The sequence below is a fragment of the Mustela nivalis genome, assembly GCF_964662115.1.
Source record: "Mustela nivalis genome assembly, chromosome: X".
In the NCBI taxonomy this organism is placed as follows: Eukaryota; Metazoa; Chordata; class Mammalia; order Carnivora; family Mustelidae; genus Mustela; species Mustela nivalis.
This window is the reverse complement of record NC_139040.1, coordinates 67,716,371-67,858,871: the sequence shown is the minus strand read 5'-3', so window position 1 is coordinate 67,858,871 and position 142,501 is coordinate 67,716,371. Positions and strand designations below refer to the sequence as shown.

Sequence of the window (142,501 nt, the reverse complement as noted above, 5' to 3'; positions counted from 1 at the left end):
GAACCTCTGGTGGCACGTAACCTCTCAGAGGAGATCAGTGGGATTCGGTCTGCTCAAGTTGCATTTGCAAGGGGTCAGGAGCCATGCAAGGACTCCCTGGGCTTGTTTTCAACTTTCTGGGATGCCTACAAGCAAGGTTCCTAATTTTCAAGGACTCAGTTTACACTTCAGAGAAAGGGTCCTAATGATACTTAGTTGAAAGCTGGAAACCCAAAGAAGGGGTAGAGAAAGACATCTGGGCGGGTTAGATAGAGATTTCTGTGAGCGCCGGAGTGTTTTCCCTGCATATTTTAGGATTCATCCACGCATTTATTTATATATGTATTCAACACACATGTGTTAAATGCCTATTGGCACCCATCGCTGGTATGGGGAAACCAGCAACCCAACATGGCAGCAGATCCTCCCACCTGACCTCCTTTTCCAGGTCTCCATTCCTCCCTTCCCTCGCCCACATCCCAGCCCATTTGAGAGGGGGAAGAGGCGCCAGCTTCTGGAGCACTCAGGTGACCTGATGAGGGCATGATAAGTGCTGACGTTGTTGGCAGTAGAGTGGGTACTTCTCACCTGACAACAGTCCCTATTGAAAGAGACTTGGGAAGGACTTCGAAGGTCAGGAACCAGCAGGGATGCAGAAGGTTATCCTAGCCCCTTCCAGGCAGGAGGGGACAGGCCAGGCCTATCTTAGGACATTAGGGATAGAGCTGGGCCCCTGGTTGGGCCTTCAGCATCAAGTGTGGTCCAAGCAGTGGTTGGCTTTGCCAAGGGCATCTGAGGACTGTTCTTTGGGACCGTCAGTGAGTTGTCATAACTTGGGCCACAGGCATGCTGGGATGTCAGCCACCTAGGCTCTGGAGGAAGGGGTGGGGTTGGGAATACTGGGTCTTGGGTGGTCATTTGGGTGTGGAGGGCTTAGGCATGGCATACGCAGGCTCGCGCGCGCGCGTTTATGTGTGTGTGTCTGTATCTGTGTGTGTTATAGAAAGTAGCCCCTATGGAAAAAAAAAAAAAAGCCTGGCAAAAACCAAGTGGGAAATACAACCCCATCCTAGTAGGCTTGGGATTCAGGCCTGGACTCATAACTGGCAGCTTGCACAAGGGCCAATGAAAACAGTGAAGGAGCCCTGAAACCAAAGCCAGGACCTGCTCACCCTGCCTGGGAGGGGGCTGAGTGGATGGGTGAGCTTCGAGACTCTAGTGGAGGGGAGTTGAGTGGGACTGCCAGAAGCTACCACCACCCTACTTACAAACAAAGCCTCACAGGGTTATCTGTCTACACTGCACCCTGGGAACTTGGGGCTTGAGCTGGGCTTAGCTGAAAGGGAGTTTCTGAGCCTGGAGGAGAGACGGGGAATAGACTGTGTGATTTCTCCCGGCTGTGATGTTGACACTCTGCAAACGTACCCTCGTTCACCCTTCTAATCCCATCGAGGCTGCTCCTGCGTCCCCATGAAGGGCTGGCAGAGAGCCAGACCTCCTGTTCCTGCAGGTGCCCTGTCACGTGTCCTGCCCACTTCCTGGATCACAGGCTCTGCCTGCAAGCTCCCATCATTCCTTCCCAGAATAAAGCAGCTGCCCCAAGCAAGTTGTTCCTCTGGGTTGCTAGGGGAGGGGGTGGGACAGGGAAAGCTCAGTTTAGAGCTTTTTGTGTTAGAAAAGTTAAATGCCAGCCAGGATTCTGGAGATTGAATAGGGAGCTGGGCCTTCCCATCTAGGGTCACTTCATGGAAGAAACTCAGGAAAGGTGGTTTCCTCTCCCTGGTGAGGGTGCATTTCTTGAGAAATGCCTAGCTTCCTCTCCATTTTCTCTACAAGTCTGATCATCTGAGGAGAGCAGGTTTTGTGTACTATATTCTGTTAAAGTGGAAGAAACGTCCCCTGAAATGTAAAGCTGAGGGATTCCAGTAAAAAGATCCAAGCGTATGAGGCTTCTCTGCCCAAGTATGGGAAAATATCCATCCATCTCTCCACTTAATTAGAAAAATGATCTGCCGAGTAGTGAGTCAGGCTGCCCGACAGTAAACAGCACCATCTCTAGCCACAGAGCCAGGAATAACGTAGGTGAGAGATGACAGCAGCAGTGACAGAGAAAAGACGCAGAGGGATTTGGATGCCTGATGCCAGACGCGTTTGGACCACCTTTGCCCCCGCCACGTAATAGATAATGCACTGAGCAGAGCCGAGCCATCTCTGACGCAGATTGGTATGGCGGGGGCTAGTCATGCATCTTGATAAGTGGGGTCTCTGCGGGGGGCATCCAGGATCAATCCACAGCTCTTTGCATAGTCTGGGAGTTCATTTTTATTGAGGGAAACATATATACCCTAAATTGCATAAAGCATGCTAGTAAACATACAGATCAATGAATTTTTTCATGTGTCTACATCTGTGTATAACCACCACCCAGCTCAAGGTATGGAATGTTTGAGGCACCACAGAAGGCTCACTTTTGCCCCTCCCTCTCAGGGCTTCTTTATTTACATGGACCAAAGTGCTGCCACCCAATATTTGTCATCAGGGTGTGCTGGTAAATGTTTAACAACATTTCTGGTGTGTGTGTGTGTGTGTGTGTTGGGGGTGGGGGCGGTGCTCTGCTTTGTAGCCTTTGCCAAGTTTTGTGGCATAAATATTCCCACCATGGCTGATTTCAAGCTACAAATGGTTTAACAACTGACTTGCAAAGTTCTGGCTCTGGTGAGGCAGGACAGGCTGGGGATTACAATGGGGCATCAGAGAGAACCGGGTCCTCCGTCCACCCAGCCCAGCCCAGTGAGTTGCAGATAAGGGTGCGCTCTTGAGTAGTCCCAGGTCCAGTCCCCTTAGCGAGAAGAAAATTATTCATAGGATGGAAAGTGATCTCTAATTTCTTTTGTTCCTGCACCAGACATCATTTTTGCCCCTACATCTTGGCAAGCTCTAGGGTCATAAACACGAGTAAGCCGTGGTTCTGTCTCTCAAGGAGTTACTGTAACATAAGGCTTGGAGGGAGAGGCAGACGTGGAAATATAAATGCAATTGAGGGTTCTAGGGGCTGGGACAGGACATTATATAGGACTTATTGAGGGCTAGAGAGCGCTCATTTCTGCCTTGGAATCTAAAATGCATTTCCTTTTCATTACGAAGTTTTAAAATTTTAATTCCAGTATTTACTTTGGGAAGTGCCTGGAGGTTGAAGAAAAGAGCATCAGGCTCATACTCGCCTGTCTTGGATCCTGATTCCACATCTTCTGTGCTGTGTGATCTTGGGCAAGTCGCTTTACCTCTCTAAGCCTTGGGACCCTCATCTGTACAATGGGGGTAATACTAGTAGTACGTGACTTACATAGCTATTTTGAAGATTAAATGAGATAATCCATACATAGCGTTTAGCACTCATAAGCACTTTCTAATTATTAGCTCCAATCAGGAATTATTAGCTACTAACTCTGACAAACCCAGGACCTAAGTCTGATTGTCTTCATCATGAAATAAGAATAATAACAGGGGCACCTGGGTGGTTCAGTGAGTTAAGTGTCTGCCTTCAGCTCAGGTCATGACTGGGGGGAGCTGGAATTGAGCCGCACATCTGACTCCCTGCGCAGTGGAAAGTCTGCTTCTGCCCCTCCCCCTGCTCCTTTTCTCTCTCTTTCTCTCTCTCATAAATAAATAAAAAATCTTTTTTAAAAAAAGAGATGCCAACCTTGCCAGGGTTGTCTTGCGAAGTAAATATGATTACGTATGTGAACTGACTGGCCCAGAGCACGTTCTCAGCAGATACTGGGTTTCCTCCCTTCCCTGCTTCCCCATATACTGACTTACGACCTCTCCTGAAAAAGCCCAGCTCGGACATCTTAGGAAATAAATACATCAAATACATAAACCAACCTGATTACAAAAAAAAAAAAAAGAAAGAAAGAAAGAAAAGAAAAGAAAAGAAAAACTCTTTATTTTGAAAGAATTACAGATTCAGAGGAAGTTGAAAAAAAAATGTACAAAGGGGTCCATGATCCTTCACCCAGTGTTCCCCAATGTTGACATCTCAATTAGAGAGTATCAAAACCAGGAGATTGATCTTGGTACAACCCACACAGCTGCTTCGGATTTCACCAGTGTTACACGCACCTCAGTATGTGAGTATGTGTATGTGTCATGCGTATGCAATTTTATCACACGTAGATTTGGGTGCCCATCCCCACAGTCGAGATGCGAACTGTTGGCTCACTGCAAAGACCTCCCTGGTGCTACCTCTTGGCATTCACACCCACCCACTACCACTCCCCACCCCCACCCCTGTAGCTAGACCCCAGCAACCAAGAGGCTATTTTTTCAAGAGTACGTATTGTTTTTGTTATTTCAGTAATGTTATATGGAGGAATTCATATCCTATGTAACCTTTCGGTACTGGCTTTTCTCATTGAGCAGAGTTTTCTTGAGATCCTTGCAAGCTTTTTTTTTTTTTTTAAAGATTTTATTTATTTATTTGAGAGCGAAGGTGAGTGAGAGCAAGGGCACAAGTGGTGGGTGGAGTGGCAGAAGGAGAGGGAGCAGCAGACTCCCCACTGAGCAGGGAGCCCAACATGGGGTTCCATTCCAGGGCTCTGGCATCATGACCTGAGCCAAAGGCAGATGCTTAACCGACTGAGCCACCCAGGTGCCCCGAGATCCTTGCAAGTTGTTGCATCTATCAGTAGTTTACTCCTCCTTTTTGCTGAATAGTATTCCATGGTATGGATACATTACTAGTTCGTTTAACACGTCATCGGGGTTTTTTTTTTTTTTTGAGATTTTATTTATTTATTTGACAGACAGAGATCACCAGTAGGCAGAGAGGCAGGCAGGGTTGGGGGGAGGAGCAGAGAGCCCGATGCGGGGCTCGATTCCCACTGAGCAGAGAGCCCGATGCGGGGCTCGATTCCAGGGCTCTGGGATCATGACCTCAGCGGAAGCCAGAGGCTTTAACCCACTGAACCACCCAGGTGCCCCAACCCTTTATCTGTTGAAGGACCTCTGGGTTGTTTCCAGTTTGGGGATGTCAGGAGTAAAGCTGCTGTGAACATTTATGTAACAGATTTGTCTGAAAACATAAGTTTTCATTTTTCCAGGATAAATGCCTGAGAGTGCAATTGCCAAGTTGTATGGTAATCGCATGCTTAATTTTTTTTTTAAAGATTTTATTTGTTTATTTGACAGAGATCACAGTAGACAGAGAGGCAGGCAGAGAGAGAGAGGGAAGCAGGCTCCCTGCTGAGCAGAAAGCCTGATGCATGCTTAATTTTTTAAGGAATTGTCAAACTCTTTTTCAGAGTGACTATATCATTTCACATTCCCACCAGCAATGCATGAGTGATCCTGTTTCTCAGCAACCTCACCAGCATTTGGTGTCGTCGCTATGGATTGTTTTTCTTTCTCTTTTCTTTTCTCTTTCTCTACATTTAGCTATTCTGATGGGTGTGGTGATACTGCACTGTGGTTTTAACTTACATTTCCCTAATGGCTACTGATGGGGACCATCTTTTCATGTGCTTATTTGCCAACTGTACATCCTCCTCAGTGAAATGTCTGTTCATGGCCTTTGTTTTCTAACTGGATTGCTTGTTTTTTACTGTTGAATTTTGAAAGCGCTTTATGTATTCTAGTTACTAGTCCTTTTTGATTATGTGCTTTGCAAATACTTTCCAACACTCTGCAGTTTGTGTTTTCATGGGCTTTTGCCCAGAAAAACGTTTTACCTTTAATGAGGTTGAGTTTATCAGTTTTTCCTTTTATGGCTTGTCCTTCCAGCAGCAAATCCAAGAACTCTTTGTCTCCCCTTGGATCTTCTCTAACCCATTTTGAGTTAATTCATTCTTTTGTAAGGTGTGAGATTTAGGCTGAGGTGTTTTGTTTTTTTATTTGTTTGGGTTTTGTTTTGTTTTGTTTTGTTTTGCCTGTGGGTGTCAATTACTTCAGTACCGTTTGATGAAAGGTCTGTCCTTCCTCCATTGAATTACTTCTGCACTTTTGTCAAAATCAGTCAGGTGTAGTTTGTGAGTCTATTTCTGGGTTCTCTATTTTGTGCCATTGATTTGTATACTGACTCATAAATGAATTGGGAGAGTGTTCCCTCCTTTTATATTTTCTGTAAAAGGCTGTGTAAAATTGGTATTAATGTTTCTTTTAAGTGTTTGGTAGAATTCTCTAGTGAAACCACCTTGGCCTGGAGACTTGTTTTTTGGAAGCTTTTCAAATTTTGAATTCAGTTTTTTAAATCATAGGACTATTCAGATGATCCATTTCTTTTATTTTTTTTTTATGAAGATGATCCATTTCTTGACGGGCTTTGGTTGTTTGTGGTTTTGAGATATTGGTCCATTTCTTCTAGGTTGTTGAATTTATGAGTGTAAAGTTGCTCATGATATTTTCTTATTCTCTCTTTTTAGGGTTTCAGGATTTGTACTGATATCCCTGTTTTATTTGTAATATTGGTGATTTGTATCTTCTCTCTTTTTGACCTTTGTTCATCTTGCTCGAGGTTTATCAGTTCTGTTGATTTTTTTGAGAGCCAGCTTTTTGTTTCATTGATTTTGCTCAGTTGCATTTTTCATTTTCAGTTTTATTGATTTCTGCTCTTATCTTTATTCTTTCCTTAATCTTCTTGCTTTGGGTCTATTTTTCTCTGCTTCTTTTTCTTGGGGAAGGAACTTCCAAATTATGGATCTAAGGCCTTTCCCCTTTTCTGATATATGCATTAAGTGCCATATGTTTCCCTCTGAGCACTGTTTTAGATCCCACAAGTTTTGATATGTTGTATTTTAATTTTTATGCAGTTCGGTGTATTTTAAATTTTTCTTTGAGACTTCCTTTTTGGCCCATGATTGTTTAGAAGTGCGTGGTTTAATTTCCATGTGTTTGGAGATGTTCCTGCTATCTTTTTTTATTGATTTTTTATTGATTTTTAATTGATTTTTAGTTTGATTGCATTGTAGTCAGAGAATACACTCAATATGCTTTCAAATATTTTTAACATATCGAGGTTTGTCTATAGTTGAGGATACAGTTTACCTTAATGAATGTTCCATGAATGCTTGAGAAAAATATGTTCTCTGCTCTTGCTGGGTTGAGTGTTCTATGTATGTCAGTTAGAGCCTATGGGTTGACTATGTTGTTGAGTCCTTCTGGTTTTCTGTCTAGTAGGTCTATCATTTATTGCAAGTGGAATATGTAGGTCCCCAGCTATAACTGTAGATTCACCTATGTCTACTTTCAGCTCTGTTAGCTTTTACTTCTTGTATTTTGCAGCTCTGTTGTTTGTTATACCCACATTTAGGATTGCTGTCTTCCTGCTGTCTTCCTGGTGGATTGATCCTTTCATCATATGTAATTTCTCTTTTTCCTTGTAATTTTCTTTATTCTTTTTTTTTTAAAGATTTTATTTATTTAGCAGAGAGAGAGAGGGGGAGAGAGGGAGCACAGGCAGACAGAATAGCAGGCAGAGGCAGAGGGAGAAGCAGGCTCCCCGCTGAGCAAGGAGCCCGATGCGGGACTCGATCCCAGGACGCTGGGATCATGACCTGAGCCGAAGGCAGCTGCTCAACCAACTGAGCCACCCAGGCGTCCCTAATTTTCTTTATTCTAAAGTCTCCTTTATCTGGTATCAGTACAGGCTCTGTTGCTTTTTAAAATTAATGTTTGCATGGCATACTTCTTCCATCTTCTTACTTTCAGCCTACTTATATTGTTACATTAGAAGTGAGTCTCTCGTGGACAACATATGGTTGGGTTGTGTTTTCTAGTACATTCTGCTAATCTCTTTCAGTTTTGATATATAGATCATTTATATTTAGTGTGCTTCTTGGTATGTTAGGGCTTAAGTTTGCTGCTTTAATTTTTTAAAGGTTGTGGGTTTTCTTTTTTTTTAAGATTATTTATTTATTTATTTGAGAGAGAGAGCATGAGCACAAGCTGAGGGAGAGGGAAAGAAAGAAGAGAGAACCTCAAGCAGCATAGGACACATATTTTCAGATGCCCTGTAGGACAGTGGGGCCTGGGAGCTGGGAGCTAATCACATTTCCTGTCCTTGGGCAAGTCACTTCACCTGTCTGAGCCTCAAGTGCCAGGGTCATATGAAGGTGTAGATGCTTTATGGCCTGTGAGAGATCTATGATAGACCCCCAGTCTCATACCTACTGCAGAAGGTCATCATAAAGGAGCGTGCACAAAAGGGTGATGCAGGGGCAGCCTGGGGCCCTTTGTTGTCCTGAGTTTTCAAAATTATAAAGTCTTTCAAACATGTAGCAAAGTAGAGAGAAAAATGTCACAATCTTAACATTGTGCCACAGATTTTCCTTCAGGTTTTTGCTAAGAAACAGCTCATTATGATCTAGCTGTGAGCTCCATCCCATCCTGGCCTAGAAGAAGCCAGAATCTCTGTTTCTAATTCCCATGCACATATTTATACTTTCACCACATACATATGTGTCCATAAACCATGTATATTATTTTGCGTGTTTTTGAATTTTATATAATTGGCATCATGTTGCCCACACATTCTTCTTTTTGCTCTTGAGATTTATCCATGCTGATACACAAGTTGTGATTTATTCATTTTATTGCTGTATACTATTCCACATAATGGCCGGACCACCATTTATTCATCCATTCACAGGTTGTTAAACATTTAGATTTCTTGTCATTTTTCACTTTTTTATGAACAATGCATCTCTGAGATAGCTTTCGAAGCATTCAAGAAAGCCTACAGCTCCGATTTCAGTCCAGTTCCATGGCAGGTGCACTTCGAATCAATAATCCCGTGTGGTGTCTGTGGGAAATCTCAGGAAGCTTGGTGAACGGCAGTCTGGCCCTCTTTGATTAGGTGGGAGCTGGTTGCATGAGGTCAGCTGGGTCCTGTGTGAAGTCGTTGTGGGTATTCAGAACCCAGTCAGAAGCACCACCCCCAGAACATTTTGGACCCACACATGTGTCTTCTGCACCCATTGTCAATTCTTTGGATTCCTCTCATTAGGATCCTAGTAAAATTCCTCCTGTCGCCATCACTTTCATGCCCATCCCCCTTCACTGTGCAACATGCTCCATGCCCCTCCCTCTGCCATTCTTCCTTTGTTAGCCTACAGTCCTATGGCCCCAGGAAAGGGAAAGAACTCTAATATTTATTGAGCATCTGCTCTGTACAGTAATACAAAGTGGTTTTATTTTTTATTTTTTTAAAAGATTTTATTATTTATTTATTTATTTGGGAGAGAGAGGGTGAGAGAGAGCAAGAGCATGAGAGGGAAGAAGGTCAGAGGGAGAAGTAGACTCTCCACAGAGCTGGGAGCCCGATGCAGGACTCAGTCTCAGGACTCCAGGATCATGACCTGAGCTGAAGGCAGTCGCTTAACCGACTGAGCCACCCAGGCACCCGGGGAAGTGCTTTTAGATGACCCACCCAGGCTTCCAAGCAGTTGCTTCTGTTTCCCTTACATGGATGAGGAAACCACAACCCCAAAGTGGTATAAGAGAGTACAACGATCATACCTATGGGCAGGCGTTGTGGGCACTATGGGATGGTGGCTGGGGTGGGACAGCGCTCAGCCGTGCCTGTGAGCAGCCTCTGATGGAGGGACTAGGCTTAGCTCTCTTTGGATATTTTGCTGAGCATCCTGGAGTGGGCTTCTTCCTTTTAGGGGATGCGCTCTAATCTTCACGTGAGAGGGTATCTCAAGGAATCAGAGCTGGATAGGAACACAGATCCTACCTACGGAATTCCATGTTTCACTGAACATACCCGCTCATGCTCTCACATATACACACGTTCACACATGTGCACACACATACTCACTCTTGCTAACCCAGACTAACAAAGGGCCCAAACAAACGTATTAACTGACTGCAGCATGTCACTTGGTCCAGAAGCACCTTATTTACCTTCTCATACCTACTTCGTTGAAATATTATGAGTGCCATTTTTTTCTGTTTACTTTTTTAAAGATTTTATTTATTTATTTATTCAAGAGTAAGTGCATGGATGAGAGAGAGAGAGAGCATGAGCAAGGGGGAGAGGCGGTTAGAGAGGGAGAAGCAGCAGATTCCCCGCAAAGTAAGAAGCCCAAAGCGGGGCTTGATCCCAGAAACCCGGGACCATGACCTGAGCCAAAGGCAGACGCTTCACCAACTGAGCCCCCCAGGTGCCCCTTTTTTTTTTCTGGTTTAGACACTGAGCCTCTGAGAGTTCAAGTCACCTGCCCAGGGTCCCAGAGCATGGATGTGCTGGAGCCAAAATTCTAAACTAGAGTGATGTAGAGGGGCGGGCAGCAGAGCACTCAGACCCCAAAAGAAGAGCAAGTGTCCTGCTCCTTGGCCAGACGAACTCAAATCTTTTAGCCCGGGAGCACCTGGAGTATGCTGGGCTCTGCACCAAGCCCTCGGTGCCATATGAGACTGACTTCACATAGCTGTCACTTCAGGACAATCAGAACTGCTCTGGTGCCACCCAACTTACCCCTGGTCCCATCAGGGGACAGTCATTATACTGAATGAACGTTTTACAACTCTCTTTTTATCTCTTGGGCCAGTCGTCATTTATTTAGCAAGACTTTGAGCATTTCCTCTATGCCAGACCCACACTCGGAGCTGGTGATTCAAGAAGGAAAACCCAGTCCCCACCCTTGAGGGACACATGGTTCAGCAGTGGAAACAGACATGGAGACATATAATTATAAGCCACTGGGCACATGCCAGTGAGGGATCACTGGGCTGGATGCAGCGAGAATCTAGAGGAGGGAATCCCCAGCTCTGCTTACATGAGGCTTCACAGGGAAGATGAAGCTTCAGTTGGATCTTAAAGGATGGGTAATCATTTCTAGGTAGGCTGTGGATGTCATAACCCACAGAGGGTAAGATGAAGGCGAACATGGAGGTGTGTTTTGGAAATAGGAAATAGCTGGATGTAGATCAGGGATTTCAATTGAAAATGCTGAGAGGGCCTGGGAGGTTACTATAAGTGAGGGAAACAGGCCACATAGCCTGAAACTCTGTAAGGAGATGTGTGGGGTGTGGGAAATGGGACAGTTTGCACCCCATCTATGGGGACAGTGGCTTCTAAGCCATGCCTTTCAGTCTCATCTAGAATTACTGACCCGGCTTGCTATGTTTTCCCATTTTTCAAGATGCCAGAAATTCAGATTTGGTTTCAGTATAAAATAGTATCTCTTTAGGGGTGCATGGGCAGCTCAGTTGGCTAAGCATCTGACTCTGGGTTTTGGCTCAGGTCATGATCTCAGGGTCGTGGGATTCAGCCCCGTGTTGGGCTCTGCACTCCAGGTGGAGTCTGCTTGAGATTCTCTCTCCTTCTCCCTCTGCCCTCCCCCCAGCTTGCGCATGTTCTCTCTCTCTCTCTCAAATTTATTTATTTATTTGTGGAGGGGCACAAGTGGGGGAGTGGCAGGCTGAAGGAGAAGCAGATTCCCCGCTGAGCAAGGAGCCTGGTACAGGACTTGATTCCGGGACCCTGGGATCATGACCTGAACTGAAGGCAGACGCTTAACTGACCGAGCCACCCAGGTGTCCCCCAAATAAATAAATAAATCTTTAAAAATAATAAAATACTGTTATTTTTCAACAGTGTGACAATGATTTTAAATTTGTGACCTACAGCATCCTGGCTTGTCTCCCCGCCACTCCTTTGTGGCCTCTGGCCTCTGGCCTCTGGGAATGGCTGTAACCTGAAGAGCAGAGGGAGCAAGAAAGAAGCGCTGGGGCCAGATGCCCTGACCTTCCCTTCCACCAGGGGCCCAACTCCTGGGTGATGCAGAAATATATCCACCTGACTTTCAGAATCCTCTTTAAAGCAGAAGCCAGCACAAAGTGGTCCCAGGGCACTGGAGAAGAAAACAGCGGGGGCAGGATTTCATGTCACCTCCCTTCTTCCCTTTCTGGGCTGAAACATTTCCCGTCTGGCTTATGTGTGTGTCCGATTCCGGCCCTCAGCTCTGGATTCTCAGCAGGCTAGTGGTGGGAATGGGATGAAAAAACAAAAGGAGTACAAGAAAGGCGAGGCGAGGACGGTCTCTCAGAAACTGCCCACGCATGATGCTGCTTGTCTTCTCTTTGTGCCTCTCCCCTCAGCTCTGGGCTTTTCCCCACGAGGCCTGCCAGCCCTGACAGAAACCAGATCCCAAGTGCTTTCTTTCGGGTAAGAGGGCGTAGACTGGCCTGGGGCGGAGCCTGGCGGACTTCCGAGGCCCTGCTTGAAGACAGAGGCCTTGCAGGCGTCGTGGCTGAAGCCACCCCTTCAGCCCCTGCCCCTGTGCCTTCTGCTCTCGCCTCCAAGCTCTCGGGTCCCCAGTCCCTGTGATTTCAGCAGGAAAACATCTAGAGTGTGTTCAAACCACACGGTCTGGCAGAGCGAGCTGGTCGTTTGAAACAAAAGCCTGAAGCTTCACTGGCTAGGCTCCAAGCCCATGTGGGGAGGCCGTGGCAGGCAGCCCAGGCTGCTGCTTCCATGGGAGCCTGGGGGCTCCAGTTCCCCCCCAGTAGGGGTGCAGGAGAGGACGGTCACCAGCTGACTTCCTGGCCTCACTCTTCTCCATGCCCTCCTCTGCCCCTCACCAACTTCTTGAGAGTGGGGCTCAGTCGCTCTGTTTTCTTTCTGTATGTGAGTCAGTCCTCACTCCCGACAGTTCTTCAGGCCAGTAGGGACCTGGAGTGTGAGGGCCAGGTTGGGGCAGGGTGTCCTGGAGCCAGCAGGGTTAGGAACTAGAGCACACCTCTTTGAGAGCAGTAGTGAGAGGAGCTGGGTGGGGAGGATTGAAGGGGCCGAAACTTGGGAAGAGGCTGAACCTCCAAGCGGAGCAGAGTGTCCGACCCAGATGGTCCCTGAGCGAAAAGGAGGAGCTATGAGAACCCGTGGAGTGAACAGGGAGCCTGGGGCCTACGTGGAAGGTGTGGACCTTCTGGGAGCCCAGTGCATTGCAGGTGCTATATGGAGTGCACGGATGGGTGAATGAAGCAGGTGTAGACATGTAATGCAGGCCTGTCACAGACCCCCATGGGGGGGCTTCTGGTCAGAACTCTTAGCTTACCCTCTCCGCCCATGAATATACTCTGTTCCAGGCCTGGGCTACGTATGCAGAGTTGGGGGCATGGGAGAGAGGAGAGCTGGGCTTCTTGCAACCACCGGGGTGCCCACAGTTGACCTGTGGGAGATGGGTGATGCACACATGCAACCAAAACAGACGTTTCCCTACCGCAGTAGTTCTCGATGCCAACAGACCGAACACCTCCTTATTGCTAGCCAACTCACTATCACTTTACTTGCTCTGCTAAAATGAACTTCCTAGGGGCGCCTGGGTGGCTTAGGGGGTTAAGCTTCTGCCTTTGGCTCAGGTCATGATCCCAGGGTCCTGGGATCAAGTCCTGCATTTGGGCTCTCTGCTCAGCGGGGAGCCTGCTTCCTCCTCTCTCTCTCTACCTGCCTCTCTACCTACTTGTGATCTCTTTCTCTATAAAATAAATAAATAAAATCTTAAAAAAAATAAAATGAACTTCCTAGAAAATAACCCCCTCCTACACACACCCCTACTACTGTCCTACTATGACACCCCAAAGGCCCTCCTGGGGGCCTCTGCACATTTAACCAGGTTACATTTTGTGCATGAATATCAATCATGTCCCAAGCGTTTTAATGATATTAATAGATGCCATTCATTGAGAATGATCTCTATTACAGGGTGATCGGTACATGTTATCGTGTTGTCAACCCTGTGCTGACTCAGTGGGGCAGACAGTGTTACTGACCCCCATTTTACACCTGAGGTCACTGGGCAATGAGAAGTTTCCTTGGAAAAATTGCCCGAAGTCACCCAGGAAGTGGCAAGGCTGGGATTTGACTCTAGGCATCTGCTCTTTCTGTGCTCCCTCAGAAGCAACTTCTTCAACATGCCGTGCCCATTTCAGCATGCTTTCCCCTCTGGCTGTCCCTTTTGTCAGAGGCTGCTACGTGTCAGACTCCCTGAGGCCCCCTTCTTGACCAGTGTGGTCTCCCTGCCTCTTGGGACACACACAGTCGATGATTTTTACAAAGGTTGACTCCATCTCATCTGGGGCCTGTGTTCCCAAGCCCTCATCCTTCCATACTTCAGGCGAATGGAACCCCAGGTTTTAGGTAGGATCTTTCCTATAAAGGAGTGAAGATTCTGCAAGCACAAAATAAACCGGCCAGACTGTGAGGAGACCGGGTTAGTCCTGCCCTTGAAGCTGAATGCACATATTTGCCCTGCCAAGACTTACGGGGCCTGCCTGCCCTATGTGTGCCACTCCTTGTGTGGTGACGGGGATACAGAGATGAATGAGGCTGAGGCAGTGTCCACTTAAGGAGCTATCAGGTGAACTGGGAGGGATACAGGGAGGACACAGGGAGTTCTAGGGGAGCATGGCCAATCCTGTGGTCATGGAAGGAGGAGGTATGGAGCTGAGGGGACACAGGCCAATCTTTGGCCCAACGGACTGGCACTCCAGGCAGGGCTTCTGGAACAGTGCAGGAAGCGAGTGCAAATCAAGAGTCCAAATAATTGGAAGCAGGTGTCCACAGCCTACATAGTCGCAATGGAGGACACTGTGACTTTCTGGGTTCTCACTCACACACTTGGGGCTCATCTGACACAACCAGAGACCAGCCTTTAGGGAAGCCGCATGACTTCAGATTCCTGCTAGTTTGGGAGCGCTTCCTTAGGCGAGGGGAAGGGAAGGTGCTGCTCCCAGAACAAGAACTCAAGCTCCTGGCAACATGAACATCAACCTGCAGCCTTGTCAGGGTGTCCCTCCCACTCACCCTTGGCATTGTTTGGGGCCCCACGGACCTCGAGGGACTGCATAAAGAGAGCGGCTCGTGGAAATTTCCTAAATGACATGGCCTTGGCTGCAGAACATTCTGGAAGCTCCCATGTCGAGTACGGGGCCTTTGGGGTCCAAGCTGCCACTGAGCAGCAGGGCCTGGGACAACTAAGATCCAGCAAGCTTCCCAGCTTCTAGCACACAGTAGGTGCTGAAATTCAAGCACGGCCCCGCCACGGCATGAGAAGCAGCCTGAGTACAGTGTCTAAGGGGTATGGGGAAAACTCAAGGCTGGTCTGGTACGGATGGCACCATCTGGGAAATGCAGGGAGCAGGGTGCACTAGCGGTCCTTGGTGTCTAGTGGGACTCGAGTTGCCCATACTACAGGCCTGTGAAGGCCAGGGAGTTTATGCAGAGATCCAGCGTGAAGGGAAGAGAGGGCCTGGCAGGAGCTGGACCTGCCAGCTGGTTCCCCTGCAGCCAGCTGAGCCTCAGAACTGGAGGCCATGTCCCTTGTGGGGTAGGGCTGTTGGAGAGACCAAGGACAGTGGCCCCATGCATGATGGACGGTGAGGAAAACCAGCCCCTCCTGGTGGGGTGCAGTGGCAGTGGTGGGGAGTGGGAGGGGGGCCCTCATGGCCTCTGGGGCTCAGCTCATGCCCAGTCTCCGATGCAGTGCCCAGGGCAGCACACGTTCTTTGCGGTGTCCTCTCAGACCACTCGCCTAGAGTGCCCTATCAGGCTGGGTTCCCACAAATTCTAAAGCAGGCCAGGTTGAGCGGGCAGAATGTCTTTGACCATCCTTGCTGATTGAGACAGGCCTCGGACTGGCAGGGATTGACCTGTAAATAGCTTGCTCTTTCCTTGGGGGTTTAAGATGACTGTGTGTGTCCTTTCATAGTGTGTATAGACCACAATTTGCACTCAGGCAGACCTGGCAAACATGAAAGTCTGCTGAAAACTGCTTTTATTTTGGGTTTTTGTTTTGTTTTGTTTTGTTTTGGGATGACTGAGAACTTACCAGTGGTAAAGGCCTGAGTGGGAACTCCCCCAGTTTTCTCAAGGCCCCTCCGTGGACACGTTTGAGCACCTAAACAAAGCTGCAGATCCTCCCCTCCCCAGGTCAGGGAGACAGTTTCACAGCCAAAGCCAATGAAAATCAAGGCTGCCTCCTGGAAACAGAGGGGCTCACTCCCCATTGGTCCTTGGATGTTGCTAAGCGCATTCATTGGTCCATTTCCCCTAATTCCCTGGCCCTGCATTCCTAACCTTTTAAGGTTTGGAGTTTCTTTGCTCCTAGGCCTGCCCACAACCCCGTCTGCTAGGTAAAAGACAGAGTCTTCTACACAACATCAGGCAGGCTATCTTCCTGGAAGAGTACTGAATGGTCCTTGACCCTAAGAAGCCATCCCTAAGATTCGGAGAGCAATAGGGCAGGCAGCTCCTTATACCTAGAAGAGGCTTTGCGCCAGGCCGAGTGTTGGAAATGGCGGAAAGCTTGTGCTTCCCAATTCCTACATCTTTAAACAAAGAGAAAAAGACGCCTGTGCCTCCCGAAGGCTGCTGTGAGAAAGAACTAATCAGAGTGATCACGATGCACTTTGCCAATATAAAAAAGTGAGCTGGCCGTGCTCATTATCACCAAGGAATCTGGCCCATTTCCTCCTCTTCCTGTGGTTACGAATGCAGAAAGCTTATTAAAGTTGAGAGTCTGGTGGCACTGATAAATGGGCTGTGCCATCTGGATTCCGGCTCCCAAATCCTGGGCTGAGGATTATGCTGTCTTCTCTGGGCACGTTCCAAGAACAGACCCTGCAGAAGGCGCTCAGGACCCACCTTTGTCCTGTGTTCCTGCTTCTTAATGTCTTTACAGTGTTGGCAAAGCCCCTCTTGCTGGCTCAGAGCAAAATTCAGATGGAACAAACAAGCTCCCCTGAGTCAGGCCCTGGGTTAGTATCCCTTGTGCCTCTTTTTTCATCTAAGCACCCCCCCCCCCCGCCACAAACAATGTTAACCAATCTGACATTGTTGTTATCACTGTCATCAGGTTGTACAGATGGGAAGACCAAGGTTCAGAGAGGTGAAGTGGCTTCTCCAAAGTCACACAGCTAATAAATAACGAGGCAGCCTTGGGATAAAAGTCCCAGGTCTGTTGAAATCAAAATGCAGTGTGACATACTCCTTTCCCTGTGTTTGAGTCTGTATTTCTCAGTAGGTATTGGCAGGTCCCGCGGGGAGGACAAGAGAGCTCGCCCTTCCATTTTGCAGAGACTTTGCTGATAAACTGTTCTGCCAAAGCCATCAACATCGGAGATGGTTCCCTGTTCCCCTTCTTGGGGCCTTCGCGTTTTCACCGGAACAATGGCTCTGGCTAGAAAATGAAGCATTTGGATGGTGTCATTTTAGGCAACAGCCACTGAATGACAGAGGAGACACTTTGGGGTCTTTCTCTTGCTCTCTTTCTCTTTGCTCTCAAAGAGGATTCTTTGCCCACATTGAGCCTGGTCCTAACTGCAAAGCTTTTTGGCTGAGTCGGTGTTTCTCCAAATTGGGTTCCATGGAGCTCCATGAGTCAGGATGAGAATCACTAGTGGATGTCTCCCAACCACTCTGAGGCCCGGTGTGCCGGGCAGGGTAAGGAGAAGGTGTGCCTTGAGTCTTGGCACCACCAAGCCCCTGATCCTGGCTCCTGGTGCTGCCAGCCCTCAGGTTGCCCCGTCAGTTCAGAGGAAGAGAACAAGTCTAAATAGGAGAGAGAAGACACGATGGGAAGCCAAGGGTTTCAAGAGGAAAGAATAGCTGATTCTGCTTTGCAGAAGAGTGCATGCTGACAGCTCCAGGGTCCAGCCTGGTGGAGGCCAGAGCCTTCTTCATGGGCCTCCCTCCTGAAGCCAGCTCTCATCCCAGAGGGGTCCATCCTGGTCCTTGCTGTCCAGACTGGTTCTGTGCCCTTAATACTTCACCGCCTACTGTGCCCTTCACAACCATGATGATAATCATCATATTCATTGTCATAATCAACAACATTTGGTGAGTGCCTACCCTCTGGCAAGCACAGAGCTAAACGCTGTACGTGAATTAATGCACTCAGTCCTCACAACCCGACCGGGTCCATGCTGTTTTCTCCCTGCATCGTGCAGATGAGGAAGTGGAGACACAAAGAGACGAAGTGACTCTCCCACCCTTGGATTCAGTGAAAGGTAGTTAGTTAATAGGATGGGATGGAATCCTGATCAGGGGCGGCAGGGGTTGCCCTGAGGGGAAAAAAAGATGAAGGACCTGGCCTCCTGGGGAGAAGAGAGCTCGTGAAAGGCAGAGGCAGGTAACTTTGTTGGTGGGAGGGGCAGAGAGACGGGCCATCTGATGGGCACTACCTTCTCAGAATGAGGAGGCTGGATTCTCTTGCTTGACAAGGAGTGACGTGATCCTCCTAGGGCCTTGGGGCAGTTGCTAATGTTCTGTCCCTGCTGTTTGCAGTGCAGATGTGCTGGTGGACCCCACAACTCCCTGGGGATGGAGATGGAGGAGGGCTTTCATTTCTCCTCCAGAATGATTGGAGAAATTCATCAGCATTTCCTTTAGCCAACACCAGGGGGTGCAACAGCTTGTTCCTGGCCTCTAGCTTCTTGGAATTTGCTTGACCTCTGTCAGGAGGATACAGAAGCATGTACCACCCTAACTGAGGCAGTCGACACGTTCCTGAGAATAGAATGGAGTCCTTGCACATAGGATGATATTCAGAATTCACCCTAGGACTGAGTTTTGTGTCTTGACTCAATAGACCTTCCTGCCTGCGGTGCAGGGTAAGGAGGCCTGGCAGGGGCTGCAAAGCACAAATAGCAGCCAAAGATAGTGGCAGTGCCCTCAGCAGGCTGCAGAATGATGGGAGACTATGAAGAACTTGGTTGTCAGGAATGCTAATCTGATGTGTACGGTTGTGCAAGTTGTGCACTGTGCCAGGGTGCCCTGTGAGTGGGGCCTGAAATTCAGCCTGAGCTTCAATAACCAAGCCCTATGCCCTGGGGCCACTTTCCCCCATTTCTCCCAGAGGTCTCCAAAGTGTCCATCCAGCAGGAGGAGGAGCCTTTCTCAAATTTGTGCAAAGGAGCCCTTCCTGAGCTAGTAGTGCCTGATAGGAGTGAGACCCCTCCGCTCTTCTTTATGCTCTCTGGGGTCTGTTTGGCTTTCACAAACACCATCCCCATAACTGTCCCTAGACATGCAGATTTTCAGTTATCGAGGGATGTTTTCTGCCCGAGCCTCCTGGCTCTTGACTCCTCCCGGAACTTCGCTTCTCTGTAGCTACATCATCCTTTCTTCTCCAGGACACCTCAGTCCCAGTCCCCAGGTTCCTGCTGTCGGCAGCAGTGTGAAGGCGCTAGGAACACTGCAAGAGTCTGCTTTGGCACATCTGAAATCTGGTCACTTGAGCAATCAAGATGCCAGAGAGCTGGGGGCGCTCGAGGCTCTTTTCTTCCACCCCAAGCCATTCACCATTTCCTTTCGCTCACTCAGCACAGAGTTACTGAGGATCTGTTATATGCCAGATACTCTAGGGGCTGGCGGCACAGCAGGGAACAAGACAGAACCCAACAAATCCTCCTGGAGCTCATGTTCCATTTCTAGCGAGATTGCCTTCCCTTTGATTTCATGTCCTTCTTTGTCACTCTGATGCCCTGAAAGACCTCCTCCTCTGCCGCCACTGCTGCCACCGCCTCCACTCCTGGCCTCTGGCAAAGGCTGGACGTGCCACTCTGGCTCTGGTGCCTTGGACACCCTACAGGGATGAGCTGTTTCTCATGTGGGGAACATATGTGTCAATTGTGCTCTCCCAAGTGCCTTTGCGTCTGGCCCGGCCAAAACTCAGCATCATTTTTCTCCACCTTGGGTCGATTTGGTGTACTATTTATTTATTGTTTTCTTGCCTGAAAGCCAAGGGAGCTGGATCGGGGCAAGAGTGGCACTGAGCCCAGGCTCTGTAATGTGGGGTCATTTTCCCTAGGTTTTTTTTTTTTTTAAGATTTTATTAACTTATTTGAGAGAGAGAGTGTGTGAGCTGGTAGGGAGAGGCAGAGGAAGAGGGAGAAGCAGATTCCCCTGCTGAGCGGGGAGCTAGACGTTGGATTCGATCCCTGGACCCTGAGATCATGACCCGCACCGAAGGCAGGCGCTTAACTGAATGAGCCACTCTCCTGTTGTTGTTGTTGTTGTTATAGCTGTGGTATCCTTCAGTGTGGATCTGTGGGATTCTAATTGCTGGATGTGGTAATGGCCAGGCCTCTCTCTTGCATCCCTCACCTCTCCCTTTCTCCTCTTTTTCTTTTTTTTTTTTAATATTTTATTTATTTATTTGAGAGAGAGCACAAGCGAAGAGAAGGTCAGAGGGAGAAACAGACTCCCCGCAGAGCTGGGAGCCCGATGCAGGACTCGATGCTGGGACTCCAGGATCATGACCTGAGCTGGAGGCAGTCGCTTAACCAACTGAGCCACCCAGGCACCCTCTCCTCTTTTTCTTTAAAAAAAAAGAAAAAAAAACAAAAAGAAAAAACACGTTTTTTTTTTTAAAGTCAGGATAGTACAGCAAATGTTCATGTACCCTCCACCCAGAATGAACAAATGCTAACATTTGCTTTGTCTTTGCCTGAGATTTGTGTTATGGCGAAACGATACATTACATGTAATACCATTGAAATCCCTTGATATGCTGTCCTGTCCTTCATTATTTTGACCGTGATACATATCCAGGCCACATTTATGTGTCTGTACATGGTGTGTAGTACTGGGTTTTGCCCATTTAAAATCTGCCATAAGTGATACTCCATATGAAAGAGCTGTGTACAATTTGCTTTTTATCATTCAGCGTTAATCTTTTTGGTCTCTATTCCTTTTGCACATGTAGATGTAGGCTGTTCATGTTAGCTATTATATAATAAGCCATCACGTGAATAATAAAATCACTTTTTATAAAAATCCTCTGCTGATAGAAACAGGTTGTTTCGGGAGCGCCCGTGTGGCTCAGTCAGTGAAGCGTCTGCCTTCGGCTCAGGTCATTGATCCCAGGGTCCCGGGATGGAGCCCTGCATTGGGCTCCCTGCTCAGCGGGGAGCCTGCTTCTCCCTCTCCCCACCCCAGCTCATGCTCTCTCTCTCTCTGACTCTCAAATAAATAAATACAATCTTAGAAAAAAAAAGAAACTTAGGTTGTTTCCTTTTTTTACCATTACCAGTTATGCTGCAGGGAACATTCTTGTGCATATTTTCCCTTGTACGTGGAGAAATCTTGTACCTAGAAGTCAGACTGCTGGGTTGAGGGTTATGTGCAGTTGTCACAAAACTGCCCTTTGAGATGGCTACGCCTCTTTATGGTTCCCCCAGGAGTAGATGAGAGACCCTGTTTCCCTAAGTCATCATCAACATTTCGCGCTTTGCCCTCCCCATCCGTCCTTGCTGTGACCGCAAGTTGTGTCACGTGGCCACCCCCCACACAACCCTCCTCTCTTGCTTCTCCCATATCAGTGCCAGCTCTGTCTCAGTGAAGATTTTCTTCTTCATGACATGTTCCTGAAACTATTCCTCCAGCTGGATCTGACGGCCCTCCACAGCATGGGGTCCAGGCAACCTTTCCAGCATCATCTCCTACCACCTGCTTTGAGCCATGCTTTCTGCTCGCAGGCCTCCCACCACGCATCCCAATCTGTTACCTTTGGTCATGCTTCCTTTCCATACGCTTAGCTAGAATGTTCATTTCCACCTTGGAAAACCTCATTGACTCCTCAAAGCTTGCCTCAATGACACCTTTTCTGGAAGCCTTCCCAGATGCCCCCAGGCAAAACCCCCTATTGGGTTTCTACCGCTCTCAATACCGTATTCATCCCAGCAGATTGGAAACAAATCAGACATAACGCCTCTTGACTCTCCAGCTTGGAAATTAGAGTTTGGCCAACGTAGACCTTGTTTTCTCTCATGGCTTAGAATTCCTTCAGCAACTCCAACAAATATGTATCACATGCTGACTCTGGGCCGGGCACTGAGTGCTGGCTGAGCCCGACCAGGTCCCTGCCTTGGGACAAGGAGTTACATGAATGTGTGTCATCTTCTGAGAAAGCTGGCCCCTCGAGACTGAGGCATGCCTGACTGGATGCCCGGTTCCTAGTTTGTGTCCCCAGTGCCCAGCACAGAGTAAGAGTGAGGGCGAGCTTGCTTATGTGAAAAGTCAGACACTGAAAGGCTTCTGAGAACTGTGGGGGTAGAAGCACGTTTCAATCAGGTCACAGAGATGCTTCCAGGCCTCCAAGCCAACCGTTCTGGGAAGTGCTTGAGTGGCCACGTGACTTCTGGGACAAGGTAGGGGTGCGGGGGCAGTCTCAGCTGAGGGAGGTGGGCTTGGCGGGGATGGGAAAGAGAGCTGGTTACTCTGATCCTCCCCCACTTCTTCCTCTCCCCATCTACCTTCCCCTATGTCACTTTCCTATTCCTCGGGGAGCACAGGACACTCTCCCCACCTCTCCATCCTAGGCTGGCAGCCCTGGTGCTTTCCAAGCTTGTCACTTTCTTGTGCATGGAAAAGGAGGGCCCCCTCCAGGTTGCAAATGGAAAAGGCAGGCAGGTAGGTGGTGGTGTCCCTAGAGGCAACCATTTCCCTGGGCTTTCACTTCATGGTGCTCTGCTCAGATGGCAGAGCTGGGCACATGTCACTTGCACCCTCCCCCACCCCCCCAAGCCCTCTGCAAATCCTCCATTCCTGGGCTGCTAAGCAAAAAGGAACATCCCCTTCTTTCCTTCTTTCCTTCCTAAATTTTTAAAATTTATTTATTTTAGAGAGGGCAGGAAGTTGTGCACAGTGGAGGGAGAGGCAAATGGAGGGAGAGAGAGGGAGAGAATCTCAAGCAGAGTCCTCCCTGAGTATGGAGCCTGACGTGGGGCTCCATCCCAAGACCCCAAGATTCCCACCAGAGCTGAAATCGAGAGTTGACGCTCAATTGCCTGAGCCATCCAGGAGCCCCAAGGACATTTTCTTTCTTCTTGACACCTGTTGAAGGGGCCACTGTGGTCTGGACCTCCTGTCCTCTGGGGCAGGAGGCCTGATTTCCACTTGTGAAAGGCAGCAGGGATCTGATGTGAGCCTTTCCTGTGGGGAAACATTTCCTGCTATTGCCCAGTCGGATTGGCACCTTGTTTAAACAACCATAACAATGTGTTCCAACTTGGGGAAGGGAAATGTAAAACAATGCCCCTCCATGTTGCAAAGAGCGTAATGGCTAGAACTGAATGTAAGCCCTGCCTCATTCGGATTTGTGTGCAGCAAACTAGGACTTAGGAACCCCGGCTATAGTCTAATCAATCACTTCTCCCCGTACACCCCAGGCTTCTGGGCTGTTTCTTCTGAGTCGAGGGACTCATCCCCTTTCACCGGATTCTTGCAAGAACCTCTGACCAGTTTGCCTGCCTCCATCCTCTCCCCCTCCAGTCTTCTCAGTTCTGGAGATAGGGCCCCCAGTGTCCCCTTACTACTTTTGGCACAATTTCCCCAAACATGGAACCTCCGCCACTGGCATTAAGTGAAACGCCCTCCAGAGGTATGGATGGAGGTTTCCTTTTATTCGAATGCTTATGTATTTTTCTATCAGAGGACACTGAGCAGCATGTCGAATCCAAGATTTCACAAAGGTAATGTTAATGAGGAGAAGGCTGAAGTTCAGAATCATAGACTGGCAGAGCTGAAAAGGGCCTCGGAGATTATCTCACCCATTCGTATATCTTTGCCTTCACTTCCAATTCTGATACCCACCCTGACTACATCTCTGCCTGTCAAACTCCTACTGAACCTTCAAAGCCCCTCTCAAAAGCTGCTTCTTTCACAAGTCGCATATTATCGCCCCCCATGGACTGAGAAGTCTTTGTAATAAGCTCCTCATTTGAGGGTCCACTCCTCTACTCCCATCTCATGCCCAACAGATAATAGGTCTCAAGCAACGTTTGATGCTGCAGTGTGTCCCCTGCCGTACTCCTCTCTCTGCTCTGTATGGGAAGCAGAGTCTTTCTGCTTGTAAATGTCAGTGACAGTTTCCAGTACCATTCTGATAGTTGTTCTAAATTGGTTACTTCTAAATAAGCTTTAGGAGACCCCCCACCCCCATCTCCCCAATGCAATAAACAAGACTTTTCCAACTCTCTCTTCCTGAGCCACTTCTGCACTTGTCTGAGCTGATCTACATTCTGTGATTGTTAATAGCTTCCCTTTCATAGAATGACATGTTCTTTTGCTGTCTTCTTTTTTTCAAAGAGAGAGGGGGGGAATTGGTTTTTCTGATTAGAAAATTGAAGCATGTTATCTTTCTCCTTATTTGTAAAAAGCTTATTACTTAAAGCTCTTTGTGTGATAAAGTTATTAACCTTTTTAAAAAAATTTTGCCCTGAGATGCAAATAGCTTTTTATTTCCCGCGCTTTTATTTTGTCTTTGATTTCTGGTTTATTGTGCTTTAGGATGTGCTAACATTTTTTTTTTTTAACGACTGCGGTCAACTACGTTGCAGTTCTCCTGTGTGGTTTTTGTTTTTGTTTTTATTTTCGCTGAGAAAGTCTTCCCACCTCCCAAATCAGATGAATACTCATCTGTATTCTCACCCGGTGTTGAGGGGGGCCATTTGCTGCTGACCTTGCTCCATCCTACTTCTGGGCTTCTCTGTCTGGGTAACACCACCTTTCTTCCTCAGAGGCCAAAGCAATCAATTAGGCCGAGGCTCTAAAAATGCTAATGAGGGCAGCCCTTCCCCGGCCTCTACTCCAGTCACACTTTCAGCCCCTTTGAGAAAGGGCAGCTTTCTGTGGATCTCTCCCACTGATGATTTTCTAGCTTCTGCTTCATAACCTTCTTAGCCACCGGGGAGGAGAGGGAGGAAAAGAAAAGCGGGAACAAGCTTCGGGTACTGGAGGGCTACCTTACTGCCCCTGCATCTCCAGGATATACTTTTCACCTCTCCTCAGCAACTGCATTTTCCATTAGGCCCAACTCTAGAAACTCCCGTTAATGCAAAGTCCCTGTGCATCTAAATGCCCAGGCCTGAGCTGAGTCACGGGGCCAGCAGCTAGAGCCCCCACCCCCAGCAACTGCCAGGCCAGGGCTCCTGTATCTTTCCTGGCAAGCCCCACCTCCATGGTTGCCATGGGAACTCGAGGGCTAAATTGCTTTGCGTGTTTGGAAGCTGAAGACCTCAGCTTTGACGCACGTAAGTAGCCCGGCAATTGATTGACCTCCAATTACGTTTTTGTAATTTTCTCCAGACATCGACTGCTTGTGACTTGCCTATCTCTCCTGAGGATCGTGTCTGCGAGAGAACTGAACATTTATATCAATTTTTGTAAAATAAAAAATATATATGTGTAATATATACATCTATAGCATATATGTACATATATAATATATATTATACACACACACACACATATACACACGCATATCTTTATACCTTAATTTATTCTAAAAAAGATTTAGGGTGGCTTGCAAAGTTATACCCAGTACTTGGAGAGAGCCTAAATTAGATGTATGAGAGAAAGATGAGGCAAGAGGAGAGCAAGGATTACTGGTGAAGAAGACGTGACTTAAAGTGAATGTCAGGAAGTCTGTTCTTGATAAATGTGAGTCCCAAAATTTGGCTGTAAGCTTTCATGGTAGATAACAGCAAGAGGAGGCATGATAAGTCTTGGGATTCACAGATAAAAGTAAATCAATTGTTTATTAAAAGCACAGGTGTTCCAAACCTTGAGACTAAAAAAAAAATAATAATAATTCTGTGCTTTTTTTCCCGCCCTGGAGACTCAACATTTCTTGTCTTTTTATTCCTGCCACCCAGCATGTTATCTGAACAAATGGAGGCATATTTTAACCTCTGTCGATGGTCTTTTTTCTTCTTTTCCCACCTTTGCTATTATCATTGTGAAATAATTAATACGCTTTTTTTTTGTATTGGAAACAGCCCAAATAGGCTTTTAAAAATGTGGTGGCTCTTTGTGTTAAATGAAAAGTGTAAGGTACAAGAGATGTGTATAATCTGAGGCCATTATCTAATTTCTTGTGTATTACGCACAGAACATTTCTGGAAGGATGCCCAAGAAACTAGCTAGGGGTCAAGGCGACTCCTTTTTCTCTGAATTCTCTTTGTAGTCCCTGAATATTTATGTCGTGTGTGTGTGTGTGTGTGTGTGTGTGTGCATTAATTACTCAAAAGTATTTTTAAGTGAGTAATACACATATAGGCAGGAGTGGTTAGAAGGTGGGGAAATGGGAAATTTAGATGCAGACAATTTAGAAAAGAAAAAAGTCTGTGCCAGTTTTGTACCACCTAGATCTGACTACTGTTAAGCACCCCCTGCCTTTTTTTTAGAGCAGACTTTTTCCTGTGTACAACCTTTCTGTGGCCGGTAAGGCGATAGCTTTCAAAAGCCTTAAAAAATATGTATGTCCTTTAACCTGGCCATTCCACTTTTAGACATGCATGCTGAGGAGATAATGAAAGGAGTACCCATCCAAGGATGCATGTGCGAGGACAGACATCAGAATGTTGGTTATGATGTGGGAAGAACAGGGGCAGAGGGGAACCTAGTAAGGGACTGGCTAGGTAAGTCCCGGAGCGTGCCTGCAATGGGGCCCGTGCAGCCTTCGGAAATGAAGATCTCTGTTTACCAACAGGCCTCCCTGCCTGCATTAAGCCTCGCCAGTATACTATACTCTCTCAGCGCCCCAAACCTTCTTTCCTTGAAGTCATTATGGTGTAATGATACTTGTTCCTGTATGCTTACCTAACATTCCTCCCCCAAAGCCCCACCTGCCACGAGACTGGCAAGTCCATAAGGATAAGGACTATGTCTATTTTATTTTGTTTTGTTTTAAAGATTTGTTTTGCAGAGAGAGACACAGCAAGAGAGGGAACACAAGCAAGGGGAGTGGGAGAGGGAGAAGCAGGCTTCCTGCTGAGCAGGGAGCCCAGTGCAGTGCTCGATCCCAGGACCCTGGGACCATGACCTGAGCCAAAGGCAGATGCTTAACGACTAAACCACCCAGGTTCCCCAGTACTATGCCCATTTTAGTCCTTATGGTATCCCAAGTATCTTACAAGGTTGTTGTTTTTTTTTTTTTTTTTACGTTTTATTTATTTATTTGAGAGAGAGAATGAGCAAGAGATAGAAGCAGCAGGGGAAGGGGCAGGTGGAGAGGGAGAAGCAGAACCCCGACTCCCTACCCCTGCTCAGCCAACTCAGGGCCCGATCCTGGGACTCTGGAATCATGACCTGAGTTGAAGGCAGACACATAACCAACTGAGCCACCCAGGCGCCTGGAAGGTTCTTGGCACATAACAGGCACCCAATAAATATTTGTTGAAGTTGACTGATTAAACACATAGATGAAAAATCAAGGTAGATCTCCTGCCACCCATCTCAAACGGCCCTCAGTCTCCAGACGGGATGGGCTAGTCAGTGCTGCCCAGAAATACTTTTACTTTTCTCTAGGCTCTAGGGCAGCTGCTTCACATAGTCCCGGGATCTTCATGCCCTAACTGCATACCATCTACTTCGAGGCAATGATCTCATCTTCCACTTCCCAGGAAAAAAAAAAAAATAGGAACCAGCAAGTGGGACCTCCTTCCATGCCCTCCCTACGTTTCGGAACCTTAGTCTGTGACCTTCAGAAACCAGGTGGCCAGTGGTAAACCCAGGCTAGCTCCTATTTGGATACACTGATAGGAAGCAAAAAGCACATACCCCACCCACTTCTTTCTCTGGAACTCTCGCCAGCCGTCCCCCTTCTTTTCACCATCAGTGCTCTTGAAAGAGTAGACTATTTTCTGCCTCCCATTCACTCTGTCCTTATTTGCACTCAAGGGCACAGTTAAATATACAGCTCTGCACACTACCATCTATCCGTGCAAGGTCCTGCACATTCTTTTTTGGTCTGACATGATTTTTCCTTTTTGTCTTTAATTCCTACTCCCACCCTCTCTCTAGGGGCTTGGTATGTGTCTTGGAAATACAGGTGTCCTTGACAATATATTTATGTGTGCTTTTAATGTATAGAAATGCTGTTGATTCACAGATGATATTCTATTTCTTTTTTCCCCCTCAACGCTCTGTTTTTGTGCCCATCTATTTGATCACTTCTAGCAACTGCACATACCTATCGCAGTTTATCTCTGTGTTCCTCTTAAGACTGGACGTCTTGGTCCCATCGACTCCCTATGACCCCAAAGAATGCTACAATAAACCTTCCTAAACTTACCCCTGTGCATCTGGGCAGGAATTTCTCTAAACCAGCAGTTCATTTTTTTTTTTTTTGAGATTTTATTTGTTTATCTGAGAGAGAGCACGCATGCAGGGACAGAGGGAGAAGCTGAGGGAGAAGCAGACTCCCCACCAAGCAGGGAGGCCGATGCTGGGCTTGATCCCAGGACTCCAGGATCATGACCTGAGCAGAAGGCAGATGCTTAACAACTGAGCCACCCAGGTGCCCCTCTAAACCAGCATTTCTTAAAGTATGGCCCACAGAGCCTTTCCAGGGGTGTACAAGGTCAGAGCGATTTTCAGGATAATATGAAGACATTATTTGTCTTTTTTTTTTTTAAAGATTTTATTTATTTATTTGATAGATCACAAGCAGGCAGAGAGGCAGGAAGAGAGAGAGAGGGGAGGAAGCAGGCTCCCTGCTGAGCAGAAAGCCAGACTCTGGGCTCGATCCCAGGACCCTGAGATCATGACCTGAGCCGAAGGCAGAGGCTTTAACCCACTAAGCCACCCAGGTGCCCCTTATATGTCTTCTTCACGAGGTTATGTTTGCACTGGGCAAAACTGTTGGCACCTTAGTGAATAAAATTGGTGGCCCCGCCCGTACTGCTGGTCATTGTCTACCTCACCAGTGCACACTCTGGTGGAGGGAAGGGGGAGGGGGGAGCCAGTTTTACCTAAGAATGGCTTTGATAACTCAGTAAAAAACGCTATTTTTTTTAAATGCTATTCTTATTAAATCTTGACTGTTGAATTCAAATCTTTTTAATAATCTGTGAGACAGAACGGGAAGAGCACACACTTGTGCTGTGGCCCAAGTCTGAGGATTGTCTGGGAGGAAAAAGCACTTGTGCGATTGTTGGAGGTGTGAGCTCAATAGGCCTCTTTTCCCCCATGGAACATCCGTTGTATTCGAAAGAAGCACTGATGAACTATGGGTATTCAAGCTTGAGTACTTGGCAGGCATTTTCTCAGAAGTGAACGGAATGAGCCTGTCGCTTCCAGGAAAACAGCTGACAGCGTTTGTTACCAAAGATAAAATTTGAACTTTCTTTCTTTTTTTTAAAAAACATATTTTCTTTATTTGAAAGAGAGAGAGAGACTGAGACAGGGAGAAAAGCTGGTTCCCCGCCGAGCAGGGAGCCCAACACGGGGCTCCATCCCAGGACCCTGGAGTCACGACCTGAGCCAAAAGCAGACACTTAACCCCCTGAGCCACTCGGACGCCCCAAAATGTGTACTTTCAAGCAAAAGTCAGAATTTTAGAAAACTTGTTTCTACCACCCTGAGCTTGATAGCTCCCCAATACGTACAGGCTTTCTCTGCCTGCTCCCTAATTTTGTGTGACCTCTTGGGATTATCGAGTCCCTTTCCCAGAAGATCTTCATGTCAGGGGTGCCAGCTGCCTGCCTGGATTGCTAAGGCCCCATTCATGGGGCCTGTGGCATCTTGGCTCACCGGGTTGCAGGACCTCCTAGGTCTGCATATGAGGGGACTTCATAATTGTTGAGCAGTACATCACAAGGCCTGCCCCTGCAGAGCCAAGCAGAGACACAAATGAACCCAACACAGAGCTGAATCATCAGCGCTCCCTCCTCTCACCATTCTCCCCACTCAAGCCAGATTGTCCCCTTCAAGTTGGCCCTTAAACAGCCTGAGGGTTAGCAACACTTACTCCTCCACATAGGTTAACGTCCACAGAGAGCTTTTGACTTCCCCCAAAATGTAACTAATAGCCTACTGGTGACCAAAAGGCTTCCTGATAACCTAAAGTTGATTCTCGCGTATTTTGTATGTTGTATGTATTATACGCTGTATCCTTGCAGTAAAGAGAAAAAAATATTATTAAGAAAGCCATAAGGAAGAGGAAAATACGCTGCACCTCTCGACCAATGCGCATATAAGTGGACCCATGCCGTTTGAGCAAGTGTTGTCAAGGGTCAGTAGGACTCCCCCAAGAACTAATGACTGTTCCATATCTAACTTAGCCCTGACCTCGTGGACAATGTACCCAGAGGCACCGCACACCCACAGTGGCCAGGCTGAGCTCTTTCCTCTCCTCCCGCTTCCTAGGCCTCTCCCAGGGCTCCCTAATTTGGAGACCAGCACTACCCCATTCTCTCCAGGTCACCTCCTCTACTGCTCCTTGTTCCCCGTCACCCTGTCACTCACCCTCAGCCCTCAACCCTTCTCACTCGCATCCTTCCACAGCCTCTGACTGGCCTTTTCGCCTCTCTCCAATTCGCCTTCCACCTTGTAACCCGATGCTCATCTTCGGGCTGCTTCCTCACCTAAAAACTTCCATGGCTCCTTGTTACCTTGAAGATAAAAGCTGTTACCCTTTCTGACACTCAAGATCCCCGCAGTCTGCTCCGGACTACCTCATCTTCAGCCTCGCTGTGTTAAATCACTCCCCCCCCAACCCCTAACACAGGTACATTCATACCTTTACGCTCTTGCTGTAAATGTCCTCTGCCTGGAATGTCCTCTCTCCAACCCTCATCTTACTGGCAAATGTCGCTTCGTTCTTTGATGATTGGCTTGGTACCACCTTGCCTTGATGCCTTGCTTTTCTTCTGGCAGAAGGAATTCGACTCTGGGTGCTGGCAGTCGGCAATTAGTGGATGACCAGGGAATGAAACTGCAATTGCATCAAATGAAGGCTGGTGTCATTGACAAGGCAGGACCGGAACTGTTCCCTAAAGGGAATACTCTTAGCAGTAACATTTATTGAGGGTTTACTGGGCACCAGACCTTGCCCTGCCCACTTCTTAAAAAATATTTTATTTATTTATTTGAGGGGTGTGGGGAGAGAAGGGGCGGGGCGGGGGAGAGGCATCAGATGTGTGGAGCCAGGCGATGAAATGCAAAGACCCGTGTGAAGTCCAGTGCCACTCCATGTAGCTGTGTGTCCTGCAGCCCATTCCTTAACCTCTCTGAGCTTCAGTTCCCTAACATGTGAAATGGGGATAACGATAGCTCTCTTGCTAGTCTGGGGTGCAGATGAGCTATGAGGAATACAAAAGAATCTAGCACAGCATTAGGTAGGTACTCAGAGGGGCTCCATCAATATTGAAAGGCTTTCCTTCCTCCCCAGTGCCCAGGGAAAAAAGAATACTGTGCTGAAACTCATATTCGGAGTCAGGGCAGCTGTGCTCTGACTCTGGCGTCACCCAAGATGTGCAACCTTTGGCCGGTCACTTTCCCTCTCTGGGCTAGAGTTTCTTTTTGTACTTGCAACACAAGAGAGTTTTGTTTGACAGCATGTGGATGTTTCCATCTTCTTTCCTTCTCCCAGCCACACACACACACACGCACACACACACACACACGCACACGCACACACACACACACAAAAGTGGTGGCAGGGGTGGGCCGGAAAAGCCATGAGAAGAGAACCTGGGGAAAGGGTCAAAGTTATGCCAACCTGGGGTCCTGTGTTTTGTGGAAGTTCAGCAGTTCCGGCAACAGGAAAGATTTCCTGAAGACACAGGCTTTGCGCCCTGGTAACCTGGAAAGGGAGCTCAGGGCTCTTCATCAGCATACACAAAACCAGCTTCCCCTACACACACACACACACACACACACACACACTCACACACACACCCTCTCTTTCTGGGAGCTGCCCCCACAGGCTTGGGCCTCTGCTGAGGTAGGCCTTGAGCTGATTCTGGCGCCCAGCTGCCTGTTGCCATGGCAACGTCCCAGCGTGCTTTGCATAGTGACAGGGCTGCGTGGCTTTGCTAGCAAAGTGCTCTGTGAAGGACTTGGTGTCTTTGGCAGGAACAATTCTGCCTTCTTTTTCACGCGAATAACTTTGGGGGATGTGGGGGATTTGGCAAGTCACTTCCTCTGTCTTGGCCTGTGCCCCTGGGCTTTCCTTGAAGGCACAAGTTGGCAGCCTTCGTTTTGCTATTTCCAAATACACCATCACCACCCTCCTCCTGCCCACACCCCCTCCAAAGGAAAGAATGGTTTTTCCCTCACTTAGAGCTCTGGTGAACTGAACGTGTTTAGGAAAACGGGACGAATGGACTGTTTTAATCACTTATATCCCCTTGGCTGATTGCCGGGTTAAACAGTCTTCAATCCCCTTTTCTTTATTCAGAATGCCCAGTGGTTTTCAGGATTGAAGTCGGAAGACCCTGTATGGTCCCTGTGAATGATTCCCTGGAGCAGGAAACATAATCAGAATCTAAAGTAGAGTGGGAAGGAAGCCAGGCAGACCAGAGTGAATCCTGCTTTCATCACTTACGAGCTGTGTGACCTTGGACAAGTTATTTAACCTCACTTGGCCTCAGTTTCCTCAAACGTACAATGGGGAAGCTAATAGCGGCCTCACGAGGGCCTTATTGTAGGGTCGTTCCTAGGTTGAAATACACCTTAGGCTCGCTGGCTCTTGCTGTTTCCGTTGCCTGATGCTAGTCTGTCATCTCTTGCCCTGGCCAGTACCATAGCCTCCTGACTTCCCCCTTTCTTCTCCAGTGCCTCCGGTCCGTTATCCACAGAGTAGGCGTGGTGGTCTTGGAAAATGTTAAACCAGATCCGATCACTCCCTTGCTTAAAACCGTCTAGTGGTTTTCCATCACACTTCAAACAAAATTGGCCCCTCTCCCCCTTACCTCCTCCACCCTAGACAGGCTGGTCTTCTTTCAGCTTCTCAAAATCATTTCTCCTCCCCTCGTGGACTTGGCACCTCCCCTTCCTTCCACTTGGCCCTTGTCATCCTCAGTTCTTAGCTCTGGGAGTCCTGCCCTGACCGCTCTCCAGACTGAGCTCCCTAACCCATCCCTCGCCGTCATTTCACCATGTTGATGTCCCTCGTAGCATTCCCACCAAGCCAGCCATACATCGGTTATTTATGCCTTTACTTATTGTCTGTCTCCTCTGACTGGCTTGTCAACTGCTTCCATTGTCGAGTGAATGAGGAGGCGTGCAGGGCCTGAAAGGTCGTGGAGCACAGTGCGTGCTTCTATCCTCCTTGGATTAGCTAGCCGTAAGACCTGCAGCCCCCTGAAATGCGTGCAAGATCCATCAGGGCTCTGGGTAACAATATTAGAATTCCTGATGACATTTGTTGTCATGCATGTCTTTGTGTTTTATCATTTATAGCATCGATGAGCACAGAATTGCATGTATATCATTTATACAGAAGTAGACACCTGTTGGGGTAGAGTCTCAAATATATTTGGAAGCCAGCTGGCCAGCTCTTGGCCATAGATGGGTTAAGCTGGGCCAGCATAGAGGTTTCCCTGACTGGAGGATGAATGACTTGGGGGCTCCCGGGATCGGGGGACCAGCATGCCCCCTCTAGTTTGCTTCCCCCAGCCTACTTCACAAATGTCCCCACCCTTCCTGACCTTTGGAGGTATGTGTATTTCTAACCCTTGGCTACAGTTTCCTTTGAAAGTCTCTTATAGACCCTTCTACTCTGAACCGTGGTGCTTGTCTCTCCCCAGGGGGAAGTATAGAAAGAAAAACCGAGGCCTGGGAGTCCCCTGAAGGCATTCGTGTGTCCTCTGTGACCAGAAGAGCATCTAGAACAGGATGGGTGTTCAAATTATCTGAGAGGAGACTTGTTGATCAATGTCAATGCATAGGACAACCCTTTGAGTGTCTGAGGCGAGAGGGCCCTCAAAGGAACAATTAGGTCCATGTGTTTTACTGTCCAGGTGGAAAAGAAATGGGGCTCAGAGAGGCCCAGGGCCTTCCCAAGGTCATGAAGCAACCAGCCCGAACCCTCTCGTCCCCTGTGCTGGCCTGGCTGCTTACATTCTGGGCTGTATGCTTGTTTATGATCCAAATCTTGGCTGGTTCCATCCTCTTGGCCTTGGCCTACTACTCATCAGCACAGGCTTTCAGATGGTGCTCTGACTTTCTTAGTGGAACAGGGGCCAGAGAAGGAAACTTGCCTCAGATCACAATTCTGGAGCCTACTGCCCTCCCTGAACCCACTTTTTATATACCTGCACCCCCCTTTCCTTGAATGTCAGTGATATCAACACCCTTCCAGTAGGTCTTTGGGCCCAAAATACAAAGCATGCAACTCACCTTGAATGAGGGCCTTCTCTGTGTCAGCTTTTTTAAAAATAAACTCTATATAGGGAATTAACACACAAACACACACACACACGAGCACATATCAAAAAGTCCACAGGGGGGGCGCCTGGGTGGCTCAGTGGTTTGGGCTGCTGCCTTCGGCTCAGGTCATGATCTCAGGGTCCTGGGATCGAGCCCCGCATCGGGCTCTCTGCTCCGCAGGAAGCCTGCTTCCCTCTCTCTCTCTCTCTCTCTCTGCCTGCCTCTCTGCGTACTTGTGATCTCTGTCTGTCAAATAAATAAATAAAATCTTTAAAAAAAAAAAAAAAAAGTCCACAGGGGCACCTGGGTAGCTCAGTCAGTTAAGCTTCTCCCTTCAGCTCAGGTCATGATCCCAGGGTCCTGGGATGGAGTCCTCCATCTGAGCTCTCTGCTCAGCAGGGAGTCTGCTTCTCCCTCTTCCTGTGCCCCTCCCCCACCTTGTGCTCACTCACTCTCTCTCTCTCAAATAAATATATAAAATCTCTTTTTAAAAGAAGTTCACACATCAGTGAATGATAATAAAGTGAACACAGCCATGTACCCATGACCCAGGTCAAGGAGGGGAGCCTGACCAGGACCACAGACCCCCCCCCCCCCGACAAAGCAATTCTTGGTCATCTTCGCAGATCTCCTCACCACAGCCCACGAGGAAGGGATAAGTAATTCAATCTACTTTACAGATACCAAATTATTTTTCTTGAACTCATTTAATTCAGCCCCAAATACTCAAGAAATTACACCAATTTTTTCCTCCAATTATTATTGGAGTCTAGTATGCATTAGAATACATCCATGATGATTAGATTTAAAAAGATGATCTGCGTATATGTGAAATTGCTTGTCATACCACTGTTTCATGTACAACTAGCAAAACATGTGTCATACTTCAGGGATCATCGCGTTGTACTGTGGGAATAAACACAGGGAAATGGTTGTTTACAGCTGGGAAGATCAGAAAAGGCTTGAAGCAGGATGGGAGGTGTAGGCAATGGCCCCACCAGTCTCAAAAAGGTTGTGGCCACAGGGAGTGAGTGTGTTCCTGGCTGCAGGGCTGAGAAAGCTTTATGGAGGAGGCAGGGTCTTGAGGGATGAATACGGCTTTAAACAATCAGAGATGGAAGTGGGAAGAAAACTATTCCAAGCACATGGAATAGAAGGGAGAGAGCATTTTGGGGACATGGGAGAGAAGTTGGTACTTAAGGCTCGAGGGGGCCTGGAAAGTGTCTCCAGGGCAGCGCGCTGAATGAATGGCCCAGGACTGGCTTCTGGGCCAGGACCTACCGGAGTCAGAGCTGGGGCCATGTATTCAAATTCACTTCTCCTTCTGAAACTTGTACTCAGAGCTTCGCCATACCAGGATAGGGTGTGTGCTGATCACGGCCGACAGGCCAGCAGAGTGAAGAAGAGACAGACCTGGAGTCAGCCTCGCGTGCATTCTTGCCCCGACCCTGCCACTTACCAGCACCACCTTCTTCCCTAAGCTCCCTTTTCTCATCCACGGAATGCAGACCGATCATCGGCCCCTCACACGTGGTGGGGAGAAGTCAGTGAGAGCACGATTCAAGTGACAAACTGGCTCTCTTCCCAGCTCTTGGGTTCCGTCAGGGAAAAATCTGGAGATAGTACCACCCGCCTCGTTCCCATTCCCCCCACCTCCCGTCCTCCAGCCCTGTGTACAGCTGGACACCGTTGATGAGGTGACAGCAATGAGCCTTAAACCCCTTCACTTTGGGGAGATGGACCCCAGAGTTGCTGATTTTGGGCCTCAGACTTCTCTGTCCCCTCTTATGGTGTGTCTAAAGGCACTAAGTCAGGTGAGGAGCCCGGTCCTCTTTCCTGGATAGACATGGCTGCTTCTGGCCTGGCTTGGCTTATGCATGAGCCGGAAAGATGCCCTTTCCCTGCCCCCAAAGTCCACTGAAGACACTGCAGGGGACCAAGTCCCCTCCTAAAGCCTTAATGACACACCTCCTGCCCCCCACCTGAGCACAGTGCTCAGCACAAAAGATTGCAGAATTCCTAGCTCCTTTCTGAGGGCGGTGATCTCGCATCAGTAAACCCATTAGAACCGACCACCCGCACCACACACAGCCTGGATGTCTACCCTGATAAGTCAGAAGGGGTGAGAATATTTTGAAAAGACTCTTGAATTGCTGGGAGTGGGAGGACCAAGCTTCTGAGGGTTGTTAGGGAGCAAAGGAGAGGTAGGAGGAAGAAGAAGAGGGAAGGTCTGCGTGGGCAGGGTAACGTGGCCCATACCAATGGGTTGGCGAACACTAACCGAGACGTCCTCTGTGCCAGGCCCAGCAGAGCGCATACTCGGGGGCCCCAGCTCTGACACAGCCCTCCAGCAACTCACAAGCTGCCAAGATCAGAGAAGGTTCCGGAGCCCATAGAAGATTTCTAACAATCCTGGGACTTCTGTGTTTAGGGACAAGTTGAGTGGCTCAGACAGCCCAGGCTGAAGGTATTCAGAGGGAGTCCTGCAGACTGGGAGTGGACAGGGAGAAGACTTTAATGGAGTGGTGGGGTTAGGGCTGAAGCTGGAGGACCAGGAGGATTTGGGAACAGTAGGGAGAGACAATGAGAAAGGGATGAGAAGCACTTAATTTTTTAAGATTTATTTATTTTAGAGAGAGAGAGCAGCGGGGAAAAATAGAGGGAAAGGGAATCTTAAGTAGACTCCGCACGGAGCACAGAGCCCAACGTGGGGCTTGATCTCACGACCCTGTGATCGACACCTGAGCAGAAACCAAGGGCCCAGCTTAACAGACTTCACCACCCAGGTGCCCCAGGGAGCACTTTTTAGCAAGTGCTGAGTATATGCCTCGTGGCATTTGGCTAATGGAAGTCTCTAGTTAGAAGTTTTCGTTCTGTTATACAGATGAGGAAAACTGAGGCTGGGGAGGTTAAGAGACTTTGTGAGGCTGCACAGGTGGAAACGGCGGAGTAAGAATTTAAATCCAGATTGCTCTGCCTATAGTGCCTTTCCTGGGTTGCTTTACCCATTAGGTGACAAATCTCAAGGGCAAGGTAGAGAATAGAACAAGTAGCCCATGGATTGAATGGGTAGAGGGATTTATTTCAGGCAATAGAGAAGTGGAAGGGGTCAGATGGGGCTAGTTCTGAGTACAGCCTAAAGAGGGTGGACTTGACACTTCATTTATTTTTAAAGATTTCATTTATTTATTTGCTTGTTTATCAGAGAGAGAGAGAGAGAGAAAGTGTGAGCACGAACAAGCAGCAGGAGCAGCAGGAAGAGGGAGAAGCAGGCTCCCCGCTGAGCAAAGAGCCTGACGTGGGACTCCATCCCAGGACCCTGGGATCATGACCTGAGCGGAAGGTAGATGCTTAACTGACTGAGTCACCCAGGTGCACCTGGGCTTGATGCTTAAGACAGCAGGTCACTGGGGTGGATTCCAAGCAGTAGAGTGATAGGATTTAGGTTACATTTTGTCAACGCTTGCTCTGGCTGCTGTGTGAAGAACAGATTTGAGAGCATAAGGGTGCAGACAGGGAGCCCGGTGAAGAGGATGTTCAGTGCAGTGGCTCAGGGGAGAGGTATTGGTAGCTGGGAGCACAAAGATCGAGGTAGAGGTGATATTGCAAAGTGCTTGGATGCGAGACAGTTCTGAGATTTTGAATGTCGGAGACACCTGAAAACACACCCCATCCAGGTGAGGTGATAAAGAGTTAGACAGTGGAGAAAGTACTGAATATGGAGACATACAGGGGCCCAAATCCTGTCTACCCCACGTACTAGTTGGTTTCATTTAGTCAAGAAGGAGTAGGGGAGCCTGGGTGGCTCAGTTGGTTAAGTGTCTGCCTTCGGCTCAGGTCATGATCCCAGGGTCCTGGGATCTCCCTCTCCCGCTCCCCCGGTTCATGTAGACTTGTGGGGTGTAGACTCTTTTCTGAGAACTCAGATGAGAAGAGGAGAGAGAGGAATGATGGGGCAGAGGAGAGGCGGGGAGAAAGGAGGAGTTCTGTGTCCGTTGTTCTCTTTTGTTGGTTTTTCTCCTCTGGGAGCAACTTGAGCACTTGTCGAGGCCCAGTGGAAGAAGCCAGTGGGGACCTTGGCCAAGCTGCCTCCCCTCTCTTAGCCTCCATTTAGGTACCTGTAAAGCAGATCAATCTCAGGATATCTACCTCACAGGGCTGTGTGAGAAGATCTACAATGACCTAAAAAGTTCTGAGAGGGACGCTTTTGTAGTCCTGGTCAAGCTCAACTTCTTGACCTGGGGAGCCGGTACATGGGTGTGTTCAGATTACGATCATTCACTCATTCCTCAGCCCCACCCTCCATCCCCTTACTCTTCAGATGCTCCAAAACCCGTCTCTTCCTGTTTGAGCTTCCTTGGCTGGCTCCTGGGAATATCATCTGGGGTCCCAAGTGCACAATGCCATTGAGTTCATATCTGGTTTGACTCCCAGCGTGTCTTTTGCCTTTTAGAACCATCTCCAGATCTCATGGGTCTGTCTCCTCCAGCCTCTCTTCAGGCCATGTTTACAACCTTGAACCTGCCAAGACTCACATCAAGGACCTACTGCAAGTAGATAAGGGGGCAGGGACCAGATGCTCCCCAAACCTTACCTTCAGGGTTTTTACCATGTTCATAAACCTTTCATGATTCTTACTAGGTTCATACATCCAGTTTTCCCAAGATGCTTCCCTCTTGGCCTCTTATACTTGCTCTGGGACCTCTGTTGCCCAAGCCCTATCTTTCTGGCCTCTGGGGGGTCTCCTTGGAGGCCTCCTGCCACATTCCACAGTGAGTTGCAAAGCCCAAGCAAAGATCATACCATCCTGTGACTTTTCTGTATGATTGTGTCTCTCCCGCTGGGCTGGGGAGCCTGGAAGGCAGTGTCTGCCTCCCTCTGTTGCCTTAGTCTGGTACAAAGGTGAGGCTTAAGTGATGTGTGTTGAATTGTTGAAGAAAACTGAGGAGGCCCTTGGCTGTTGGGGGCCTGGCAGGAGAGGTTCCTAGCGGGGGTGGTATTCTAAATACTGAACAGTGTGCCCTTTCTCTCCCCAGGTCTAGCCAGCTCTTCCTCACCCTTCGTGACCCTGTCCAAGTGTCACCTCCTCTGGGAGGCGGCTCCTCTATCTCTTCCAGGCCAAAGAAGTTTCTCTTGGGTGCTCCTACAACATGTGGATCCCTCCCCTGGTATAGCGGTGATCCCGTTGTACTGTTATGCTCTGTGGGTGTGTTGGTCACCCCTCCTAGATGGTGACTTAACTACATCTGGGTCCCCAACACCTAGAAGAACACCTGCCCAGCCAGAGTAGATACCCGAGAACTGTTGAAAGAATGGCAATGATTGGGTGGGTGGAGGGACAGATGGACGGATGGTTGGATGGATCCCACTTTAGACCTCTTGCTCCAAAGTCAGAAGGCACCGCTGTCTGGGTGGAACAGTGCCCCAAGTCTGCCAGGTGGAGGCGCTAGCCAGCTCCATACCCACAGTGCTTGGTGGCCATGACTTTGAAAGAACAGGCCCCCTGTCTCCGAGCAGGAATCTGATGACATCAGGTTGGACCGTACCCCAACTCCACTAAGTAAGCAAAGTCACTCAAGGCTGTCTAGCTCTGGGGGTTGATTGCAGAAGCCATGGCCCTTTCCTCGCTACCAGGCTGTTAGGGCTGGATTGAGCTGCTGACCCAGCACAACCTACCCCGTGTCATTTATCCCACAGGGCTGCAGCACTTGCAGTGAGCAGCTGCATGCATTCGGGGAGGGGGAGGGAGAGAGAGACAGAGAGAGTGAGGGAATTACAGTGGGACTCATGGAAGGAGCCCTCTTATTGGCTGCCCAGGGTCCCAGTTCTAGGCGCTGAATCTCTGGGCTGCCAACTCAGCCCTCCCCCTGGGAAGGTAAAGCAGGCAGGGGAGGGGAGAGCGGAGCGAGGCTTCAGGTGTGCCTGACAAGGCGGCAGGTACGCCTGGTGGCCACATTGGGCATGCGAGAGGCATCTGGCTGTGTTAGCTCCGAGCCCGCAGCCTGGCAGCCTCGCTCTCTGCCAGAATTTCCCCAGGTCTCCTTCAGGACTGGAGCCCGGAGTCCGTTGGCAGCTGTCACTTACAGAACCGGATCCATCCCCCAGTGGAGTAGGGAGCTGTATCACTTAGAATTCCTGGGTAGCACATTCCTTCACTGGTCCCTGTCACACTCCCGGATTAGGCTCTGTTATTGGCCCCTCGCTCCTGCAAGCTTCTGCAGACAGAGCGAGGAGCAGCGGCAGCAGAAATGACAGCGCTGAGAGCAGAGGCAGCCAGGGACGGTGAGGGCGGACGAGTCGGGTCCCCGCGGGTGCCCGTGCTGGCCCCGGCTGCAGAGGCAGATGAGGCGGGGGCCGCCCTCAGGGCTCGCTAGGGTTTTCCTGGAACCTGGGCTGCTCAACCTGAGTAGAGCACTAAGCAAGGGAGAGGGGGAGGGAAAGAGAGACAGGGGAAGAGGGGAGGAGGGAGGGAGAGAGAGAGAGATAGAGAGAGGCTGAGAGAAGCTCCTAGCGGGCTATAGTCCAAGTGAGAGGGTCAGGTCTGGACAATTGTGTGCCAGGGGCACAAGTGGAATTTGGATGAGCCATGTGTGTGAGAAGCAAAGCCGAGGTGATGTAAGCACCTGGGGAGGAGCACAAGCAGAGGAGGAAGAAGAGGAGGAGGAGGAGGAGGGTGAGGGGAGGAGGAGGAGGCAAAGAAGGAGGAGGAGGAGGAGGAGGCGGCGGCGGCAGCCACGGGGCGGCTGCCAGTCCAGAACAGAATGATGGGCAACTCTCACCACAAGCAACCGAGGAGTAAGAGCCAAAGCTGGATGCATTCAGCAACAGGTACTCTCTTCCCTTCCCTCTTTTTCTGGGGCTCCTCCAGCCAGGGCCTCCCCAGCTGCAGCCGCGCGGGGCCCCTGACCCTTGGCATGACTCGCAGGGGCTGGCAGGGGGCGGGGAGAGAGCCTGAGGGAGATGTGGGTGAACTCCCGGCTCCGCTGCTCCCACGCCAGCCTGAATTGCATAAGTCAGAGCTCCCTAAGCTGGTGGGGGCCAACCTCTTGCCAGCAACCCCATGTAGCCTCTGGAGGGTGGCTGGACTGTCTGGGAAGTGAGCAACGTGCCTTGGACTGAAGTTTATTGCTAGGACTGTGCTTTCTGTCTGGATCCTCCTGTAGGCAGAGACCTGGAACCCTGCATGGCTTATCCTTTACGAGGCTCCTTTGTTATTCGAACCTTCGCCTCCCCCAGAGTCCCCCCCACCCCCGCCCAACCTCGCACAGTACATCTACACCTCTCCTGGCTCTGCCTCTCATGCTGCATGCACTAAACGATCCAGACAAATCTGTTTCTTGCTGTGTAATGCCCTGCCCCCACCTCCTGCCCCAGCCCTGGAGGGGAGCTCCCCTCACTGCAGGGGTGAGAGGAGCATGTGCTGGCCTTGAGCTTGGTGCCCTCCTACCCTGGGCGTGCCCTGCGTCGTCACTTGGCCTTCTCCAGACGTGGACTCAAGGGTGTTGGCATAGTTTCCCCCCTCAACAACCTCGTCCTGGATGCTGACAGTACGGAAATCAGGGACACAGAACCTGGAGACAACTTTTCCTAGCTCTCCTTCCCCAGCCATGCAAGAGCAATGTGGATGAAACTTCTCTTGTCCCGTTCACCCCTGCCCCCCCACAACAGTTTTCCCTTCTGCCTGAACCTTGGCCACTTGGGAAGCACCTTCCACTGCTGCCTCAGCTCAGGCCACATGCACGAGGGCCAGGGGTCCCCTCCCTCCATCTTGCTAGTGCCCCCCCTCATCTTCCTACTCAGCGCCCCTCCTTCCAGAAGAAGCCCCTGGTTTTCTCAGTACCCATTTGGGAGGCCCACATCTCTGGTTCAGGCCAGTGGGAAGGAAAGGAAAGTTTTTGCCAAGTTTAACTCAAGTTTAGCATAAGAAAGCAACACACAGATCAGTGTCTTACCAAAAGCCTGCCACGTTCAGGACCAGAGGGCTGCCTCTGCCTTTTCTGAGGAATTTGGCCAGCCCAGGGGCTACAGGGAGTTGTCTGGGGCCAGCCAGTCCTAGGGGCAGCCCAGGAACAGGGGTCTCGCAGGGTGTCAGGGCGAGGGAAGCTACCAGAAAGCAACCTGGATTGTGCTCCAGGGAGGGTAGCTGCCCCTGGGGTACACCTATCAGAGCTGTACCAGATTTGCCCTCCTAGGTGGGCTTAATTTGGGCCCCTGTGGGGCACTGAGCCAACAGCACAGGTTCTGGGCCCTGAAGTTTGTTTGGAATCTTCTGGGGACATACTCTTCCAAGGCCACCTTTGGGTGAATGGCCCCACCATCACCTCATAGTGTCCTGCATCCCTGGCACAAACCTGGAGGCTCAGGCCCCATGGGTTTTAAAAGGAGATACTCGGCCACCCAGTATGGGAGCTTGAGGAGCACTTTCCACAAGTAAGTGGAAACTTGAGACGCTTACTGGCTGCTATTTCATTTCTTAGACATTGTTCTGCATCTTCAAGGCCAGCTCCAATCCAGGTCATCCTGGAAGCAGTAGCTGCTGGACCGGCTTCTGGAGGCATGAGGAGGTGGCCTCAGGACTCCTTTCTCCCCCGCTTCACCTCCTGGCCCTCGCCTTTCCCCAGCACTGTACTTGCTCGCTCACCGTCCCTAGGCAGTCCCTGAAGCCTCGGTGGAACGCTCAGTCCTGCTGAGCCAACTAGAGAAACAGCCAGTTAGCCTCTCGGTTAGGCTGCACACTGACTGGTCAAGGAGAGGAGATAGGCACAGGAAACAGCTACACAGTCTAAGGGAGGAGATGACGCCAACCTACAGGAGGTAGGTCTGTCCTGAGGTCCCCACAAGAGCCTCAGGGAGGAAGAAAGCCGACCCCTAGATGCAAATGTCCTTTCTTCAGAGCTCCCACTCCAGCTTGCATCCGCTCTCCCTCTACTCCCTCTCCCCGCATAAAGGTAAAGCCACACCTGGAGACCATCTCCAGAGGCTTTGCCTCCACATCTCTAGTGCCCCCTCAAACTAACAGTCAGCTGCTCCATGTTCACCTGCATGTCCCACAAGGACCTCACGGTCAGCAAAACACATCTTGCTCTCCCCTCTGCTCCTGCAGAGAGGCTCCTCTTTCTCTCTCTCCGTTTTCTTTAGGTGACATTTTCTTTAGGTGACACCGCTATCTCCCCAGGAACCAAACTCGAAACTGGAGTCATAGTCTGCTCTCCCCACTTCCTCCCATCACAATGAAAATTTTCACTCAACCATCTGTCCGTCCATCCATCCATCCATCCATCCGACAAGTATTTATCGTTGAGCCTTCCTCTGAGAACTGGCAGCCCCTCCTCTTATCCCACTGTCAATGTGAGTCCAGACCTTTGTTACCTCTGGCCTGTTCCAGAACTGGGCTCCCGGCCTCCACCTTTGCCTTTCTCCTGGCCATGCCTAGCGCAGCTGGCCACCAGAGGAATCCGACCTTGCACTCTCAGGCTATGAACCCAAGCCTTGCTAATCTGGGGCAGGTAGGTTAGGGTTGCTCCCAGTGTGTGCCCCGCTTGTCCCAGGTCGCCCCAGGGATCATTTGTACACAATCCAGAGAAAACTTTTTTTTTAACCTTCCAGAGTTCTGTATGTATTTTAATGTGTATTGGAAAAAAATATTACCATCCCAAATCCAACCCATGGTTTCTCATGTATTTTTTATTAGGGCAACATTAAGTGTTTTAAAGTGAGTCTTTTCAAATAGTTAAGTAAATGGTATTACAGGTGGTGCAGGGAAATGGAAAAAGTTGAAAATGTGAGACACAATTGCCTTAGGTTTGGGAAGCAGCGGTTTCTAGGGTAAAGTATATGTTCCTTAACACGCTGTAGAGACTTTCCATGATGGGACCCACCTAGTTCTCCAGCCTTACCGCCTCTTACGTCCTTGTGAACTTGATGATCTAGCCATCTTGAACGACTGGTAGATTTCCAAATACACCATATGCCCATTCGGCACGTGTGCGCTCACAAATGCACTTTCTTTTGCCTGGAATGCCTCCTCTAGCCTCCCATCTTCTCTTGGCAATTTCCTATTCATCCTTCAAAGTGCTGACTGGGTGTCTCCTCTTAGCTGAAGCCTTCCCTGATTGATCTCCTTCCTCCATGCAAAATTTATTAATGGAGTTCTTCATTCCATCTTCTGTGCTAATTTGGTACTTTGTATGTAATTTTATCATTGCTGGGCAAAGTCTTTTCAATGGGTTTTTCATCTGGCTTTCTTTCTTTCTTTCTTTCTTTCTTTTTTAATGAAGACTTTCGTTTTTAAGAGTGGTTTAGGTTCACAAACTTGAGGAGAAGGCATAGAGGTTTCCTGTGTACCCCCAACCTCCCCCTTCAGACTGCCTCCCCCATGATCAACATCCCCCACCAGAGTGGGACATTTGTTACAATTGATAAGCCTACTTACCAATTACATGTCATTATCACCCAAAGTCCGTAGTTCACATTACAGTTCATTCGTGGTGTTGCGTATTCTGTGGGTTTGGACAAGTGTATGATGACATGTACCCATCATTAGGGTTTCACAGAGAGTATTTTCACCACCCTAAATGTCTCCTGTGCTTGAGGTATATTCATCCTTCCCCTACCCACCCCCAACCTCCAGCAACCGCTGGTCTTTTTACTGTCTCCCGGGTTTTGCTTTTCCCACAATGTTGGAATCACACAGTATGTAGCCTTTTCAGATTGGTTTCTTTGTCATTTTTATGGTTGTTGTGACATGCTTATCTCCCCTAGTAAAATGTGAGCTTCTCGAAGGCGACGGCTAAAACTGGTCTACCAAAGGGTGGGAAAGAACTGTTGACCAAACCTCGGAAGGCTTGAGTTCTGATCTCTCTTGCTTGGGAACCAGAAGGGTGATCTTGAGCAATTCATTCCCCTCTGCTACCTTCATCCTTCTTGTATAAAAAGCTATTGATTAGGGGCACCTGGGTGGATCAGTCAGTTAAGTGTCCAACTCTTGTTTTCAGCTCAGGTCATGATCTCAGGGTCACGAGATTGAGCCCCACATAGAAGGCTCTCCTTTCCCTCTTGCCCTCCCCCCCTGCTCACGCACTCTTTCTCCTTCTCTTTCTTTCTCTCTCAAATAAATAAATCCTTTTTAAATTAAAAAAATTTTTTTTAAAGATTTTATTTATTTATTTGCCAGAGAGAGATAGAGAGTGTGCACAGGCAGGCAGAGTGGCAGCAGAGTCAGAGGGAGAAGCAGGCTCCCCGCTGAGCAAGGATCCCAATGTGGGACTCGATCCCAGGACGCTGGGATCATGACCTGAGCTGAAGGCAGCCGCTTAACCAACTGAGCCACCCAGGTGTCCCAATAAATCTTTTTTTTAAGCTATTAATACTTAAAGGGGATCCTTGACACACACAACCCCCACTTCCCACCCTCCTGCTAGTGGTGGTTGGGAAGATGTGGTGTGAGATAGCTGGAAAAACTTTGAGGAGGTTGAAATTGCTTCTCAAGTGAAAGAAGAGTGATTATGATTGCAGATGGGGGAACACGGCAAGTCTACCCCGAGAATGGAACCAGTTGTGAGTCCGGCATGTTTGGGGGACCGTGGCCAGACTGAGAGATGCAGCTGCAAAGTGGGTGCAGGTCGGGGGCTGGCACTGGGAAGGTCCTAGAATGTGAGAGGCATAGGTTGCTTTGACACTGGAAAACCTTGTTTGCCAAGCTCATGAGTTGGAATTGACTTCCCACCAACTTTTATGCCCCTTTCTACCCCCTGAGTGAGCTGTAGCCCTCTTGCCCTATGACTCTGGATGGCATATGGGCAGGTATGTGCTACTGCATCCTCACTACCCAGCACGTGCAAAGCTGTGCACATACTGTCTATTCGGACCCCTAGACCACACAGGAGGGCAAAGGAACCAATAGCGCACACCTGTGGTACACATACCAGCACTTTCCGTCCGCAAAATTACTTACTTAACCCTTGTAATCACCTCCAGGCAGGAGTGGTGGATGCCATTTTATGGATGAGAAAACTGAGGCGTGGGAGGAGAGCTGCCCCAGGGTCTGATGACCCGAAAGTTGCAAAGCCTAGATTGGAGCCCAGGGCTGTCTGACTGTTAAACTTGTCCCTGTCGTGCCACGCCACGGGCCTCTCCGCGTCTTTGCAACTGTGGCAGGAGTTAGTAACCCTGGAGACCGGGTGTGGTGAAAGGAAGGTTCTATGGCTCTGTTATGGTAGGGCGAGCCCATCTCTATAGCAACAGGAACTGCAATTACCAGCCCGGTAGAAGGCCCACCATATGTCTAGTTGATGGCACGTTTGTGTTGTGGGAATAATTAAACTCACTGGAGGCTCCGTGTTTGGTCCAGAAACTGGAGCTGAGCCTGAGCTAGCAAGAAATTGGGGTGTCCTTGAGTGTCAGCCTAGCCCGGGTGTTGTGATGGGTTTAGGATACAGAGAGAACTGCTCTCCGACCCCCCACTCCCTACCCAAGCAGCCATCCCTGTGCTGTGGGCAAGGTAACCTGTGCTCCAAGACGAAAAGGAGTTCACTGTTCTCTTCTCTGTACTAAACAACATGCAGAAGTCGTCTCATTGCGTTTGCAAGGCATTTTCGTAGTTGACCCAGCCCTTTCGTATTCATTAGCTTCTAGAAGTCTCATAATCCTTGATTTTGGTATATTGGGTACTTGAGTGGTAGGGGTGACTGAGGGGGCCAAGTGGCCCCTATCCCCCTGGGGACCTTCTTCCTAAAGACCTATTTCCTAACTTGACCTAAGGAGCCCAATGGAAGGTGGAATGGGAGAAGCTTAAACTCCAAGGCACCAAACAAAAGATTTCCTGGTGCTCCTCACCTCCCACAACCGCAAGACATGTTGGAGGTAGAGGCATGAGCCCTGGGGCTTGAGGCCGATCACCACAGTCACACACTTCCTGGGCTGAAACTGGAAGGAAGCACCAAGTGTATAAATAGTACAATGGCCAACCTGAGGGCAAATAACAGGGAGATGGCTACGTAAATCTGAAGCATCCCACCTCACTGAGGTATGCTAGCACCGTAAAGAGCTAATTCTGAGGACAGCTGGGCAACATGGACAATGCTTATAATGAAAATCCCATACAGAATGCGCACTGTCAAATTGTATCTGTGGCGAGCTTTGCAAGCCCTGTAAAAAAGTATATCTGCACACCAGCAAGGACTGGAAGGGAATGGTGGAAAAAGCAAACCTCGATTTATTGCGAGTGGCAGGCTGGTTGGCGAATTATTCTTTCCCTCAGATTTCCATTAGTGTTGTTATAATGTCATTCGTGCAAAGAAAAATAAAAACCACTAACATATAGAACAATTGCACTGGCAAATCATCCTGTCAGGCTGAGAAACCAAATCGTGTCGTTTCTCTGAGCCAGCATACGCTCAAAAGGCATCAGGGCAAGAGTAAAGGCCTCTTCTTACAGAAAGAAGCAGCCGCAGGAAATGGGGGGAAACGTGGATTGAGTGTGGGCAGCCCCGGGTTTGAACCCCAGCTCTGAGCCTTACTTTGAGTTCTGGGGGAAGTGACTGCAGCGCTTGTACCCCTGTCTTCTTCAATTGGAATGTAAGGATGCTAATTATATAGCCACTGTGACCCCCTTACAGGGCTGTGGTGCAGAATAAATGATGTAGGGTGTTTCGAGGGCTTTGTGAGTTGGGAGATGCTGTGCTGTGTAAAGCCTTATTCTGGTATATATGCAAATAACTTGAGACAAAAACATTAAGCACCATTCGCCACTGTCCCACCTCAGCTGACAGCAAAGCGAGACTGGCCTGTGCGGCTCAGTCTTGTCTTCTCTGGGCGCTGGGTGCCACTGAGATTTGATACTGCAAGTGAGGTTGTCCAGTTTTAGCCAGGGTTAGGGAACACTTGGGAAAATGTCGTGGGCTTTGCTCGTCCTCTGAAGTGCTTAAACAGGGTGGGGAGCCGATGAGAGTAATTGATAGAGAACATGGCAAAGACTTCTTCAGCTGCTCGGACTCTCGGACACACATGGCCACCTACTAGCCTGTTTGCCTTTCAGGCAAGTGACCTAGGGTCTCGGAGGGCCCATTACCTCCTTGGTCTGGTGGAATTAGTCCTGCCCGCCTCTGCACAGTCATGAGGATGAGATGCAGAGCCGGCGAGGAGTGTGGGTGTGGTGCCTTTCACTGCTTGAAACTGTCAGCATAGAGGGACTCCTGGGTCACTCTGTTGGCCAAGCGTCCAACTCTTGGTTTCGGCTCAGGTCATGGTCTCCTGGGTCATGAGATCGAGCCCCACATCGTGCTCCATGCTCAGTGGAGAGTCTGTGTGAGATTCTCTCTCTCCCTATCCTCTCCTTTCCTCTTCTCTCCTCTCTTCTCTCTCAATCAATCAATCAATCAATCAAACTTTTTAAAAAACCTGTCAGAGTAGGAAGGATCTTTAGGAATCACTTAACCTAGGGTTCCTCAACGAGTGCTGAGAGGGGTGTGGAGGGAGGCTTGGGGGAGCATAGTGTGTATATATTATTTTTGCCTGTCAGTATTGAAAAATCCTCTATGGGAAAAAGAGGCTTTTTGTCTAGCATGGTGGGGCCCGGGTGTTTCAATAGAGGTGAGGTAGGAGTTTGGAAACCACTCACCTCCCCAAAAATTTTCATTTTATAGACCCACAGAAATAAGGTGATGTGCCCAAGGTCACCCAGCTACAGAGATTAATGCAGGCCCTAGTCCAGCGGCCGCCCATCCCCCCTCTCCCCCGCCACCACACCGCTGTCACCACTGCCCAGGAGCCGTCCCCATGCCCTCTGGGATCTCCCCAAGCTGCCCTGTGCCACCATGTCCATATGACCATTATCAAGCTGGGAGAAGCCAGACAAGGCTCAGACATTGAGAGGAGGCAAAAAATGAAGTTTGAGATAACAAGGGAAGATGGCCCCGGTGGGGGGTCCTACACACTGACAGGTCAGCTCCACATCACCCCCCCCAACCCCCGGGGCAGTCCTTCCAAACAATTTGAGCTAATACAGCCTCCTAAGTGCCATCTGCATCCCTGTGGAGAAAATGGTCTTTGATGAAACCTTCATCTCTCTCAATAGCAGATTTTCTATTTAAAAAGTCAATCTCCTGTCAGATTCTCCAAGAGCACAGATGGAGGGTTGTGGGGTCCTGGGAGCAGGATGAGGCTCTCAATCGCTCCCAGTCATCCGGGTGGAGTGTGTTCTTTGAGCCTGCTTTCCGGCATTGGAGACGGTGGCACAGAGCCACCTCTGTGAATTCCTTTTGTGAACTTTGTAGATGCTGGGGGTCAGGCAGGTGCTGTGTAGGCCCCTCGGGCTTGCTTCAGAGAAGACGTGCCCCTCTCTTGTGCTCCATAAGGGATTAAAGGCACATCCCAGCTCCAGCATACGGCTCCTTCAAGATATTTGGGACTGCCCAGCAGCCTGGGGCCTTGCTCCTGCTTCAGGGACCCGACTTCTGGGATTTCTGGCTTCTGTGACTTAGCTCCTCACACTTCTGCCCTGGCTTTTCTCGCCGAACACTGATGCGGAATTCTACCTTCCCCCTTGCCGTACCCTTGAGTGCCTCTGCCCCTGCACTATGATTATCTTCCTGGACATCTGCCCCAACCTTTGGTTCTGTCACCAGCTCCCTCCTGTTGTCTGGGTGCTGTGGAGCCTGGCTTGGGGGGTGGGAGCGAGCTGTCTGCTTGGAGTAAAAAGCAAAATTGAAAAGGGAGAGATCTCTTTGGTGGCCACAGAGCCCAAGGTCACAGCACTAGTTCGTAGGATGAAAGCAGCCCCTGTTGCTACCATTGCTGGGCCTCCAACCACCCCCCACCCCCGACATGAGATCTGTGTGATGGGAACTGACACATGCCAACTATCTCCCCCTACCCAGGGGGCAGTTGTTTGCCTTGACTCCAGCTGAAAGAGTTCAAAAACAAGAGCCGGGGGAACAAAAGACAGATACTGGCCAAGGCTCTAATTTGTAGACTCTTCCCATCCCGAAAAACAACACGGTCCTGATCCCATATGATGGCAGCCCCTGCCCAGCCCCACCAGCCAGCTCCAGCCCAGAACAGGCCAGAGGAGAAGGGGCTGCTGAGGTTGACCTGTGCGAGGTGACCCAGGGATGATAGCCATTGGGAGACCAAGCTGAGGATAAGACAAATGACGTTTCTTGGGAGCCTGGATGGCTCAGTCGGTTAAGCATCTGCCTTCCTCAGGTCATGATCTCAGGGTCCCGGGATCGAGTCCTGTGTCGAGCTCCTTGCTCAGTGGGGAGCCTGCTATTCCCTCTCCCTCTGCCTGTCATTCTCCCTGCTTGTGCTCTTTCTCTCTGTGTGTCAAATAAATAAGTAAAATCTTTTAAATAAAATAAAATACCAACAGCATTCCTGAAGGGGTGCCCCCTGAGCCTTGGGTGGAGGTCTAGCATGTTCAGGAAGGTGCTAGGAGACACAGGCCAGCTCCAACATACCTTTTTCCAAATCAGGCAACACCCTGAGTGCTTTGCCAATATTCAGTCATCTGACCCACGTGGCAACCTTACAGCATAGGTACTCTCATTATCTCCTGAAGGGGTTATACAGGTTAGAAACCCCAGATTACATAACAAATATACTGATTAGAAATTGAGGCTCTGAGGCGGTTGGTGATTTGCCCAAGGCACGCAGGTGAGACTGAGACTGGAGCCCAGCGAGTGGAGCTTCCCAGTCTGTCTTCCTAGCTGCTGTGCGAAGCTGTACACATGAGGGAGCTAAGACAGTCAGGCCCCCTTTGCCCTCCACCCACTAGCTGGGCTAAGACTGCACGTCAGTGTCTACGACAAATTAGCGGCTATGGTTCTCAACCTGGAGAGACTTGCAAATACCATCAGTGCTCGGGCTCCACGCCTGAGAAAGTCTGGCCCGGTTAGCCTGAGATGAAGTCCAGCCTGTGGTGAATGCAGAGGGCAGGGTGAGCAGGAGTTTGGGGGAAGCTCCCCAACTTAGAAAAACGCAGCATCTCTCCCATCCTGACAAACAGCTACCTCCCAGCTCGGCTACGCCCTCCAGTTGTGGCCCTATCTCCTTCCTCTCTAACTACAACCAGACTTCCTGAGAGGTGTCTGCACTCCCCTCCCATTTCCCTCCTTAACCTGCTGTGGGTTGGCGTCCAGGAAGCCAGCCTTGCCAAGGTTACCCTTTTGTTGACACAGTGAACATTCCCCACTTGGGCCTCAGCCTACTGAAATCCTTGAATGCTACGATGACATCAACCGTCCCGGCTTCTAGAAACTGACCCTCTCCTGACTCCAGGAAACACAATGCATTCTCCTTGACTGGGAGTTTCACCCATCATTTTAGATAGCTTTTTGTAACAAGCCATACAAATTCGTTCTGAGGATGGGTCTCAGGCCTGCCCTGCCCTTGAGGAACTGAGAGTCTTAGTTGCGGAGGTGCTCAGCTTCCTGGGGGCAACAAGGTGGTTCCTCCAAGTCTGCTTCTCAGCCCTGACTCCTTCCCTCGAGCTGCTTCTCCCATCTCTCTGCATCTCTAACAAAAATAAGAAGGAGAATTGAGCTTTGGCTAGGTCTCTTTTCACCCTCTGAGCAAGAACCCAGGATGGCTCCCTTACGATTAGAAGACAGCTGGTTACTGGGACAAGGTGTGGTTTGTCTGCCTCTGTTTGTTTTGCCAGTTTGGTCATGGAGTCCCTTTGTAATGAGCTTCCGGCACAGGTGACTTATTTCCCGGGCCCTGGTCCATCTAAACACACAGAAACGACTTTGAGCAAGATATATTTTAAGGTTTGGGGGGGGTTCTGTTTTGTTTTTTTGAGGAAGAGAAAGAGTGAACATAGCGGGCCAAGGGCAAAGGGAGAAGGGAGACACAGAGCTCCAAGTGGGCTCTCACGACCCTGAGATCATGACCCGAGCCGAAATCAAGAGTTGGACCCCCCAACTGACTAAGCCACCCAAGTGCCCCTGAACAAGACAGGTTTTAAATATTTTAAAGCCAGCGATTCTCTCATGCCTCATGCCCTGGGAGATAGGCTTTGCTAGAATTTGCAATAGGCTGGAAGGGTGGAGGTGGGGGAAGCGGTGAAGAAGGCCAGCGGGATTCTCCACCTGATGCCATGGAGAGCAAGGCTGGACACGAATCTCATGATTCTCTGCTGTTGGACGTCGGAAGAGCCTCTTTCCCTCTCTGAGCTTTGGCTTTCTCCCCTGTTCTTGGGACGCGCCATGATTAGCTCCTGTGCCTCTAGTGAGGATGCTGGGAGATGACCTCTCCGTGCCGTGGGTGTGATCCTCCGCCAGAGGGGACACTCACTAAGGGCTGGCGAAACCGAACTGAATGGCATTCAGCCGTGGTACAAGGCTCACTCCGGGCCAAGAGAGAAAGTGTGTGTGTGCAAGAGAAACTTGCAAAAAACAAGGCCTATCTCTGTGCACGTCTCTCCTCTGGGAAGGAAGGGGCCCACACAGTGACAATAGACCACGGGCGCTGACTCAGACAGCCAGTTCCTGCTCACTTCCCCTCGCTGCAGGACAGCGGCTGGGCCGAACGGGAGGTCAGCCCTCTGTGGGGCTCCAACTCAGGCCTCTTGCTGAAAACCTTGCCTAGAGAAAGACAAGACCAGCTCGCAGACAGCACCCATCACTGGTCTGCCGTGACGGGACCCACTGGACCAGTGTGGCCGTGGGCAGACGGTGGGGGCGGAAGGAAGCGGGAAAGTAGAGAGAGGAACCTCACTTGTCGAATACAGCCTTGCTCTCCCCAGGCTCTGCAGCCCAGGGACCACTTCACAGGCAGCAGAGCATGTGACCGTTGGGGCCAAACTGACCCAGCCGGGGTGCAGGGAAACGGGGTTTGGGAAGATCCCCTGGGTACCACACTGAGGAGCCTGGGAACCAGGCTTGGAACAGCGTGGAGCTCCTCGGCCCCTGCCCACAGTGCGGGCCCACACACACTTCTCCCTCGCATGACGATTTGCTGGATGTGGCGTCTTGGTCATCCACACCACTAGGATGGAGAGAGCCGAGTCTGTCACCCTCTTCTGGAGCCGGGGAGGTGAGTCGTTGGGGGAGGAGGGGTCGCATGCTCAGCAGAGGGGAAAGGGAAGGAATGGGGGCCCGTGGAGGAGGAGGGGCTTCCTGCACTGGGAGCTATCCTGAGGCAGCCTGCGCCATCTTGGGGTAAAGTGAGTTCCCTTAGGACTAGAGGTATGCCAGGAGGGGCTGCACGACCACTTGGCCGAGGTGGTGTAAAAGGAATTCAAATTTGAGGAGGAGGACAGGGTGGATGTGATCACATCCTAACCCTGACCATCTGGGATTCTAAAGGGATATAAGAGCGACCGAGGAGTCTTTAGGATGTGTGTGAGAAATCCCGTTATCACTTATTTCTACAAATCGACTTCCTGTACTTTCTGCTCATTTGGGCGGGGGGTCGGGTTGTGTGTGGAATGCTGTCTTGGTCAGTCTTGGGGCTTGACCCACCTCTTGGACTCCTGCTGAAATGCGGATTTGTGTGTGTGTGTGTGTACGCGCACAATACCAAAGCATGGGGGGGCAGGGAGGGGCTGGAAAGGGATGCCTAACACTAGTCATCCATTCACCCAGGTTACTAGCCAGGTACCCAGTGCTTCCTAATCCCAGTACCAGCCAGATCTCCTGGCAGTAGGGTAGACTAGAGTTCAGAGTCCCGAGGCACACCAGCCTCCCCCTCTCTGGCTTGGGTGAAGAGGATAAGCCCCGTTAGGGGAGGTGACGCTGCAGTTGCCTGCCCATGGCCATGGCTTGGGGGCTCTGCTCACAGCTGCAGAGGTAGGCTGTGGATAAGGAAGGACTTTCTAGCAGCCTCTCCATGCGCTGTCTTGGAAAGGAGTGAGGGGTCTAGGGGTCTTTGGACAGGCTGTGTTTCCCACAGTCACCAGGCAGGCCCTAGGGAAGACCAGGGCAAGCGAGAGCTGGCTTTCCTCTTCTGGGGAGGAGGAGGGGGAAAGAGCCCTCCCACCTCCACCATGGCCCTGGGATGCAGGCCTGGCCCCACCCTGCAGTGCGCTCCCTCCTCCCACCTCCACAGTTACCTCTCTGGCATCCCATCTCTGTCCCTCCTGCTGGGGTCCCTGCTTCCCCTCTCCAGCCATTGTCCACCCTTTGTGGCCAGAGTGCAACTTTATAAAACGGACCCAGCCACTTCAGGTTCTCCCATGGCTGACCACTATCCACTGGTGAAAGTGCACATTTCTCTCTCTTCTCTTTTGCTTCCTTGCTACTCTAAAAACAGAGCAGAGATAACATCGTTTCTCGCTAACGCAGCTCTGACATTTCATAAATCTGTCCCAGACAACCGGAAAGGGCTATATTTAACCTTCTGTCTTGTAGCTTTTAATGGAGGGACTTGCTTCAGACGCTGCCTTCTAACGCCACAGGAGACCAGAACCTTTTCTTTGTTCTCTGCAGGCCAGGACAGGCCTCTGCCTACAGCTGGGTAATGCGGGCTGCTTGGCCCGCCGGCCACCTCAGAACACCCACCCTTCTCTCTCTCTCTTTCTCTCTCCAGGTGAAGGAGGTCCCTGTCCTACCCCCTGGAGTGTGCCCCCTCACCTTCCTTATCTGCAAATACTTGAAAGTCTCCTTAGGATCCCCATAGCTGGAGAAGTGGGACGGCAGGTGAGCACAAGAATAGGACGGAGAACAGGGCCTGAAGGTGTGGGCCAGACCTGGGGAGAGAGCCAGGAGAGAAGAAGAGGTACTGTCAGGGGTTTTAGTTGTGACCGTAGAGGGGGAGAAGAAGTCCTGCTAAGTAATGTGCCAGACCCTATATACAAAGCTTTGCGCGTCTTGCCTCATGTGACTCTCGCCACAAACCTAGAGAGGCAGGTGCTCTCGTTACCCGCGTCGTACTCCACGGAGGACACTGGCGCCCGGAGCAGTTCGGCGGCTTACCCAAAGTCACACACGGCTTGACAGCGACAGAACTCTCCGCTCTGCCCTGAGCTGTGGAGCCCAGCCCAGTAGATGAGGTGTTCTAATGGCCCGCTGGGATTACTCCCCACCGCTTCCGTAGTCTGCTCTCCTCCGCTTTGCGGACGGCAGCTCCTGGGGCCAGTCACCTTAATCAAGGAGCCATAGTGTTCTTTTCGCTCCCTCTGTCCCCTGGACACCCAGGGTCCTGCTGCTGCCACAGCCCCACCCTTGCCGCTCACTCTCCCACAATGTGGGGAAGGAGGAAACCTTCACTGGGGCCGACCAAAGGGCCGCTCCATCGAAGGGACGGCCCCAGAGCCAACGAGTGGTAATAGAGTGGTAATGACAGTCCCAATTTGTAGGGCACTTTATTGTTTGCCAACCGCTTTCCTAGTCAGCAGAGTTGTAGGGAAGGGAACTCCAAGGTGATCTTACTGGTACACAGTACAGCTTTAAAGGACACTGAATTACAAGGGGAGAAAATTATTCACGGCCCTTCTCTTTCTAGCTTTCTGATCACATCAAAGAGAAGGTCTCAGCGTGGTGCTATTCTTCCATCTTTATAATGCATGCTAATCTTCTTTAGGAACCAAGCTAGAGCAGGCCTCAGGCTCAAAACCACTGACAGGCAGTGATATCTACATAGGAATTAATTACTCCAGTCAGTTTCCACTATATTTACTTTTACAGTGACTTTCTCTTTGGGGCAAGTGAAACTCCTGTATTGGTGTTTGGCTGCCAGAGACAATTTCCTTTCGTAGAAATTTACTTAGGCAAAAGACGTTGCTGTCGAGAAAAAGATGAAATGAATCGTGAACAGAACTGGTGGTGCCCAGACAGGGCAGAGCTCGTCCAAGTGGTACCTGCATGGCGGAAGCTTGGGCACCACTGGAACGTGCCAGTCAATCAGCACCAAGTTCCTCAGCCTGGCCTCGAAGGCCCTGCATGGTCTGCCCCTACTAGTGTCTGGGACGTTGTTGTCCCTTACTTCCTGACCCTCCCCGCAAGCCTGAGGCCTTTGAGCACCCTGTACCCTCTGTAGTCTCTCTCCTGCATCTCTTGACTGCCCATCAAACACAAACTCATTCTTCAAGACTCTGTAAATGGTACCTCCTCTAGGAAGCTGTCCTTTAAGCCAAGCACTAGGTTCGTTTCTTTCTCTATTAGAGTGTCTCTCCATGGCTATAATTATTTGTTTATAGGTCGATCTCTTCTACCCTACTGATTCCAAATGCATTTTATAAGAAAAACTTAGGCAGGGTGGGGAGAGTGGGGTGGAAGAGGGAATACAGATCTGACTCAAAGTGAGGCCTGTGCACAGTGATTAGGCCCTGGGGACAGTCACAGCTCCTGGGATCACTTGGAATTGAGGCTTTCCAGATGCCAAACCAGAGCCTACACAGGCTAGAAAGCCTGTCTGGGGACTGCTGCTGGGGGACTGCTGCAGGTCCCATGTATTGGGGTGCCTTTGGTAATAACACCTAGGATTTAGGGGCACCTGGGTGGCTCAGTCAGTTAAGGGTCTGCTTTCAGCTCAGGTCATGATCCTGGGGGCCTGGGCTTGAGCCCCTTGTCAGGCTCCCTGCTCAGCGGGAAGGTCTGCTTCTCCTTCTCCCTCTGCCCCTCCCCCCATTCATCCCCCCCTTTCTCTCTATCAAATGAATAAATAAATAAATAAATAAAATCCTTTAAAAAAAAAGGCAAACCCACCCACCTAGTATCTAAACAAAGGAGGCAGTACTGGCTCAAGGGAAAAGTCGGGCTGTGACACTGTCCTGGTGACAGCCTCAGCTGACCCCACGAGAAGCTCTGGAACTGGACTGGTCCTTCAGAGTTGTTCTGAGTCAGGGTGAGGAGACCTGGCATTGGATGCAGGCCGCCTCCAGGAAGGACCATGGCCTTGGGCGAGGCAGCGCTCCTCTGAGGAGGCAGCGGGGCAGGGCCCAAAGAGGACTGTCAGCCAGAAGCCCTTGGTCCTGAGGGGACCTGGAGGGCCATCATCGTGTCTACCACAGGAGCCTTGTCAGCGCCCCTCCTCTGAGGTTCAGTGTTGACAAGGCAGGGAAAAGGGATCAGTGGTTTGGAGGACAGAGCATGGTGGCCAAGAGTTGGTGACTGGAAGAGCCTGCTAAACATTTGTTAACAAGAATAAATGGCTGAGGGGTGCCTGGGTGGTGCAGATGGTGAAGCTTTCAGCTCAGGTCATGATCTCAGGGTCACAAGATTGAGCCCTGTGTCGGGCTCCGTGCTCCGTACAGAGTCCGCTTCAGATTCTTTCTCTCCCTCTCCCTCTGACCTTCCCACTTGTGCTCTCTCTTTTCCTCTCTCTCTCTCTCTCTCTCAAATAATTAAATAATTTTTTTTTAAAAAGGAATAAATGGCTAAGTATGATGTTCTAAGCACTGTGCTTAGAGGCAGAGAGCCAGAGACAAACAAGTCACAGGGAACTTCTGGTATAACTGGGATAACAGATACGTAAAGAGATTCTTCCAGAACATTGTGGTAAGTGCTGAAATGTCGACTACAGACCATGCATCCCCAGCACTTTATTCTTGCTTCTCTTGGAGGCCCTATCATAGGACCCTTCCAGCAACCCTCTAGGGCCTGATTTATTGTCCTCACTCTACACATATGACAACTGAGATCCAGCGATTTACTTTAGATGTTATTGCTGACCAGATTCCCCCGAGCCGGGCCGGCCCCTGAACAGTCAAGCTTCACAGCCCATTCCCTCTCTCCCCTACACCGCACAGCCCCTCTCAAAGCCACATGCAGTCCTTTGCACTTGGCAAAGTGCTTATTACATGTATTTCGCCTTGCCATAGCCCTATGAGGGAGCAACATTAAGATGTCAGAAAAAAGTAGGCTTTTACCTTTATTTTCTTAACTTGCCTGCTATGCTTTCAGAAATAGATATATTCTGATCGTATTTAAAACAGTGACATTCTTTTTTATTCTGGCTTTCTTTTTTTTTCCCCTACACATTCTTAACCACCTGTGAAATTCTGCCATTACACTCATCTGTTCTTCCATATCTTGTCTCAAATGTGAGAAAATTATGATCAAGACCCAGTTAGTTCCTTTTGAGCTGTGAAGGGGGGGTAGTTTTGTTTGTTTGTGTGTTTGTTTGTTTTTAATTTCAGCCTCACTCAAAAAGGCAAAAATTTTTTGATTTAAACATTAAAAATATGAAACCAAGAATATCTCTGATTTTATGTGTGATTAATACTCCAGGAGAGGTTTTGACTTGTTTGTTTGTTCGGTGGGAGGGATTGTGTAGGCTGAATAACGGGGCCTTTAGAGGCAAATAAAAATTACCCTTGAGGAGCTGGTTCTTGAGAAGGGCAGCTGCTCCTTGTTTCCTCTCCACCCTGAGGCCACACCCCCTTCCCACCCTTGTGTCCACCCTCCTCCTCAAACTCTAGGCCCAGTCTCTTTCTTCTCTTCTTTCCACACCTAAAAGATTTCCTGTTAACTGTCATTGGTGGCCGCATTTGAGCCTATACCAAAAGAATTCTAGCATCTTTCCCAGTGAGTCCCACTGTGCTCCGTCTGGCTCCAGAGTTCTCCTAAAGCAAGGCTTTTCTCTAGAGTTCTCCCAGCAGAAGCTATCACACTGTAGAAACCCAACAATGGCTCTATGTTACAGAGGACAAAAGTCTCCATATGTTCCCGGAGAGAATAAAGATTCCATGCCCAGTGTGCCTTCGTTTGCCATCACTATCACAGGACTATAATTAAAATTTCCTCTCTCTTTACAACTACTAAAATACCGTGCTGCTCTCATGGATTAGACAAGGGAGCCCTCATTTCTACCCATTTCCTTGACTTCCTCATAAAGAGCTTACAATAAGCGATGGCAGCCAAAGTGGGGTTCAGGGGTCAACTTTATGCTTTAAAGATTGGCAAGATAAATAAATCACCCTTATGAGTGTATAATTTTCAAAGAGTTAAAAACATGGCCTTCATTGAACCATATAATGATCAAATTATCAAAGACTGATTTAACTCATTGATGAGGGAACCAGCATTGTGATAATGCTGATTTTTAGAAAAGATAATGAGACTCTGACAGTTTCTTAAGAAATTAAACACAGAGGGGCACCTGGGTGGCTCAGACCGTTAAGCGTCTGCCTTTGGCTCAGGTCATGATCCCAGGGTGCTGGGATTGAGCCCCACATTGGGCTCCTTGCTCAGAGGGAGTCTGCTTTTCCCTCTCCCTCCATCCCTCCCCCTTCTCATTCTTTCTCTCTCCCTTTCAAATAAATAAAATCCGTAAAAAATTAGGGTACCTGGGTGGCTCAGGCTGTTAAGCATTTGCCTTCAGCTTGGGTCATGATCCTGGGGTCCTGGGATTGAGCCCCACGTCAGGCTGTCCACTCAGCGGGGGTGTCTGCTTCTCCCTCTCCTTCTGTCTCTCCTCCCTGCTCATGCTCTCTCTCTCTCTCTCAAATAAATAAAATCTTTTTTAAAAAAAGAAGTTAAACATAGAATTATCATATGACCCAGCAATTCCACTTCTAGGTATAGACCCAAAAGAATTGAAAACAAGCCTTGAACAGATACTTGGATATGAATGTTCAAAGCAGCATTATTCACCATAGTCCAAAAGCTGAAACAACCTAAATGTCCTTCTGGGATGAATGAATAAACAAAACATGGTATATCCTGATAATAGAATAGTATATGTCCATAAAAGGGAGTGAAGTTGTAATCCATGTGACAATATGGTTGAGCCTTGAGGACATGCTGCTAAGTGAAAGAAGCCAGACACAGAAGAAGAAATGTATGATTCCATTTGTGCAAAACGTCTAGAACAGGCAAATTCATAGGAACAGAGAGTAGACCGGAAGTTACCAAGGACTAGGAAGAGAGAGGAATGGAAAATTAGTGCTTCGTATTTCCATTTGGGGTGATGACAAGTTTTAGAAATGGACAGTGGTAAGGGTCGTTAGTGTGAATATAGTTAATGCCACTGAATACATGTCCAATGATTAAAATGGCTTACTTTATGTTATACCTAGCTTACCACAATAAAAAAAATAGTTAAAAAAAAAAGACACGAAAGACAAAAAGATGTGAGATACTTTAGAAGAATGCTGGAATAAGATCAAAAAGTTGGATACAAGACTTGGTGTGTCTCTAAGATAATAAATCTGTGAACTTTGGTGTTGTCTTTCCTACTGGACAGAAATAACTTTCCTTTCTACCAGAAAAAAATCCTTCACAACTTTCCAGCCTTCTCCAGGGTGACTTTTTACTTTACAGAGTGGACCATAGTCAATAGTGAATAGTCAAGCAGCCTCAGGGACAATATGTTCATACGTTCTGGAAAGAGTGCTCAGCACCCTTGACCGCCTTGTTCTCAAGTTTTCTATCATATTTTAACACCTCAGATAATACATGACCCCCACCATGTGCACGCCCCCATGTGCACCTCCATGAAAGAACCTTAACTTCACTTGAAATCTGAACCCTGATGGCATTACTGTCTTGGTGGCATCTTCTGTGTGGCAGCCAGCAAGGGTTGTCCCAGCCCACACATCAGTCCCCAGTCAGTCCATAATGGCATACATATCACCACCAGACCCATCTTTCAAAGCACGACTTTCATTGTGTTCCTACCACACAGAATTGAAATGACTTCTGGTCTAGCCTGCACTTTGCACACTGACTCATGGAGGCCTCTGGAATCTAGCGGGATAGAGATTTGGAAAGGAGCTTTCAAATCCCATTGCACTCAGCCCCAGCCAGGATGGTCTGTCCCAACTCTTTGCTCTGTCTCAGACCTTTGCTCAGACAGATATTCCGCCTTTTCATCCCTGGCCCATCTCTTATCCTTTTTTTTTGTTGTTGTTTTTAAAGATCTTATTTCTTTTTGACAGAGAGAGACAGTGAGAGAGGGAACACAAGCAGGGGGAGTTGGAGAGGGAGAAGCAGGCTCCCCGCTGAGCAGGGAGCCTGATGCAGGGCTTTATCCCAGGACCCCAGGATCATGACCTGAGCCAAAGGCAGATGCTTAACGACTGAGCCACCCAGGTGCCCCCATCTCTTATCCTAATGGGTCTACGGCGTTTTCCCAAATTGTATTCATCCATATGCCACTGTCATAAATTTTGTTTGCTATCTGCTCTGTATTCTCTTCTCTTCTCTTTTTCTTTTCTTTTCAGTATCTACTCTTGGGGCACCTGGGTGGTTCAGTCAGTTGAGCGTCCAACTCTTGATTTCAGACCAAGTCATGATCTCAGGATCATGAGATCAAGCCTCTCCTTAGGCTCTGCGCTCAGTGCAGAATCTGCTTGTCCTTCTCCCTCTGCTCGTCCCCCATCAAATAGATAAACAAATTGATAAAGAAACAAACAAATAAATAGATCTCTGAAAATTAAAAATAATGTACTCTTTAAAAAAAACTTGGGGGTGCCTTGGTGGCTCAGACTGTTGAGTGTCTGCCTTTGGCTCAGGTCACAATCCCAGGGTCCTGGGATCAAGTCCCACATCAAGCTCCTTGCTCAGTGGGGAGCCTGCTTCTCCCCCTCCTGCCTACAGCTCCCCCTGTTTGTACTCAATCTCTCTCTCTCAAATAAATAAATAACATCTTTTTAAAAAAATTTACTTGCCCAAAGCTGCAGGTTTGATGTGCTTATTAAAGAAAAAACTTATTTGTGTACTACCTGAAATCACATTTATTTCCTGCTTCATTGCGTTGTAGTTGTTTGGTATGTTTGGCCTAACTTGAAGATTGTAAGTTCCTCAAGGACAGGTACCATGGCTTTGGCATCCCTCCAGCACACAACACTGATCTAAGCCCTTGGCATGTCCCCACCATGTATCCTTCGGTTGACTCAATGTCCCATCTTCTTTGGTAAGCTTCTCATCAGAACACAGATGGCTTTCCTTTATGTCCCTTCGATGTGCACAGAAACATTGAAAATGTACTCCCAGTCCTCCAGGGACTGATATTCTGGCTGGGGGAACAAAAGCAGGTGTTCGTGTTGAGACAGGCCAACCTAGCTCCCTCTTGGCCACCCTCTACGTGTGTGACATTGAATAAGAAGCCTCCCTGGCCGTCAGTTTCCTCACGAATGAAATAACAATAATGATAGCACCTGCCTTGCCTACCTCCTAAGACAGACCGGAGGCTCCAGTGAAGCACTAGTCATGTAAGTGAGTTGTACACAAGAAAACGATACCCATAGCTTAGTCAAATGACTCCATGAAAATTAGTTCGCAGCACAGGATGGCCAAATAAAGGTCACAGGGCAGTTTCCCAAACTCCAAAATAGTCCCTGTGGCACTCACTCACTAATGGGCAGAAGGATTCCAGAAAGCTTGCTTGAGATGGGTTGTGAGGCATGAGTGGAAGTTCAATAGTGCTGGAAGTGGGGAGGGGTGGCCTATCCAGGTATGGAGGATGAGGGAAGCAAACTGAGTAAGGGAAGAAAGATGGAAACCTGCTTAGAGCTGGTGAGGAGGCTAATTGGGCCACACAAAGAGAACTGGGAAGGGACAGTGGGAGAAATGCAAGGTGTGCCCATTTTGTGGAGGCCACCAGTGGCAGTCTCAGGTGTTGGGCCTTCCAGCAGAGAGAAGTCAGTGGGTAGCTCTGGAATGAAAGGGCATGTGAGGAAACGACGCTGTAGAATGACGATTCTTGGGTGCCTCGGTGGCTCAGTCAGTTAAGCATCTGACTTTGGTTCAAGTCATGATCCCAGGGTCCTGGGATCGAGTCCTGCATCCGGCTCCTTGCTCAGTGGGGAGTCTGATTCTCACTCTCACCCTGCTCCTGCTCTCTCTCTCTCTTTCACTCTCAAATGAACTTTTAAAAATCTTGAAAAAAGAAGAATGAAGATTCCTCTAAGATCGGACTTCTTGTCTTCCTCTTCATCTATGTACAATGTATGGGTTTTTCTTGTGAAATAAAATTCAGGCTCGTTAGACCAAAAAAATCAAAAGTAAACCAACAAGTATTTAGAGTGAAAAATGAAAGTCCTCTATACCTGTTATCAGCATGTTGTGACTCATTCCAGATCTTTTCTTATTAATATACCTACGTGTGTGTGTGTGTGTATATATATATATGTATATACATATATATACATATATATGTATATATGTATCCTTTTATACAAATGGGTTTCTTTTTTTTTTTGTTTTTTTTTTTTGTTTTTTTAAAAATAGAATTTTGTTTATTAAAGAAATGGAATTTTTTTTTTTCAGGTCTCTTTCTTTAATAAAACGGAACACGAGTAAGCTTTGAATGTACCCCTGGGGATAAAAATATATGTTTATAAAAAATAAAAAGTTAGATTCAAAAAAAAAAAAAAAAAAAAAAAAGAAGAAGAGAAGGAGGTATGCCCAGACCTGATAGGTTTTTTTTTTTTTAAAACCTTGATGGGCAGCAGTATACAAATGGGTTTCTATTGTACCTTTCATACAGAGCTTTGATGTTTTATAAATTTAATATGGACATAATAATGGACATCTTTCTATGACTGGATATCTTTTCTTTCGGAAGGCTGTATAGCATTCCTTAGTAAGATCATGCCACCATTTATTTAACCAATCCCTTATGGATGAAGACTTCTGCAATTAATTGTGCTTTTTCTTTCTACCTTTATGTCTTCAAAGTAACATATGCACGTAGCAAGGGAAACTAAACACTATAAAAGAGTACTTAGTGAGAAAAGTAATTCTCCTGCCTATCCCTATCTCTCCACCCAACCTCAATAGCCTCTCTCTCAAGAAGCGTCTATGGTTACCAGTTTCCTGTGCATCCTTTTGGAAATTGTCTATGCATATATGTGTGTGAGAGAGTATGCATGCATGCATGTGTGTGTATGTGTGTGTGGAGAGAGGGAGGGAGGGAGCAGAGAAAGAGAGAACATTCCATATAAGCACATATCGTGGCAACATGAGTCTTCTTTTATTTTTACATGATTCTTCTTAAAGGCCATGCCGCAATATATCAAACCTATCTTCTGTTGAAAGGGCTTATTGCCAGTACACAGCCATTTCGTGTGCTACTGCCATGTATGTCTTTGTTCATGTATCTTCCTGTGCACTGCATCTCCAGTGTAAATTCCTAGAAGTGGCATTGTTGGGTAAAAAGGAATGTGCATTTATTTATTGTTTTAAAGATTTTATTTATTTATCTGACAGAGAGAGAGAGATCACAAATAGGCAGAGAGGCAGGTGGGGTTGGGGGAGGCTCCCTGCTGAGCAGAGAGCCCAATGTGGGGTTCAATCCCAGGACCCTGAGACCATGACCTGAGCCAAAGGCAGAGGTCCAACCCACTGAGCCACCCAGGTGCCCCAGGAATGTGCATTTAGATTTTTGACAGGTAACGCCAAATGGGCCTCCAAAGAAGTTGTTCTTGTTGATCCTCCTACTGGCCATGAATGAAAGTTCCTGCTGCTCTGTACCTTCTCTCCAATTCATGGCACATAATAAAACCTTTCATCTGCACTGGGAAGAGGGGGAAAACCTGAGCTGGTTGTGCAGGAGTGTGGTCAGGGAAGGCAGCAATTGCATGGTTGTCTTCCATGAGTATGTTGAGACTATCTGAACAGCCCAATGGTAGATGTAACTTCACAAACATTGTGTCCCAGGAACTTGCTGGGGGTACCCGGGAAGGACTCATGATCTGCATCCCCACATAGCACAGGTCCTTGACTGCCAAAGAGGTTCTTTTGTTTCCTGACACCCTCTTCCAGCTTCACCCAGAACCTCTTCTGAATCACCTTGCATGCATCCCCAGCCAGGACTGGGAAGCCTGGATGGCATTCTGCTGGAGACTCGGCCTCCAGCAAAATGCATTTCACAACTGTCCTCATGTTCGCATGCACACACCAAAAGGATGGGGATGCGGACCTCAAGACCCAGGCTCAGAAGCTCAAGGTCAGGCCTTCTGACTCACAGTCCTTTCAGGGTCTGGGTTCCCAGAGTCTGTAGATCAGTTGGCCTCTTCCGGGTTGCAAGAACAAGGATGTGCTTCAGTGTCCTTGGGTGGCAGAGCATGAGTATCAGAAGTCACCAGTAAGTGAAGGAGAGGAAGCCATCTTGGCAGCCATTACCCTTCACGACTGATTCCTCAGGAGCACTGGACGAGCCAAGCACAGTGCTGCCACTTCGACCACTCATCTCTCTGCCACTGCCTCTCCTGCCACTTCCTGTGGTCTTGCGTTGCACGCTCCCCATGGCCTCTGCTTTTTGCTATCTCCTTGGGCATCTCCTGGCTTCTGGGCCAGCCCACCACATGGGCTCCTCCATACATAATACATCACATTGTCTCCCCCAGGAAAGGACTCTCATGGGCTCAGTTGGTCACTCTGAGGTCCGGAACATCCCTATCAGTCTGGGTCCTCATTGCAGAACATTCAGAGACCACTGGGCACTCTCGGTCCCAGCTGAAGATGGCTACCACTGACTCAGGCACGGGCTCCCTAGTCCATTCAGTCATGACCAAATGCACAGTGCCAGGCACATAGTAGACACTCAACATAATATGTATTGAATGAGTGGATAGGAATCACTCCTGTCCACTTTGTTCACAGGGGGGCTGTAGGTGAGGCAGGCACACAGAGCACTGTAGGAGTCCTTTCTGATACATTAGGCGAAAGGCCAAATCTGGTAAGTTAATTACCTGGGTTTCTGATATACTTGTCTCCAAATATAGAGGGGTAGTGTAGTATATGGAGAAGAATGCAGGGCGGGGCACCTAGGTGGCTCAGTAGTTAAGTGCCTGCCTTCAGCTCAGGTCATTATCCCAGGGACCTGGGATCAAGTCCCAAGTCAGGCTCCCTGTTCAGCAGAGAGTCTGCTTCTCCCTCTGCCCACCCCCCACTGGTGCTCTCTCTCTCTCAAATAAGAAAATAAAAACTTTAAAAATAAATAAATAAATAATTTTTTAAGAACTTTAAAAAGTTAAACTTTCTGGCTTTATCCACTAAGCTCCCAGTAAATGAAATTATGCTCGCATTCCTAGAGATACATTTGAATTTCTCATGTCAAATCCTGTCACCTCCAACACTTCCTCTTATTGATGTTCATTACCAAAGGGGAAAAAAAGCCTTTCCTTTCTTTTCTTTCTTCTTGTCCTTTAGCTTTGCCTTTAGACAAAGCCATCTCATCAATTTGGGAACATTCCTTTCAAATACTCACAAATTCGGTCTCGCTCTGTTAGTGCCACACCTGAGTTCTATTTTATTCCCTGGACTATTCCCTTATTTTGATTGGAATTGATTACTGGGAAAGGCACCTGCTCTACAGACATGGGGCTCTGGCCAGGACCCCATGTGGTGGTAGGAAAAGTATCTCTAATGCACAGGCAGTCACAAGTCACGTCCCAGGGAAGGGCTTCTTTACACTGCTTTCTTCCCGAGGCTAAGGTATTCTCTAGAGAGGGTGTCCCACAGGTGATTCACCTCTCCACTAATGGGTGTTGAGATTTAGTTCTTAAAATTCATTCTTATGGGGTGCCTGAGTGGCTCAGTCAGTTAAGCACCTGCCTTTGGCTCACTCAGGTCATGATCCCAGGATCCTGGGATTGAGTCCCGAGTCAGGCTCTTTGCTCAGTGCGGAGCCTGCTTCTCCCTCTGCCCCTTCCCCCTGCTCTTGCTCTCTCCCTCTCTCTCTCAAACAAATAAATAAAATTTTTACAAATAAAATAAAATTCATTCAACAAATAAGTACCCACTACACGCCAGGCAGGAGGTCAGGCCTGGGGATACAGAGGTGAGCAAAACAGACGAGGTCTCCTATTTCCCCTGACTACCAACAGTGTGGCAGTGAGTGTTCTTGTCTCACGTATCTGTGTGTACATGTATGACTATTCCCCTAGTAAAGCTTTGTGACAGCGCAGGTACTGGATCAAATAGTGTGCCAGTAGTTACCTTGGAAACATACCAGAATATTGCCCTCAAAAAAGGCTTAAAACTTTACATGTCACCTTTTCCCTCGCCCATTGCTCTGCTAGGTATGTATCCTAGAGAAACTCTTGCAGGTGAACAGTGGCAAATAGATCATGAGTATTCACGACAACCTTGTTGATGAGAGCAATCAAGTTGAGAAACAACGGGAGAATAGATAAAGGACATTATTGTACATCTCACCAGTGAAAGGATAATGCCTGACCCAGAGCTATTTGTATCTACATGAGTATTTCTCACAGACCTGAAGATGAGCGAAGAAAGCAAACCACAGGGCAGCTGGGTGGCTCAGTCAGTTAAGCGTCTGCCTTCGGCTCAGGTCACGATCCCAGGGTCCTGGGATCGAGTCCCTCATCGGGCTCCCCACTCAGTGGGAAGTCTGGTTCTCCCTCTGCCCCTCTCCATCCTCTTGCTCTCTCTCTTGTGCATGCTATGCCCGAGTTTTCACGTCCAAGAGACCACCAAAGAGCCAAGCACCGATGCAATCGCATGAGGGTTTATTTGACAAGCTTAAGCTTGGGCCCAAGTATACCCGACACAGCGGAGTAGGGACTTGGACCCTGAACCAGATTACAGTCAGAGTTTTTAAAGGCAGAGTAGGGGTGGACTTGGGTGAGGACAAAGGGGATTAGGGATGGCATAAGTCTCTAAGGACTTTCGGAAGCAAGTTCTCCAGGACCTTGAGGGGCTAGCTATTGTTGGGAGAGAGGTTATTTCTTACCAATAATAAAAATCTTCTCGTGAGACCCTTTAGATGTATATCAGTGGGCCATATACTTGGGAATGATTCTCGACACTATCTTGGAGGTTTAGAGATAAAGTTTCCTAAAGGAATTGTTAAAGTAGACTTACAGGATTCTGGTCGGACCTGTCGGGGTAGGGGTCGGTCAGGCTAGGATTGTCCTTAGCAAAACCTCAAGGTGAGGGCAGTTAAGTCCCCAGGGGAGAGCCACTGTGTCTGTTTCAAGGGCTTGTCAGTAGGTGAGGAATTTCCATGATTTTCTTCTGCCTCTGTTTCCCACATCAGCTAAACTTGAGGTGGGATGGCCTTAATTTTCTCAGCCTCCACAGTGCACACACAAAAATAAAGAAATAAAATCGTTAAAAAAAAAAGAAAGCAAACCACAGAAGGATATATATAGTTCTATAGAATGTATGTGAAATTGAAGAATATACAAAACAGTACTGTATATTGCATCTTGTTTATGAGCGTATACAGACTGCATTTGAAAGCGTGCATGTACATCATGGATGCCCAATCAGGAGGACGGCGACCTCTGTCGGGGAGGGAAACATGACTGAGGTACGCAGTGGGCTTCCACTGAACCTGTAATATTTTATTTCTTTAAATAAAAGTTCTGGGGGTCGCCTGGGTGGCTCAGTCGGTTAAGCATCCAACTCTTGATTTTGGCTCAGGTCATGATCTTGGTGCTGTGAGATTAGGGCTCAAGATTCTCCCTCTCCCTCTGGCCCTCCCTCACCCCCCTGCTCATGCTTGCTCTGTCTCTCTCTCTCTCTCTCAAAAAAATGGAAAGAAAAGAAAAGAAACGTTCTGGGGCAAATATAGGGAAGTGTGTTTGTTCCTAATACTTTTCTGTGTGCTTGAAATAGTTCATCATCTAAAAAAAAAAAGAAGAAGAAGAAAAGCAGGGCAGAGGTTCCTGCTGCTCCTTTTTGCAGATGAGGAAACTGAGGCTCAGACAGGTTCACTGCCCAGCACCTCTTGGAGCCCACCCTTTTGTCCAGGGGCCTCATACAGGTACATCAGAGAAACCTATAACCTCTGTGGGAAGAGACCTTGTACCCCGACTTACTGAGAATCCCCTTCTTTCCCAGACTCCAGTATAAATCCTTGGAATGGATTTTTGATTCTTTGCTTCCAGGCCCAAGAGGATGGCCACAGAGTTTTCTTTCTTGCCACTCTAATGCTGGTGCCTGCCTGGCTGTCTGGGGCATCTCTGGGTACACTCAAACCAAGTGTGATGAGCGCTTAGGGCAAAGGTCAGACCGAATTCTGATTTGGCAATGGCTTTTACCATGAGCCCACCATTGCAACATAGGTATTGTGAGAAGTAACAGCATTGCAGAGCACTTTCTGGAACCGCTCTGCCTCTGGCCAGCAGCATTACCCCAATGAATTGACACAATGGGACCATCAGACCTTATCAGCATCACTTGGCCTAAAACAGAAACTAGGAGGGGTAGGAAGGGCTGTCCTCGGTGCTTGGCCCTGTTGCCATGGCCCCTGTTGCCATGGTCCCCAGGCACTTTTGCTTATTATTTCTTTCAATCATTTGTGGCATCCATTAGCAAGCAAGATCTAGAGACTCTTTGAGGCAGACCAGGAAGAGAGTGGTTAACAGCAAAAAATAAGAGAGAGTAGGGCAGTAATTTAAAAAAGTGTGGGTGGAAAGAATTTGGTGCATAGAAACAGGAGGCCCAGAAAACAGGTTTTTGTTTTGTTTTGTTTTGCTTTGTTTTTTAAGGAATCTTCTTGAGATGTCATAGACTGAGGTGGCTGGGTCAGAATCGGCTCAGAAGTACCCATTCTGGAGCTGCCATGTTACAAGAACAGCAACTCCGTGCCCTGGATTTTCCAGAAAAGTCCTAGTTTTGAGTATTTGGTTCTGTTTGTCAGACCGGGAATCCTGCTTTGAGATTCAGAAAATAAGGTCACTGTGGTTATAGGAGCTCTATAAGTCATCCAGGAAAGGCTAATTTAGAATTCACTCTGCCCTAACTAGTTGGCAGGGAATCCCCACAGGGCCTGCCTCTGGGTCCCAAAGGCCCGAGCAAAGTGGCCCTTTAAACCAGCCAAGGAAGTTCTAAGTGCCTCTGGACTCCGTGCCCTTCCACACCCCGATAGCCCTTTAGGGAGGGTGTAAGCAAGAAAAGCATAGGTTTGGACCCCCTTGAGCCCCGAGTTTCAACATGCTTTGCATCAACTCCATCAACTTGAGCAATGCTCTGAGCCTCAATTTCCTCCTCTTTAAAATGAGAACAATACCCATGAAAGAGGGTTTTTCCGAACATCAAATGAGGTGTTAACCTTTCAAGCCTGTACAGATGTTAGCTGTTACAATTCATTCCCCCATTCAACAAATCAGGGTGCCTGGCCAAGGGATACAGCCCAACCCAACGCCCACACGAAAGACAGGGTCGAGTTTCTCTTGGTAAAAGTTGAGTCTGGCTGCCCTGTAGAGTGAGAGGTGGGGAGACGGAGCTGGAGGCCCACTGGGAGCGGTGGCAGCGCTGGCGAAAAGCGGTCAGATTCTGGATCTCTTTTGGAGGCAGAAGAAATGGAACTTGATGATGGACTGACGTTTGGCAGCGAGGAGAAGGCGAGTAGTTTAGCTAATTGTGTGCCTAGGGCTTGGGCCACTGGAGCCAGAAAGACAGTCCCAAGGCTGCTAGGGAAACCACATGGAGGCTGCATTTCTCCTCTCCTCCCCTTTGGTAAAGCAGGGCAACTGAATGGTAATGATTGCGAGGCTTCCGCCTGGGTGATCTGCCCAGGGTCCTTAACTTTTGTTCACTTCAGTGCTCGCATCAGTTCACTTCAAATTTTGGGTCAGTGTTTCTGGTTCTGAGAGGCTAGAAGAGAAGAGAGCCCGCAAGGCAACGGGAAGACGGGAAGGGTCAAAGACAAGGCTGGATTTGAGAACACAAGCTAACCATGCTTTAGAGTTTTCAGGGGAATTTCACACCAAGTATGTGAAGTCATATTTTGCTAATTCGGGCCCAAAGCCATGTCCTGACTCCCCCAGTCCAGTGCTTTGACTGTTTACCGCACTGCCAGATCCTTAACATTTGGAGCAGCGGGAGGGGGAGGGGAGCGCGTCTCTCCATGAAAAAGAAGTTCTAATAGACATTCCAGGCCCTTCTGAATTGCGGCGGTTTGTTCCATTTGCATTGAGAACGATGGGTAAAAGAAAATTTGCTCTTTTCCCACACTACTTGTCCCCAACCCACATCAACAGGGCTTTCATTTCTCCATCCTAGCAGGCCCACCCTCCAGAAGCTATTATCTGCTTGACAATCGGGTGAGACCTCCTGTCTTTTTTTCCTCTCTCAATTAAACTCTAAGGACTGAGGTTCCCATCTGCCTTGGAGCAAACAAATCTTTTGTTCTGTTTCCCAGAAGCTGGAGCTCTTTCTCCCCCCCCCTCTTTCTCCCACCTCTATAGTTCTTTTTCTCAAAACACTTGACCCTCTTAGTGATTTTTAACTGCAGATGGCAAATTCAATGGGTTTCCCAAACCTAGATCTAGCCGTCTCTCCGAAGCCTGCTGCTTTCACCCTGCCTCCACCCATCCCTGAACTAGGAAAGAAAAAAAAAAAAGAAAGAAAGAAAAAGAAAAAAACACACACACGTTTTCTTAAGTTCTTATTTTTCTCTTTGTCAGCTGTCTTACCTTAACAGGAAGATAGCCAAGTCACTGGGGAGAAATGGCAGTGCACAGTCCTACTGGGGCTTCTCTCCCCACGGTGGATAATGACATCTATCCCGGAGCATCATGCATCATGCCCTCTTCCTCCCCTATGTGAAGACAGGGGTAGGGGTAGCAGGAGACGCCAACATCTCCGCTGAAAGCCAAGCCAGGAGCCGACAGGAGCGGAATGGCTTTCCAGTCGCACCTTTCTGTGGAATCTGAAGATGACAGGAAGGAGAAGGTGTAGATGAAAGAGTGCAGGAAAGGTGGGGGAGGTCAGGAAGCGGAAGGCGAGAGGAGTGTTTGTGAGCAGAAATAAAACTGTGAAGAGAATAAGAGAAACTCTGAGGTTTTGTTGAAAACCATTCATAGTTTTATACTATCATATAAACTGTTAGAATAAACTATTCCAATATGTAAAATAGAAACCTAAGGAAGGGGGTGCCCAATTGGGTCAGTTGGTGGAGCCAGCGAGTCGATCTCCGGGTGCAGAGGTTACTTAAAAATAAAATCCTTAGAAACATAAAATAGGGGCACCTGGGTGGCTCAGTCGATTAAGCATCTGCCTTCGGCTCAGGTCACAATCCCAGGGTCCTGGGATCAAGCCCTGAGTTGGGCTTGAGACTGCTTCTTCCTCTTCCCCTCCCTCTGCTTGTGCTCTTTCTTGTTCTCTCTCTCCCCGTCAAACAAGTAAAATCTTTAAAATAAATGAATAACTAAGTAAATAAATAAAATATAGGTAAAGTTTTATTTTGTAAAAAAAATATCACATTTGTTGTTAAAACCTCAAATAATACTGGAGGATTTCAAGTGAAAAGTACAAGTTAGCGTCCTTTCCTCTCCCTCTCAAAGCCCTCCTTATCTCCTCCCAACCCCCACCCTGGGAAGCCATCTATGGTAACAGTTACTTGTGTGTCTGCAGACTTCAGTGCATGTATAAACATGTGTGCTTTCTTTTTTATTTATAGTTTAAATTTCAAGTAGGCTCCGTGCCCAACATGGGGCTTGAACTCACCATCCTGAGATCAAGAGTCGTATGCTTTGCTGACTGAGCCAGCCAGGCACCCCTTGTATGCTTTCTATATGCACAAATGAGATCATACTGTACATGCCGGCCATTCCTTGTTCTTGTTTTTTTTTTTTTTTTCTTACACTTAACAATAACACTCTGAAGTTTTCCCAGTTCTGCTCATAGAGATCTACTTCATTCTTCATAATGGCTGCATGGCATCCCATTGGATGAATACCCTGTGGTGTGTGAAACCCATCCCCTGTTGATGGACATTAAAGTGAAATTGAAAGTCCAGCACAATACTATCCAATAGAAATGGAATGTGGACCACAAATGTGAGCCACTTATGAAATTTAGAATTTTCTAGTAATAGCCGCATTCCCCCCCCAACTGATTCAAAATGCCACCTTTATTCTACATTACACATGTGTAATACACCTATATTATACATTTAGAAATGCCCATATATTGGACACCTGGGTGACTCCGTCCATTAAGTGTCTGCCTTTAGCTCAGGTCATGATCCCAGGGTCCTGGGATCCAGTCCCGCACTGGGCTCCCTGCTCAGCAAGAAGCCCGCTTCTCCCTCTGCCTGCAGCTCCTCCTGCTTATGCTCTCTCTCTCTCTCTGACAAATAAATAAATACAATCTTAAAAAAAAAGAAATGCCCCTATATACATGAATTTGTTTTGGACGATTTTATTTCATTTACTGATTTGCCAGTTTTGACACTAGTATCCCACACTTCCAGCAATAACATGTAAAAAGTAAAAAGAGAGTGATGAAAGTATTTTTAATGACACATTACATCTCACCCAATATATCAAAAATATTTTAACATGAAATCACTATTAAAAATTATCAATGAGGCATTTTTACATTTTTTTGTTTCATATTGTCTTTTTTTCCCCCGAAGATTTTATTTATTTATTTGAGAGAGAAAGAGAGAGCCGGAGCAGAGGGGAGAGGGAGAAGCACACTCCCTTCTCTCCTGGGATCATGACCTGAGCTAAAGGCAGACTGAGCCACCCAGACGTCCCTAAGTCTTTATTTATTTTTATTTATTTGATTTTTAAGTGGGCTGCACGCCCAGTATGGAGCCGAGTGCAGGGCTTGTGCTCGTGACCCTGAGATTGAGATCTGAGCTGATACCAAGAGTCAGATGCTCAACCGACTAAGCCCCCCAGGCACCTCTCATATTAAGTCTCTAAAATCCGGCGTTTGTTTTATACTTACAGTGCATTTCACTTCAGACTAGCCAATTTCAAGTGCTTAAGAGCCACGTGTGGCTGGTGGCTACTGTACTGGACAGCAGAGATCTGGTAGGCAGAGGTCCAAAGCGTCCCCACGTTTGCGGTGGGTGGGAATGGATTAGAAGGGCAAAGGCTGAGAACGGAAACCTCAACTTCACCACTCAGGGCAGCTCATGGGGCCTCTTGGGGCTGTGGTGTGTGGACCCCCATAAAGTCACCACATGCTGGCCTGGTCCACAAGAGAACAGCTGAGGTGAGCAGGAAAGGGCCTACTCCTGCAGCCATTGTGGGCTCTAGCTCTGTGGGCCACTGAGATAAGGAGAGGGCCCTGAGTGCTCAGGGGGTGATTTTCTGGAGCCTGTCCAAGGTTACCCTCCTTTTTGTGGCCTCCAGAGATGTCTCTGTTCACAGTTTTTCTTCGTACTTCTCACTGTACTCAAGTCCCAATGCCCCATTTCCTTTTTTTCAAAAACAGAGCCGTGTGGCAATGGCTATCTGAGGAAAGCCTGGTGCTGGGGTCGGGGAGGGTGTGGTGGGAGGAACCCACATCGTGGCTTACTCAACCGTGAGGTCTCAACCCGTGACCCCACAGCTGCCGCGGTCTCTGGCGACAGTGGTGGCAGCCATGGCAGTACAGCCCAGAGCGGGGAATGGTGAGCATGGGCATGATCTCGGAGCACGAGGGGATCCGTGGCGGGCTGTGAGTGAACCTGGGGTTGACACCCAGCTGGGTGCTGGCAGTGTGGGAGGAGGCAGGTGGCTGGAGAGAGCTAAGGACCAGTTTGGACCTGGCCTGAACATTTGCACTCCGCAGCGGGCCTGAGGGCTCGCTCGCCCCTGCCTTGGCGAGAAGCTGAGGAATGTGATTATCCCCTGAAGGGCAGCATGCTGTCCCTGGGCAAAGGTGGTGGCCACATGCCCACTGCCTGACCGATTTCCAAACCTGCCCTACCCCAGCCTATCTCTTGTCCACTGGCTGGCTGCCAGAACCGAACCCATGGCAGTGGGCTGGGCCAAGGGCTCGCTCAGAGTGGACCCAGGTGTGGAAGAAAGGAATCTCTTCCTATGGCAGCTTGGGAGGGAGCCCCTCTTTACCAGCCCGGTTTCTCTTTGAGAAACCCCCCGGTTTCTCTTTGGCGGTATCGGTGGAGGGGGGCGTGCACCAACATTCCTCTTTCATTCCTACTCCTGCCTCCTCCAGCCTTGTGGCCTAGAAACTCTTCACAGTATCAGACTCCTGAGACACACAGGAGAACCCGGCTGCTTTCTGGCTGGGTGCAGGAGCTGGAGCCTCCCAGTGAGTCGAGCCTGGGCCAGGGGAAAAGGACAAGGAAGACAGAGCTGCTTCACAGCAAATGAAAATCCCATATGCAGGTCGGGGACTCACCCTAGCTTCCACTGTTCTATCCCCCTCCCCCAGCTGGCCAAAGGGTGGGACCTCTGCTGACTAGGACTCTTCCCCGAATGCTGGTAGCTCAGCACCCTATACAGTTCCCTTAGAGGGATGGATGGATGGATGGATGGGTGGATGGGTGGATGGACGGATGGACAGATAAGGCAGATAGGTGGATGGGTAGATGACTGGATTAACATGTTCTAAATACCGTCTTTGCTGTACCATGTACCCCCAGTGCTCTAAAACTCAAATTTGTCACATCATCACATCACATCTAGTCTAGGCACCTAATCATTAACCAAGAAAAGGTGAGGAGTATAACCGGTCAGAAGGTTCCTGAGCATAGGCTGGGGGAATGGTCTCACAGCATTGCCTCTCCTCATGTTACCACTATTAGGACCTTCTGGGCTGACTCAACCTACCTTGAGAATTGAGAGCATGGGGGTTGGTTTCAAGTCTCGGCCCTGCTATTGCCTATCCACTTGGTTCACCTCTCCGAGATTTAGTACTTTGTACTGTAAAACGCAGCTAAAAATACCATCTGGGATTGTGGGAAGGAATAAATGGGAGAAAAAAAAAACCATATCAGCACACTAGTAATAGAATTTCCATCCTGTGAAGGGAAGTGAGAAATGGGGTTGGGGAAAGAATAGGATAATTTGGAATAGAAGTGATAGAGATCTTTGAGTTTTAGTTTAAATACCTTTATGTAGGGACGCCTGGGTGGCTCAGTTGGTTGAGCAGCTGCCTTCCGCTCAGGTCATGATCCCAGCGTCCTGGGATCGAGTTCCACATCGGGCTCCTTGCTCCACAGGGAGCCTGCCTCTCCCTCTGACTCTGCCTGCCACTCTGCCTGTGCTCGCTCTCTCTCTCTGACAAATAAATAAATAAAATCTTAAAAAAAAAACAAACCCCAAAAAACCTTTATGTATTTTAACTTTTTGCAATATGCATATTTTTTCATTACTCATTTACACTTAAAACAATATGTTTTGTTGCCAAAATTTAAAACCTGATGTATAGTCTTATCATTGTCATGTTTTATCAATTGCTTATTTTCTGACCTGTACTGGAAACTTGTGCTCACATTGAAGTTTAGTTTAAATGCCAAAAAATAAAGTATCAGGTTGAACACTCTGAAATTGCCCTGAAACACTTGAATATCAGCAGTTTTGTATGGTTCAACCTAATACGTAAAGTGCTTTATAAAGTGTGAAACACTGTAATAAGGAACCTTCTCTTAGTCTTCGTTATTCATAAAAGATGTGATTTGAAAGTTAGAATATTATTTTAGCAAGAAGTGACTAATCCCTTTCGTCAGAATACAGGTCAAACTAATGGAGGCAGCCACTGCTCCACAAATCACAGATACGGGCATTTCCTGGAGCAGTTTGGCCTGGGAAATGGGAACCGGGTATTTTTAGGAGGCTAGACTGGCTCTTGGAAAGCAAAGGAGGGGAGGAGCAGGAAGACTCGTGGAAGCTCCTCCCCAGAAATGATTTACCCACAAGAGCATGGTGAGAACTGGTACCTTCTCCTAACCTGGGTGGGAGTGCCCACTGCCTCACTCAAGTTCTAAGGCAGAGATGGCCTAGGATGAGCCTTCCTTCCCACCAATAATAGAGCCAGGGATTGGGAGGAAACTAAAAGCAGCTGCCCATCGGCCTTCGTCTCCCCAGTGGCAGCTGTAAGCCCAGCTCCTCTTGATCCAGCAAAGATCCAGGCCTGCCAAAGCTCCAATTTGTAGCTGATAGCCACAGTGGCCATGGTGGGGGGTTGCGGGGTGAGGACATCTCCCACTGTCTTGTATATCTGGTGGTCAATCCCAGCCCTAGCTGTACAAGTCACTGAGATTTCAGGCCAGTGACTGACACTTGACTCTTGACTCTTGTCTCTTGTGAGGAGTTAAGAGAAATGCCCATTGATGGACCGAAAGACTACTAAAGCACCAAGCAAACATTTATAGAATACCTGTCCAGTATTTCCTGGCAAGGGCATGATGGTCTTTTTGCACGGGATTTCTTTGCATTTTGTGCAATTGTCCTTTGTACAAGAGCATCTCACACGTTGAAGGACATTCAGCAGCAAGATAAGGGTAGGGTGCACCCTGTAAGCTTGAGAGCTGAGTCTGTGCCCCTGCCAGGGCTCTGGAACTATGGGTTGGCTTGATGGCTGGGAGCTACCCCATGAGCCTGGTGCCTGGGTGATCCTGGCTGGGCCAGTGGACTCAGGTGATATTGCTTGGACAGGGCCTGGGACCCGAGGAAAGAAAAACCAGGGTAGGGTCCCCTGAGTGGCTCAGTTAAGCGTCTGCCTTCAGCTTGGGTCATGATCCTGGTGTCCTGGGATCGAGCCCTGTGTCGGGTTCTCTGCTCAGCAGGGAGTCTCTTCTCCCTCTGCCCCTTACCTCACTCATGCTCTCTCTCTCTCTCAAATAAATAAATAAAATCTTTAAAAGAAAGAAAAGCCAGGGAAAACATCCCCCAAGAGCCACCCAGCTGGGGTTTCTGCTCCTGGTGGGCAGGGGCAGGACCCCAAGTCCTGGCCAGCCTCGGCCAGAGGGTCCACCCAGAGAGTGGGGCCAACTCAGCAGCCCAGTGCCTGAGTGTCAGTTTCCCGGTGTCCACCCGGATGCCTGATGTGTTCAGGGAAGTGCAGGTCTCCCAACTTGAGCTGCAGCGGAGGCTCCCCATAGCACAAAGGGATTTGACTAGGATTCTGTGTACTTGGATGAGGGAAAAAAAAAGACAACCGTATCTTCACAAGGCTCTATTTGCACCTTTGCTTCCATTATGAAGTCAGGCAGCACCCTCACAGTAGTATCAGCAGTACCTGTGACTCTGTTTCCAGTAGGAGCCACAGAGATATTGATATTTACCATTACCATTGGTTACCAATGCTGCAGACATCTTGAAGTACTGTTACACTCGTGTCTGCTTCAAAATATGGCACTTCCTGGACCCACCACTAGACCGTGTTCCTTTATGTGCTAATAATGAAACATGTATTCCAGTGTTATAAATTTTTAAAACATTATTTTATTGTTACATTAGTCACCATAAAATACATCATTAGTTTTTGATGCAGTGTTCCAAGATTCATTGTAAAACATAGATATTTTTAAAAAGATTTTATTTATTTATTTGAGAGTGAGAGAGAGCATGATTGGTGGGGGGACACAGGGAGACCGAGGAGAAGACTCCCCACTGAGCAGAGAGCCCAATGTGGGGCTCGATCCCAGGACCCTGAGATCATAACCCAAGCTGAAGGCAGATGCTTAACCAACTGAGACACCCAGGGGCCCCAATTTTAAAACATATAAACATATAAAATATCTTTAAGTATCATTGACTTCCTTTGTAATCCTATGTATCTTATTTTATGCTCTCCATGAAGGGATCCATAAGTCTCCTCAGACTCGCAAAGGAGTCTAGGCTATAAATACGTCACAAATTCAGGCCGATCAGGGTTAACAGGGAAAGCCTGGAATGCAAGGAGAGGCACCATGGATGTGCGCTCTTAGGCACCAAGGTGTTGCTAGAGTTGTGTGGTTTTTTTTTTTTTAAGATTTTGTTTATTTACTTGAGAGGGGGGGAGAGCACAAGCATAGCACATGAGTGGAGGGGAGAGGCAGAGAAAGTGACAGACTCCCCGCTGAGCAGGGAGCCCAACCCAGGGCTCCATCCCAGGACCCTGGGATTATGACCGGAGCCAAAGGCAGATGCTTACACAGTGGAGACACCCAGGCGCCCCCATGTTAAAGGTTTTTAAGCAGGAAGCTGTCCAAATGATGCTGAGGTTTCCAGCCTGGGATTCTAGAGAGGGCGGCAGCGTTAATAGAGAAATCAAGAGGAAGGGTTGATTAGGGTAGGGGGAGAGGGTTCTGCTTTAAACATATTAAAATGAGGACTGAAGAAATGGACATCCAGGTGAAACTGGCTCTGGGAAATGCAAGAGGGCAGACTGGGAGAGTTGCCATAGCAACAGAAAAGATGTGGGGCTTATCCTTTGGAGTAATTGCAGTCATTGGTCATCGAGGGAGAAAGGGCAGCGAGAGAAAAGAAGCCAAGGCAAGGGGCAGTCCTAGGCTGACTTCCCCAGGAAGCAGAATCTGAGACAGAGCTTTGCACGTAGGTTTGTTGGGGACAGCTCCTGTGAGGGAGCAAGGGAAGCAGGGCTGGTCAACAGCAGGAGTTGAACTGAAATCCACTGGCCCTGGACACCTTGGCTGATCCCATGGGGAGCTTGGAGTTGGGCTGGTCCTTCAGATGGCTCCAACTGAGTCTGTGCAGCTGGGCCTTTCTCTTCCCAACACTCTTCCCCTCCTCAATCTATTGGCGAGTCTGTGGATGCAGGCTGCCCTCCAGGCTAGGGGTGTTACCTTGGAGGGGACCCAACTGTGGGCCATCAGCCAACACCTCTGGCAGCTGGGGGAACGAGTGCCTTGGTCCCGATAGGGGTGTTGGACAACTCAAGGTCTCCCATCCCGCCCATGCAGAAAGTACAACTGGCTCCCTCCTCTCCCCCACCACCACCACTGTGCAGGCCTCCGCTGGTTACGGGGTTCCAGGGACAGGGAGCCAGGACCTAAAAGGAATTTGAGTCCTCCATATTTTCCCATGTGGGTCTCAGCTGGGCAGGTGCGGGGGAGGGAGAGGTTGGAGGGAGATGAACCACTGCGGTCCTCTGCAATGTTTTTAAGAGATCACCACACTAAGCAAACCAAACACTACAGAAACGTTTTCTGTGGTCTCTGAGTCTCTCCCTTCTTCCCAGGGTGACCCACATCTCAAAGAGGTGGATGTCACTACAACGGAGGTGGGAGCCCTGCTCACAGGGCCTGCGGGCTCCTCAGGAAATGATAGTGCGAGGGCTGCCTTTGAAAGGAGGTTGGGGCTTCCTTTTGAAAGAGGGCAATCTGAAAACTTGACTTTTGATTTTGACTTTCATGTCCTTACACCAAAAAAGCAAACGAAAGAGGCTCCTGCACTGACCAGGCTTAAACTTTGAAACTGAGAGAAGCTGTAGGAAACTTGAACCTAGGAAAAGTCCTTCCTTTCTTCTTCCCTTCTTTCCACAAAAATATAACAGGTTCTGAGTGTGTAAAATGATCAGCCAAAAAGGCCAAGTGTGGCATGAAGGCCAGCTGTTGCGGTTTTCTGTTCCAAATTGTTTGTTTATTTATTTATTTATTTATTTATTTGACAGAGAGAGCGATCACAAGTAGGCAGAGAGGCAGTCAGAGAAAGAGGAGGAAATAGGCTCCCTGCTGAGCAGAGAGCCCAATGTGGGCCTCCATCCCAGGACCCTGGGACCATGACCTGAGCTGAAGGCAGAGGCTTTAACCCACTGAGCCACCCAGGCCCCCTCCAAATTGTTTTTAAAAATAATTTAGGTTAGTTGTCAATTCAATTCACTTGCTAAAAAAGAACAAAAAACCTTAAGATCTGACCAAAACAGATATGTTGGCTAATACTGAGGAGTGCTGCCCCCTTGTGGGGTGGGCATGGGGCTCCCCAGTTCCCCTTGGGCCCCAATTCCCCCTGCTTCTCTCCTTAGCCGGGCTCTGTCAGGTCAGCATTTGTGTTCACAAGGGCTAGACTCTGCAAAGCTGCATGCTGGGGCTGTGACGGTGGCCGTTGTTATGGCTCTACCTACAAGGCTATCTCCTCTGCCCTCCGCGCCCACCACCTAGTGGGGGACTTGGACCTGCCAACCGAGACCTTGCAGACCCATGTGTACCGAGGGACAGAAGAGACAAGAGTCCCATTGGGCCTTGGCGGAAGGAGCCCCAGACGTGGTCGAGACAAGCTGGGAAACGTACCAAGATTTTAGAAGGGCAGATGGGCTTCCACTGGGTGAAGGAGGGCAGGGGTGCGGGGGAAGAGGCACGTCCTCACAAAGGAACAGTAGGGGCCAAAGAATGGCGCTAGCAAAGGCGATGAGGGGCATGTTCCAGCTAACACTGAGGAGTGCTGCCCCCTGGCGGACAGGGGTGGAGGGCAGCTTGAGGAGGACTCTGGCGGGGCGGAGAAACTGGCCCCTTCCCCTAGAGGTTCTGAGGCAGTGGCATGAGCTGATCTGACCTGCGTGACTAGACGATGACTCTGGTGGCCGCGTGGAGAGCAAGATCTGAGGCAGCGACGGCAGGCAGGAGGTTTTCGCAGCTGTTTAGGTGAGAGGTCACGGCGCTTTGATTTGGGGAGCTGCCAGCATGTGGGGGGAAGGGACGGATTCAAGAGGGATTTAAGAGGTCAGATTGATGGGTGGGACGGGGGTGTGTGAACACAGCCCAGGTGGTCAACATCACAGGCAGTGAAGGAGAGTAATCAGGACCTAACCCTGGCCCCAGCCCAAACCATAAACCCTCCAACAGCTTTCTGTTGTACTGACGATCAGATTCCTGGAAGTGACCTGCAAGAGCCTGAAGTCATCTGGCTCCTGCCCTCCTTTCTGACATTTTTCTTACTACACTCCCTCTCCCTCCTTAGGGTCATTCTTTCCCACTGCAGGGCCTTAGCACTTGCTGCTTCCAGGCCAGGCATGCTCTCCCACCATGCTTTGCGTTGTTCCAGTCTCCTCTGCTTCAATATGAAGTCCATGAAGGCAGGGGCTGTGTCTGTCCCGGTCACCATGGTATCGCTCAATGTGCGCCCAGTGCAAAGAAAGGACCCAATAAGTATTTGTTGAATGAACGAACTAATTATTTTGGCACCTATCGTGCATCAGGTTATTTGCAAATATTAATTCATTGATCCTTCAATACATCCCAGTGATTTCGATGTGATTATAAGCCCTATTTTGTAGATGAGGAAAATGAGGCACAGAGAGATAAAGTGACTTGCCGGAGGTCACGAGGCTTAGGAAGAGAGGGTTGAGATTTGACTTCCGATTTATGCTGGCTCCCCTACAAACACATTGGTCCAAAGTGTGCATTCAAATAGGATTTTTTCTTTTTTTGGAGAGAGAGAGAGAGAAGGAGCATACATGCATGTGGGCAGAGGACAGGGACAGACAGAGAGAGACTCTCAAGCAGGCCCTTTCCACCCTGACCCAGGGCTTGATCTCAAGACCCTGAGATCATGACCTGAGTTGAGATCAAGAGTTGGATGCTTAACTGACTAAGCCACCCAGGCGCCCCCTCAAACAGGATCTTAATCAAGAAGGTCTAAAGTGTGGGGCGCCTGGGTGGCTCAGTGACTTAAAGCTTCTGCCTTCTGCTCAGGTCATGATCCCAGGGTCCTGCTCAGCAGGGAGCCTGCTTCCTTTTCTCTCTCTCTGCCTACTTGTGATCTCTGTCTGTCAAATGAATAAATAAAATATTTTTTTTTTAAAAAGAAGGTCTAGAGGGGCGCCTGGGTGGCTCAGTGGGTTAAAGCCTCTGCCTTCGGCTCAGGTCATGGTCCCAGGGTCCTGGGATCGAGCCCCACATCGGGCTCTCTGCTCAGCGGGAAGCCTGCTTTCTCCTCTCTCTGCCTGCCTCTCTGCCTCCTTGGGATCTCTGTCTGTCAAATAAATAAATAAAATATTAAAAAAAAAAAAAAAGAAGGTCTAGAGTACTATCCTTTCACAGACACTTTCACATGGTTGACTTGGGCTTCCCCAGGAAGGAATCGAAAGCATTCTGGTAGCTTCTCAGCTGGGGTCAGCTACGCAGCTCATCCCACGTTTTCATTCTTATTTCTTAAAAACCCCACAGATTTAGAGAAGTGCCTCAGAAAGTGAAGCAGAGTTTACCTCAGTGAGAAAGTCATCCCACCCCAGTGGGAGCTATAGCCGAAACCCGCAGGACTGAGCATCCCCAGGAGGATGCTGGGAACAGAGAGGAAAAATGCCTCCCTCTGGCCCCACTCTTTTTTCTCTTGCTGTGCAGAGTATGGCCTGAGAAGCAGCAGCAACAGCAGCACCTGGAAGGCAGTTAGGAACACAGAATCACAGCACCCACCCTCTCCCCACCCACTGATTCAAACCTGCATTTTAACAAGATCTACAGGGGGTTCCGATGCACAAAGTCTGAGAAGCGCTGGCCTAGAGGGCAGCCTCTGAGCCTCACATGGCTCTCACCAGACTGGAGCTCCCTGGGGGTACTCGCAGTGGAGACTCAGTCAGTAATCACTGAATGACTACATCTGTGAAGGAGTCTAGTTACATACAGCCAGCTTAGGCACAAATAGAATCATTTACTAGGGGCACCTGCGTGGCTCAGTCAGTTAAGTGTCTGCCTTCGGCTCAGGTCATGATCTCAGGGTCCCAGGATCGAGCTCCACATCGGGCTCCCTGCTCAGTGGGGAGTCTGTTTCTCCCTCTAACCCCTCCCCCTCACTCCTGCTCTCTCTCTCTCTCTGTGTCTCTCTCAAATAAATAAATAAAATCCTTTAAAAGGGAGACAAAAGGAATCATTTACTAGGCACGTTGGGCAGCCCTGCCCCCTCCTGTCACCCACTCCTGCCAGCCACCCAATGCAGAGGTCCAGCCCTGGGACTCCCTCCTGGCCTGTGGTCCCATGAGGGAGGCCCAGCGACAGGGAGTTTATCCAGATAGGCCTTAAAATTTGGATAGGATGTTGAACAGGCTTGTCCTTTGTTGTTCCCTCAATCTTCTCCCCACCCCCGCCAGGAGGGACTTCTGAGGTGCCTATGCTCTGTTTTTTTGCTCACCTCCCTGAGGGCCTGGCTTACCTCAGCACACATAGGCCTCCCCAGCCCCCGTGTCACTTCTCAAATGGCCCCCTGGAAGTTGAAGTCCCTTCCAAGGTGGAGAAGGTGCTGCCAGGTCCTGGCTACCAAGCCCTCCCTGAGTATGGAACCAAAATAAACCCCTGTTGGTATGGAAACGGGTCGAATTATTTTAAGAAAAAAATTGCTCCTTCATTAAGTCTCGTTGTTATGGCAACCGGGATTAGGAAAGTAACTTGGCCAAGGAGGTTATGTGCAATGTTTTGGGACTGAGAGCTTTCGGAATAGTGGAAAACAATTTGGGAGCTCATTCCCGCCCCCTGCCCACCCCCGGCCACCACTCCCCTTGGCTCTGCCCGGATAAGACTCAGCCCGTTCCTCCTGGTGGGTTTGTGCTGCGTGGCTGGGGACCACTGGTGGTGGAGCTGCCTGTGGTGATCCAGACCAAAGTCATAACTGGTATGTGGGAAAGGAAGCGAGCCGGGAAGAGGACGTCCTGACCAGAGATCCAGCCCTGTCTGAGTGTGCACTCGGGCCTCCCACTTAGCTGCAGGAGGAGTGCCCCAACTTCCTTGCCCTAGGGGGGAGGTGGGAGAGTTGAAGACAATTCCAGTAGCTACTCCTGACTGGGTCTTCACTGTGTTCCAATTAGGGCGCCAAGTTCTCGACACGCTCACATTCAGACCTCAAAACGACCTGGCCAGGTGCTATTACCATTTTATAAATAGGGAGACTGAGTCTTAGGTCAGTGGCGTGACTTGCCCAAGGTAACACGGTAAGTAGAGACCTGGGATTGGAATCATAGACTCTACTTGTGTTCTCTGCCGAAAAGTCAAGGGACTATTAAGGTGAAACATGGACCCAAGCCATTATCTTCTGCTCTCCTTCAGGCATTCATTTATAATTCATGTCGCCAAAAGTCCTTTACTGAGTACCTACTCTGTGCAGGGTCATGAGGAGAGTATAGACATATTACACTTCCTTTTTGCTTTTTTTTTCCTCCTTTTTTTTTTTTTGAGTGCAAGGACCATATGCTGTTTTAATCTGATTGTCTGGTGGCAATATAAATCATTGATTTCATAAACATTTTTTCTAGTTTTATTGAGAAATAATTGACATACATCACCATGTAAGTTTAAGCCGTACGTATGGCGTGCCTATATGGATTGATTTACATATATTATGTCGTGATCACTACAGTAAGTTCAGCGACATCCGTTTTCTCATACCCGTAACAAGGAAAAGAAAGAAGAAAAGAAGAAGGGGGACACACTTCTTCCTTGTTATGAGCGCTCTTGAGATTTACTCTTAGCGGCCTTCCTCCGGCCACGCTCCCCGCGTGCTGCGTTCCGTCCCTCGTGCTTCTTTGTCTTGTACCTGGAAGTCTGTGCCTTTTCACCACCTCCCTCCAACTTCCCCCCTCTCTCCCCGCCTCTGGTCACCACCAGTCTGATCTCTGCTTCTGCGAGTTTGGTTTTGTTTTTGTTGTGAGATGCCACATAGGAGTGAAATCAGATGGTCTGCGCCTCTCTCGTCTTTCTCGGTCTGACTTCTGTCACGGAGCATAAGGCCCTCGAGCTCCATCCACGTTGTCGCAAAATGGCAGGATTTCCTCGTTTGTTTTTACTGCCGGTCACGGTCTGTCGTCTGTCGTGGATGCATCTCCCAGCTTCTTGGCCCACCCACCCACTGATGGACCCCGAGGGTGTTCCCATGTCTTGGCTATCGCGGATAACGCTGCTATGAACATGGGGGTGCAGATCTTTTTGAGTTAGTGTTTTTGTTTCCTTTGGATATATTCCCAGAAGTGGAATTCATGGATCATATGGTAGTTATTTTTTTAATTTTTTGAGGCTCTTCCACAATGGCTTTTTGCCTTCAAGGAGCCCAAGGAAGAATGGGAGAGAAGCCTTGCAATAAGGTGGGTATGGACGCAGGCAAGGCTCCTGACAGCAGGGGAGGCATAAGTGCCCCTAGACAGAAGGAGTAATGAATCCACCACTCCTCAGGGGAACCCTGATCTCCTTTCCAGATTCCCTCTTTCTCTCAGATATTCTGAAGGGCTCCTCAAACTCAGGAAACGCTGGCCTTTGGAGGGGGCAGCAGAGAGGTTGGAGGGTTTAAAACGACAGAGGGGAGGGGCCTGGGGGACTCCATCATTAAGCGTCTGCCTTCAGCTCAGGTCATGATCTCAGGGTGCTGAGATGGAGTCCCACATCGGGCTCCCTGCTCAGCTGGAAGCCTGCTTCTCCCTCTGCCTGCTATTCCCCCTGCTTGTGCTCCCTCGCTTTCTCTGACAAAGAAATAAATAAAATCTTTAAAACAAAAGCAAAAACAAAAACAGAGGGGAAGGGCAGAAGTGGTGGATATTTCCAAGAGTTAGGAAGGGAGAGCAGTCAGGGGCCCAGCCTCCATCTAGTTCTTCCTTCCTACCCTCGCAATCTGGGAAATGCGTCGTGAACCCCGGAAGCTGCAGTTTAGAAGGCTGTTGTGAGTGCCTTGGTCCTACTGGAAAAAGTAGGCTATAATCCGCTATGTCCGGCCCATTGTGTGCCGAGCTTTTCTTAATGCATAGCAAAATCTGTTGCTTTTGAAATTGCCAGTTAGTATTAAATAAATAGCACTGGAGCCCTTTGCCCTCTTTTTAATCTAGACTCCAAGAGGCTATTGTTGTGAGATTATTGCCACCCTGTTGGGTGCTAGTTTGGTTTGTGTCATGCAGAGAGCACCAGAAGCTGAGGCCTCTTGCTGAATAACAAGGGCCTAATAAGGAGCCCCTCACCCACCTGGAGACAGAGCAACCCAGGACCCAGCAGGGTGCACCCTGGCCCCAGCATGCTCCTGTCAGTTCTCATTACAGAACACAAATAGGGAGATGCCTGGGTGGTTCAGTCGGTGAAATGTCGGCCTTTGGCTCAGGTCATGATGCCACAGTCCTAGGATCGAGTCCCATATCGGGCTCTCTGCTCAGCGGGCACCCTGCTTCTCCCTCTGCCTGCTGCTCCCCCTGCTTGTGCTCTCTCTCTTTGACAAATAAATAAATAAAATCTTTTAAATTTTTTTTAAAAAGAGCACAAATAGGGTCCTGTCCATCCACACTCAGGAGACCCAGTGAGGAAGTGCCCCCCCCCCTTCACCACACCAGATGCAGTGTTGAGGAAGGGAGTAAAATTTGCTGTCAATTGAACATCTCCACCCCTGTGTAATCTACACTGTAAGGTAGATGCTATTTTTTTCCATCTTATGGAAGATTAAAAAAAAAAAAAAAAGACTGAGGCTCCCAGAAGGGTAGTGACATGCCCATCCATGGTCCCACAGCTGGGAAGTGACAGAGCTGAGATTAAGAACCACAGAAGTTCTCAACCTTCACACCTTCCTGGGTGGGAGGAACCATCCAGAGAACTGCAGTGTGACTCTGTTGACTGCCTACACACTCCAAGCACTGTTTATAGTCAGCCTACTGCTTGCAGTCCCACTGCCCCCTGAAATCACCAGGCATACAAGATTAAGAAATCCTATTGATGTTTTCCTCAGGCTAGACTAAGAAATTAACTGTTCAATCTAAATTTCAGTGGAGGGCTATTGTTTACTAGCTGCGTGGCCTGGACAATTTACGGAGCCTCTCGTCTCCTTTTTCTTTTTTTTTTTAAGACATTTTTTTTAAATTGGGGCACCTGGGTGGCTCACTTGGTTAAGCGACGGCCTTTGGCCCAGGTCATGATCTTGGAGTCCCTGGGGATCGAGTCCCACATCTGGCTCCCAGCTCTGTGGGGAGTTTGCTTTTCCCTCTGACCTTCACCCCTCTCATGCTCTTTCTCACCATCTCTCTCTCACATAAATAAAGTCTTTTTTTAAAAAGCCCTTTTTTTTTTTTTTAATTTGAGAGAGGGCCACCTGGGTGGCTCAGTCGTTAAGCGTCTGCCTTCAGCTCAGGTCATGATCCTGGGGTCCTGGTTTGAGCCCGTTTAGGGCTCCCTGCTGGCAGGAAGCCTGCTTCTCCCTCTCCCATTTCCCCAGCTTGTGTTCCATCTCTCGCGGTCTCTCTCTCTCTCTCTGTCAAATAAATAAATAAATATTCTAAGTATATAAATAAAATTTGAGAGAGAGAGATAGCAAGAGAGAGCACGAACCGGGAGGAGAGGGAGAAGCAAGATCCCCGCGAGCAGGGAGTTCAACATGGGGCTCGATCCCAGGACCCCGGGTTGATGACCTGAAGCAATGCAGGCACGTAACTGACTGAGCCACCCAGGCACCCCTCTCAGTCTCTTTTTTAAGATGAACGTTTGTTCTAGGAATTAGAGATTATGTATATACAGGGCTTACCTAAATGCCTGACATATAATAGGGAATCAGTACAGGGTTTTTAAGAGGGAGCCAGAGGCCAGATCTTGGTAAGGACTTTGCAGTTTAGTCTGGTATGATGATAAGCAATAGGGGGGATATGCTGGGGAGCAATTTTTTTTTAAGATTTTTATTTATTTATTTATTTGATAGACAGAGATTACAAGTAGGCAGAGAGGCAGGCAGAGAGAGAGGAAGGGAAGCAGGCTCCCTGCTGAGCAGAGAGCCCAATGTGGGGCTTGATCCCAGGACCCTGAGATCATGGCCTGAGCCGAAGGCAGAGGCTTTAACCCACTGAGCCACCCAGGCGCCCCTGGGAAGCAATATTTTAAAAAAATATTCTTTTTGTCAAATAACAGCTTTATAGAGATAGAATTTACGTGCTGTACACTTCAGCCATATAAAAGCTTACAATTCAGTTATTCTTGGTATATTCCCAGGTATGTGCAACCATCACCACTATCTAATTCCAGAACATGTATACATTATCCTCTCAACCCCCAGCCACTGGTAACTACTCATCTACTTCCCATCTCTATGGATTTGCCTACTCTGGACATGTCATATCAAAGGAATCCTGTAATGTGTACGCTTTTCTGACTGGCTTCTTTCCCTTAGCATAATGGGTTCAACGTTCGTCCATGTTCCAAGATGTAACAGAGCTTCATTCTTCTTATTGTCTGGTGATGTTTTATTGTGTGTGTACACCACCTTCTGTTGATGTGTTCGTTCATCCATTAATGGACATGTAGGGTCGTCTCCCTATTGGGACTGTCATGCATAATACTGCTATAAGCATTCATATACAAGCTCCTGTGTGGACAAAGGTTTTCCATTTTCTTGGGTATAGACACCACAAGTGGGATTGCCGAGTCACTGTAGTCACTCTCCGTTGAGTCATTCGAGGAACTGCAGCCTGCTTTCCACGGTGGCCGCACCGTTTTACATTCCCTCCAGCAGTGTATGAGGGTTGCAATTACTTCACATCCTCACCGACACATGTCATTATGTGATTCTAGCCTTCCTAGTTGGGTGTAACGTGGGATCTCCTTGTGGTTTCGGTTTGCATTCCCCTGGTGCCTAGCGATGGCGAGCATCTTTTTATGTGTTTATTGATTATTTGCATATGTTCTTTGGAGTCATGTCTATTTAGATCTTTTGCCTGTTTCTTTTAATTGGGTCGTCTTTTTCTTTTTTAAAAAAAAATTTTAATTTATTTGAGAGAAAGAGCATGAGCAGGAGGAGGGGCAGCGGGAGAAGCAGACTTCGCACTGAGTGTGGAGCCTGAGTCGGAGTTCGATCTCATGACCCTGAGATCAGGACCTGAGCTGAAACCAAGAGTTGGACACTTAACCAACAGAGCCACCCAGGAGCCCCTTTTCTTACATTTCTTTCATGCAGATCCCATTTCCTGTTATTCCCCTGGTCTGAACCTGGTTGGGCAACTCAGACATCTGGAAAGACAGGCTCGGGGTCAAGTCAGGAGGTGATCTGGATGGCCTGGGATGGCTGGGGAGAAGCCCCTGTCACACTTACTCAGCATGAGACCTGAGAAAAATGTTTCTTTCAGGGCCTCAGGTTCTACATATCTATTATCTGAGGGGATTGGACTAAGGTCTTTGCCCACAGATTTCTGAGCCTTCACTTCCCCATTCTTAGACAATAACTTAACATGACTGGCAGAAACTATTTATTGTGGGAGTGAGAGAGAGAGAGTTGAAGCAAACCACAAAGCGATACTACAAGATGACCCCATATTTGTTTGACACAGGAGAATTTCTGGAAAGATATATCCAAGGTAGCAGCCATGCTTATCTCTGATATATCAGATTATATGTTGCTTTCCTCTTTCCGTTTGTATGTTCTGATTTTTCACTGTAATAAACTTATTTTGCTTTGTAACAAGAACAAAAAAGCCTACGAGAAAGAAATTAAAGTTGACTTTCTTTAAAAAGATTTTATTTCTTTATTTGTCGGAGAGAGAGGAAAAGAGAGCTCATGCACATGAGCGGGGGTGGGGGGAGGAGCAGGGAGCCCGATGAGGGGCTTGATCCCAGGACCCCGGGATCATGACCTGAGCCAAAGGCAGATGCTTAACAGACTGAGCCACCCAGCTGCCCCGACTTTTGTTTTTGTTTTTGTTTTTCCGAAGAGAGAGTTTGCCTGGAAGCCATGAGCAAGGAAGGGGAGCAGGAAAGGTAGCAGCCCGCCACATCTCTGTCAGAGCCAATGGGAAGATGCATTACTGCACCTTCCGCACCACAGAGCGCCCTCCCTGCCAAGGGAGGTTGGGTGTCCGGGAAAGCAGACTCTGGGATGGAGATGAGTACGCAGGGAGGTAAGGAGGGAGTCTCTGGGGATCACTAGCTGTGGCAAGTGGGTAAAGAAGCAGGATCTTGCAGGAGGGATGCAGAACCTTGAACTGAGGTCCTGACCAAGGCTTCAGTCAGTCTGAGTGGGGCTCTGGGACAGTCCCTCTCAGTCATTCTTAGCTGGGGTGAAGGAGCCACCCCAGGAAGGAGGTGTGACATGGGGCAAGGCATCCCCAAGGAGGTCTCAGAGTACATAGCTGCCTAAGGCCACGGCGCCAACCCTTAGCAGAGTAAGTCATTTTCTCTGTGGTAGGATCTGGGTGGCCCCTTGCAGCACCCACTAGAAGGGAACCGCCTGGAAGAGTTGACCTCCAACGAAGGACAAGGTTATAGGCAGATATTAGGGGGATTTTTCAAAGAGGAAAACGTTTCTCACTCAGAGGCCCAGCTCCCTCCGTCATTTGGAGCTCCGAGCTCTGGTCCTGATCTGTCTCCTTCGGCAGTGACCTTTGAGGCCCATAGATGGGCCGGCCTCTGGTTTAGATGTTTCCTAGGATCCAAAACATTGCTCCGGGCTTTGTCTACTAGGATCCTTTCATTGCTCTGGAATGCTGAGAGGGTGGGCATATTATCGGCCTCGATTTATCGATAAGGAAACCCAGATTCAGAGAGAAGATAGAGCTGGGTCGAGATGAGGCAGTCTCAGAGCCTGCTCTGTCCAAACCTAGGTCCCCTTTCCCTGGTAACACAGCTCCCTGAACTTCCAAGTGGTTTATTCCATGGTCAAATAGACCAATCTCTTGTTCCTCGTTAACGCTGGACCAGGTGGTTCCCCACGCCCACCCATCAGTCTTCAGAGGACCCACTCGCACTGCTGCAAACTGCTGAGTGGAATTGGGCTTCCTAGGTTCCACACAAAGGGCCCTTACTCTCCTGGAAAGCTGCTCTCTTTGGAGAGGAGCATAACTTTCTTGCACCGGGGACAGGCCTGAGGCTCCCCAGTCTGGGGGACCTGGGGAGGCAGGGGGCCACCTGGCCGAGCTGATCAAATTAACCTGTGAGATCCGTGGGCTGCAGGCACCAGGCACAAGAATTCAGCAGCGGGCTGCACAGACTGACTTATTTATCAATACTTTGAATGGCTGATGTTGCATTTAGCTAATCATGTCTGACATTGGCAGGAATGGGCTTTTTTTTTTAGGCAACCCTTTTGGGACGTGATACTCCTTGGTGGCTGCCCAACCGGTGCAGAGGGAAGGGCGAGGGAAGGAGAAGAGGAGCCCCATGGCTAGTGATGGTGCCCTTCCTGACCCCTCCAAGGACTGGTTTGGGGGTGGGGTCCAGGGATTTCTAACCTGTGGGCTGCTGCTGGCAGGCGGTGCCATGCTGGGTAGCCATTCTCAGACGTGATTCTCAGAACCCTCAGCAGCTTGGGAATTTGTGAGAAATGCCAGCTCTGGGACTCTATCCCAGATCTACTCGATTAGAAAGAAACTCCAGGAGCAGGGCCCAGCAGTCTGTGTTGTAATAAGCCCTCCAGGGAATTCTGAGGCTCACCGAAGTTTCAGACCCACTGTGGAGGAGTCATGAGCACAGACTCCTGGCACCAGCCTCCTGGGTTACTGACTGCATGACTTTTGACAAAGCCATCTAACCTCTCCGTGTCTCAGTTGCTCACTCTTATGTTAGATGAGGGAAATGATAGGACCTGCCTTATTGGGTTGTTGTGAGGATTAAATTTGCAAAATGCCTAGAGCAATGCCCAGGACAACTGTTATTATTGGAAATAATGGAGCCTAAGGACTTCTGTCTGCTCCCTTAGTGTGACAGTAATTCTAAGTAAAATACTAGATCGTAAAATTCCTGTGATTTTATAAGTAAAAAAAAAAAAAAGTACAAAACTGTATCTTTCCTGAAATTGTTCTTATCTAAAAATATGTGTGTATAAGGACAAGGTAAAATCATAGGTGATTTCTTTCTCTAATCACCGAATTTTGAAATGTGGCTGACTAGGATATACCTTTGGAATCAAAACATTCGATACATTCATATTAAACACCCACATTAAAAACCATTCATTTGGGATGCCTGGATAGCTCAGTCAGTTAGGCGGCTTCCTTCGGCTCAGGTCATGATCCCGGGGCCCTGGGATTGAATCTCACATAGGGCTCCCTGCTCAGCGGGGAGCCTGCTTCTCCCTCTCCCTCTGTCCCTCCCCCTGCTTGTGCTTGCTCTCTCTCTCTCACTCTCTCAAATAAATAAAATCTTTTTTAATAAAACCCACAAAACTTAAAAACCATGCAATTGAAAAACACTCCTAGAGGACGCAAGATACAGGACAGCCATACCTGGGTCCCCATCTCTACCCAGGGACAAGAGGGCAGTTCTGGGCTCATCAGGTCAAGTCCGTGCAAAGCACAAGGTCCCTCAGGGTTAGAAGGGAAGAGATGGGAGCCAAAGTCTGGTCCAACTGAGGAACCTCAATAACAATACCAAGGATTAGGGTGCCTGGTTGGCTCAGCTGGCTAAGCATCTGACTTCTGCTCGGGTCGTGATCTCGGGGTCCCTCATTCCTTTTTATGGCTGGATAACCTTCCATGGTATGGCTACACCATATAATGGCATCTTGTCTATTTCTCCATTCACTAGTTGAGGCACATTTAGGTCGCTTCCACTTTTTGGCTATTCTAAACAATGCAGCTGTGACCATTTGGGCACACATTTTTGCATTGATGTGTGTTTTCATTTCTCTTGGGTATATGCCTAGGAGTGGAAGTGCTGGGTCTTGGGACAATTCCATATTCAAATACATCGGGGAATTGACATTTTCCAAAGCAACCACACCATGTCACATCCCCACCAGCAATGTGAGAGAGTACCAGTGTCTCCACGTCCTCATCAACATCAGTCTGACTCTTTGATTCTAGCCATCACAGCGGGCGTGAAGTGGGATTACGTTGTGCTTCTTGTTTGCATTTTCTGAATGACTGCCAATGTTGATCATCTTTTTATTTGTTTGTGGGCCATTTGTAAATCTTCTTCGGAAAAACCTCCTTTGCCCATTTTTTAATTGGGCTCTTTGTCTTTTTATTATTGCTTTGTAAGCTGTGTTTATATGCTCTAGATACAAGTCTCTCTGTCATTCTGTAGGTTGTCCTTTCGCGTTTTTTGTGGTGTTGTTTGTAACACAATTTTGTTAAATTTTGATGAGTTCCAATTTATCTATTATTTTCTTTTGTTGCTTGTGCTATTAGTGTCATATCGATGAAATCATTGCCTAATTTGGGGTCTCAAAGATTTACATGTATATTTCCTTCTAAGTTTTATAATTTTAGCTGTCATGTATAAGTCTTTGATCCATTTTGAGTTTAATTTTGTATGAGTGTGAATAAATTTCAACTTCATTCTTTTGTGTGGGGAAATCCAGTTGTCCTAGCACTACTTGTTGAAAAGACAGTTCTTTCTTCTTTGAATGGACTTGATACCCTTGTCAAAAACCAATTGGCAATAGATGTGTAAGTTTATTTCTGGACTCTCAATTGTGTTTCATTGATCTATATGTCCATCCTTATGCTATTAACACACCAGTTGGATTACTGTAGTTTGTATAACTTTATTTATTTATTTATTTATTTTGAAAGATTTTATTTATTTATTTGACAGAGAGAGAGGGAGATCACAAGTAGGCAGAAAGGCAGGCAGAGAGAGAGGGAAGCAGGCTCACTGCTGAGCAGAGAGCCCTAAGTGGGGGCTTGATCCCAGGACCCTGGGATCATGACCTGAGCCAAAGGCAAAGGCTTTAACCTACTGAGTCACCCAGGCACCCCAAGTTCCATCTGTATAACATTTTGAAATCAGGAAGTGTGGGAGTCCTCCAACTTTGTTCTTTTTCAAGATTATTTTGGCCATCCTGGACCCCTTGGATTTCGTATAAATTTTGGTATCAGCTTGTCGATTTCTACAAAGCATCTAGCTGGACTTCTGATAGGGATTTTATTGACTCTGTGGATCATTTGGGGGAGTATTGCCATCTTAACAATATTAAGTATTTCCACCCATGAAAATGAGATATCTTTACACTTGTTTCAGTCTTCCTTAATCTCTTTCAACATGTTTTGTAAGTTTTCAGTGTACGGGTCTTGTACCACTTTTGTTTAATTTATTCTAAGTGTTTTATTCTTTTGATGATATCTTAAATAATTTTCCTAATTTATTTCAGATTGTTTATTGCAAATGTATAGCAATAAAATTTTTTATATTGGCTGTGTGGCACAGTCGCTTTTCAGTGTCTGACTCTTGGCTTTAGCTCAGGCTGTGATCTAAGTACGGTGAGATCAAGCCCTGCATGGGGATCCATGCTCAGCATGGAGTCTGCTTGTGACTCTCTCCTTCTCCCTCTGCCCCAGCCCCCTGTGCTCGCTCTCTCTCTCTCAAATAAATAAATAAAATCATAAAAAATTTATATTGACTTCATATCCTGTAACCTTGTTGAACACAGTTATTAACTCTGTCTTCTAGCAGATTCTTTAGGATTTCTATATGTAAGATCATGTCATCTGTGCAGATAATTTATTTCTTTCTTTGCAATCTTCCCAATGCCTTCTAATTCTTTTTCTTATCAAGTTGCTCTAGCTATAACCTCCAGTACCATATTGAGTAGAGGTGGTGAGAGTGGACACCCTTGTCTTATTCCTGATTTTGGAGGGGAAGAGCTTCTAAGGTTTCACCATTATGATGCTATTGTGGGTTTTTCATAGATGCTTTTTGTCAGTTTGAGGAAGTTCCTTTCTATTACTAATGTGTTGAGTGTTTTGGGTTTTTTTTTTTTTTTCATTTTTATCATAAAAGGGTGTTGGATTTTGTCAAATCCCTTTTCTCTGTCTATTGAGGTAATTATGTTTCTGTTTTTTATTGTACTGATATGCTGTATTTTATCAATTGATTTTCAGATGTTACAAGTTTGCTTTCCTGGGATAAATCATATTGGCCATGGTTTATGATCTTCTTTATCTATTGCTAGATTTGGTTTGCTAGTGTTTTGTTGAAGAATTTTGTGGTCATATTTATAAGAGATATTGGTCTGTAGTTTTCATTTCCTGTGATGTTTTTGTCCAGTTTGGGTATCAGGGGAACATTGACCTCATCATGAGTTGAGAAGTGTTAGACTATGAATGAGTTTGTGAAGAATTGATGTTAATTCTTCTTTCAGTGTTTGGTAGAATTCACAAAAGAAGTCATATGTATCTGAACTTTTCTTTGAAGGTAGCTTTTTTTTTTTTAGATTTTATTTATTTATTGAGAGAGAGAGTGAGCAGTCACAAGACAGTCACAAGTAGACTCCACGCTGAGTATGGAGCCCTACAGGGGCCACGATCTCACGACCCTGGGATCACGATCCGAGCTGAAATCAAGAGTCAGAGGCTTAACCGACTGAACTACCCAGGTACCCTTCTTTGTGGGTAGTTTTTTTTTTTTCTAAGATTTTGTTTATTTGAGAGAGAGATCATGAGCAGGGGGGAAGGGCAGAGGGAGAAGCAGACTCCTTACTGAGCAGGGACCCTGGGATCATGACCTGAGCTGAAGGCAGCTACTTAACTGACTGAGCCACTCAAGGAACATTTTGTGGGTAGTTTTGATTACTAATTCAAGCTCTTTACTTATTATAGATTTATTTGGAATTTCTATTTATTCTTCAGGCATTTTCTTTTTTTTTTTTTAATAAAGATTTATTTATTTATTTGATAGAGAGAGAAAGATCACAAGTAGGCAGAAGGCAGGCAGAGAGAGGGGGAAGCAGGCTCCCCGCTGAGCAGAGAGCCCGATGTGGGGCTCGATCCCAGGACCCTGAGATCACGACCTGAGCTGAAGGCAGAGGCTTAACCCACTGAGCCACCCAGGCGTCCCTCTTCAGGCATTTTCAATAGTTGTCGTCTTTCTAGAAATGTATGCATTTCATCTAAGTTACATAATTTGTCGTACAGTTGTTCATAGTTATTCTTTAAAATCCTTTAGATTTCCAGTTTGACTGTAATGTCCCCTCTGTCATTTCCGATTTTAGTAGCTGAGGTCTTCTTTCCTTTATTCTTAGTCAATCTGGCTACCCAAAGATCTTTTGTATCTTCATTTGGTTCTCAGTCTCCTTCTGCCTTGACCAACTGAAGAACATACTCATATTTTATAGTAAATTTAAGTCTTCTTCACATTCCAGTATATGGAGCTCTCAGCCTGCCCCCTGTCCCCAAAGCATACTGTTCTATTCCCCCCTTGAATAACTGAGGTAGATTCTTTTTTTTTTTTAAACTGGCTTCTTTATTAGCCAATGGCTGTAGTTCATAAGGCTATCATAATTTGACCCTCTCACTTTGGAAAATGAGCTACAGCCTTTTAATGCACAAGGCCATTGACCAAGTGTTGCTAATTTCTGAGTACATATCAGGGCCCAGGGAAGAGAAGAAGGCAGCAGACCCTGGCCGGCGGGGACCCCCAAGCAAGGTACTGTGAGTAGGCTTGGGGCCTGGTTTTTCTGAACAGTGCTCTCGTCGAGTCTTGAATGGGAATAGAAGCAAGTTAAAAAGAAGCAAATGTTCTGACCATTTGTCTCCTTGGTCACAGTGCCCAGGACTGTGCTGCCGTGGTTGGCGTGGACTCAGCTGACAGGTGGCAAAGTCAGGAAGTCAGGGGGAAAAAAAACATTTGGTATTTTGGGAAAGTGTCAATTCTGACTGTTGTTCTGGGATTCATGGCAGTTCGTTGTTTTTCCCCTTCCTCTCTGTGAGCCCTAAAGCCTGGCTGGGATGCTAGGGCAAAAGAATCCATGAGCTCAGAAAATGTCTTGGAGCTTATTAAATAGCCACTGAAAGATTATTTCCAGTCTAATGAGATATCTGTGTGTGCAAGTGGGTCCAAATCATAAAATGGAACAAAACCCACCAAGATTTCACTGGTAAGGAAGTGGCCACAGATCAAGTCTTCGGGATGAGTGTGTGGTGAGCTTTAAACTCAAACCAAGGGTGACAGCCTAGGCCCCACCCTGGGCTGCTGATTCAGGACCAAGAGGAAAAGGGAGCTGCCAGACTTCATGATTTCTGTAAACACTTCTTGGAAGAGAAACCACACATTGTCTTTCTGACAGCCCGCAGCTTCTCCTCATGACTGACAGTCCAGGCATGATTTTTTCTCTGACATCCGAGGGCAGGGCTCCTTAACTTGAGCTCCGTGCCCCTCAAAGAGCCACGTGGAGAGAATTTAGGGGACATCTACAAACTCGGATGGGAAAACTATTTGATCTTTTTTTCCCCCATTAAGCCCAAATGGAAATTTAGCATTTCCTCAAATTTGGAGTGTGGGCAACAAGCCATAATAGTACTAGCATTATCTGTTACTTTAGTGCCGATAGAAATCACAAACATCATGTCACATTACAGTCATATCTCCAAAAAAAGCTATTTATGCTCATCATCTCTTCGAAACTTCTACCTCTAGCCATGCCACTAACACTTGTGATTTGATGCCTTATTAAAGCAGTCGTATAGCTCAACCACAATTTCTTAAAAACATTTTAGAACTGTTTCAGTATGATTGGTTTCCTTTGTAATTCCATGTATTTTATTTTATGCACCTGAACACATTCTCCTGAGAAGCGGCTTCACCAAACTGCTGAGAGAGATCATTGACTTGAAAGAGATTAAGGCCCCTGCCCTGGATCTTGGTGCTCTCCTGCTCTGCTGGCCTCATATTACTGGAGGGCTCATAGCACTTGCATGCTAGTGCTATGGCGTTGTGCAAGTTAGACTATCCATGCCATTTCTTTTTTTTTTCTTTAATTATTATTTATTTATTTGAGAGAGAGAGAGTGCACGAGCGCATGAGCAGGGAAGGGGGTCAGTGGGAGAGGGAGAAGCCGGCTTCCCGCTGAGCCGAGCAGGGAGCCCAACGCTGGCACCCCCATTTCCAAGCCATTTCTTAACCTGCCAAATGGGGACTAAGAACACTACCTACTTTAGATGGTTGTTGTAATCATTCAGTGAGATAATAAGTAGAAAGCACTTAGTGCCCAAGAAGTAATAAGTGCTAATAAGTATTAGCAATTTTTATTGTTGTTGGTTCATATCAATTATTTTGCCAGTGTATACTATTAGTATATCTAATTTCAGAAAATGGAAATGGGAAATGAGGTGAAATAACCAACCCAAGGATATCCAACAAGGAAGTGGCAGAGCCAGGGTTCAAAGGCAGATCTGTGTGATCCTCAAGGCCAGTGGAGGCTCCTCTCCACCACACCGCTGAGAGGGAGCGAGATGGGGACCACCAATAGGTGGTCAGTTGGGAATGAACAACAAGCTTTGCAAACACTTGCTTTCTCTTACTCAACTCGTTCCAACTGTCTGCACATCTAGCTTGATTGGGATGTGGGGGAACACAGTGTTTGCCTACCCTCAGCCCTCAGCCAGAACTCTCCTAAGAGACCAATACTCCTTCCAAAGTCTACCGCCAAGGTAGCCCCCACTTGCAAGGGGGATGAGTGCACGTTCTCACACTAAACAGCAAGCAGCCTCGCAGCAACAAATCTACTTGGGATCGTGAACCAGCCTCCACTCCCAGCTGGAACTTGAGCTTCACAGAAGGGTCGGGGGCAGGGAGGCAAGGGAAGGCTCAGAAGGGCAAGAGTTTGTCTGGGAAGCGAAGGCAGCTTTGTGGCAGAAGTGGGCTTTGAGCTGAGAAGATAGCCAGTTGGAGTGGGGCCAGGAGTGCTGATGAATTCTTAAGGCAGAGAGTATACAGCGTGCAAAGGCCCAGAGGCGTGAAAGGGCCTGGTACATAAGGAAAGAAGAGAGTGTAACTCAGGATGTCTGGGGTTTGAACTGAATGTAAGAGGGAAGAATGATGGCATGGGTAGTTTACGACCAAGCAATGAAGAGTGCCAGAATCAGATCCCCAAGTCTTCCAATAGAGGAAGGAGATCCCTTGAAAAGTTTTTGAATAGGAGCATCAGGACCAGATTTGTGTGTTCAAAGAACCATGCCCACCCACCCCTGAAGTGTATGGGAAGGTAGATTGATTAGAAGGGGGTAGAGACTACTAGACGTTGGTGAGACTGGCTGGGAGGCTACCTCAGTAATCCAGGTGAGAGATGAGGAGAGGCTGCACTGTAGGAGAGAAGTCTGGAACTTCTGGACATTCTCTCTGGCTCTTGTGTCCATGGTTAAGTGGTGAGAAACAGGTAGAACTGCAATTGCTGGGGGGCACTTGCCCTCCTCAAGTTTGGTTTGTGTGTTTGTTGGGGGGGCTGTCTCATGAAACAGGGCTTCCTTAGAACAGAGGACAATTGCCATGAATTCACACTCTGACACCTTCCCCTTGAGCCTCTTTCTCCTGTTAACAGCCCACAGCAAGAGCAAAATAAAAAGTCAGGACCCTACTTTCTGGCACCGCTGTCTCAGGGGAGTCGCTGAGGTGAGGCCTCTTCTCCCCACTCCCACCCCCGTTTGGGGTGACAGGCAGGAAGGGGAGAGAGGACGTCAGGAGCAAGTCAGAGCCCGCGCTCTGTCAAAGGAAATATCCACCCTCCCGGAGCTTTTCAGCAGACTGTTTTCTACCAAGTAGGTCCCACTGTTACCATGACAACTGAGATCCCTGGGCTTTGTGTTTCTGTGTCTATTGAATCCCCGGGGAGAAGTGGCCTGCTGAGCTTTCTCTCCTCTCCTCAGGATACAGGAAGTGCTAGCCAGAGGTGGAGCCTCCCAGCCCCATTTAGGGGGAAATCTCTTGCTTCCTTAATGCCTGTCATACCTGGGGAGAGGCCAAGGCTCCACACGAGTCAGTTCTGGTGGTCAATGTTAAAGGCTTGGGCTCCAGTGAACCAGATTTCTCAAGGCTGGAATTCTGCATCCATCCTACAGCACATCTCTTTCAAATGTGCAGTCTGAGGTCACCTGAGTGACTTAGTGGGTAGAGCGTCTGGTTTCGGCTCAGGTCATGATCCCAGGGTCCTGGGATCAAGCCCCGCATCGGGGGCTCTCTGCTCTCCCCTTCCTCCTGTTTGTGCGCTCCTTCTCTCTCTCTCAAATAAACAAATAAAATCTTTAAAAAAAAATACAATCTCCAGAAGGGCAAGCTCACACCAGACCATGGCACACGCTGGGGGACTGTTGCACAAATATTTCGTGATCACTTACTATGGGCTAGTACGGGATCTCCAGGCTGGTTTCTGCTCCAGGGAGCTCTGAGAGAAGGCTCAAAACCAAACTGGCCATTAAATGTTGCCTGGGATAGTTGTCCCCAAGGCTCTTTTCTGCAGGAGGCTAGGCATTAACATTACATTAACATTGCCTAGGGAGCTTTTTAGAAATAGAAATTCCTAGAGATTCTGATTCCATCACTGAGGGCATGAGTGAGTGGAGGGTAGAGGTGAAGAGTTCTGGGTATCCAGCGCTGGAGCTCACAGTCCAAGTCAAATGAGTGACCTTGAGCTGCCATTTCATCATAGAATGAATGATGGAACAGTGGGGCCTGCTTTACAGGCAGCAAGATGCTCTCTGCCTTCTTCCACACCTTGGCAACAGGGTTTTTAAAAATTTTAATCCAGCAGCCCATTTATTCACTCAAGCTATGCATCAAGCTAGGTTTGAGATCCTACTGTGTATCCAGACTTGTGCTGGGCACAAGGGACCCCTCAGTCACTAGACAAATGAGGAAGCTGTGGCCTGAATAGGAATGGGATTCATGCAAGTCCCAAAATGAGTCCGTGGCAGGGCCGATAGGAATCCTGGGCTCTTTCCCCTACACTCACAGGGCTTGTGGCTGCAGGGGTATGGAGCAAGTCTTCCCCTATTCTTATTTCCCCCCACCTGCTCTGATGGGCCACCACACAATCTGGGCTCACCTATCCCTACTTGTGATGGCATGAGAAATTCTGGGGGTGCTAGAGACCTTATCTGGCCCGCTGAAGCAGAATGGGCAGCCCCAGGGCTGACTGAGGCAGCCCAGGGTGCCACAGCCCTGTCTCTCCCCCAGAAGGGGCAGTCAGCCACACACTCACACATACTGCCTTATACTCAGCACCTTACTCTGCAGAACTTTCCCTGCTGGGCAGATCTCGCCACCCAGCTGGTTCTCGCAGAGGCCCCCTAGAGACAGTGCCCCTGATGCATAGATCTGGCTGCTTTGGCAAAAGACCCAGTGTCCAGTCAGGTTGAGACCTGAGCTCCTCAGCGGGCTTCCTTGGAATCAGCATGTCGTTATTAGAGGTGAGAGGGTATGGTTTTGGGAGTCACAGAGGCCCAAGTCCCTGCATGGAACCTAATATCGCTGAGATTCGGATCCTTCAGCTCTCAAGACACATTAACCTGCTGTACTGGCTTGTGGGAATGCAATGAGATTTGTTGTCGAAAGTGCCTGCTACATGCTGGTTGCTCGCTCCCTCCATGCCTTCCTGTCTTAAAGGGGCGAAGCAGATGTGCTTCTGAAACAGGGCTTTGTTTCTCACTGTGCTCTGAAAGCAGGGGAGGCCGTGGGACCGAGGGAGTGGAGGCAAAGAGCTCTGACTAATGGGCAGCTGTGGAGCTGTGGGAAGGCCACTAGCCCCTATAAACCTTGGGCCTGTGACTGCCCCCCTCTAAGCCTTTGTTCCCTCATCTGTAGGAGGAAAAGACAGCGGTTGTGAGGTGCTGGGTGTTAACACTGGTACCTGGGAGGGGACTTAGTAAACATTCCCACCCACTGTCCCAGGGCTGGGTGTGGGGGAATTCCAATTCATAGCTGGGAAACCTTAGCAAATCCAAGGAGGGGATTCAGTTTCTTCTGACCCCCGAGTCTTGGAAGAGCAGTGAAATCTTGCTGGGAGGGAGGGTCTGTGTGTGAACTGCTCTGGGCAAGCGGATTCAAGAATCGGCAGCCGCCAGCCCGGTTATGTCCGGTAGCACCACCTAGTGCCCCAAAGTGGAAAGGCCCTCCCGCCTCACTGGCCCTGGCCTCCCACCCTCCCTTCAATGTCGCACGCCTGTTTGTGCGTGCGTGTGCGTGTGTGTGTGTGTGTGTGTGTGTGTGTGCTGGCGATAGGACCAGGGGAGAACTAATGCTATTTTTCAAGATAACTAGTCTTTTTACCTCCCTCCCTCCCAACAACTGCCATCCCCAAGTGCGTAGGACTCTCTGCAGGTCCCTGGGGCCTGGCTGGGCCTTAGCTTCCTCATCTGAAGACTGCAAGGCTTCGGGCTAGGGTTGATTCAGGCAAGGTGCCTGGGAAATGATCTCTGATGCCTACTAAGTACCCGCCTATGTCTGTTTGCTCAATAATCCGGAGAGACACAGTCTTTACACACCCTTTATATTTTTATTGAGGAGAAAGCTTTAGCATACAGAACAATTTCTTATCTTCACAACACAGTAATGCAACAATAACACAATAACGATAACACATTTGTTTCAAACGGGTTTCCTCCCGAGTCTCTGGGAATCCTTGGGCTGCCTTTGTACCCCTGCATGCATTTCCCTCCCCACCCCCACCCCCCACCCCACCCTTCTTTCAACCCAAGAAAGCACCCAAAGCCCATAGTTCCTCTTACAGCTCTTGTGGCTGTTACGTCACAACAAATATTAAAGATCTAGGAAAGGTGGGGGAAGAGGGTCAAAGGGAAGCCCAAGCCCCCCTGCCACCAAAGGGCCAGAAACCAGCTCACTGCTCATCAGCTCTTTCCCTGGCTGAGGCTACAGGGGCTCAGGGTGAGAGGAACCACGGGAACAGCAGGGCCTATGCCGAAAGGGTCCCTGGAGGTAGGGGTGCAAGGCACCTGTCCTTTGCACTTCTCCGGCAGGGATGCAGGCAGCAGGCCCAGCGCATCGACTGTCAGCAAACAGGATCCACAGCCTAGAAGGATAGCCGTTCCCATTCTGGAACTCTCTGAGGAAATAGCTGAAAAACAGACAAAATTTTCTTTACACGGTTGTTGACTCCTATACTGGCAGGAATGGAGAAAACCAGGCAATTAAAACGTCCAACAAATTAGGAGACTGCTTAAATAAATTATTCAGTATGCATGACTGCATAGGTGGCAGCCATTTTAAATCCTGCTGATCAAGAGCTTACAGCATGATCTCAGCTTTGAAAAGACAGAGGGAGAACATGCTAGAAAGGCATCAAAGTGTTAACAGCACTTGCGTTCGTGTGGCCAGATTCTGAATGCCTGGGGGTGTTCGGTCCTTAACAGTTTTCTCTATTTTCCAAAATTTCTGTTATGATTATCTGTTACTTTTCTCCTTGAAGGAGAGGGAAGCCTTTTTAAAAGGCAGCAACAGGTTCTAGGAACCCGGCTCCCTGAATTCCCCAGGCTGCCAAGGGTGTTATAAAGCAAAAAGGGCTTCTTACCTCCTACTGACGAATAGAGACCTCACCAGAAACCAGCCGGAGGACTGGGTTTCTCTGTGACTCCTCTTCCTCCAGCTCCTTCCGCTTGTCTCCAGGCTCAAAATCTTAAGGCTGTGCTGAGGTTCTATGTCAGACTCCAGTGAGGAACAGAGGCATAATTTACTCTGTTTTCTTCCCTCCGGCCACAGACACTGTGGCTGCACTCGCCCAGCTGCCAGGCACTACGCACGAAGCTCAGTGCTAAGGGCAGTTCAGGCCAGCAGTGGATCTGGCTGGCATTCTGGGCCCAGAGTGACATAGTATTTATTTTTCGCTGCTGAAGCAGTGTTTTCTGGACCCAAGAGAAGCAGCAGGATTCTTGGGGGGGGGCTGGGTTTGTACCCAGAAGTCCTAGGAGTTACTAGGAGGCAGTCACCCTCTTAAGCCTCATTGTCTACTCAAAGCCCGGAACCTGGCCATGGCTTGGCCCCCATGTGAGAAACAGGAGGACGTCCCAGCTGCAAGGCTGGAGACAGAACCTTCCTCTCTCCTCTCAGAACCAAGGAATCCTTGAAGTCGAAGTTAAAGAGCAGGCCTCAGGCCCTCTCTCTCTTTGGCAGTCCAGGAAAGAAAGGCCAGTTGGGCCTCCTCTGGTACCTCAAGGATGGCGAGTCTCCTGCAAAGACCTTTGGCTGGGGGCTGCAGTCCAAGGCCTGGTCGGGGAAGGAGACCACTGTCCCTAAGGAAAGAGTCACTCCCTACAATTTCAAGCTGAGTTGTTGCTGCTGCTTCGTCCTCCTCCTCCTTCCATCCTCCTCTCCCCACTCCTCCCCCGCCCCTCCTCCACCCTTTGGGCAACATGGAGAGAAGGGTTAGAGCCTGTAACCTTGGGCTCTGTCTCCTGGGGATGCCTAGGAAGGCAGTGTGGTAAGAGGAGAGGGTCCCAGACTTGGTGAGTGGGTCCAAGGGCCCTGATACAGGAGTCTGTAGGGAGGAGGAACCAGCTTGCTGGGTCAGTCAAGAGCAGATCTCGGCCATGTTGTCCATTTGACATATGGTTTTGCGCATGCTCACTGGGCTGGATGTAGGGTTCTCTTCAGGGCCCTTCTGCTGGACGGGGGACTTGAAGCCAGCATCGGCTTTTCGTACATCTCTTGATACCATCCTGCTCTCCTTCAGTTATATTGTAAGTGGCCTCAGTGGCTTTAGGAGTTCGCTATAGCCTGTCCTTTAGCTCATGGGGGCAGTTCAGTGAGGCATTGGGTGAAGTCCTGGTGAGCCAGTCCGAGGATAAAACCGTAGAACACAGGGTGAATAAACGCAGGAGAGGTGAGGGTTAGGAACAACTAGAGGGGTATTACAAGAGGGTGACCAGTTCTTTTATGGGAACAGGCCCAGAACCCTGCTCTCTAGCTTGTGGCAAGACTGAGCAGAGTGTGCTCCAAGAGGAAAGCTATTGGTGACCCCTTCTTTCTCAGGTGGCCTTGCTTGGACACGGGTCCCTCTCTGGTCATGGCTGCAAGACGATCTGGAGTTCTGCAGGTCTTCTGTGGGCTCTACAGGTCTGGAACTCCCTCAAGTACTGGTCAGCAAATAGGGCAGGTGTGGCAGCGATAGCAGGGGCAGGGGACGCTGTCGAAGGGTGTGTTCTGCGCGGCGAGCTCGCCCTGGCGCTCACACGCGAATTCGGCCACGTGCGGCCCGGTGGCCCCCCTGTCGGGGAGTGAGGCGGAACAGCACGGGCGGGCGTCTTCGAATTTGGCGTTGCCCCAGGCGACCTGCGCGGCGAATCAGCGGGGGCGAGCTGTAGAACGGCGAATTAGTGCCTGGAAGGCCCTCCAGAAGCGGGACGCGGTTCTGGTTCCTCCTCCGGCTGGGCTGAATGATGGGAGGCGATGCGTCTAGGAAATTCTCATGGTAGTAGCCAGTGGTCTGAGATGAAGCATGGGCGACAGTCGGCTCCATCTCCATCATCTCATCCAGGTCATCGTCTTGGGTCTCATCCTCGGACTCCGGTTCCGGCTCCTGGTCCCCATCCTGGTCGGCATCGGGGTCTGGCTGCGGGACCGGGCACACAAAATCACCCTTATTCTCTTCATCCTTGACGGTCTCCACGTCCACCTCCTCGTCCACATCCACCTCCTCGTCCTCGTCGTCCTCCTCCTCTTCCTTCTCTTCCAGTTTCTTCCTCATCTCCTCCATCTGCTTCTTCCGCATCTCTTCCTGCTTCTTCCTTCTCTCCTCCTCCTCCCTTGTCTCCTCCTGAACAGCTCTCACGCGCCTCCGCTGCTCCCTGTCGTAAAGCCTGCGCTTGCGTGTCTCTTCATCTTCGTCACTGTGGAAATCTTCATCATCAGTGTCTGCGTTGGGGTCCGCAGCGAAAGGGAAGAAGATGTTGCGGACCCCGGGGAGTGGGATTGGCTTGGGCACGCGCACTTTTCTTTCTATTTCCACGCATTCGAGAATCAGCTCGTCCAGGTCGGCCATTTCAGTTGACCATAAGAGCTCCTTGCGGAAGAATTCCGACAGGCCTTTAAGGAATTGGTTTTGAAGGCGGCAGTCATCCCAAGACAAGAACTGGGCCAGGAACTGAAAAGCATCTGCATAGCTGCCTAGGGTACAGTGCCCCTGCTTGAGCTTGCGGATGGCCTTTTTAGCCACGCTTGGGGGGATGGGGCCGCAGAATTCCTTGCGGATCTCATCCAGGAAGCGTGGGAAGTTGGCACGCAGGGGGCTTCCCTCCCGAGTGACAGAGATGGCCCAGTTCTTGGCTTGGCCAGCGAAAAAGGTGATCAGAAAGGCCACCCGCTCAGCGCCCCCGGGGAAATGATCCTCGTGGTCCGCTATAAAGGTCTCTAGCTTCATCAGGAACTCGGCCAGGTAGACCGGGTCGCCCGAGAAGGGCTCTAACTCCGGCCGCTCCAGAGGCGGCAGAGGAGGCTGCGCGGGCTGCTCCTTGGCTGGGGGCGGGGGCAGCGCCGGCGGGGGCGGAATGGCCCGCGGGGGAGGGTCGACGGGCGCGCCTGAGGTACCGCAATCTTGGATCACGCTAATCAACAGCTCATCAGAGGCGTACTCGGGCTCTGCGCGAGGGGGAGGCCAACACAGGAAAGGCAGATCCCCCTCGGGAACTGCGTCGATCTCGCTGAGCGGGAAGTCAAAGTTCTCCTCGGCAAGGACGGGCACCACCGGCACTGGCCAGCGGATGTAGCTCGACACATTGCCCCGCAAGGAATTAACCTCGGCTAGGGCTCTGCCGAGCTGAAGGCCCAAATTGGCATTCTCCCCGCGAAGGGCATTTAATTCTTCTCGCAGGGCCACGTTCGCCATGCGCAGGCTGTTTAGATTTCCTGCGGCCTCGGACATTAGGAGTAGCTCAGGGGCCCTGGGTCTGAGGGCGGGGGCGCGGGTGGGGGTGGGGAGCTGGAGGCCGCTACAGGAGGCTGAAATGCCGCGGTGGGGCGCGTGTGGGGGGAGGGGACCGAAGTGTCGCGGCTGGGCGCGGGAGAGGCCGAGCCACACCCACTGGGGCGAGCACGGAGGGTGGGCGCTCGGGCCGGAGGGCCCAGCGGCTCAGCCCGGGGCGCTTTACCTCGTCCCGGTGATCAGAGAGGGCGGGCGGCGGCGGGAGCCGGGAGGCGCTGAGGACGCGGGCGGTAGGCAGCAGGCGGCAGGAGGCAGGCGGCAGGCGGCGGCAGGGCGGGCGGAGGCTGGCGGAGCGGGAGGGAGTGGACTGCGGCAGGATCTGTCGAGGAAAAATCTTGCGGCTGGCGAGTCCCCGCCTTTTAAACGCAGCCTCGCACCGCCCCCCCCCGCCCCCGGCAGGGCGGGGCTTAGGGAACCGCGGGCGCCCACTGGCCACCGCGCGCCGCCTCCCCCCCCGCCCCGGCCCCTCACACCCCCCCCCCCGGCCCCCCGCCTGCGCCTCTCACTGACTCTCTCCTTCCCTAGCTGCAGCTAACTCGGGTCGGGAAAATGCGACAGCGACTGCCCACTCGAGGTCGTCATGGCGACAGCCAGTGAACGTGTTCCTCTCCTCGGGCAGGCCCCCGAGTGTAGAGGAGCTGCTTCGAGAGGCGCAGCTCAATCTCCAGAGCCTGTTGCAAGGTACTGAGAGGGAGGGGGGCTGCGGCCGGAGCCCACAGGCGAGATGCGCAGCGGCTGGAGGGAGGCGAAGAAGAAAGAGGACAGGGAGCAGCAAGAGGAAAAAAAAAAAGAGAGAGAGAGAGAGAACAGTTTAAACCCCACTGAAAAACAAAAAACCACACATATCTCCCCATCTTTTTACCTTCCAGACTAAATGATTCGAGAGGGCTCAATTTCTCGGGCTGTTTACTCGCTACCACTCCCCCCACTCCACCCCCACCCCTTTATTTTTTGGTTCAGGAGGCCACGAGAGAGAAAAGGGAAGAGGCAGAAGCAGAGCAGTGGTCAAGCCACTTACAAAGGGAGCCGGGGGAGAAATTCCCACAGGGTGGGCTCACAGACCTTCTAGACCCTCTCTTGCCATGTTGCCCATGCCTTTGGAATCCTGGCACCCAAGGACAATGGAGGCATCTGCAGGGTCTCTCCCCCTCGGGGCTTCACCCATTCTGCTCTTGCCACAACCTGTCCATGTGTCTCCTGGGGAGCAACTGCCTCATGAGAGTAAGCCCGACTTTCAGTTGGTTGAGCTTGAGCGACCAACTGTTGATCTCAGAGCAGGTCTTGATCTCAGAATTGTGGGTTCAGTCCCTGCGTTGGGTTCCATGTTGGGCGTGAAGCCTACTTTAAAAAAAAAAAAAAAGTAAGCCCGATACACAGCACCCAGAGGTCTCCTCATCCCCAATTTGCAGCCCAGTGTCTTTGGAGTATACAGAGGAGCATGCTGTACAAAAAGCTGGGTCCACACGACCTGGACAAACGGCCCGGTCATGGTGCCTGAGCAGTCAGACTGCGTGCACTGGGCAGAGTGAGAAAATCCAATCTCTGAAATCAGACAGCTAGAATCTCACTCCCATCCCTCACCTAACTAGCTGTGGGACATTATGCAGATTACCTAAAGCTTCAGATGAATCAGTCATCTTTAAAGTGAGATTCCAGTTTCCCATGTGGTACACAGTTTTGTGAGAATTAAAAATGGTATGTCACTTGCTCAGTAAGAGTATCTTGCAGCTGGAGAGACCCTGATAAGATGTACTGTCAACTCCCAATACGTGTCCTTTGGAACACAGGCTTAGCTGGGCACCGTATTAAAGTTACCACCAAAGAGAGAACAGTGTGGTCGCTGATAGGACCTTACAATGTGAAAACCATACACATTGAACGGAGGGATTAAGCCAACGTAAGTGGCAAAGAGATTAAAACTCAGTGCTGTGAAAGAGACAACTGGGGTTTTACAGTACCTGGACAGAGGTTACAAGGGCCATGCATATGTCAAAATTCACTGAGCTGTGCACTAAAGTTGTTTGTACACCTTACTGTAGGTAAGTTATATCTCCATGAAGTAATGAATACAAATAAAATCTCAGTTGTAGTCACAAACTCCATAGCCTACTCCAGGCACTTGCTGTCCCACTGAGGCCTCTCTTCCAGATCCAGAAGCCCTTCCTCCATGTCTTCCAACTTCCAGTCCTTACACTTTCTTCACAGTTCTCTTCTTGCCTCATTCAAAACGCTTTAACACTAGTTCTACACTTTGCTCATTCCCTTCACCAGTGTTCCTGTGAGCCACCTTGGGCCATCCAGCTCCAGAGGACTTATATAGTTCTGAACTGCTTTTTCTATCATTTGTTCATTCATTAACTCATTCACCTACTGGTACTGGGCTTATCGTCCATCCACCTAACCCGACCGACCAAGCTTCTCGACAGAGAGAATCACATCTCTTAGTACCCTCGTGTTTCCAGAAGCACCCGGCAAAGAGCTGGATTCCCCAAGAGGTGCTCAGTAGGCATTTGTTGAGTGGACATTAAGTGCGAAAAGAAGTCTTGTCAGCTCTCGTTTACCCATACCAATGAAGGTCAACTCTTATGGAGAGTAGAAAATGGTAGCTGGGCCACCCAACTGGACTCTAGCCCAAACCCTCACCTCCCTTGCCAGGGCAGTGGTAACCTTAGAGAAGCAAGATTTCAAAGGACACCACGAGCCTTGTGTTCGGATAAGAGAGGAGCTGCCATGCGGAAAAGGAGTCAGTGTGCTCTATGTTGCCACCATGGGCAGATTTGGGACCAGTGGGTGGAGGAAACATGGAGGGAGGCAGATTTCACCTCGAGATAAGGAAGAGCTTTCCTGCCACAGCCCCAACTGTCCTTGGATGGAATGAGCTGCCTTGGGAGGACGGCAGCTCCCCTTCTCTGCGGGTCTGTGTGGAAGCTGAAGAAGCATCTAAAAGGGCTATTGAGGAGGAACTCTGAGCCCAGAATGGGGTGGTGAACCAGAGGACTTTTGAGGCCCCTCAGCCTCCAAGTTTCTATGAGTCTTAAAGTCTTTGTTCAGATGAGCAGAGAGCCCCACCCCCGTTGGTTCTTTGCTCTCTCGTGTTCTTCATCTACTCATCGAACTCATCACTTCAGTGAAGGCCATTCAAACCTTGTGCATCCCTCTTATTCGCTGGCGATGCCCCTCAACTTCTCCTTCCTTCTCTGCCACTACCTCTGCCTTCCCTCTCCCTCACCTAAGCTCCCCTGGACCTGACAACCACCCACAGTGGGACGAAGGTGCAGGGAACCAGGCCCTCGGAAGCTCAGCTGAGAGTTCTTGAGACCCAAGGGAGCACTGCATGTTGGACTTCCCAGTGCAGATTTCTTCATGCTTCCGACAGGTCTTTTCCCTGGTAGGCCTGCAGAAACCCTGAGGAGCTGCAGGGCTTCAGAGAGAGGATAAAGGACCAAGAGGTGTCTGCACCCTGAGCCTCTCCTCCAAGTCAAGCACCTAAGGTGGGGACCATCAAGACACAGGCTTGGTCACAGAACCAGCGCAACTCAACTCTACCAACTTTTCTCCTCAGCCCTTGTAGTCCTGGATAATAGGTATTTTTCCGTTTCCGAAGCCAAAGGCTCGGACACCGGGCCAAACCACAAAAAAACAAGGCAAGTCAGGCCGGGCAGCTAGAGCAGGAGCCCCAGCTTGCGGTCCTCTCCCAGACCAGTGCTTGGCCGTGGCCCCCTAGAGTGTGTATCCACTGTGCTATTTTTCAGAAGAATATGAGGAACAGTACTCGGAGGCCAGACTTCTGGGGCAGACCTTCCGCTCTGCTGATGAGGCCCCTGAGCCCACTCCTAGCCCAAGGCCTCAGGCGGGCAGGCGTCTGGAGTTTGTATCGATGGTGAGTTGCCTCTTCCCCCACTTGTGAGAGCCAGCAGGGCAGAGCTCTCTCTGCGCTCATTGATGGGGGACCTCGAGCTGTGCACCTTACCCACCGGAAGCTGCTGCTCACCTCTCCTCACCAGCACAGCTACCCTGAGGCCCTGCCGAGAGGGGCCCTAACCAGCAGGTGTCTGACCTGGCATCCTGTCCACACTTCCCTGCCTCCCAGACGAAGCCTCTGACCACCCTGTCTAGATAGCCATCCCATGGGCATGGCTCATCTCGTTGGGAGCACACCCTTCCCATCACCTTCTTTCCCAACAGCCTACAAAATGGCAGCTGAGCGAGGATGAGACCACCACCCAGGGTGTGAGGGCTCCTGAGGCCTCCCGGAGCCTGTTGACCACAGCCGACAAGCAAGCTGCCTGGAATAGCCCCTCCCCTCTGCCCATCCTAGAGGAGAAGCGGTGGCTTCAGCCTTGCTCCACGCACTCTGACATTGTGCCCATCAACATCTCCGGTAGAGTCGATCAGCACCACCTCCGTTTGCTTCCCTCCATGCCAACCACAGACCATCCTCTCCAAATGCACTGGGACTGGGGGAGGGAGCAAGACTTTTTTCTCTCTGCTGCTGACTCACCCTGAACTGTCAAGGTCATGGCTCTCGCGGGAAGAGGGGGGCAATGGAGGCATGCAGGCGAGGGGGGCTCTGGCTGCTCTTTCTTCACTCTCTCCTGGCACTGCCACACTAACCGAGCCCATTTGATAGCAAATTCCTCTTAACAGAAAACGCTAGGACTCTGTGAACGTGTGTGCTCTTTGGAATGTCCATGGGAATTTCAAGTTTGTGAGTTAGGTTTGATTTGGCAAGAGAGAACTTAGAGAACTTCTTGTGCCGGAGGCAAGGTTTGGAGCACACAGATAGGAGTCGGAGTGGAAGTGGGAGGTTTGTGGTGCTGGCATTCAAAGAGAGGCTCCCACCTGGGCCACAGGGCCTCGGGGCACGTTCAGTAGCCACTTGGTCTGCCAGGGAGGTGGGAATCTTCACCTTGTGCATCAAGTGTTTGAGAAGGGAAGTAATGGAAAGAGACCAAGGCAAATGCGGCTGAGCTGGCTGTGGCTTTGGGAGCCCAGGGCACCCTAGACCATGCCCATTATTAACTCATGTTCCACACTCCACCAGCTATACGTGGAAGAGGAGGAGGGTCAGTCATGTCAGAAGGAGCTAGGGCCAATGACCTGATGACAGGAAGCCCTCCTAACTTGATGGGACCAGAGGCCCCCTGGAAGCCAGCACTGGTCCGTGGTATGCTGGAGAAAGCTGCTGAAGGCCATGAGGGCAGGTCTGGCTCCGTGTGGTAGCACTCCATGAATATGGGGTCATCGGGTACCCCCGGCATCCTCTTGGCAGGCAAATCAGAGGCAGAGCCCAGAGCCTAGGGAGATGCGCCAAGGGGAGTAAAGGTCTGGAAGAGAGACTCATGAAGGGAAGGTGGGCACTTTGTCTCTCAACTTCCACCTCACTCTCAATGAGCCTGGCCCTGAGTTTTGCCCGCAGAGCTGCTTGCTAGGGGCAGGGTGGACAGTGGGTACAAATGCAGCCATGGGGCTGAGAGGGCAGGGTCTGGTGAGCCCGCTGCCGCAGCGGAATGAGGGACAACATGGAGGGCAGAGGGTGGGTGGGGAGCAGTGTGCCTCACCCCACCCTTGCCCCAGCAATTCCCCTGGAGAAAAGACTGACCCCGGGTTTCAGGAGAAATAGATCTCAATCACTACACAGGAGTGAACATTGATAAGATGTGATCAGGTGACTGGAGGACAGCCTATCGGGCAGCTTCCTGGCTGTTGGGGGGCGAGTGAGGCAGCTTTTTGGAGGCCCTGTCCTTACTGGCCCATACAAAGGCTTTCTTTGAGAAACGATTACAATCAAGCAACATCTAGTCTCAACCTGTTTCTCTACACCTGTGGTTCTCACCCCGGGCTGTACATCTAAATGATCAGTCACCCGGGAAGTTCCAGAAAAATGCTCCTGCCGGGGCCCTACAGCCAGAGATTTAAGTGTCCTTGATGAGGTTGAGGTCCGAGGGTTTCAAAAGCTGCTCAGTTGGTTCTCTGTTCATGCTCATTGCTACTGCCATCACTCCTCCTGTGTGCCTCAGACCGATTTCCACTGCGCTGTAAACAGAAACCAGGATGCACCCAAGTGTCTTTATTTTGGCTACAGGGCAGCAGTTTGATAAACACGCAAGTTTGCGACACTCGTTGTTTAACACAGAGACAGCCGTGAACCCCAAATCCACCCTGAGGCGGAGGCGGACAATTATTGGATTCTCTAACTTTTCCCAGCGAGACCAAGGTGACCCCATCACAGCTGATGCCCCAGACCTTTCCACTTTTCCCTTCCACCAGCGCTGCCACCCAGGAGTAATTCAGTGTGTGTGTGTGTGGGGGGGGGAAACTGGGGGGCTTTGGATGTCCTAAATAAAAAAAAAAAAGCAGATGTGGTAATTAAGGATAACCAAGGGCCCTTTGTCAAGGGCATCAACTGAGTATGGAAAACAGGCCTCCCAGGCTGGTAAATTCATTATGTTATTGCCTCCCATTCTACATGGAATAGAGGCACATGTGTCAGGTTTAGGCAGATGGATCAAGGCAGGAACCACTGCAAAAAGCATTCTCTTAACAGAGCATTACTGCCACTAAATGGAAGCCAGCCAAGGGGTGTAGACCAGAGAGATATGGATGCAAGTCCCGGCCTCTACACTTAATAAAACTATGAGGTCTTGTCCAATCTTCAAAACCCCTCTGAGCTTCAGCGCCTTCGTCTGTAAAGTAATACCAAGCTGGCGGAGCCGTCACGCGGATTAGGTTTGTTACATGTAATCGGCCTGCTGTGTGCCTGCTACATGGTGGGTGTCGAGCAAATGGTGGCTGCTCTTATACATTTATTATAGTCATAGGAGCAGCAATGATGTGACAGTAATGATTGTTGTAGATGAGAACATCTTTGGGGACTTTGGACATCACAGTGGTTTCCCCGCATCTGTGGTCACCCTAACTCTTTTGTATAGGGGTAAAGCTAGAAAGTGCCAGGTGCCAAAAATGCAACCAGGCTCTGAACTTGCCAGCTGTGGCCTACTCCAGGTTCATTTCCAGGGCTGCAAGTCCCACACGCTGTCCTTTGGCAGTTCTACAGCCCCTACTCTCGTCTCAGGAGAGAGTGAGCACTGAGATCTGGGACAGTTGGTGAGCCTGGGCCGAAAGCTCCAGGGGGTAGGGGAAAGCCCCAGGTATCCCCACATGCCATTTGAGCTCCCAAAAGGAATAATTAAAGCCAGCAAGGCCTTGGCAGGATCCTGGATAATTCAAGGGCAGGCACCCCGTGACTCACTGTGTGTGGTGATGGGCAAAGACCCAACTTCCCCAGCATCCTCATGTAGGGAAAGGAAGAACCAAGGAATCCTGACCAAGCTGTTGGCAGATGCTTCTTGGCAAAGCCTTGGTGCTCCTGTCTCGAGAGGACGACCTCAAGGGGGATCCCCGGCAGCAGGACTCACTCTCTGTGTTTACCTTCTCCAGGTCACAGCAGCAAGCTGGCAGGCGGTGTGGCCCGTGCCACCACCTCGGACATCAGGCCCAGTCATTCTGCCCCAGAAGGTGTGCATGGAAGAGTTGCAGTTGGCCAGGAAGCTCAGTTCCCAAATCTCACCTCCCCAGTACTAAGGAGTCCTTCTAGTGAGCCGGAAGAACCTCTCCAGGTGTGCAGTGCCACAAACCGCCCTGGCATGGAGAGCGTGGGAATGGTGTACAGCGTCCCCAGTTCTTGCAACGGGCCGACAGAATCGACGTTCTCTGCTTCCTGGAAGGGAGATACTCTTACCTACATGACTCCAAGCACCGCCAGCCAGAGCAGTCGAGTCGGCGAACATGGAAGAAATCCTTCCTCAGGCAATGCTTGGGTCTCTCTGCACTCGCTGCCCCCTTCGGTTCCTAAGGAGGCCACTGCCCTCTTGGTCACTCGTGATAACCCTGCAGGATGCAGCGGGTCGGCTGTCTACTCCGAGCACCCTTCTCAACGACAGCAAGCGTCTGAGCGACCCTCCAAGATGGGCCTTCTCACTCGTGGTACCTCGAGGCTGGAGATGGGCCCACCAGGGGCCAGCAGGTTCCGGGAGCGGTCGCTGTCTGTGCCCACAGACTCAGGCACCGTGGAGGTGGCCTACGAGGAGGAGCAGAAGGCCAGCGAGGCTTGTGCCCTGCCTTGTGTCAGTACGAGTTCTGAGGGCAGTAACAGTGCCGACAACATCGCCTCCCTCAGTGCCCAGCAGGAGGCCCAGCACAGAAGGCAGAGATCCAAGAGTATCTCGCTCAAGAAGGCCAAGAAGAAGCCTTCCCCACCCATGCGCAGCGTCTCGCTGGTCAAAGATGAGCTGGCCCTCTTGCCAGAAGGTGGGTCAGCACTGCCCAAGGACCAGAGGCCCAGGAGCCTCTGCCTCTCCTTGGAACACCAAGGACGTCACTTGTCCCACCCTGATGCTCAGGGTCACCCAGCTGTGCCAACTTTCAAAGATCCGGAAGGTCCACAATTCTCCCACCACTGGTATCTCACTGACTGGAAGTGTGGCGACACCTACCAGTCCTTGTCTAGCTCCAGCACCGCCACTGGCACCACAGTCATCGAGTGCAGCCAAGTTCAGGGCAGCTCAGAGTCTCTCGCCTCCCCTTCCACGTCCAGAGCCACAACACCATCTCAGCTCTCCATCGAGGTAGAGGCCAGGGAAGTATCCTCCCCTGGAAGGCCGACTGGGCTGATGTCACCCTCCAGTGGCTACTCCAGCCAGTCAGAGACCCCGACGCCCACTGTGTCCCTGTCCTTGACCCTGGGCCACCTGCCGCCTCTGAGTGGCGGCGTCCGGGTGCGTCCGGTGGTCCCTGAGAGGAAGTCGTCACTCCCCGCAACCTCGCCGATGGAGAAAATGTCCAAGTCACGGCTGTCGTTTGACCTGCCGCTCACCTCTTCGACCAACCTAGATCTGTCTGGGATGAGCATCTCCATCAGAGGCAAAACCAAGGTGAGCCGGCATCACTCAGATACGAATTTTGGGGCCAAGCTGGCCCAGAAGACGAGCCCCAACCAGCCTGTTATGCCTATGGTCACTCAGTCGGACCTCCGTTCCGTGCGTCTGAGGTCTGTCAGCAAGTCTGAGCTGGAAGATGACGTGGAGAGCCCTGACTATGCTGAGGACCCAGCCACGGAAGTCTTCACCTTGCCCGAGAGGAAGATGAAACCTCCCATAGCTGAGAAGCCCCCTGTGGCCCGAAGGCCTCCGAGCTTGGTCCATAAGCCACCATCTGTCCCCGAGGAGTGCCCACTCATCTCGCCAACCTTGGCTATGACTTCCAAGAGCTCAGCTCAACCCATGCGGCCACTCCCTCCAGACATCTACACGGTGGTGCGGAAACCAAAGCCCTCCAGTTTCCCCGAGGGCAAAAGCCCCAGGGAGACGCCAGCGCCCTCCTCTCTTGCTCTCACACCTTTTGCCAGTTCCTCTGGTGCTTTCTTCTCAGGAACACAGCAACTTCCCCAGGGCATGATGGAGGATGGGGGCCCCAAGGCAAGAGCCCTGCCTGAAAGAATCAGCCTCCAGAGCCAGGAGGAAGTGGAGAGAAAGAAAGGCAAAATCCCGCCTCCTGTTCCCAAAAAGCCCAGCGTGCTGTACCTGCCTCTCACCTCATCCACGGCTCATATGGAGGTATACGGGGCCGAGCTGAGGCTGCCTCTCAGCCCCATCATCACCCTGCAGGAAGAGGCCAAGGGTCCCCCCACCAGTGACCACCTGCAGTCCCCTGGTGCGAGGACGACTTCACCACTGCTGGCTGAAGGTGAAAGGGAGGCCAGTCCTCTAGGTTAGTAAACTGTCTGCTGGCTTTTCCTTTCAATCCCAGGCAAGATGAGAGTGAGCACAGAGTGCCAGAGACAGGAGCAAATGTCCCTGCCCCCAGTAATGATCCTGAGTCCCAGACAAGTGGGTCAGTATGAGGCATCTCTTGAGGGTTGGGGTTCTTCCAAAGAGACCTCGTTAGCCCTTGGGATCAGGAGTGACCCAGGAAGGGGTGGATCTCCAAGGCCCAGTTTGGGCCAGTCCACCCTGGAACCCCCAGGACTGAGAGAATACAATCAAACTAGGTCTTCGCACCCTAGGACCTTTGGAGTCCATCTGCCTGGTCAGGCGCACATCCCCCGCCCTGGGAATGAACTCTCTGCTTCACTGGACAGCACTTTTCGCTAGCCACACTCATTTCAGTTTCACGCACAGGACTCAGTACGCTCCCAGACTGCGATCCGGTGCCACTGCCGGCTTGCAGGCCTCTGAAAACAATGGCATAGGTTTCCAGCGGCACTCTTTCTTAGTGCTTTCTAGAGGAAAGGGAGCTCACTTGCTTGGATTCTTTGAGGCTGGCGCTTCCCAGGACAATAAAACTAGGCTAGATCATCTTTCTCATCCTTTTCTGAGGTCGTTGTTTCATGACCCCTTTTTGCTTCAGTTGTGGTCAAATACACATAACTTGAAATTTACCATCTTCACCACGTTTTAAACATTCACCTCAGTACCGTTGGGTACATTCTCGATGTTGGGCCACCATGACCGCCCTCCCTCTCCAGAGCGCTCTTCATCTTGCAACACTGAAGTCTGTACGCACTAAACAATAACTCACCACTCTGCCCTCCCCCTAGCCCCTGGCAACCATTCTTCTACTTTCTGTCTCTATGAATCTGACTCTCTCTAGGGAGCTCATGTAAGTGGAATCACATCGCACTGGTCTTTTATGGACCGCCTATTGCACTTAATAGATTGTCCTCCACACCCATCCGTGTTTCGCATCCTTTTTTGAACCCGTAACACCAAACATCAAAATCTTATCATCTTCCTGGGGCGCCTGGGTGGCTCGTCAGTTAGGCGTCCAACTCTTGGTTTCTGTTCGGGTCATGATCCTGAGAGGTCGGGGTGCCCCACATTGCATCATCGGGCTCCTTGCTTAGCGCAGAGTCTGCTTGTCCCCCTCTGTCTGCCTCTGTTCCTACCCCCATGCTCGCTTGCTCTCTCAGATAAATAAGTAAAATTAAAAAAAAAATCTTATGACCTTTTGTAAGCTGATTTGGGCTTTCAGCACAAGTTAAATCACACAGACTATAACAGGCAAACAAGTCAAAGCCACAGGTAATTTTAGATTATGCTTTGTCAAACTCCACAGGCTGCTCTGAGATTCAGCTCGGTCCCACTCCCACCTACTGCTTGAATCATTGCTTTAGATTACTCTCAGCTTCTTGATTTTTGAAAAATGATGCATTCAAAGCAAGAGAATGCTCAGGGAACCTGGTGTAATGGAAAAGGCATGAGAAAACAAGGACCCATGCTGATCTTCACTGGTCAGGCCACCTTGGCCAAACACTAACCTCTGGAACATCATGTTCCTCAGCAAAATGGAGACATTAAGGGTCTCTGCCCAATAGCCCTTTTGGAGTTGCTTTGAACATCGAATGAGATTCATATGAGAATGTGCTTTGTCCTAACTCTTGTGGTCGAAGTATTTAATTCCTTCTGGTTCTTATGCCTAGGGAGCTCTGTGGAACCGAGCACTGCAGAAAAAAGTGTCATTAGTGATAAAACAGCCGAATGGATCGCCGAAGATGACGATGATGTGTTTGTGGCTTCACGCACAACGGAAGATTTGTTTACTGTGATACACAGGTCGAGACCCATTTTCTTAATTCTTATTGGAAATGCCTACCCTTTTGAGACCTCTAAGCAGCCATGAGCACTGAAAGCTGGAGACTAAGTTCAGATACTCACATGTGGCAATGGCAGTCTGAGGCCTCGCAGATGCAATTTGCTGACATCTTTGGGTGAAGTGGAGGAGGGGCCCGGGAAGGGAGGACCAGGTGCCGAGTGAGAGGCCTCTCGTCTCCTAGCAACAGCACGGCCTATTGTGGCTCCATCTGCTCTCTCGAAGCTCTGTCTACAGACAGAGACATTTAACCCTTCACAGCCTTCATTGTACCAAACAAATCTTAGCAAGAAGTGCTGTGGGGATGGGGTGGCTGGGTGATGGACACTGGGGAGGGTATGTGCAGTGGTGAGTGCTGTGAATTGTGTAAGATGGATGAATCCCAGACCTGTACCCCTGAAGCAAATAATACATTCTATGTCAATAAAAAATAATTTAAAAGGAGAAGTGCAGTGGGGCACCGAGCCGGGTATCAAAGCAGGAACGGAGGTGAAGGGGGACCGGATAGGGACCCTCTCTTCTTGGACAAGGGCAAAGAGCAAGGGCTTGCTGGTGAGAAAAACTAGAAAAATCCCAGTTCCCAGAGGTGCAGGAGCATCAGTTCCCTCAGGCTGTCTTGAGTCAGAGTCACTGAGCAAATAGCCTTGACTCCTTAAATTCTCCCTTGGTCCCAGAGCCCTGCAGGCCCTCCAGCTGTGGGCACTGAAAGGAGGGTAGAGCCAGGGAGCCAGACAGGGGACTCTGAGGACTTAGCAGTGAGAGAGAGAGGGAGAGAGGGAGAAAGCTGGTCAGTGCAACTGCTCACGCGGCTGCTGTGTAGAAGCTTCCAGATCATGTCACTGGCCTTTGTGAAGTTATATGAGGCATTAGGAAACATCTGCCGCATTGAATTCACTCAAAGCAAACTTTTTCTTATTTAGGTCCAAAAGAAAGCTGCTTGGCTGGAAAGAGCCTGGGGAGACCTTTGCAGGCGGCAGCAGACCAAGCTCCCATTCACCAGGGAAGAATCCAGCTGATTCTCCAGTCAGTGAGTCAGCTGCCTCTGCGGGGTCAAGTGGCAGTGCTAACCTGGATGCTGGCAGAAACGACGAATTCAAGGCCTTGCTACAGAAAAAGGGGAGCAAGGCAACCCCAAAGTCCCGGCCCTCAGCAGCCGAACTGCTGAAGACTACTAACCCACTGGCTCGGAGAATTATTGCACAATTTTCAAAAGACTACGAAACCACCGATAACCCCAGTACCTAAGGCCAGGGTTCAGCAAACAGTTTAGTCACTAAACTTGAGTAGACAAAGGGGAAGAGTAAGGGTTTTAGGAAGGAGTCATGGAAATAACAAAAGAGCCTACATGTCCTTTCCATCCATTTACCCTCTGGACCGCAGGAGAGAGGCCACTAGACCTAGAGCTAAAATCATCAGGCACTTTAGTCACCTTCGGACATTTTGCATTTTCACACTTAATAATCTTGCCGTTACTGACTACCGATTTTCTCCTTTTTTCCCTCCAGTGCTGTACCCTGAGGAGAAATTCTGAGGCGCAAGAGCACCTGCGCCATCTTTTCGGTCACTGACCGAGCTGCTCTGACCCTGACTTCTGGTCACCAAGGAGCACAGTGTGAGGGCCAACCGGTGCTGCCAAAGCTGGGGGTCGTGGGGTGCCGTTGCCGATGATTCACTTTTGGGGCAAGGCCTTGCTGGCCCCGTGTGGAGAAGCAGAAAGACTCTGAGGCCTCTTCAACCACAGTCAAACTCTCTGCACCCCGCCCCCAGAGAGGTTTGGGGGTGTACACTTATTTCGGCATGGGGTTGATTGGCTGGCTTTTGTCACGCAAAATATGAATGTGACTCTGTCTTGAAATTCATGCCTTTTTCAGTTTGATTGTCTACACGGAGAACAGGGTGATGAGTTTCGATGAACCTGTAGCCCCTCCCCCCACCCCTTTAGCTAGAAAAAGTCAGGACTGAGTTGCTTTGGGTGAACCAAGTTCAGCCACCAAAAGATGCAGCCATGCGTTCTCTCAGATCCAGCCAAGGCGACTCGCGCGTGCGCCTTGAGATTCTTCAAGTGTCTGTCAACAAGGATAGCTAGGATCGGTGCCCAGCTCATGCTGCATTCTAAGAACCCTCGTTTCATTTGCATATAACCTTCATTACAGGAAGTAATTAGCTGAAGGAACAGCGTCATCAAAGTCTCAAGGAGGAGAGAAAGTAAGTGTAACTTGTCCACCTCCATTCAGTTTAGACTGTGGTGTGTGGTTGCTTTTGTTCTGGTTAAAGGAAGTCTTACTCTGTTCTAAAACTAAGAATGTATGGACTAAAAAAAGGATATATCCCAAACCTAAAAGGCTGCCTTGCAAGTTGCTGTGGCCCATAACGCCAAAAAAAGGGCTATCTTTTTTTTTTTTTTTTGCCATTTATGTTCCACCATGTGACCAACTTCCAATTAACTATGCTGTGGGGGAGTAGAGGGGTTGGAGGAAATAGGATGCTGACAGAGCCCCAGAACAATACCTGTGACACCCCCCCCACCCCCCCACCCTCCCCCCACACAACACACACACAAGCTTATAGGCACTTGTCAGTTCAATTTTCTAAGCAGGGCAAGAGGAATGATTCATTTGATTTTCATATGTCTGGTTGCTGGGAGTTTGGGGGAAAAAAAACAGACAACGCATTAAACAAAAACTGGCTGACCATTAATGGAGGGTTAATTGTCCATATTCCCAAGAAGGGAAAAGCAAAGTCAAATGAAATTGTAGCCTGCTTCCTGGACCCCTTCCTCCTTCACTACCGCCATCCCCCCGTCCCAAACGGATTCATTGGCCAACCTCCTGGAGGATGCAGAAAGTGCCCCAGAGACAAACAGTTCTTGATTTTGATAGGCCGCCTCGCTCACCAATGAGAAGCAAGCTCTTAGCTCCACAGCCCACACTCTAGCCGACTGAGCAGCTGAAAATCTACACTGAGAGCTGAGGAGACTTGGGCCTCTCGCTTAGAAGCCTTAGGCCTAGGCCCTTGGTTGGTACAGTTCTGAATTCTAGACTTCTGAGTACAGGGCAGGCTCACCAACTTCTTCGCAATCTGCACTTGCCCTTGGTTTAGGCAGAGGCCACTTAAAATAATAAGCAGCGAGTACCCAGTTGCTTTCAAAAACATCCCAACTATTTGGTTTGAAGGTCCTGATCAAATTTCAGGGGGGTTGCCTGACATAAAATAGACTCATTCCTGTCCTGAATTTATATATGGACGCCACACTTGGTCTGCCCCAGCCTCAGAATTCCAAAAGATGGAAACATTTTCCTCTGTAGGGAAATGAAGGGGTGTTTGTGCCTTGGCCTAACAAAAGTGTAATGCTGCCAGGGCCTTCTCCTTGGGAACGACTTTGAACAGCTGAACTCAAGCCGAATACGAGACTCACATAGTATAGGATTTGTTACATCTGCTGGTTTTTCTGGAAGCTTCTCGTTTGCTACTTCTAGGCGGGTTTTGCCTCTCCCCTCACCTTGCTATTCCTGATGGTTTCCCCGAAACATTCTAAGCTGAATGCCCATATGCCTTTATGTTTTAACATAAAGTCTTGCTTTCCTCTGCAGCAGTCTGTATACCTGTATATGGGATTCTTTTTTTTTTTTTTTTAATTGTATATGGGATTCTTAGAACGTCTTCTGCATCATTATTATGGCCCTCAAATGCCCAGTGGTGTTTTCATTAGCACAGGAGGATTTGGGGTAGTGATGGTGTGGCTAGAGGGAACACCAAGGACTGGAAATATTCCTTTAATATTTTGCAGCAGGGGACCTAATCCCAAACAAACCACCAAACTGTAGACCTTTTTAGTCCATGAGGGCCATAACATCAAACATCTTCCTGCTCTTAACAGTCAACCTATTTCACGCCCGTGATTATCGTAACACCAACTAGCTCTCTCCCACTGCCGCTCATAGCCCAGTGTTTGCTGTCTCGCTGTCTCGTACACCTACTCTGCTAAGACTGGAGAAGACAGGCTGAAAGCCCCTCCAGGCAGGCTTTCAGAGAACCTCTTCCTGCCACTGTTACTTGTGTAGATAATAACGATAACAAGTGAAGTGAAGTTGACCCCAGGAGGTCAGCTTCCCATTCAAGTTGTTTCCATCCTTCTTGCTTGCTCTGATTCCAGCCAATAGCAGCAGGTAGCTCTGCTGACTGACCTCAGTCTAGTCACGAGTAGAGGGAGTCATCCCCAGGATTGGTTAATGGGTAGCTAGGAGTGCTTTGCTCTAGGTGGGCATTCATTACATGTTTGTGATTCAAATGTTGAGGGGAGATAGCAAGCCATTCTTGGTACAACAGGAAGTCTTGCTAGTGCCTCCTCTCCTTTGCCTGCGTTATCTCTTGCCTGGCTCCCTCCCACCCCGGCCCAAACTTGTCCCTCAGTCCCAACTCCCATGACCTGCTGATAGCGTACACTTTGAGGAGGCGGGACCACAGGCAGCAAAAGAGTTTGCATTAGCCTTATGACCATAAGTCGACCAGTTAGTTGGAAGGCATTACCTCGAATGTGCAAAGATGGAGGAAATTCTACAAGGCTTACAATGTGCATTTCACCGGATATCCATCTTAATTAACTCTCTAGACGACACAGATCAGCTCGCAATCCCACTGTACCTATCTGTCTGAGCAGATCTGTCCATGCACTTGCCCTCTTCCTCACAAACCATCCCTGAGAAAAGATGAGTTCATGGCCAGGGCTCTCTGGTCCTCACCAGGGCAGCCTTCCATCCTCACCAAGTGTATCAATGCAGTAGCAAGCTTTCACTTTAACCAGATCTGCCAGGGCCAGGACCAGAGTGACATGAATGAGGTGCCCACTCTCGGGAGCCGCGCACATGCCTTACCCTCGTCCCAGCCCTGCACTTTGCACTCTATAAATATCGGTTTATCTTCTATCCATGCACTAGTGTGGTTCCATTGACGACTCCCTATCTGCCGTTGTACCAAATATTTTATTACCATTTCTTTTCCCATTTCTCTCAACCTTTGTATGCCTGTATGTCAAAGAGCCTTCACTATGATCAGAAAACATGGTTGATTTCCAAGCAACCTGCTTTGAGTGGCAAGTTAGCCCCCATTTCGGTAGGGATGCAGACAAGGGCTGCCCTTCAGCAAGATGGTGAATGAGTTGGAGGCCTGCCACTGGGACGCTCTCTGTCCTCTTTCTGGTCCATGTTCCCCAGACCTTGGTTCCCAGCACCAACTCTCCTGAGTGCCTCCTCGTTTGTTCTTCTCACTCAGAAAACCATGCTCTCAGGAAAGGGATGAAGTCCTTTACTATGACATTGTAAGGCTTAATGCTACCTTTTTTGAGGGTCACTTGCATTGTAACAGGGGAAAAGCCTTAAGCCAAAGGAATTGAAGTTCTACTTGTAGAATGTTAGGCACCAATTAGTTGCCAAAGTGTATTTTTCAACATGGAAAGGCCGAATTCCCTGACAGCTAACTCCAGAATATAGAAAATACCTTAGTCTCCTGGAATTATTTCATTACATTGCTGGTGGTTGGGTATAGAGTCCTGATCCCCAGAGCTGTCCTCTTGGACAAGGGACAAAGGGACCACATCTACCAAGAGGCTCTCGGAAAAGGCTCCTGAAAGCCATGGAGAAGGCTGAGATTCTTCATATTGTACAGTGACATTTTGACACAAATAGAAGTCATACGAATCATTTTAGTGAAAGAACACAAGGAGTTAGAGTTTGTGAGACTGCGTCCTGCTCGTGAAAGGTGAAACTGTCCAGTCAATGTCTGATCGATGTGGGTTGCCCAGTGTTGGTGGTGATCATTAAACTTCCTGGAGGTACAATGTTACTGAAATCAAGCCTCTGCTTCCCCTACCCTTATTTATGTTTTGTGCTATCACTTACGCTTGGTGTGAGAAAGACCAGATCTCTGCCAGGGCATGCAGTCCCTCCAAAGCCTTTGCCTGTGTTTCAGCCTTAAGTCACAAAGATACTAGCAATTTAAGAGGACAAGAGAGTAGGAAAGAGGTACAAACAGCTGCCTTCATCAAAGGACAACAAGAATTGTAATTTAAACAATGATGTGAAATGAAGTCCTAGAATATTCTGAAACATAGGAATATAGTAGTAAATGGTTAGAGACAAATATTTGAGGCGCTTTTAATAAGTGTAGCAAAAACACATTTGCATAAGTAATGGGTTGTGTGAAATGCGTGTATATGTTCACTCAGCAAAGCCCAAAACCGAGCGTGATCTCAGAACTAGCAGCAGCAGCAGCCCTGGGATGTGTGTCTGTGTATGTGTGTGTTCGCACGCGCGTTGTGTTTATTCCAGTGATGTTACTTCTTCACGCCCCTGAATCCCTAGCGCTCCGACTGTCCAGATGGTTCCAGCCTTTCCTGTCGTTTCTGCTGTCATTAGAGTGATCTGTATCTGGCCAAGTGATGTACATTGTCGTGTTGGTCGGGTGTACATTTATTTGGTATTAAGAAATGATCAGACTGAATCAACTACTTGCTTACCCTGCAAAGCCTTTGATTTGACTTAGCTGGGACATCTGGCCTGTTTGGGGTTTAATTTTTTTTTTGTAATTCACGAATAGGAAAAAGGAAGAAGTGTTCTATTTGTTTGGTATTGCCGACCCTTAAACACCCATCTTCACCGTGGTGGCTGTTCTCGACGAGGCTCTGGTTTTAAGATTTTTGCCTACGTAGTGGAATTGGATATCAACAGATCCACCGACAAAATCTGAACTGGAACAACCAGTTAACCCCTCTCAGCTTCTCCTTCAAGGCAAGCTTTATAGGAACTTATTCCCTATGTGGTGTTCAGCTTTTTATTTTTTAACGTCCAGTTTTGTAAGATGTTATGCATGCGGACGCAGCACTGTGCTCATTGTATAAGTCGCCCCAAACGCATTTTCAACTCCATATGCCTGATGGTGAAGAAGTATCAATCTGTGTGTTCTTAACCTCTCCCGATCAACTGTAAATGACAAATCTTTTCATTAATTTTTAAATGAGATATATTTACTCTGGCTAGTAGTTAAAATTTTCTTCTTTTTATTATATTTCAGTGCTACTGTTTTCTACTGATTCCAAAGCTTACCTTGGGGAATATTTCTTATTTCTAAGTTGTTGTATTGCTCTGATTTTTATATTTATCTGTAATCCTGGAATGTTAGAACTGAAAGGGACCAACCTCTCATTTTACACATGAGGCCCAGAAAGGTCAAATAACTTACACAAGGTCATGTATACAGTAGCAGGGTCTGGCCTCAATCCCAGGTCTCCTGTCTCTGGGGCCAGTGTGTTTGCGTTTAAAGCACTGCATTTAGAGATGACCCACAGCTGGCTTCTACTTTTACAACATATGAATTTCCTGGATAGTTCAGTGAATTAATTATCTATGCTTTAATGGAAAATGCTCAAGATTTCTTTAGTTGAATCGAAGACAAATCTCATTTTCAATTTAGGAACATTCTTTGCCCCTCCAAATTCAGTATATGTTCCCTACTTTGTATATGTTTTCCCTAAGGTTTGAAAATGAATTTTTGTAGATCAAATTCCACTTTTTGGTAAAAAAAAAAAAAAGTCTCTTATGTGGGGGAATCTTCTGGTGACTTCTTTTGAAAAACAAAGAGTCCAATGTCCCCTAATGTCTCTACTTCTTTTTAGTGTGAACTTTTGTAATTGGTATTTACTTAAAGTAGGGAAAACCAACATAGGCTTTCCTAGAATTTACTTTATCCTTACCTTCTTAAACTTTATGAGGTACTTTCAGGCGGTAAGATGCTCATGAGGTCTTTAGTTGTGTTCTAGAAACTTCACCTAGCTTCATGTTATGTCAGTCCCTGGGCTCAAACTCCATCTCCATCTTATCAGAAAATAATAGAATTCCCTAATCAATACTGAGCTCTGCATGCACTCTTTTCTGAAACATTCTTTGCCCAGTGTGACTCTCTCTTTGCCTATTCTTGGGCTTTCTTTTATGGCTCATGCATACCTTATTATTCGTGGACCTGCAGGTGGTGTCCCTTTAGGGCCCTGCCAGTCAGTTGGAGTGGTATTTCCAGTTATTTCCATTGTTCCCTTGTTTCTACTGGACCTCCTATGGTTTCTATTTTTAGGAATGCTCAGAGATTAGTGGGATCTCAACCCGAAGGGTTGACACACTTTTTTCGTAAGGGGCCAGAGAGTAAGTATTTTAGGTTTTGGGGGGCCACATGTGGGGTCACTGCCTTCCCATCTAATTACTACACTGTCACACCAGTCAGCACAGAAGTGGGTGGAGGAGGGCTGCGTATGTCAATCCATGAATCTTTAGAAGGGTGCTCTTCATCATGGTGTTTCTCTCTCTCTCTCTCTGTCTCTCTCTCTCTCAGTGACTACCTTGGTGTAGAAACCCTCATTCATTTTCCCAGACCTCCTGTCCTAGTTATCCAATGTGCCTCTACTTCCTCAAGTTTAGGGTAAACTGGCAGGGAAGAATGGATTTCTGAGTTTTCTTATTTCTTTTGTCCCATCACTAGTCTCCCAAACTGTGGCTGGGCACCCCTGCCCTGGGTCATCTGGCTTGCCCTGCCCCATATTACCATTGTGAGTTTAGGGCTGTCTCTGGAAAGTCTGGTGGCCCAGGTCGTGAGGATCCAATCCAGTCTACAATTTCCTAGGAAAATCACCAGCCCTCTTGGTCCCCATGGCTGTTTTTAAAACCCAGAATGTCCGTGTGTCCATTTTCTATAATTCCATTTGGATCTGTTCTATACTTAGGCCCAGCAAGAAAACCAACAAGGTATAAAAAGTATTCTGCTCCCACAGTGTTTACCTGCCTCAACCCCTTGCCTCTTGGGCCCCCAGTCCCAAGGGGGGATGGACTCCTTGGGAAGCCCGGTGCCTCCCCCGCCCCGGCCCCCAGCAAACATGTGACACACCACCGCCTCCTGTTTTCTGAACCTTTAATAGGATTCCCTAGGGGTGCCTGGCTGGCTCAGTTGGTAGAGCATACAACTCTTGATCTTGGGGTTGTGAGTTCAAGCCCCTTACTGGGCCTAGAATTTACTTTAAAAAAGAAGAAGGAGGAGGAGAAGAAGACTCCCTAAAGCTTCTTCACAACTCTCTCCATCTCATGCCCATCTCTACCTCTCATGCTACTTGGAAGTCTAAACCTCAGATTCACATTTTCCCATTTGCTCACATAAGCCTTGAGGGGCATGAATGAGGAAGGCGTGTGCCTGTGCATGTGAGCATAGTTTCTCCACTGGGACTGTGAAGGCTCTGTTGACTAATTCTCTCTCTGTCTCTCTCTCTTTCTCTTTCACACACACGCACACATACGCACACACACACCATTGTGCACAAGCACACACTCCATCCAGTGTTCTCATCAGGTCTCTGGTCCAGCTCTACGTCTGGTCAATGAGAAGGGGATTGTTGGGGCTCCAGTGGCATTTCCCTTTTTCTTGTCTTTTGAACACTTCTTTCTGCTTCTCTCAGGAAGTCATTAGAAGAAACTCGTCTGTGACAATTGTGGACAGGCTGACATACAGAGTGCTAGGACTTTCATTCGATAGGCACTCGGTCACTCAGACATACCTCTGAGGCTGCAGTTTTTCCTACCGAAGCAAATTGCTTTTTAGGACCTTTCTACTTGCTTCCTGTCGTTTGAGCCCAGGGATCTCCCCCGTTACTAGAAACTAAATTTCTAAAAAGTCAGAGGCATGAGCGAGTACCTTTCAGGATCTCCCTATGTGAAAGCATCTGCGAAACAGTTTCTTCCCACCTTCGGTTTAAGATTGTCAGACTGAGGAGGGGAACCATGCTTATACCTTGATCTCTAAGGAAGCAAAAGAACTATGCACCTGCTGAAAGCAAAATAAGGAAGGATTGACTGGTCCTACTGTGCATAGTCAGGAGACAGACTTTTGTCAGGTCCACATGCAGTGCTTACTAAATGCCAACAACTCACTTAAGAAAAATAAGGGAGACTGGAATTTACAGACCAATGTCCTAAACTGGAAGGTGGAGATAAGGCCATTCCCCCAGTGAAGAGACAGTGTCCCTGGATAAAAATTTCAGGAAGCAGCAGAAACTAGGAGAGATCATCATCCCAGTCTTTTTTAGAATTCTAACACACAATGGAAGGAAGCCCTCTGCGGGGAGATCAGACAAAGGGTTTTTCTTGTCTTTCTTTTCTTTTTCTTTTCCTTTCTTTTCTATCTTTCTCTCTTTTTTTTAAGCATTCCATACTGGCTTGCTACCAGCCATTGAAGCGTATTCTTTATATAGCTAAAGCTGTTTGTGTCTTCTCAAAATAAATTGTTTCTGTTAAAAATCATTTTCTGTCTCACCCTCTGGTTTTCATTGTAGCAGTGATGCCTTTATTCAGACACTAAGCCGAGGTCGTGAGCCTCTGTCACTGACCACACAAGTGTGGGACCCCCACACAGGGGGTTTTATTCTCACAGACCCCTGAGAGCCCAGAGCCAATAATGCAGGACATGGTGTCTCGCAGGTACCTGGCCCACCCAGCAGTGAACCTAAGCTACACTGGCAGGTAATTCATGTTCGAGGACTTCATCTCAGGGATTCGAATACAACCGCTTATGGCCTGCAGACAAGGTGAGGTTCTGGTGAAGTGGGCAGCCGTTTCCAAGCTCCCGGAAGGAGGAGGTTGCCATGGCAACTGTGCTTAGGGCACGCACTCCCTCTTTGTTCTCTGGCTTGATGAAGCCATTCAGCAGGGCAGAGAAGAGTGAGTCTGGGCTGGGAGCACAAAAAAAAAGAAAGAAAGAAAGAAAGAAACAAAACAAAAAACCCACGAACCAGATGTAGCCCTGGTCACTTCCCATCACCATCCCTCAAAAATAGTCAGATCCCACCATGCAGGTATCGACAGCTGTATTTCAGGGTCAACTTGCATCTGAAAGGAGCTTTGCTGTCTGCTCCCCACTGGCCCATGCATGTAAAGTCAAGGCCCTTGCAGCCGGCATCCTTGTCTCTTCAGGCCCTGCGTTATTAGCTCATGCCCTTGACAATACCAGGCTATTCTTCCAAAAAGACACAACAGAGCTGGAAACAATCTAGAAGGTGCACAAGGGAAGGGGGAGGAAGGGCAAGGCAACTCTCAGACCATGGCAGATGTTAGGATTTAAGATAAAGGTCAGAGACAGGCTGGCTTGAGGTGGGCCTCGTGGCAAGCAGTACCTCAGTGGACCCTGTGGTTCCAAGTCAAGTGATCACCCTGGCAGGGTCGGGGCCCCCTTGAGCTACCAGACCATGAATTGGGGAAGCTTTTAGGGACTGACCCACACTGACCAAACTCACAAAAGACATGTCAAAGGCAGGATATGGTATATTAATTTACCAAGAAGAGAACACACTTAAAGCAGAGGTTGTGGGGGCACCCTGCTGGCTCAGTTGGTAGAGCACATGACTCTTCATCTTGAGCCTGTAAGTTTGAGCCCCACGTTGGGTGCAGAGATTGCTTCAGAAGAAAATAAAATCTTGAGGCGCCTGGGTTGCTCAGTCGGTTAAGCGTCCGACTCTTGATCCCAGCTCAGGTCTTGAGCTCAGGGTCATGAGTTCAGGCCATACCCAGTGTGGATCCCACTTTTTAAAAAAATTAAATAAACAAACAAATAAAATCTTGAAAAAATAAAACAATACAGCACAGGTCATAAACAGGAAGCCTGCAGGCTGAATTGAGCTCCCACACACTGTCTGGATTACACTATGTTCTTTTTCAAAATTTTTTAAAGATCTTATTGATTTTATTTGAGAAAGAGAGAGAGAGAATGTGTGTGTGCGCGCAAGTGTGTGCATGCGAGTGTGGCGAGGGGCAGAGGGCAAGTGCATGCGAGTGGGGGGAGGGGCAGAGGGCAAGTCTCCGGCAGACTCCCTGCTCAGTGCAGAGTCCTACATGGGGCTTGATCCTACCACTCAGATCATGACCGGAGCCGAAACCAAAAGTTATATGCTTAACAGACTGGGCCACCCAGGCGCCCCTCCATGTTTTTCAATTTTTGAAAATGTAGGTGGGACACAATTTTTCCACTTTACCTAGTTCCCCATCACTCCCTGTTGTAGTAAACCCAACCAGCTTCATGCACGTATACTGCCTGCTATGGCCCTGAAGGCATGTGAGCCTGTGAACCTTGCATCAAGGCATAGCTGTGGGTTGGGGTGCCCCCAGGAAGCACTCTGGGGTGGAGTTTGGTGAGCAGGATATTTATTAGGGAATGCCCCGGGGATCGACATCTGTGGGAAAGAGGGAAGGCAACAGGCTTCAGTAGAAGGAGGAAAGGGTGGCAATGTGGTGACCACAGAGCCCTCGGCGACTTGATGGCGAGCTCGGGTATCACACTGACCCATCAGAGCTGTCCCGCCCTGGGCCAAAGGGAGGCCTTCATACATAGCCCTGCTCCAGTGACTGGCTGTGGGCTGCCTGACCAAGGGCCTGACCTCGGGTGAGGTGACCCTCTCTAGCTGAGGTGATCTCCAAGGGAGCTGATGGCTAAAGAAAGGTTTTTGCCGACAGCACTCCTGGCAGCCAGAGAAACAAGTCTGCCCTTGAAGGGAGACCTGGGCTGCAAGGCTCTATGTCCATCACAGGTGTCTCTCCCAGAAACAGGGCCAATTAAACACAAGTTCTTATTTTCCGACTCCCACTCCTTACCTCAGACAAGAGTACAGTTCATGGGATGAGGTTTGTAGCTTTCTTAAGTTGGAGTCACCTGTTGACTGTTGGAGAGCCTTAATTGGACTTCGGGTTTTCCCAAGCCTCATTAATGCCTGGTAACAAACCTTCTCCAAGGACATGTCACCTGTGCTAATAAATAAGTCAATCCATCATAAAATGCCAGGAATAAAATGGCACTGGCATGTATCAAGCACCATGGGCCAGGCGTTGTGTGCTCCTCCGTCCAGTCAGCAGGACTGTCACAAGCTCTGTCTATGTGCCCAGCAGAGCCCTAGGGGCTGAGGGCGGAATCGTGACCAACAGACATCACACCCAACCTCGCGGAGCTTGCTGTCCAACAGGGCCATGGCTGAGACTAGTTCACTGAGCAGTCGGGACCGGGACCAACGGGCCTCATGTTCCTATTATCTAGGCGTCACCACCCTGGAAATAAATGCCTCTGGTCATCTCTTTTCTTTTTAAAAAGATTTTATTTATTTATTTTTTATTTGAGAGAGAGAGAGAGCATGAGCATAAGCGGGGATGTGGGGGGGGGGCAGGGACAGAGGGAGAGGGAGAAGCAGGCTCGCCACTGAGCAGGGACCCCGATGTGGGGCTCAATCCCATGACCCTGGGATCAGGACCTGAGCCAAAGGCAGACGCTTAAATGACTGAGCCCCCCAGCGGCCCCTGGTCATCTCTTTCAGTACTTCCTTCACATTGTTCTAAGCTTCTGCTCTGCTACTCAACTTTCCACTCCTCCCCTCCCATTCTTTTCACTTGGGCCCACTGGAACCCCAATTCTAGAGATTAATAGCCCTACAATCCAGACAGAAGGCCCCCACTTTACCTTCTTTAACTGAAAACTGGATCACTCTTGAGAACTCCATTTCTCCTGTAGGCCTCTCCTCAGAGATCCTTCCCATCCTCCCCACCACCCACAAGTACGTTTGCATCTGGTGCTGGAGTGGGTCCCTTCCTTACTCCCCACCGCTGCAACTTTCAGACTGTAGTTGCTGAATTTCTCAGTCTGTCATCCCACGTCTAGACTTGCCAAAATCTGGGACCATTTGAATATTCATGTAAGAGCCCCATTGTAATTCCCTGGCTTCTCTTTTCTTTGGCCTACTCATCTCTGATGACCTCCTTTTCTGCTCCAATCACCCACTGGCAGGGTCACAAATGGACCTCGTTATCCCCCAGAATTGCCATCTCACTGACATCTTAACTTTAATCTCCCACTACCTCACACCTTCTTAACTCTCTCTCTCATTCAATTACATTACACTGTCGAATTTCACGAGACCTCTAATAGCTTCATTCATTCATTCAATATTCAGTAGGCTTCTACCACAAACAAGGCAGCAAATACTGGGGATACAGTTTTGAATGGGATAAATGTAATCCCTGCTCTTGTGGAGATCAGCCTACTGCTCCATTATCTCTCAGCCCTTATCTGTCTTTTAACTTCTTCACCAGTTAGTTCAGCTCTAGCATTTTGACCACTTTCTTGCAAACATCCTCAACTACTTTTGTTCTGTTGTCCTTCCACCCCTCTGCCAGACACAACCCCACCTGGATCAATCCAATTGTCCACAGTCTCTGCTCCTACATCCAGGCTGCTGGAGAAGACACTGGTTCTCCTACTAAAAAGGGGCCTGCAGCTCTACTAAAAAAAAAAAAAAAATCCTTCTCTGGTTCCATGATCATCCTTCTTTCCTATTCATCACAACTTCAAACCTCCATTCTCTTCAGACTCAAAGCCCTCCACTAGCACCTCCCCCTGCTACTTCTCTGGGAAATGACTTCTCAACGGAAGTAGAAACCATCAGACAGGAAGTCCATTACTGTCCTAACAGCAAATCCGCTATCCCATCTGTATGTGCATGCTTCCTTATCCCTTCTCTACCTCCAATTTCTCCTTTCCAATGAACATTTATTCAACAAATACTAATTAAGCACCCACTGTGTGACAGACACTGTGTTAGGAGCTCGGACAATAATGGTAAGCAAAACAGTCAAGGCTCTTGACTTTCAGGTGCATACATTCCAACATGAGGGAACAGACAATGTGTTAATAAACTAACAAGATCATTTTAGGCTATTGAGGAAATACAGTCAAATGTTATGATAGAAAGTGATAAGAGAGAACTATTTTGAATATGGTGGTCCAGGGAGGCATTTCTCAGGAGGTGACTTTTGAGCTGAGGAGAATGAAGTTATGTTTTGAACACATTAAGTTTGAGATTCCTATTAGTTATAGAGCTGGAAATATCAAGTAGATAATAGGTTATACCTGGAGCTAAGGTGAGAGGTCAGAGCTAGATATACAGATCTAAGAGCCATAAGCATATAGGCGTGGTTTATGCCTTGGTGCCAAATAAGCTCACCTACGGAGAGTGTAGATAGAGGAGAGAATTGAGGCAGAGATGTAGGGCCCCCCAAAACTTGGAAGCTGGGTAGAAAAGGGAGTCAGCAAAGAAAATTGAGACAGAGCAGAAGGAGAACACCTAGAGAATGTGGCATCATGAAAGTAAACAAGAAAGGTTTTCCAAGAAGGAAGGAGTGATCAGCTGTGTCCGGTGCTGCTGAGAGATCAAGCAATACGAGGACTGACATGTAACCACTGGGCTGTCGGATGGGTGAGGAAGGTAGTTTCAGCAGAGTTGCAAAATGGAACCTCAACTGGAGCTAGTTGGATAGAGAATGGAAAGAGAGGGAGTGAAAAGAATGACAACCGACCAGCCTTTGGAGAGTTTTTGCTGTGAAGGAAGGCACAGCAATAGGAGCATTATTTGGTGGGGGAGACAAAGTGGAAAGAGTATTTTTGAGGATGAGAGAGATGGGTGCTCATTGGTATACCGATGGAAATCATCCGAGAGCAAGGAACTATTGATGAAGCAGAAGCCCATGAAAAGATAAGAGATGGGGGCTCCTGGGTGGCTCAGTCATTAAGCATCTGTCTTCGACTCAGGTCATGATCCCTGGGTCCTGGGATCGAGCCCAGGGTAGGGCACCCTGCTAAGTGGGGAGTCTGCTTCTCCTTCTCCAGCTGCCCCTCTCTCTGCTCATGTTCTCTCTCTCTCTCTCTTTCTCTCTCTCTCTCTTCAAATTAAAAAAAAAAAGTGAGAGGGGCGCCTGGGTGGCTCAGTGGATTAAAGCCTCTGCTTTCAGCTCAGGTCATGATCCCAGGGTCCTGAGATCAAGCTCTGCAGCGGGCTCTCTGCTCTGCGGAAAGCCTGCTTCCCTCTCTCTCTGCCTGCCTCTCTGCCTACTTGTGATCTCTGTCTGTCAAATAAATAAATAAAATCCTTTTTTTAAAAAAAAGTGAGTAATATCCTGAACATAGGAGGAAGGATTGGATGACTTTTATAAGTGTAAGGGACATTTTCTCCATAGAAACAGGACAGAAGGCAGAGTGTTTGGGCACAGAAGCAAGTAGAGGACTGCTGCAGATGTTGGAGCCTGGGAAAGTTCATTTCTGGCTGCTTCTAATTTCTCAGCGAAATAGGAAGAAAAGTCACCAGCTGAGATGGTACAGACTTCTTGAGGGAGGAGGTCTCTTTCTCTCTCTGGAAATAATGAGGCAATGTGGAGGTCCATGAGGTGTCCCAGGGGATTCTTTTCTCCTAACTCCTTCTGGTTAGAACAAAAACAGATCCACATCTTTCCATCTGAAAAATCACTCTTCCTGGACCTCACATCCCTTTCCAGCTACTGTACGGTGCCTCATCATCTCCTCTCTTTAAGACTAACATCATACCGGGTGCCCAGGTGGCTCAGCTGCTAAGCCTCTGCCTTGGCTCAGGTCACCATCTCGGGGTCCTGGGATCGAGCCCCGCATCAGGCTCCCTGCTTGGCAGGGAGTCTGCTTCTCCCTCTCCCACCCCCTCTGCTTGTGTTCCCTCTCTTGCTGTGTCTATCTCTAATAAAGAAATAAAATCTTAAAAAAAAAAAAAGACTAACACCATAAAGTAATTGTCAGCACTGACCACATGCCTCTCACCACTTTCTCTGATCTGATGTCTGCCTCCATCCGTATACTAGGTCTGCTGTCCTGAGAACCACCAAAAATCTTTGTGTCAAAAAAATCCAGTGAGGCTTTTGATCCTTATCTTGTATCGCTGAAGCACTTGGTACTATGGATCACTGCCTCCTTCCCCCAAAGCCTCTTCTTTTGACCTCCTTGACCCCACACTCTTGCGGGCTCCCCTCTCATTTATCTGACAACTCCTTCACAATTTCCTTTGCTTTGCCCTCCACTCTTTCTTTAAGCACTGGACTCCTCAGGCCTGTGTTCTAGGCATTCTCTCCTTTTCCTTTGCAAGCTTTCCCTGTCGTGTCATCCACTTCTACTGCTCCTCTCCCTGTTTCCTACCTAGGTGAATCGTATCACCACCCACTCATTTGGCACAAACCAGAGGCCTGGGCATCTCCCCAGATGTCTCCTTCTCTGCAACATCCAATATGCTCTGCCAATTCTGCCATGTAAATTTCTCTTGTATCCCTTTATGCTTTGTTTGACTTGTTGCCGTAGGAGCTCAGTAAATGTTGAGAACCCTATCATCCTATTTCATTTACTTCACATGATAAAAAAGGAGCCCCATACCATACTAAGAAATATCTCCAGATAGATAAAAATCTAAATATGAACAGCAAAGATATAAGACTCTGGGAAGATAATACAGGAGAATATCCTCATGACCTCGGAGCAGAGAAAGATTTCTTAAACAGGACACAAAACCACTAACTATAAAGGAAAAGTGTTAAAATTCAGCTCCTTTAAAACTAGGAGACCATTTATAGAGTGAAAAGGCTAGCCACAACAAAGTAAAGATATTTGCCATGCACATAACCAACACAGAACTAGTATTCAGAATCCACAAAGAACTCCTACAAATTATAACAAAAATACAGTGAACTTAATAAAAAATGGGCAAGAGACTTACATGGGTTTGTGGTAAAAGAAGAAATCCAAATATCCAGTAAGCATGGAACGATGCTTAGTCCCATCTATCAACAGGGACCTGAGGAATGAGGGAGGATGGATTACAAAGGGGCAGAGGGAAACTTTCGGGTGTTATGGTTGTGTTCATTATCTCAGTTTCTGGTTTTACAGATGTTTACTCATCAAGTTGTCACTCTAAATATGTGCAATTTGTTGTACATCAATTATAGCTCAACAAAGCTGCAACGCACATACACACATGATGACATACCATTTCGTACCCCCAAACTGGCAAAACATTTTTAAGCCTGGCAGTAACTAGTGTTGAGGAAGACATGAAGGAACAGAAACTGATAGGATGCTGATGGCCATCTAAATTGATTTCAACCACTTCGGAAAACAGTTTGTGTTTATCTGTTAAAGCTGAAGATACACATTTCCCAGTACCCAGCAATTCCACTCCTAGCTATTTAACCTAGACAAATGTGTACATCTTTTCCAAAAGAGATATAGGAGATTCACAGCACATCCCACATGGCAGCCCAAACTGGAAATAACCGGACAGTCCATCAAGAGGAGAATGGGCAAACTGCGGGATTCTTCCTCTTTTTATTTTTTGAGAGAGAAGGGTGGGGAACACGTGCATGCAACTGGGAAAGGGGTCAGAGGGAGAGAGAGAATCTTAAATAGGCTCCACACCTAGCTCAGAGCTTGAGCTCATGACCCTGGGATCATGACCAGAGCCAAAATCAAGAGTCTACCGCTCAATTGACTGAGCCACCCAGGTGCCCCCAAACTGTGGGATCCTGTACAGCAAAAGCAATTAAACGACAGCACTTGTAACAACATGTGTGGAGCATGGGAATATAAAGTTGAGCAAAAGAAGGAAGATGCAAAGGAACGCATACAGGATGGTTCCGTTTGTATGAATGCAAAAGCCAAGAAACGGAATTCTTCCTTAGGGATGCAGAGGTAGGTGGTGAAACAATAAAGGAAAGCCAGGAGATTGTTATCCTAAATGTTAAGAGAGTGGCTCCTTGGACGTGGAAGCGGCAACTGCAATTGGTGAAGACACAGGGGAGGATTCTCTGGTATGGGCAAAGTTCTATTTTTGGACCTGGGCGGTGGTCACACTTGTGCGCACTTGTAACTATTTTTACAAGCCTACCAGCTGTCCATTTGTCGGAAGCACTTTTCTTCATGTGTCTATGTCCTATTTCACACCAAGAACATTTTTTAAAGACCCGGGACACAAGGGTGAGTTACACCAAATTTACGGGAAGGGCTGAAAGAAAAGGAGTCTAGGAAAAAGACCACAGGCGGCCAATCAAGAGAGAAGCAGCTCCCAGATTTCCAAAGGGGGTGGACAACAGCTCCAACCCTCACCCAGCCCCGCTCTGCCGGACACATCGGAGCGGGGCTGGGAGCCGCCAGCCTGTGTCCTTGCAAGCCGTAGCAGGAATATGCTCGCGCAAGAGAAAACTGAGCGAAGGCACAAACAGATGAGAATAAATACTATTAGAAGGCAAACATATGGGAAAATGTCTACTCTTCCTTAATGAGCAAAGACATACAAAATTTTAAAACCTGAATGGCCATTTTTTGCCTATTATAGTAGCTGAATTGAGGGGAGGCGGAAGAAATTACAATATGTCAGGCTGAAAGAGTACCAAATTGATGCCTGGTTACTGGAGACTCATGCTATGAATAAATGCCATCCCTTTAAAATAAAATCTGGCAATATGCATCAGGAAATTTCACATGATCATACCATTTTACTTGTAATCCTACTTCTGGGAATCTATGCTAGGAAAATTATGCAAAGGAAGGAAAAGTCTCTATGAATGAGTCTGGAAGTGACTCAAGTGTCCCTCAACAAGTAAACCATTGAAAAGCAACTTTGAGTCCCGCTAAGTAAAAATCATAATTATGATAATGGGGAAGGAAGGAAACTAACACTTATTGAGTGATACTTTTTGACAGGTACTCTATCTATTAGGTATATTACTCTATTTAGTTTAATACAATCACCTCCGAAGTCTTTGTACTGTTTCTTACATTTAACCATAGACAAACTAATAAATAAAATCTTTTTTAAAAGTTGGGGAGTGCCTGGATGCTGCAGTCATTAGGTGTCTGCCTTTGGCTCGGGTCATTATCCTGGGGTCCTGGGATCAAGCCCCGCATGGGGCTCCCTGCTTGGAGGGAAGCCTGCTTCTCCCTCTCCCACTCCCCCTGCTTGTGTTCCCTTTCTTGCTGTGTCTCTCTCTGTCAAATAAATAAATAAAAATATTTTTTTATTAAAAAATAAACAGAGAAACTGAAGCTCAGAGGAATGACACAACTTGCCAAAGATCACACAGTTGTGAGTAGAAGAACCAAGATTTGAGTACACATCTGTCTGAATAATAAGCCTCTGTAATTTTCACTCCATTACACTGCAATGTGAAAAAAATACCTCTACTGGAATTTCTTGAAGTATTTTCTCCCAAATGCGTAGGGTATTATGAATAGGTTTTCTTTTTTTAATACCAGACATAAAAGGTTTCTTTACCCCTGGACTTCTCAGAGCTTTTATCACGCTTTCCCTCATTCAACCCCTCTGGTGTTGGGGATACACCAATGAAACCGAGAGACAAGATCCCTGCCCTCATGAAGCTTATATTCCAGTCAGCTGAAGCAAAATGCAAATAAATATCCCCTAAGTTACCCCAGATTGCAGCAGAATTAACAGGGTGACATGATAGATGGGCACTGGGAGGGGAGCTAGTCCAGATGGGTTGACTGATTGCAGAAGGTTCCTCTGCGGTGACTTTTGAACTGAGGCCTCAACAGGCCTGCAGAGAGACTCTTCCAGGCAGGGGGACAGCAAATGCAAAGACCCCGAGGAGGGAGAGAGTTTGCTGTTTTCAAGGAATAGAGAGGAGCACAGCATGGCTGGGGAATCAGGAGTGAAACCCAGTGACCACAAAGAGGAATTTGGATTCTATTCTAAGAGCAAAGGAAAGCCATTGGTGGGTTTTAGGAGGGTCACTGACATGCTTCAATTAAAAAAATTTTTTTTACTCTGGCTGCTCTGTGGCTAATAGATTGAAGCAACAATGAAGGCAGGAGACCAATGAGGAGACTGCTGACCAGGGAGAAGACTGCTAAAGCAAGCTAACCAGGGAGAACAGTGGCTTGGCCCTGGGTGGTGACTGCGGAGATGGGGAGAAGCAGAAGGATTTGGGTTAGATTTTGAATATTGAGCCAACTGGACTGGCTGGTGAATGGGAAGTGGGTGATAAGTGAAAGAGAGGAATCCAGAACAATTCCTAGGTCTTGGGTTTCAGCAGTGTGTGGATGGTAGTGGGATGGTAAAGATTTGAGGAAGAGAGGGTTTGAGAGGGACAGAGGACTGAGTGGTTATACCTGATGTATATGAAATCTGAGGTGCCCATAGGACATACAAGTGGTGATGCCAGGTGGATTGGCAGTTCAGGGCTGGGGAGAAATTTGGGAGTCCTTGGAACCTCAATGGTTTAAAGCTCTGAAACCAGATGAGTTTCCCTAAGGAGAAGAGAAGAGGACCCAGGATGAGCCCTCGGGCTCTCCAATGCTCAGGCGGCCAGTAGAGAAGGAAAACCCCAGATGGGCAATTGAGTTGTGGACTGCCAAGAGGAGGGCTCTTACGTGCAGTGTTCCCAGGCCTTCCTGACCATGGAACCTGTTTGTCATGAGGCAGCTTGTGCTCATCAAAGCACAAGGAGATGCTGGCTTCTGCTACAGCGAGTGGAAAGGCAGGCTACAAAATGGTATGCAATTTATGATTGCAACCATGTACACCCACGGACAGAACATGCCTGGCATATGTGCTCAATAAGTATTCCTTGAATAAATTAATGAATGAAAAGGATTATGCATATGGACAACAGCCACAACACGACCGCTACCAGGGAATAAACAAAAATGACAGTAGTTGCTAGTCCCGAGATATGTCTAGAGATAGCTTTTCCGACTTGTCTGCAATGTTTCGTTGCCTATTTTTTCCTAATGGTGTTTTGCCAATTCCGTGCCTCCATCTGTCTCTGCTGCATTCAGGGATACTATTCCCAGACACTCTATAGAAATCCACTCTGCCTGTGTGCTCTTGCTCGTTTTGAAATCCTTGACACCATTCTTGGACTGTTTAATTCCAATTCCATTCAGTTCCAGCAACAAATATTTACTGAATCATTTCCAGCCTAAAGACATGGTATATATGAGGCCTGGCTTTCACGTTGCTCACGATCTAAAGGGAGATGGATCTGCAAACCTTACTCAAAAATCCATTTCTCCTCTAGTACTCTGTAGTCCACTGTAGTCTTCTTCAGTCTATCCCTGGACTTTTTTTTTTTAAGATTTTATTTATTCATTTGACAGAGAGAGAGAGAGAGAGCACAAGCTGGGGAGCAGCAGGGAGAGAGAGAGGGAGAGGGAAAGCAGGCTCCCTGATGAGCAAGGAGCTGGATATGGGCTTGATCCCAAGACCCTGGGATCATGACCCGAGCCAAAGGCAGACATTCAACAGAAGGAGCCACCCAAGTGCCCCATCCCTGAACTTTGACCCCTATTTGTTCATGCTTTCATGCTTCCAATCAGTCCCCTCTAGCTTCCAGCTGTAGTCTTACCCCTGCCCCTCCAACTAGCTCACTGAAGTACCTACTCAAGGTAAATAAGCCCCATTGGCAAATATCTGGAATAAAAGATTACAATGGAGTTTCCACCACGAAGTGATTCCTTTGAGTTCCTGTGTAAACTGTCTTTATGGACATTTGCTCATTGTTGTTAAACATGTCTCTGTGTGTGTGACTGTTGCTTCTCCGTTTTTGGAAGGACTCCTAAGGATTTTCATAGGTTTTGCTAAGAGAAGCCACCTTTATTTTTATGTTTTTTAAGATTTTATTTATTTATTTGACACAGAGAAACAACAAGAGAGGGAACACAAGCAGGGAGAGTGGGAGAGGGAGAAGCAGGCTCCCCATTGAGCAGGGAGCCTGATGCGGGGCTCGATTCCAGGACTCTGGGATCATGACCTGAAGTGAAGGCAGAGATTGAACCCCCTGAGCCACCCAGGCGCCCCTAGAAGGCACCTTTGCACTGTACAACACCTCACCTTCCAGCCGGATGTTATCACATAGAGCTTTGAATACGTGAATTGATACATTTTACCGAAAAAGGAAAAAACACTGGCTCATGCAAACATAATAGTTGCTTACATTGGTTGAGAGTGTGTCAAGCATTGTTCCTAAGGGCTTTGTTTAAATTCATGATTTAATGCTCCCAACACCCAGTGAGGAAGATATTAGTAGTACTCTGTTTTACAGAGGAGGTCCAGAAATGTTAAGTAACTCACCGGTGATGTCACAGCTAGTAGGTGACAAAACTGGGATTCATACCCAGACAGTTGGGTTCCAATGTTACCCTTACTGTAGTCACTACAAACTTACTCACGTATACGGATACATCATACATCACCTTCTATGTTGTTTTAAGTCCATTAACATGGATTACTATCTGGTCCATATGAGTCTCTTAAAGCAGACCGAGCAGATGTTCACCTCATTAAGTTAGAAGGGGCAACACTGAGACACTACAATGACCCCCTCGACCACGTGAACTTACATCCTTTTTAGAGCAAGAGTTTTGTTGAGGTTACAAGAGAGTAATGGGTCTAACATGGCTAAAACAGCTACTATCTTGGAACATTTTAGCTGTAATCCTAATCTCAAAGGGGAAAAGCCCCCCAAAGGCCTATAATTCATTTACTTTGCTTAAGAAATGTCGTTTCAGCAGAGCAAAGACTACCACTTGGGAACCTTGCCATGGCACTGTTCCCTAAGCCAATTTAGTATCAGACCAGAGGCCTTGGATGGAATCCAAAGGAGGTTTATTTCTGAAGTAATAAGATACCCTTGCTAGATGGCAACTTCTCTTCCTGAGGCAGTCTTATGGTCTGGATACAGAGAAGAAAGTTTTATAGGAAAATCTTGTTATACTATTAGCTAATTAAGTGATCAAGG

At 48.7% G+C, this 142,501-nt stretch overlaps 2 protein-coding genes across 13 annotated transcripts; one reads left to right on the top strand and one right to left on the bottom strand.

The window, feature by feature from the left end:
* The first annotated feature begins 40,824 nt into the window (after window positions 1-40,824).
* On the top strand, window positions 40,825-129,169 carry NHSL2 (NHS like 2). 12 transcript variants are annotated; one of them, XM_082716148.1, is made up of 9 exons: window positions 40,825-40,969; window positions 107,721-107,876; window positions 110,948-111,075; window positions 111,381-111,576; window positions 113,281-113,412; window positions 114,636-116,963; window positions 118,675-118,807; window positions 119,765-119,867; window positions 120,350-120,699. In XM_082716148.1, exons 1-9 carry the CDS (start codon window positions 40,903-40,905, stop codon window positions 120,410-120,412), a joined length of 3,306 nt encoding a protein of 1,101 aa, XP_082572274.1. In that variant the 5' UTR covers window positions 40,825-40,902; the 3' UTR covers window positions 120,413-120,699. The 12 variants fall into 12 exon arrangements, with proteins under 12 accessions (XP_082572274.1, XP_082572275.1, XP_082572267.1 ...); XM_082716149.1 differs by having other exon boundaries at window positions 119,765-119,871; XM_082716141.1 differs by adding an exon at window positions 125,436-129,169 and having other exon boundaries at window positions 40,826-40,969; window positions 119,765-121,049.
* On the bottom strand, window positions 102,739-107,338 carry RTL5 (retrotransposon Gag like 5). Its single transcript, XM_082716200.1, has 2 exons — window positions 103,791-107,338; window positions 102,739-103,337 (listed from the first exon to the last, which is right to left on the bottom strand). Exon 1 carries the CDS (start codon window positions 107,133-107,135, stop codon window positions 105,444-105,446), a length of 1,692 nt encoding a protein of 563 aa, XP_082572326.1. The 5' UTR covers window positions 107,136-107,338; the 3' UTR covers window positions 102,739-103,337; window positions 103,791-105,443.
* Window positions 129,170-142,501: the final 13,332 nt, after the last annotated feature.

Coding starts and splice junctions, on each gene's coding strand:
- NHSL2 (XM_082716141.1), top strand. CDS start 40,903: ATGATGGGCAACTCTCACCACAAGCAACCGAGGAGTAAGAGCCAAAGC. Junction 40,970..107,720: donor CTGGATGCATTCAGCAACAG/GTACTCTCTTCC, acceptor CTCCTTCCCTAG/CTGCAGCTAACTCGGGTCGG. Junction 118,808..119,764: donor TTGTTTACTGTGATACACAG/GTCGAGACCCAT, acceptor TTTCTTATTTAG/GTCCAAAAGAAAGCTGCTTG.
- RTL5 (XM_082716200.1), bottom strand. CDS start 107,135: ATGTCCGAGGCCGCAGGAAATCTAAACAGCCTGCGCATGGCGAACGTG.